General features: G+C 41.2%; 1 protein-coding gene across 1 annotated transcript; it reads left to right on the top strand.

Annotated features, from left to right (window-relative positions):
* Positions 1 to 385: 385 nt before the first annotated feature.
* Positions 386 to 86,159, top strand: SCIN (scinderin). The gene is made up of 16 exons (XM_036246555.1): positions 386 to 689; positions 8,489 to 8,643; positions 12,294 to 12,455; positions 26,376 to 26,525; positions 55,547 to 55,639; positions 57,753 to 57,885; positions 58,314 to 58,402; positions 60,204 to 60,419; positions 62,269 to 62,390; positions 67,969 to 68,059; positions 73,437 to 73,607; positions 78,373 to 78,550; positions 79,063 to 79,184; positions 83,570 to 83,647; positions 85,222 to 85,282; positions 85,697 to 86,159. Exons 1-16 carry the CDS (start codon positions 491 to 493, stop codon positions 85,822 to 85,824), a joined length of 2,148 nt encoding a protein of 715 aa, XP_036102448.1. The 5' UTR covers positions 386 to 490; the 3' UTR covers positions 85,825 to 86,159.
* The last annotated feature ends 35,737 nt before the right edge of the window (positions 86,160 to 121,896 follow it).

Genomic DNA, 121,896 nt, shown 5'->3' with positions numbered 1-121,896 from the left:
ATCGAACTGGGAAGATCAAGACAGAAATTTCAGCCATCAAGAATGGAGCGAGTGACCAATGAAATGATGGTGATGATCAGGATGACTGTTACCTGGACAGCCAATTTTTTCAAAACGACGTGCTGTTATTGTTAATCTCCGTCTGTTGGCGCGGGGAAACGTCCCAACTTGGAGGAAGCATTTCCAGGAGTTTCTATAAATTCCCTCTGGACCTCAAGATTTCTGAGACTCTGATTTCCCTCCTCCCCTGGCGAAAGGCGTGGGAGTCGGTTGTACGCGCTGTGCTCCGGCTGGGCAGGGATCAGCGCCAAGCTCGCAACTCCGGCCTGGGGACTTAGCCCCTCCCGTTTTGGGGCCCCGCCTCCGCGCAGGGAGAACCCTATATAGTCGCCGAGAACAGGGTCCCTACAGTCGATCTCGGTTCAGTCCGACCCCAAGATCAACGAACGAGGTCCTGCGCCCCCTTTCCTGAGCATCGTGTGCCAGAGTCATGGCCCAGGAGCTGTACCACAAGGAGTTCGCCCGGGCGGGCAAGAAGGCAGGGCTGCAGGTCTGGAGGATCGAGAACCTGGAGCTGGTGCCGGTGCCCCAGAGCGCTTACGGCGACTTCTACGTCGGGGATGCCTACCTGGTGCTGCACACGAGCAAAGCGTGCCGGGGCTTCACCTATCGTCTGCACTTCTGGCTAGGTAAGGGCAGCGGGCACCGGGACCTGCACGCGCCCGCCTCGGGAGCGGCGAGTCCACGGGGAGCCGAGATTTGCCTGCTGGGGGGAAGGAAGGCGCCAACGGGGATGACCTGGAGACCTGGCCACTAGGTGCCAATCGCGTCCCCACGGGGCCGCGCCTTTGGGGCTGGCCACCTCCCAGCCAGAGTCCGTAGCTGCAAACGCCCGGCGCAGCGAAGTCAGGAGCAGTCTTATCCCACTGACTTTGACCTTTGCCGTGTCCATCACCCGGGTTTTAGGGCCGGTTCCTGTCTTTCACCTTCCAGTTCCAAACCCCACTCCCTGCCAGAGCCGCTGCTCCGCGCACCCTGGCGCTGGCCAAGTCCCGCTCACCTGCGAGCAAGTTCGGTCCTGGTGTCCCTGGCAGGGAGGAGATGAAGTCAAACAAGTCTGTAGGCATCCGCCACAGCTGGCGAGAAGTTATTTTTGTTGTTGTTAATTAATCCCCCTCCTCCCCCCCTTGCGTATCAGCTTGCATTTCTCTACTAATTGCAGTGATTAATGTCTGGCTGCTTTATGTCAGGATCCCACCTGCACCACGCGGCTGGCAGGTGTGACTAACATTCCTGTTTATTAAGATGCTGGCTACCTTGGATAGAAACAGGAAACAAATAAAGCATATATTATTAATATAAATAAATGGTGTATATAGCCTATTTGTGTATTTAAATGAACTACTTTATTGCAGTTATTTTAAAATTTGTATTTATCTATCTGAACAAGGACACTGGAACAAAACGGCTCCTTCAGCCATAATTATTTTGGGCTGCACTCACGCCAGACTCTCAGGACACTGGGCCTTGTGTGTTCTACTTTTTCCACCTTCTACTTTTACTCGTAAACATCCTGAATGTCCAGCCTCTCCCTGTGAGATCCTGGCCAGTGGGCACACCCCATCGAACAACGTGCCGATTATCTGAGCCTCATTGACTTCTTTTAAAACTAGTTTGCCTCCCTTGGACTTGTGTTTCTTATTTTTAGTTTATTCCTGAGCTTATGGGAAAACCACACACACACACACATACATACTTTGAAACCCTGAAAGCCATTATTTTTACTTCTAACATTTGAAGACTTTAAGAAAGAAAACATTGAGAAGTGATATTCTCAATGTTAGTCAACACTTGGAGCAGATACCCAAATGACAAATGCATGGAGGGAGAAAGGACTATTTTCATTGTAGCATTTGATATTAACATGTGCTTGCTTGAGGATGTTGAGACTGAGTTCCAAACTCATTCTGATTCCCCATTGTAATGACACTATTCCTCATAGACAGTGGTCTGTTTATATTTTATAATCCCCCCTCCCCCCAAAAAAACCACTGAAAACATAATATATAACCATGTTCATGAATGAATGATGCCAGATAGAATAATAATGTCCTCACCTTGGTCTTTCTATCCAGAACTTGGATTTGGAATGAATAAAAGTGTCTGAAATGCTATATTTGCCATTTTGGTGAATTGAAATGTAAAAGAATTTCATATTATGCTGTAGACAACAGTTTAACATTGTAATCAGATTACAAGAAGTCTTTGAATACAGTTTTTTTGTTTGTTTCAATTCTGTAGGTTCCTTCTTACCCATAGAAGTTCTTGAAGCACTATTTTTCTAAGGTTTACACAGAATGAATCATTATTATTATTTTTTTTATCCTCAACCAAGGACATTTTTGCATTTATCTTTAGATAGAGAGGGAGGGTGAGAGGGAGGAAGACAGAGAGAAACATCAATGTGAAAGAGACATATCGACTGGTCACCACCCACACAACCCCAGCTGGGGCCGAGGACAAACTGCAACCGAGGTACATGCCCTTAGCAGGAACTGAACCTGGGTCTCTCTGGACCGGGAGCTGACGCTCTAATTGCTGAGCCAAACCGGCCAGGGCACAGAATCATTATTAATTATGAAGTCTTAATTATTCAGTGCTCACCAAGTTTTAAAAAACATAATAGAAAATGCTTTGTGAAGAAACATTTTATGATCTTAAAGATCTGCTAAAATTGAAGTTAATAGTTATTGTCTTGCCCAGCTGGTATGGCTCACCATGCCCCAGGAGGTCATCAGTTTGATTTCCAGTCAGGACACATGCCCAGGTTGTGGGCCTGATCCCCAGTGGGGGGCATGCAGGAGGTGGCCAATTGATGTTCTCTCTCATCGATGTTTCTATCTCTCCCTCTCCCTTCCTCTCTCTAAAATCGATAAAGAAAAAATAAAGGTTAATTTCTTCAGTAATTATTCAACGTGCCCAGCGTTGTATACGGCATTTTTGCAAATGAATTATTTATGAACCTTCCCTGAACATTTATCTTCTCAAAGGTGCAATAAGACAAAACATGATATAAGACAGGTAAAATGTGATAAGCACTGTGAAAGAGACACTCAGTGTCTGTGGTCTGGGAGAAGCAGAGAAGCCTTGACAGAAAAAAAGGAAAATAATTGGAAGGCATCTTGTGTCAAGAGAAGATCATGGGGAACATGGAAAAGTTTAGAGTAAAATAGTCCACAGCCTTTTAGATGGAATTGTTCGGCAGCTCTTCCTACTTCTGTTCCCTGAAGCAGGTTAGATTTCATCTGCTCAGACCTAAATTTGGATGAACTCATGAGGATTAATAAGACAGATTGGGAGAAAGGTCCAAAAGGAAGGGCGAAAGTTCAAGGAAAAATAAAGTTTGACTGAAGGAAGGAAGGTGAAAGAGAGTGAAGTTAAAATCAGGTAGGGATGAAAAGGTGATCAGGGTAGAAATGAAGAAACAGGCCAAGAAAGGGAAAAACGGAAGAAGTGGGACACCAAATAGGAGAACAGAGAGTCATCTTTCCTGGTCTCTCCCGCGGTGTCTTTCTCTAACACCCGTGCATGTCTCAGATTATTTCATTTTGCTATTTTTCTTTTCATTTACAAAATAAGAATTTATTGCAGATGACTGAAACTGTTGCACTGGTTTTTTTCTAAACATTTCAGCTTTGTACCTAATGGTTTAAATGCATCCACCTTCTGCTTCTGGTTACTTATAGCATCATGTTTATGAACAGGGCTAGATGATAAAGCTCCTGTTACACCCCAGACCTATGCTACAAACACCCACCCTCACCATTTCTCCATGCCATTTTTAACTCTACATAAATATAGTTGAGAACAACAAACATTTATGCTGTAATTGTATTATGTTCTATACAAGGCACTGGGAATCCAAACAATTGGATTACAACAGACAACTACAATACAGGGAAGTTATACAAGGACTGGTGAGGATGCCGAGAGACTGGATTTTGCTTAGTGGGGATATAAAATGGGGAGTATGATTATTATAGTTGGGCAGTTTCTTACAAAACTAAGCATGCAATACCATAAGACCGAACAATTGCATTCATGGACATTTATTCCAGAGAAATGAAAATAGATATTCATGTACAAACCTATACATGATGTCCGTAGCAGCTTCATTTGCAGAGATGAAAACTTGAATCAGTTCTGATATCCTTCAACAGGTGACTGGTTAAACAAATTGTGGCACATCAATACTAAGGAATACTACTCAGTGATAAAAAGGAAGAGAAAAAAACTTTTGATACACACAGCAACTCGGATAAATGCTCAGGCAATTATGCTGAGTAAGAACAAAAAACTAATGCTAAAAGACAATATACTGTATGATTTTATTTATATGCCTTTTTTGAAATGACAAAATTTTGGATTTGTTGCTCTAAGAGGTTAGGGTTGGGTGGGGTCAGGGTGATGCAGGAGGGAGATGGGTGTAGTTATAAAAGGGCAACATAAGAAACATTTTGGTGATGCAATTATTCAATATTTTAACTATGATGGTGGATATACATATGTGATAAAATGATATAGAATCAAAGTACAAACACAGATGGGTACAAGTGAAATTGGGGAAATATGAAAAAATAAGTGTCATGAATCACTGTCAAATCCTGATTGTGGTATTCTGTGCTATAGTGTACTTATATACTTGTATTTCAGTATACTGTGATATACTAACTATGCTATAGTTTTACAAAATGTTACCATTGGAAGAAACATACTGATCTGTGTCTATCTGTCCACCAATACCACACTGCCTTAATTACTGTAGCTCTGCAGTAGACAGTATCAGATTGAGTTATTTTTCCCAGCTTAGTTTTCTTTGTCAAGATTGTTTAGCTATTCTAGGGCCTATGCATTTCATATATTTTTTTAAATAAACTCATATAATCTATAGTAAACCTTACTGTGATTTTGCTAGGAATATCATTAAGCCTACAGATCAATTTTGGGGGAAATTGACATCTTTATTATATGGAGTCTTATAGTGCATGACACTATGTCTTTATATTTATTTATTAAGGTCTTTGTTTCTTTTTATCACAACTTTGTGCTTTTTAGCACATAGATCATCTACTTGTTTTGTTAAATATACATCTTAGTTTTTTGTTTTTTTTTTCGGGGGGAGTGTACGTGCCCCTAGCGGGAACCGAGCCCAGGACTCTCTAGTCTGCAGGATGACGCTCCAACCGCTGAGCCAAACTGGCCAGGGCTATATCTTAGTTTTATTGGAGTGATTGTAAATGTCATGGTGCTTTTAATTAAAAATTTTTTTAAATCCTCACCCATGTATCTTCAGATAGAGTGGGAGGGAGAGAGGGAGGAAGAAAGAGAGAGAAACATCCACGTGAGAGAGACACATCAACTGGTTGCCACCCACACAACTCCAACTGGGGCCGGGGACAAACTACAACGAAGGTATATGTCCTTAGCGGGAACCGAACCCAGGTCTCTGGTCCACGGGCTGACGCTCTAATTACTGAGCCAAACTGGCCAGGGCTAATTTCAATTTTTTTTTATGTTCATGATTTTTACATAAAAATGAGACTGCCTTTTGTTATCAATTAATTATCTTGCTATCTTGAACACATTAATTCTGGTAGGTTTTATTTTTTTGTTTATTTTGTAGATTCCTTAGAATTTTCTATGTAGACGATCCTCTCATTTCTAAATAGAAACATTTATTTCTTCTTTTCCAGTCTGTATGCTTTACTCTTTCTACCTCATTGCAGTGGTTAGAAATTCTTGTGTAATATTGAGTAAAAGTAATGAGAGTAGAAATGTCATTTGTTCCCAGTCTTAGGTAAGGTATTCAGTCTTTCACCATTCAGAATTATATTAGCTGTATGCTTTTTGTTGAACCTATTTATCAAGTTGAGGATGTTCCCTTGTTCCTAACTTAGCAAAAGTTCTTTTTTTTTTTTATTCTCACCTGAGGACATTTTTTGCATTCATCCTGAGAGAGAGAGGAGGGAGAGAGAAAGAGAGAGAGAGGGAGAAATAGAAACATCAACATGTGAGAGACATATCGAGTGGTCGCCACCCACACAACCCCAACCAGAGCCGGGGACAAACCGCAACCGAGGTACATGCCCTTAGCGGGAACCGAACCCGGGCCTCTCTGGTCCACAGGCTGATGCTTCAACTTCTGAACCAAACCGGCCAGGGCCCTTTTTTAAAATCATGAATGGCCATTTGATTAACCTTGTTATTAAACCTCCCTTTTAATCTATGTTTTTTTCTTAATTTTTTTTTTTTATTGATTTTTAGAGAGAGAAAGGGAGAGGGAGAGAGAGGGAGAGATAGAAACATCGATGAGAGAGAACATTGATTGGCTGCCTCCTGCATGCCCCTGGGGACTTGGCTCACAACCTGGGCATGTGCCCTGACCAGGAGTCCAACCAGCAACCTCTTGGTGTATGAGTTGACACTCAACCACTGAGCCATACCAGCTGGGCTAATTTATGTTTTACATATAAAGTCACATCCCTAAAACAATTTTAGGAAGTTTACAGCATATATACAATAATGTAACAATATAAAACAACAGCACAAAACAATCATAAATTCTGACTACTTGCTAGGATTTGATCGTGTAGATACAACTGAATTTGATTCTGGTTTTCACATTCAAAGACTACTTTTGGCTTCATTAAAGATCTTCCAAGCTCTTTAGAGCAAGGCCTCTGACTTATTTATACTGGTATTTCCTGGCCTAGCAGAGTACATGAAATCAAGTGATAGTATACTTTAATGAACTTTCTTCCCATCCATTCATTAATTGCATGCCTGTCCATTTACTTCTAGCTAAAGAGACTCAGGTTTCAACTTGTACTCAAGTGAGAATGTTTAAGTCAAAACATCATCCTTAATGGCTTGGTATTAACCTTGATTGAAGTTTTCCTTTTAAAGCATCACTGTACAAATCTACCTGTATGACTCTATTAGTATTCTCATTTATGGATGGGAAAGCGAGCTTAAGGAGTCCTTTGGGACTGCAAAATACTTGTGTGTTTTTTTATGTGTGTTACATAATTTTCTTTGACCACAACAAGTGCACACAATTTGCCATGACACTCTTCTAGCTACTGAATTTTTGCCGAGGAGATACTTGCAACACAGGTCCCCTTTGAAAGTAAGAGGAAATGTAAAGAAATCCAATCCAATTCTTTCTTCAGTATCACTGACTGAGTTCCTTTCTGCAACTTTAGTGTATGTCCTTAACTGGGGTTTCAGGTGAACTATAGTATTGCTGCAGCTTCTAAACTTTTATGCATCAGTTATTCATGAAGGAAAATGACATACCCTTATTACCACAAAACTGTACTGCTAATGAGAGTCTGGGTATAAAAAAATCTAATATTGGAGTTTCTAAGAGGCTGTGCTTCAGAGCCATGGAAAGCTGGCTGTGGGTGGTATTCTCCCAAAGGTCAACTTGACGACCTCAGGGAAGGTCCTTGGCATCACTCAGCCTCCCATTCCTCTGTTGTGATGTGGTAGAACATCGTTTCTGCTTCAAGGGGTTGCTTAAAAATTAACTGAGATCATCCATATAAAATGCTAACACAGTGGCCCATAGCCAAGGTATTATAAATGTATAAATGTTAGCTATTACCATCTCTACAATTATTTATGACTGTCCCACAGCTCAGATCTAGTAAGTGGTTTGGAGTGTCTTTTATAACATTTGAGTTCCCCTCAGGACTGTCCTGGCTCTGGATTTTATGTACGTGAGGACGCTGGTTCTTAAGAATTGGTGTTTCTACCTCAGTGAGGTTGCCTGGATGGGATCTGAATCACAACCGTAAAAATTAAATGTGTTTGATGTTACATTCCTGGGATAGCAATGCATACATTAACATTCAAGAGGTGTTAGTGTGTGTGTTCCTTCATTCGCCCTTTTCCTTCAGAGAATATTATACCATTAGGATAGTGAAGTGGGGTCAGTGGGACTCAAAAATAAGGGTAAGGTCAAGTTGCCATCATTTCAATTCTAACAACCACTTTTCTTTCTGAAGTTGTTTAGCTCTGACCTATGCTGTTCACATTCCTTACAGATACAAACATATTGACATATTGGATGCCTAAAATAATTGCAAACTGTTTTCGTAACCTGATCTTACTGACCAACTACATCTGAACCCTCCTAGAATATACGGTTATGTCTTCCTGAGCATCTTCAGGCAGTGGTGTTTGTTTTTTAATTTTAAAAAGAAATGGAAAGCCAGAACAAAACAGTTCTTTTGGTTATTAGCAGCAGCATATTTTCCATCACACCATTTCTGCTAAAAGATTGTCCCGTTGAAGATGATTTACTGTGCTGATATGTAGTTCAAAGAAAATTTCTGAGTTTCTGTTTGCTTTTTAATGTCAGAAACTCGGCCGTAAGTCTTTGCCTTGCTTGTCAATGGGGCGCTGTCATTGGCTGTTGCAGGAAAGGAGTGTTCCCAGGATGAGAGTACGGCTGCTGCCATCTTCACCGTGCAGATGGATGACTATCTGGGCGGCAAACCAGTGCAGAGCAGGGAGCTCCAAGGCTACGAGTCGACCGATTTTGTTCGCTATTTCAAAGGAGGTCTGAAATACAAGGTGAGCAGCTCTCTGTTTCTGTTCTGACCCCCTTCCTCTTTCTTATCCTTCCACACCTCATGTCTTCCCAGAGTGCAAGTACATCAAGGGCAGAGTTTTGCATTTTGTTTTTGGTTAATCTGTTTTGTTCCCTGATGTATCACCAGGACCTGCTGGACACATAGTAAATGGACAAATGTGAACTATTCTGATTTTAGGTCACTTAATAGGTTGATTTTTAATACAGTCCAGAGCTTTCAGTTATGTTGTCACAAGGAATTATTGAAGTAAAATTACTTCAATAATTAAATATTGGTAAATTGGATATTAAAGAGTTTTTGATTTTCTGGAGAATCTCTGAATTTGCTGCAAATAACCCATGACATGGGAATCTCAATTGTTCTAGAATATCTTAACACAGTATTTATAACAATTATAACTTCAGTTAATGCAAAGAACTACATACATGTTTCTGTACAGTGTGGTTTGACCTTGGAAATCATACACGTGAAACCATTGACTGAACATGTGCTTCTGCCCCACAAATTCAAATGCACATACACACAGTACACACAGTCTGTGCATATTGGCCTGAAACAGTCATCATCAAATAGTTTTATTTTCTTTAATTAAAGTAAAACAAAGACAAAGTGTTAAGTTGTCTGTCCTTATAAGGCCATTGTCAGTAACAGCTAGATTTTGGGGGGAAACCTCCCAGTGACCTTTGCAAACTCGCCATCCTTCACCATCCCCATTCCCCAGAAGTGTTCAGATAAAGTGTGAGGAATACCCTCCCTCGACAAACATTTTAGAAACAATCCTTTTCAAAATCAAACATGCTCCAATAGGTGCTCTGCAGACCCCATCTCTCCTCTCAAGAATATTTGCCTAGTGAAGCTCTAAGACCTCAGAGCTAAACTGGAATTCTGAATGTATACTAAGTTTGCCCACGACGGTGCCAGGGTTTATTTTTACTCTTACCTGATCAGAGACTTAGTTGAATAATTTGTGATGCCATGAAGATCAGGCAAAACCCAAGTTCTCATATCTCTCTCAAAATCATTTTTTCACTCTAAGATATCAACCACCCTAAATATGGAACTATTACCTCTCATTTGATTTAATTCACATGAATTTCTACAGTTTATGTCAAATGATCCTTTATGTCAGTGAAACCAACATTTTGAAAAAGTTGTGTCTTATAGTTACTAAAAGCATGTGCTATCCCATCATACTGGTTATGAACCCATTTTGGCCACATAGTACTGGTTTGCCTCAGGGTAAGTATGTAAGCTTTCTGTGCTCAGTTTTCTCAGATGTGCAATGGGTATAACAACAGCTTTCTCATATAAGTGTTGTAAGGATTAAGGATTAAATTCAAAAATAAAATGCCTATATAGTATAGACACAATCACGTAGGAATGTATGTTATTAACTTTTCTGGTTATTTGCAGGACTTCTGAAATCAAACTTCTGAGTACATATTTAAAAGTGGGCATAATAAAAGTAATTTTACAATTATTAGGTAATTGTATTCTAATTATCAATATTAAAACCACTATGAATCAGCACTTTTTTTAGAAAAAGGATATTTGCAAACAGAGATCAAATTTATCAGCAAAATAATCCGTTCACTGTCTTATCACTAGTGTGTTGCAGTTGCAACAATACTTGATAGGAAATGTAGAAGCAGAGATAATTTACCACCCAGAATAGCAAAGACTATTATGTTATACTTAGTTTTATACTTAAAGCAATGTGCTAAGCACTTCATGAACATTATCCCATTTAATCTAAACAACAGCCTGTGGTGCGGTTTCTATCATTATCATCCCATTAAAATCAGTATAAACAGAAGCGTAGAGAGACCATGTAACTTGCCAAGGCCTGATAGCTAGTATGGGAGTGTGGGTGACCATCTAACTCCAGTGCCTAAGCTGGTGACCATCATACTGGGACACTCTCAATACAAATAAATGGTTAAAATGTCAGCACAAAACTTTTTATGTCTGTTTGAAATAGGGAAAACTTGACAAAGCTTGCAGTTACTAAGTCAGCAACAACCGTATTAGTTGTTCTATGTCATGTCAAGATTCGGCTAGGAAACATGAAGACGGTCTTCTTCTCATGTCATTTCATTGACTTGAGGTTTGTCCTCCGTGAGGTGTTTTAGGAGGTAGAGGACTATTACTTACCACTGCTCCCTCATATTAAATCTCCAGTTAATCACACTTTTCCCAAACTCAAAAGTCCCAGCCCTCAGCCATGATTGTCAGTAGCAGCTACCTGCTATCTGTCAGCCAGGAAAGGTGTACTAATGGTGCCATAGGTTTACAGGATCTTGTTGAATAAAACATCCCCCTTGGTTTCATTCTGTGGAAGAGAGAGAAAGAGGCCGGGAATCCTAGGGTTGTTTCAAACAGAATTCGCAGAACTGCTTACCGTCTGATGGAAAGCTAGGTAAAACTTAGTTTTTCTTTTATGCGTTTTTGGCATCAAATGCTAGAGACAAAATTTGTTTTTAAAATACTGTTAAATGTTCAAAGATTATAAGCATTCTGATGGTTCACCATATGAAATTAGCCTAAATGTTGTATAGGTATCCTCAGTCTAGTCTATATTTTATAACATATTTCAGATTGCAGTGTTCTTATACTATTTTTTTATTAGATCACAAAGTACTTACTGAAAAAAATGGAAATGGCCAAGAACAGTATATATAGGATGAAAACTTACATTTATTTAGTTGGATTATTTTATATGTTTCATATACTTTTAATTGTTTGTACCATATTATCATAGGAGGCCTTTGGGCAATAAAAGAGATCTGTTTGCACTGTATCTTTATTATACATTTGGCTCATAATTAGTTGTATAGTAATAAAATATGATTTTTTTTCTAACATTTAATTAGGAAAAAAATGTAAAGCTAAAAACTAATTTTAAATAATGCAACAAGATGTACTTGATACAGTCAATATTTTTTCAGCATTTCTTAATTTTATTTTGTTTCGTTTTGGGTTTGGGATGTACAACTAAGATACTTCATCTCTCTTGTGTCAACTATAACTGCCTTGGCCTGGCATATTTAGTAAACTCTTTTTACTAAAAAAGAAATGCATAATACAGGTGACTTTTTTAAATGTATAAACAAGGACCATACATGGAAGGAGTCCATACCTGGCCAGCACTTAACTCCCCCCCTCTCTCCTAACGCTGTGACAGTGGGCACTTTGGGGTACCTCATTCTCTGGGTGCTCCTCATCTGTATTTGTTACCTTTGACTCTCCTCCAACTTCCTGTTGCTTTTTTTCTTGAAATTCTTGTCTACCTTCTCACACCACGACTGGAGAATAATTAGTTCCCAGAGGACAAGAGCTACAGCCTTTTTTTTATGTAGCAGATTTTATACACTGACAGTTCTCAGTAAAAACTTGCAGTATTAAATTGAGTGTTGAAATGGGGAAGACAGAGCCTAAAAACTTTTTGAAAAACCTGTTGATTTGCCAAGGAATTCTCTCCTTCCTATTTAATTTTCCCCATGCACCCAGGAGGCTTTCTCTTGGCTTGGCAGGCCGTTCTGGCGCACACACCTGTGGTTTATACATGGCTGTGTCTAGTTAGAAGCCTCATCTGTTTTGTTTTGTTTTCTGTCCCCTCTCACTGATCAGGCTGGAGGTGTGGCATCTGGACTAAATCATGTTCTCACCAATGACCTGACCGCCCGGAGGCTCCTGCACGTCAAGGGTCGTAGAGTGGTCAGGGCTACAGAAGTTCCCCTGAGCTGGGACAGTTTCAACATGGGTGACTGCTTCATCATTGACCTTGGCACCGTAAGTGTTATATGCATGTGTAGACTTGAAAAGGAAAGTAAGTTGCCTTCAGATCAAATCTGATGTTCATGTCATGAAACATAATCACTTTTTCTACACACTGAAAAGAGGTCATGTTTATGTGAGACGCAGGTGTATCATATGAGTCATTGGCTAGTATTGAAATGTCACAAAGTGGGACTTCAAAGTTTTTATTTTCTTTGAAAGGTTTAGAATGGCATAGTGATTTAGTTCTTCCTACCATAGAACAGAAATTGAATAATTTGTAATATATTTCCCCTTCTCTCTGAACAGAGTTTCCTCTAATTATTTTTGTCTCTAATTGTGTGTAGGAAAACATTGCTTAAGGGGAAAAATTGATTCCCCCAGGGATAAAAAGTTTCAGAATTTTAAGCAGATACAGTATGAGTCTAAGCAGCCTGCCCAAAGAGTTTTGGGCAATGTCCCTTACACACACACACACACACACACACACACATGCACCATACTACCTCACACTTTTTAATTATTTTAGGATTATTAGAAGAAGAGGCACAAGTACAAATATCAAGTATCATCTATGTCCTTTTTGATCTTGAGCAAGTCATTAACCTCTTCTAGCCTTAATTTCCTTGTTCATTTTTTCATCTTGACTCTGATTTCTAATGTCATTTTTAACTAGTTGGCTATGATTCAGGCTTGTCTGACACATAGTCACTTATGGGGATAGCAGCTATCATCCCACTTTTGCAAGAAGAAAATCAGCCTGAGAGGGTGGGAGCAAGTCACTTGCATCAGTACAGGTTGAGCAGTGACCTGGGCTAGGGTCTGGGTTGTTTATACCTCCCACATGTCTTTGCCCTCACTGCGTGAATGTGGTAGGGTATCTCGTAAGAGCTTCTGAATCTGCTGAATTTAGAATAGAATAGGTCTAATCTGGCTTAGAAGTCACTGAAAATAGTACTATGGATGAAATTATTCATTTTGTTGAAAAAAATACTTTTTTAACAATGATTTTATTTTTTATTTTAATTTATTTTTTGTTAATCCTTATCCAAGGTTATTTTTCCATTGATTTTTACAGAGTAGAAGGGAGGAAGTGAGGGAGGGAAGAAGGGGGAGAGAGAGAAAGAGAGAGAGAGAGAGAGAGACATAGACGAATCGATTGGTTTGATTGCCTCCTGCCCAGCCCCAGTGGGCTGGGGATAGAACATACAACCTAGATACGTGCCCTTGACCGGGAATTGAACCCGGTCCGAGGGCCTCTGCTCTAACTGCTGAGCCAAACTGGCCAGGGCTTGCTGAACAAGTATTAACTGAGTGTCCTCAGTGGGCTAATAGTTGGGTACTGTGGTAGATTGTTGTTCTAGTAACACATGGTCTCTTCCCATCGATGAGGCCTGCCCATGGGAGTATGACCCACACATCAAGGCTCATAAAAGAAGGACAAAGTCTCTAGTATAAGGTTCAAGGAACTTCATCTATTTAGTAGTAAATTATCTTTATTTTATATAGTTAATTATCCTTAACAACTTTCAAGTTGTCACCTGCTCTCGTGCCTGGTTAGAGACATGTGGAATGAATTTGTTGCAGAGATACTTGAGTTTGATGATCTCTTCTGTTGTGGAAGTTTCTTAAAGGGATAACGCAGTAGGACGCAAGCACTGGATTCCTAAGTACAATGGAACAAATACCCACATGATCTGTGTTTGTTATCTAACCTTTAACCAGTTGGTATGTGGCCAAAAGTAACTAAATGGTGATAAAATCTTGGAGTTACCTTAGAGACTTTATTTTCTGGGTGTGTCAGAGTAAACAAAGAAGTATTGAACCAAAATTTTCTTTACCATAACATTTTAATTTGAATTATTTTGTGACCACTTTCTGCATTAGACAGCACGAAAGGAAACTCGTGCAGTTTCTTCATTTGTTTACCCAGGTATGAAAACAGTATAGACATTCAAAGCTGTCTCCCAGCTAAAGCCACCTGGCCAACACAAAGGTTATAGATATATCCTACCTCCTATATCTTGATTGAGTTTGAGAGAATTCAGCTTTCTTGATAAATAATCACTATTATTAATATCATGTGCTGTATACCTTAAAGACATTTACTGTGATAGGATTTTAGATGACAGTAAAAACCCCCTAGATGTGACAATGTAACGTCCTCAACTTAAAGCATGAGATTGCAAAATTATCTGTTTAACCACTTTGAAAATTCTGAAAATTGTCAACATTTTAGAGGATGATTTGGATAGGTTGTCTTATATTTAGTGTATTTTCAGAAAATAATATGGAACATGGCTAGATCCCAGCAGTTTGAAATTCACTGAATCTTTGAAAAATACTTTTGAACCATATATTTTGATATTGGTGAATCTATACATCATTATTTTCCCACTATTTTTAAAGATATAAGGTATTTGTAGATATTAAGTAATAAAATCACATATAAACCTATTGCAACAAAACATCCATAACTACAGAATGTGAAAAAAGCCCACATTCTCAAAGTTTGGTATCTGGAGTTGACTCCTTTGGAACTATGTGTCCAAGCCAGCCACTAATGGAGAATTCGATCCCCCGGAGCGGTGAGTCTGCGTGTCCTGCTTTCTTGTTAACTTGTTTGGTCAGTTATGCAGCTTTGCCCTAACCCCCTTGCTATTTATAATCCATCACCCCTCTCTCATTGTTCAGTCATGCGGCTTTGGAAAAGCAGTCCACAGTTCCTCATTTATCAGCTGATTTCCAGCACACATTTTCTGACTTTCCCTCCCACTGTTTCTTTGAAACTGTTCTTCCTGCAGCCATAGTGCCTTCTGCTAAATCCAGTGGATATTTTGCTCATTATCCCTCGTTCCCTGTGCTGCATTTGAGACACTTGATTACTCCCTTCTCCATCAGCCTCACTCTTTCCCTGGGTCCCAGTTTCCCCTCCCTTTTAGTCCACTCTTTTTTTTTTTTAACATTTTAAAAGATTTTTTTCCCCTTTGTTGACTTTTTTTTTTCTCAGAGAGAGAGGAAGGGTGGGAGAGAGAGAGAGATAGACCATCGATTGGCCTCCTCCTGCATGCCCCCTACTGGGGATCAGGCCCACAACCTGGGCACGTGCCCTGACCAGGAATCGAACCTGGTGACCTCTTGGTGCATGGGCCGACGCTCAACCACTGAGCCACACCAGCTGGACTCAGTCCACTTGTTCTTCTTCTGAACATGGTCTTCTCATCCCCTCAAGTTGTTTTGTTTGTTTTTGTTTTTTAAGGATTCTACTTTGGATCATTGCCTTATTTATACATTCTTCCCGAGCAAACTCACCTTCACCCAAAGCTTCAGCTACTTACCCACTGGTAAATCTCAACTTCATAGTCTGGTGAAGACCTCCTGCCTGAGCTCTGTGTCAGTGTTTCTGACTGTCTCCAGATGTTTTAGCTTGCCTGCATCATGAGAACCCCAAATGTGACTAGTCTAAAAATGGAACTCCTCAGCTTCACCCTCTCATTCCAAAACCACTTCTCCTTATTGTCTTTGTCTTGTGAATATAGCACCACCACGCATTCAGGCCCTCAACCCCCAAACCCAGGAGTCATCCCGACAGCATCCCCTGAATGCTACCTGTGCAACCAATCACCGCGCCTCATCTATGCTACCTCCTAAGCATCTCTTCAGTCCTTCCTGTCCTCTCTCTCACCGTGATACCCTGTGGGTGGCACTTTCCCTCAAGTTGTCATGCTTTTGCTTCTGAGCACACTGTTTCTTTGCCTAGAAAACTCTCCTCATCATGTCACCTTTCTCCAGCAATTATCAAATATAGCTTCCTGAGATTTTCAATTCAGATATCGCCTTTTTTATCATGTGTTCCTTGACCTCTGCCTCTCCTTCCACTGCCCCATGCCATACCCATGTAGAGTGAGGTACACCTTATCTTAACTTTCCTGTCACCGTGCAGGACTTGCCTCCAGCACTCTCCACATTGCCTGCCATTCACTTAGTAACCTCACTTATCACTTTGTTTCTAGTATATGGCCCAGAACTTAAAATCATTCAACATGTGTTTCAACAGACGGACAGCTCTCCAATGTAAAGCACACAGTCTCATGCAGTCCTGTGTTTAAAGGTATAACTCAACCTGACTATATAGTCAAGCTTTAAATTCCAGGAAAGTGTACAATAAAATAATCTTGCTTTATTAAGGTGAAGTTTGTTTACCACTGAAGCAATTCCAACTTACCCCACCCATCTCCTCTTATATCCCTAAGGGTGGAATGCGTGTGCGATACTAAGACCTGGGCATGGGAGTCGGGTGGAGGATGGAACTGAGTGAGTCTGCTTTGCAGTCTTCGGCCTCACTCCTCTCTAGCTTTCATTAAGGCCTGGCCATTTCATTGATTCTTGAGCTGTGGGTTTTGGCTTCTGTCGCAAGATGTGGAAAATATCCATGGACTCACTGTGATCTTCTGATCTGTCCTCATAACCACTGCAAGACCTTTCTGGTCTGTCAGCAGCCCCCGTCCTCTTCCCTCCCCCAGCTCAGGAACTCTGCCTTGCTTTACCCATGCCACACTAAGTTGTAGGGACAGAAAAAAAAATTTGAACAAAATCAAGGCTCTTTTAAATTAAAACATTGGCTTTCAGACTTTTATGACTTAAAAATTCTATTTCTGAAACTAATAACTCAAATCGTCTTTGTTCTGGATAAGTTCGACCTTACCCCAAAGTAATGCATTCCACTAGATTTGTGAGGGGAGAACCTTGAGGCAACAGGAAAGATAATGGGGAAGGTGAACCAAATCTCTAAAATTTACTATCGATGAAAGTAGGAATGAGTAGCATTTATTTTGTGCTTAGTATGTGCTGGGTTCATAGAGTGTAAGGGTGAAAACCAGACAGCCTTTGACCTCTGGGTGCTGTCAATGGTGGGAGGCATAGATACATACACAAGTCAGAGTACTTCACATTAGAATAATTTGGAGTAGGTTTTAAAAATACCCATGCCTATGATTTGATCTTCAGGGTATTGATTTTAAAGTTTTGGGATGGGGCTTTGGTGTAAATACTTATTAAGCCCCACCTCCAGGTTATTACAATATGTAGTGAACACTGAGAACCGCTTCTGTATGGGATGTGTCTAGAGGTGCTGGAACATTCAGGGATTCTATGCTTGAAGAACCAATGAGTCAAATATAGTTGTGCCAACAATTTATGTGGCTGGCAGAATTGGTTTTTGATAAACTGATGACAAAACTTTGTTGCTGTGCCAAATAGTTTGACTAGTAGAGAGGACATAATTTTATCCACTCTCACTGTCACTACAACAAAAACCTTCCAAAGTTGTCTCCTGTCCCAGTAAGTGGCATCACTACCAGCTGCTAAATTGGAATTGTCAAGTCATTTCCCCCTTTCCCTGTCCTCCAGTTATGTCCAAAGGGCATCGTTGATCAGTCTTGTAGACTTTAGTCTACCAAATATCGCTTGATTCTTCCCTTCCTTTCCATCATCACTACTCTGCCCTAGTTCACATATAATTGCTTCCTCTTTGGTCACCAAGTCATCAGTGGCCCTGCATACTCACTCCGTTCATCTGCCATCCTTCTGTCAGGGGCATTTTTAAAAAAACACATATATGCCATTGATAGATACTGAGTTGGCTTGGCTTTGAACAACAATAGAATAGGATATAAATTATTTGTTTACCCAAAAAAAACCCACAAAACATTTCCTAAAGTTTTGAAGTTTAAAAAAAGGTAGAATACTGGAGGTATCGCACAAGTCATTATTATTTTTTAATTTGTGTTTTGAGAACTTCCAGCATAGAGGGCTATCTGAATGAATTTTTATATTTGGTTAATTAGATCTGAGGAAAAACTAAACATAGTAAAAAATAAAGTCAGTAGAAACAAGGAAGAGGACAAGGTATGGTCCCCCTTCTCCTTTGATAAGATTTTAGATGTATTTAGAATAAGTAACTTAAAAAAGAACAAAAGTGTAACTATGCCGAATTCTTTGCACATGTTATGAGTCAACATCACAGTGGCTGTTTGGGGTGTTCCTTTAAACTCAGCCTCTGAGATCTTGCTTCCCTTCGAGGGCACTGCTGAGCATTGTTTTATCTCTGCTCTTATTTCCTGTCCCCCAGGGAGGTTTGGCTGCACTGCGGTGTTTTACTAGTTAACCCTGACTACATAGTTTATGGGAAATGGTAGAAACCTCTAGTTTGCCCCCAATATGGTTGTTTTTATAAATATCACTCACTTGCTTTTATTTCTTGTTACTAGTGGATCAAATTAATTGCCAGCAACAGGTTGTCTTTACTCCCTATTTCTTCTTTTACTAATTATTCAGAACAATTTTGTTTTCTTTGAGTTTGTATGTTAAGAGTTAACTAGCTCTGGCTGGTTTTGCTCAGTGGTTAGAGCGTCGGCCTGCGGTCCAGAGAGACCCGGGTTCGGTTCCTGCTAAGGGCATGTACCTCAGTTGCAGTTTGTCTCTGGCCCTGGTTGGGTTGTGCGGGTGGCAGTCACTTGATGTGTCCCTTTCACATCGATGTTTCTCTCTCTCTCTTCCTCTCTCCCTCCCACTCTATCTGAACAAAAAATGGAAAAAAATGTCCGAGGGTGAGGATTTAAAAAAAAAAAATAGGTAACTATAGTTTGACAAACTTTTACTAGATTGTGTTCATGGGCTGTATGTACATCAGCAACAGTTTTCAGCCAAAATATAAGTGGACTTCATTCTGAATTGAGTGGATACTTCCATATTTACAGGAAATTTTTATTTCTCTTACCCAAAGAAATATAACATTTAGTGTGGAGTTGTTAAAGTCTTTAGGCTCTTAGAGGGTAAATTGTTGCCTCTGAAACCATGTTTGCACTGCAGTTTTTCCATGTCTAGTGCGGTTACATCAGGTTTATGAAAGGTACTTCTTCTAAATCCCAGTCAAGTATTATAAATAAAACAACTTAAGGTGTAATGAAAACTTTTTTGTAATAATACAGATCCACCCATCACATCAATTCAGACATTTCTTTGCTCTATGCTAAATTTGATTTTTGCAGCCCACTCCCTCTAAAAGTCAGGATAAGGTGAAAGAGAAAAGAAATGTTTTCAAGCACAGAGCCAGTTGAGTACAAAGCCTCCTTGTGCAGAGTGGTGAAGTCGTCTTAACCAACTCCCTCTAAATAGAGTAAGTGTTAAGCGGTGCCGTTTATTAATAGTACTACACACGTGTATTTCAGCACAGTAGAGCTTTGTTAAAATGAAATGCCCTGAGCACATTATCCATACCTGGTAGAATATAAATTATTCAAATTTAATGAGTTGCTAAAATTCTGGTTAGGATTTTAAAGCACATTTGAAGGTGCTGCTGCCATAATTGAATGGACTACATTTGCATAAAAATTAATTAGCATTGAATGAAAAAGGTGTTTTAATTAATATAACAGTTCTGGCTTCTAGCAGCTTATAATTAGAATCCATATTTTATTGCATTTCTTGTCTGAATTAGCCATTGTAAATTAAGTCTAGTAAATATGATGTCACTTTTATAGAAATAATAGTGCAGAACAAGGTGAAAATTATAAGAGTAAGCATAACACAAAAGTAGGAAATTTTCTGTAACACTTTCTTTAGTGATTTAGTCAGCTTTGAATTAAAAGGAGAACTTCAGCCCTGGCCAGTTTGGCTCAGCGGTTGGAGTGTTGGCCTGTGGTTCAGAGAGACCCGGGTTCAGTTCCCACTAAGGGCATGTACCTCGGTTGCAGTTTGTCCTGGGCCTGGTTGGTCGTGCGGATGGCAGCCACTCCATGTGTCCCTTTCACATCGATGTTTCTCTCTCTTTTCCTCTCTCTCCCTCCCATTCTTCCTGAACAAAAAACGGAAAAATGTCCTCGGATGAGGATAAAAAAAAAAAGGGAAAACTTCACTCTTAAAAGTTGTATTACATTTATGTGTGTTTCTTAGATATGTTTTGCTATTTTAAAGATAGAATCTGTAGTTTCTAAGCAATGGTGAGAAATGTTTACTACAACTAAATTTATCTATGAATTAGTACTGCTCATAAAAACCCCCAACCCAAAGTAATATCATAGAAAATATTTGAGGATCCATAGAATATTGTAGTTTTCTAAGTTAAGTAATAATTATGTTTGTAAAATTATTATTATCTACAATTGACTTTTAAACACATTTACCAAGCTTCCATAATGCTTTGCAGATTCTGATAAAATGTTGTATGATTTTATATAATCTCTTTGAAGTAGGGATAACAAACATTTGTTAGATGATTATATAAATTAAGAGCAAATTAGTAATGAAAGTTGCTAATAAGTCTGAAAAATCTAGAAAGCTAACTTCTGATGTACCTACTGAATTTCACTGTAATATAAATAGAATTTTGCTTTCTCAGTCTTACTGAGAAGAAAATTATTTGCAAAATCACATGGACTGAGGTAGGAAAGGAATCAGAGCTAAAAGCTTAGATGTACTCAGGAGAATAGCCGGCTTGGCTGCATTAAATAATTAGATGTTATAGGTTCCCTGTAATTTATGCCAGGAACAAGTTGCTCAGGGAGACCAGATCAGGGTGGGGGGTGAGGGGGTGTCTCATCTCTGGGAGAATGCTAGAATCACCTGGGAAGTGTTCAGTAAACACACCTGAGATTGCCTAAGGGTAGGGCTCAGGTACCTGTATTTTCAAAAAACACTTTCCTTTTTCCTTCCTAGCTACAGCAATCAGACCAAAAAAATTTAAAATAAAAAAAAGGAAAGAGAAAAAAGTCATTCAAATAGGAAAGGAAGAAGTAAAACTGTCATTATTTGCAGATGACATGATACTATATAAAGATAATTCTAAAGAGTCACCAAAAAACGATTAGTACTGATAAATAAATTCAGTAAAGTAGCAGGATGCAAAATAAATATTCAGAAATCAGACCTATTTTCATACACCAATAAGAAATTAACAGAGGTTGCCCTGGTTGGGTGACTAAGTTTGTTCTAGCATCATCCTGTACACCCAAAGATTACAGGTTTGATTCCCAGTCAGGACACATACCTGGGTTTCAGGTTTGATCCCAGTACAATTGATTTTCTCTCTCTTTCTCCTCTCCCCCTCCCTCCTCTCTCCAAAATCAATGAAAACATTCCCTCAGGTGAGGATTAAAAAAAAAAAAAGCTAACAGGAGATTAAGAAAACAATTCCCATTTACAATTACATTTAAAAAATACCTACAAATAAATTTAACTAAGGAGGTAAAAAGATCTGTACTCAAAAAATAATGACATTGAAGAAAGAAATTAGAGAAGTTTTCTGTCACTATTTCTTAAAATATATTCTCTAACTCTTGCTCATTTCCTTCTTCTTCTGTAACCTCGATGATGTGGATGTTGTTGTTACATTTCAAGTTGTCCCACAGTTACGCTGTCTTCCTGTTTTTAAATTGTTTTTCTTTTCGGTTTTCTGATTGGGTGATTTTTTTCTACCTTGTCTTCTAATTCACTGATCCAGTCCTCAGCTTTTTCTACTCCACTGTTTATTCCTTCCAATGTGTGCTTTATTTCTGCTGTCATTCTTCATTTCCAAATGGTTTCACTCTTTGTTTTCAGTGTTTCTAGGATCTCAGAGTGGTTTTGATTCATTAATCTTGTGATATTTTGAATACCCTAGAATAAGAGTTGGAAAACTTTTCTATAGTCACACAGTAAATGTTTTAGGCTTTCTAGGCCAAATGTTCTCAGTTTATACTCAATTCTGCCATTGTAGCATGAAAGCAACCACAGACAATATGTAAACAAATGAGTGTGGCTATGTGCCAAAAAGCTTTATTTATAAAAATAGACAGTATGTCAAAATTAGTTCATGGGTATTTACCAACTATTGCTCTTAAATAAAAGAGCTTAAATACAGAAAATTCTTCCATTAAGTTGTTTAGCTGAATGGTGACTATCTCTATGTGTGGGTAAAGACTGTTATTGGAAGATGTAACTTATAATAAATTGACTATATACTAAAAAAGAAAGAAAGAAAGAAGTTAGAGAAGATACAAATAATGAAAGCATAAACATGTTCATGGATAGAAAGAATTAACACTTTTAAAATATTCACACTACCTAAAGCAATCTACAGATTCAATGCAATTCCTATCAGAATACCAATGGCATTTTCCCATAGAACTAAAACAATCCTGAGATTTACATGGAACTATTAAAAACCTCAAATAGCCACAGCAATCTTAAGAAAGAAGAACAAAGTTGGAAGTATCATGCTACCTGATATCAAATATACTACAAGGCTATAGTAATCAAAATAGCTTGGTACTGGCATAAAAACAGACATATAGAAAATGGAGCAGAACAGAGAGCCCAGAAATAAACACACACACCTATATGCTCAACTAAGCTATGACAAAGGGGCAAGAATATGCAATGGGGCAAAAACAGTCTATTTAATTAATGATGTAAGAAAACTGGACAAATACAAGCAAAAAAAAAATGAAACTAGGACACTTCTTACATCATATATAAGAATAAACTCAAAATGGATTGAAGATTTAAATGTAAGACCCAAAACCATAAAACTCTTGGAAGTAAAAAATAGGCTGTAAACTCTTTGATGTAGCTCTTAAAATATCCTCAGGTAAGGATTAATAACAACAACAAAAAGAAGTATAAATTGGTAGTTATTAAATAGGATGTATATAGTCAACAATATTTTAATAACTATGTATGGTACCACAGGGGTACTGGACTTATAGGGGGGAATCACTCTATAAATTATATAAATGTCTAACCTCCCAGCTGGTGTGGCTCAGTGGTTGCGCATCAACCCATGCACCAAGAGGTTGCTGGTTCGGTTCCCGGTTGGGTTACATGCCCAGGTTGTGAGCCAAATCCCCAGTGTAGGGCATGCAGGAGGCGGCCAATCAATGTTCTCTCTCATCAATGTTTCTATCTCTCTCTCTCCCTCTCCCTTCCTTTCTCTCTAAAATCAATAAAGAAAAAAAAAAAAAAAAAAAAACTCTAACCACTATGCTGCAGACCAAAAACTAATATAATATTGAAAGTCGACTAAACTTGAAAAAAATAATTATTAACAGAAAAATCACCTTTCTACTTCTGTTCCTGATTTGAATGAATGTTCAGTGAATAGAGGTTGGCTGATTATTGGGAATCATTTGTTTTCACTCTTTGTAACTGCTAACCTGGGCATAGTATTCAAATGGTCCCCAAATGTGAGCCCAGATGCCCAGATGTAGAAAAAGTTTTGAGAGGAAATATTAGAAGTGCACAGTTCTCTTAAAAACAGAAACAAAATGCCTCTTGACCATGTTGAATAACTAAATCAAAGTCAAGAGTAGAAGGCATTGCAAAGCATAGGTCTTTATTTTTCTTCTTATAAAGGCTCATATTCCTAAAACCTATTTATTCTTAAAGAGAAATATGGAATACATCAATCAGAAACGGGATGGGGTGAGGGCATCAGAGAGACCGTAGCAGGCCAATGTGGTTCCACGTTGCACCCCCAGGGCCTGGCAGAGAGCCTGCCTCACTTTAGGCCAGCCGTAAACTGTTTCTGAATAACAAAATGACTCTGGACTGGAAATGTCTCGTCAGAGAAAACAGCCAGTGTCTTTGAATCTTGGGTACACTATTTTTTGCTGTTATTAATTTTTTAACTCTTTTAAAAATTGCAAACATAAAGTCATGTTGCCTGTAAGTGGTCTGTCTCTTTTACACTTAATCACTATACTAACCCCCTCTCCAAGACCGAGTAGATGAAGTATGTGTGGAAACTTTTGAAAACCAAATGTAGTGCAAATATATTATTGGCATTAATTGTTTACATGTCAATTTCTCCTGCTTATTTTCTCTTATTCACCTCTTTATCTCCAACATCTAGCTCATATTAGGTACCTAATAAATATGAATGACATTGTTTTTTTAAAAGGAAAAAACACTGATCTAGATACTGTAAAAATTGAAGGCTTTCTTTCTGCATTTACATGACCGATCCCATGTATTAAAACTGTGTCTTTAAAAATCTTTTTCTACAAATGCAGAAACAAAGACTATAATTTTGTTTCTACTTGATTGGAGCTATATTATTCTGTGGCTTTATTTTATTTATTTATTTTAAATATGTTTTTATTCATTTTTTTAGAGCAAGAGATAGAAACATCAATGTGAGAGAGAAACATCGATTGTCTGCCTCCTGCACGCCCCCTTCTGGGATCAGGCCCACAACCCAGGCACGTGCCCTGACTGAGAATCAAACCAGGACCCCTCAGTTTAAAGGATGACACTCTATCCACTGAGCCACATCAGTTGGGCTCTGTGGCTTTATTTTATTTTATTTTTTTATCCTCACCCGAAGACATTTTTCGATATTTTGTTCAGATAGAGTGGGAGGGGGAGAGAGAGAGAAAAACATTGACGTGAAAGGGAAACATTGAGTGGTTGCCACCCGCACGACCCAACCAGTGCCGGGGACAAACTGCAACCGAGGTACATGCCCTTAGTGGGAACCGAACCCAGGTCTCTCTGGACCGCAGGCCGACGCTCAACCTGCTGAGCCAAACCGGCCAGTGCTGTGGCTTTATTTTATTCTTGATGATATACCCTGGATAATTTTCTACATCAGTATTGAAATATTTTCCTCAATTTTCAAGCACTGAAATGTAGTCTGCAGTATCCATGTAATGACATTTATACAGCCATCTTTTAGGGATGGAAAGTTTTTGTTTTATTTCTTTGTTTTTGTATCTCATGTTTGACTACTATAGAATAGATTCTTAGGAGTAAAATTTTTTTATTCTAAAAACATATTTTTTTCATATGATGCCAAACTGCCCTCAAGAAAAGCTATGTCAGTTTATAGCACCCACAGAGTATGTAATAATGCCCATTTCCACACCCCACGAGGCCAAGGTACTATTAAACTGCTCTTTTGCATTTTTGTTAACCACATTCAATGGAGAAAATGATGCTTTATTGTTATTTTATATTTGTATAGCTTTTGAATACTGTATCCAAGTCTAAAGTATATATTTTAATATAAATATCAGCTAATATAATCTATTTAATTTATACTATATCACTGTTCTGTTTCTATTTCTCTAAATTGCTATTGAAATATAACTTTGATATTTCAGTATCTATATTTTCTGTGTCATAATTTATATAACTATTATTCTATTATTGAACATTTAATATCTTCCCAATGCCTCACTAGTATAATCACATAACAATGAAAACCCTTCTATATGTGGATTTTTTTCTGCTTATGAATAGTTTATTAACATAAATTTTGGATAGTGATACTACTGGGTCATAAGTTCTAAAACTTTTATGTCTCTTGATAATAATTATTTCATTGCTTTACAACTGTGTTATATCAGTTTTTATAATCATCAAGAGCATATTACTATAGCAGATTGTTGACCACCATTCTGAAATATGGTAGATTTATTGTTTTAAATTTATGTAGTCTATATAAGCTTATTTTCATAAGTTGTACTTAGTGGATTACTTATGCAAAGAATGGTGAGATATGTATTTATATTTTTCATGTTTTAAAAATGCTTATTTTATAATGCTAGCTGAGAGCAACACAATACAGAATGAAGTATAAATTAAATATGTATAACAACAATAGATCATTTAAAAATATTTTATTACTAAATTTATTGGAATAACATTGGTTAGTAACATTATATAAATTTCAGGTACACAACTTTATAGTAAAATACCTGTATGTGCTAACCACCTGAAGTCTGGTCTCCTGTGACCTTATATTTCTTTAATTTTATTTTTTATAGCTTTGGGGGTTAGTAAATGTTTTTTGTTTCTTCGTTGTGTTTTTGTAGGTAATCGTGATGTGTTTTATAGTCGGCCTGAAGTCCTCCATATATTACTGGGGTCAAAAGATCTGTCTGTTTCTTTTAGGAAATCTACCAATGGTGTGGTTCCTCGTGCAACAAGTATGAGCGTCTGAAGGCCAGCCAAGTTGCCAATGGCATTCGGGACAATGAAAGGAATGGAAGATCTCACGTAATTGTGGTGGAAGAAGGAAATGAGCCACCAGAGCTCATAAAGGTATTGTGACTTAGGTTGTTTTTGAAAGGTTATCACTCTTAAAGTCGTGTGTGTGTGTATGTTAAAGTATATTCATTTTAACAAATTTCCCACTACTTAGGCTGAGAGTAGGTCAGAGGAAACAGAGTGAGCTAAGTCAGGGCACTGGGAAAGCAGAACATCAAGACTCTTTCTCTCCCCATTGGTGTAACTATCAAAGGAAGTCTTGACCCTGTGACATTTAGAGACAAATAACTAGGTAATACTTTTGAGTTTGACTATAAAAATATATTTTGGAAGAAAAAATGGTTTATTCACCAAGGTTTCTTGAAATTTTTTAATGCAATGATTTTTAAAAAAATTTTAAATGAACAATTCTTTCATTAAAAGAATTGAATACAATCTTATACCAAGAGATTAAATACACCAATATTTTAAAAATATTTCAATAATTTAAAACTAAGAATTATAGGCAAGATATTTATAATTTTAGTATAGTTGTTAAATTAATTTGAAAATTATCTTCATGATCCTTTATTACCTATATCATTTACTTAATCATTATACTAGTCTTGGACATTTAGTTGTGACTGATTTTTCTCCGTTAAGAAAACTGCAGTGAGTACCTGAGTGTATGTATTGTATATATTTCCTTAAGTAAGATTATCAGTCAAAGAGTATGATCATATTCATGTGTCTAGATACATGTTGATAAGTTGATTCCCATTTATTCATTCAACAAACATTTATTAAACTTCTGTGGTAAGTCAGGTACTAAATGTTTGCACCGATGCTGCTTCCTTGTGTAAGCAGAGTTCCCTCATGATTTGACAGTGCTCTGTCAGGATGTAATGTTGTAAATCTTTTCAAATGTTCCTGCATATAATAGTAGCAGATATTATCTCTGGATTTTTATTTCTGTAATTTCCTGGAATATTATGCAGTTTTGCCCAATAATTTTAGCCATTTACATTTAAATTTTCTTAAAGACTATCTTGTAAACATATGTTTTAAACTTTTTATTTGGAGCAATGTAATGCATTAGTTACCTGATCCAATGCCTTCATAATCCATTGATCAAAAGTTATAGGTGATAATTGTATTGATTATAATGTCTTTAAACTATATTACTTTAATAACAACCAAACATAGATTTCACATTAATGATATTTTGGAAATAATTTAAATTCAGTGGGAAGATGCTCATGGTCTAATGCTAAGAGAAATTGCAGAATATAAAATTTTATATACAATATTATCTTAATATGTAAGCTTATTTTATATCTATATATTCACATATACATATATTTTTAAAATAAATGTGCTAAAATATTACCAATATTATCTTTGACCTTATTTTGATATGACTGCTTAATATTTTCTTCATTTTTCCTTGTCTTTTCAAACTTATTATGATAGATGTGTATTCCTTTTATGATCAGGAAAAAAGGGCCATCTAAAATAATTAAATTAGGGAATGCTTTACTGAGTTTTCAATAGTCTTAATAACATTGCTAATCATTAGACCTTGAAAGCTATTCAAAACAAATTATTGATCTTTAATATTCTTATAAGGCCTCTGTTCTAGACATGTGATCAGCATTTAAGTCTTCTAATTCTCATATTTGGAAACAAAACTCTTTAAGATGTCTTTTTAATTTATTGTAACCTCTTGCTTCAATAATTTCAAAGCTATTCTTTGATAGAAATGGACCCAGGAATAGGATTCGTCCTTGCAGAGTGGGTGGTGGATGGAGTGTTGCATTAACCCTCAGACTAAGTTCTTCCATGATCATCTTGGGTCCTGAGAAAGTCCCTTAACCTTTCATTGTCTCTGGTTCCTCTTTTGTAAAATGAGGGATTAGACAAAGTGGCTTCTATGGGCACTTTCCGTTCCAATGAACTCTGATTCTATCTTGTCTCTTAGTAATATCTGAGTTTAATTCCAGTCATCTGTAGTCTGCTCCAGGAAATGAAGCCATTGATGCTGAGGGCCTTAATTGTGTGTATGTACATTTGATGTCCCTGCTTATTGGATTTCATTCAAAGTTCTGAGAAAAAAAAGTTTAAACCACCAGTTAATATATTACACTATTAAAATAAGAAAATGCAAAGCTGAAGAAAAATATGTGTAAAATATAACTTTGATTATAAAATGTTAATGATAGGGTTAAGGGAGACACTGCATAATATAAAATGCATATCTATTTTTTAGGAGATTATTATTTCTTGTTTTTAAAAACATCCTGGAAAATGCCTACTTTGTTTCTGTTCAATACATTTAATATATCCTGTATTATGTTTAACAGCTCTCACTCATACAATGAACTGAATTTTCAGTGAGATTCTTTTTTTTTCCTTAAAAAAGCATTCAGTGGGCTGGTTGTTTTTATAAATGTTTTTGTAGCTTGATCACAACATTTAGTAGTTGTTTGATGAATTAATTATGTACCTGTGAATTTAAAGAGGTTATGAACTTGATTGGGGAGGGGGGATCACAACTTCATTTTTGCTAACCTCACAATTCTCCAATTGTGAATTTAGTCAAGAAACCAAAGTAGCATGAGCAGTACCTATGATAGTTATTATACCTGCTGTTCAATAATTTTATTTAATAGGTTAAGGAAGAAGCTCATATAGTACTTTGTCATGCTTGTTTTAAAGTATATTTTGATATTTTGATAGTTGCATTTCAATAATATTGGTTTCCACTGTAATACTTGGTATTTTATTTTACACATTTAAAAAATATTTTTCTTAGAAGGGGTTCATAGGCTTCAAAAGTGGTCCAAACTGGTCCATAGCACACACACAAAGTTTAGCTTGTTCCAGATAATGGAATACTGTTTCTTTTTCTGGAATTAACATAACTGAAACTCTAAGTGCTAGAGAAAGATTCTAAACATTTAAAAGTCTTTCAAAATATCTTATAAAATTGACCTTTTAAGTGACTCATTTTTAATGAGAATCTTTGAAAATTATTTTTCTTAAATTTTTTGAAAGTTTAAATATGACTGTTAGTAATGGCTTGAAATCAAGGACTTTTCAACTAGTTAAATGACCCTATTATCATTACTCCATATTAGATATTTAGTTTTTGGAACATGTTTTTTTAATACATTAGTGTGCTCAACACTGAAAATATGAAAAAATAATGTTTCTGAGAATTTTTTTGAAAAATTGATCTTTCTTTTGAGGCATTTCAGCTATTTTTATCACATTATTATTCTCACATAATTTTAATATGGTTTATCTTTGGGATGATCATAAATTTTTCTTTCAAACCAAAGTACTTTGGAGAGAAATATGGTCACTAACCAGACAGGATATGCAGAAATGTATCACAAGACCATCTGGGGAAACAGGATGTGTGGTCAACCTCTTATCTGTGTCTTTAGAAACCTTTAAAAGTTATTTTGAATAGATATAAAAATAATCCAGTAAATGGAACCAACTAAAGCCTGTAACTAAAATCGTGTTTTACTGTGTTCTTGTTTTCTCTTCACTATAAACATATTTATCATGAAACATTTCCTATAATTATGTAAACTTTTTTCTTGGACTTTCTTTTTATATTTAAAATAGTCAATGAATGTGAAAAAAAAAATCTCTCTAGCCCTAAGGTTCCAAACATTTGTTGATGGCCCTATACTTTCTCTAAACATTAGAAGGGAGGCTAAAACACCCCCAGAGGTAAAATTGCTAAGGTCAATAATCTATTCAATTTTGTTTATCCTTACCAGAAGGTGAGATTCTTGTTTTATTTGTTTGTTTAATGAGAGAAAGGAAGGGGGAAAGAAATTGAAACATGTATGTGAGAGAGAACATCAATTGGTTGCATCCCATACACACCTCAACTGGAGACTGAACCCACAATTTAGATATGTGCCCTGACAGGGAATCAAACCTGCAACCTTTTTGTGTACAGGATGATGCTCCAACCAATGGAGCCACCCAGCCAGGGCTACCGATATTTTATAGTTGTTCATTTTTATTTTATTTTATTATTTTTTATTGAATTTATCAGGGTGACATTAGTTAATAAAATTATATAGGTTTCAGGTATCAGTTCTACAATACATCATCTGTATATTGTATTGTGTGCTCACCACTCCTAGTCAAATTTTCATCCATCACCACTTATCCCTCTTTTACCTCCCTCTACCCCTCTTTTTTTCTGGTAATGACCATACTGTTCTGTGTGTAAGAGTTGTTTATGCTTAACCCCTTTACCTTTATTACCCAGCTCTCCTTCTCCCCTCCCCTCTGACAGCTGTCAGCCTGTTGCCAGTATTCATGCCTCTGGTTCTATTTTGTTTGTCAGTTTATTTTGTTCATTAGATTCCACATATGAGTGAAATCATATGATACTTGTCTTTTTCTGACTGGCTTATTTCACTTAGCATAATGCTCTTAAGGTCCATTCATGCTGTTGCAAAAAGTAAGATTTCCTTTTTTATGGTTTAGTAGTATTCCACTGTATAAATGTACTACAGCTATTTTTATTCATTCATTGACTGAAGGGCACTTGGGCTGCTTCCAAATATTGAGTATTGTAAATAGCACTGCAGTGAACTTAGGGGTGCTATTATATTCTCTCAAAGTAATATTCTGGGCTTCTTTGAACATAGTCCCAGAAATGGAATTGCTGAGTCATAATGCAGTTCCATTTTTACTTTTTTGAGGTAACTGCATACTGCTTTCCACAGTGGCTGTACCAATCTGCATTCCCCAAAGCAGTGCATGAGGGTTCATTTTTCTCCACATCATTGCCAACATTTATTATTTGTTGATTTATTGATGATAGCCATTCTGACAGGTGTGAGGTGATATCTCATTGTGGTATTAATTTTCATTTCTCTGATGATTACTGACATTGAGCATCCTTTCATATGTCTATTGGCCATCTGTATGTCCTGTTTGGAGAAGTATCTATTCAGTCCTTTGCCCGTTAATTTCTTATCAAATGTATCATTGGCAAATATGTTCTCCCTTGCAGTGGGTTGTCTTTTCATTTTGTTAATGGTTTCCTTTGAAGTGGAAAAAGTTTTTAGTTTGATGTAGTTCCATTTGTTTATTTTTTCTTTTGTTTCCCTATACTGAGGCTATGTATCAGAAAAAACATCGCTATGAGAAATGTCCAAGATTTTACTTCCTTTGTTTTCCTTTAGGATTTTTATGGTTTTGAGTCTAACATTTAAATCTTTAACCTATTTCAAGTTTATTCTTGTGTATGATGTAAGAAGGTGGTCTAGATTCATTTTTTTGCACATATCCGTCCAATTTTCCCAATACCATTTATTGAATAGACTATCTTTAGCCCATTGTATGTTCTTGCCTCCTTTGTCACATAATTGACCATAAGGTGTGGGCTTATTTCTGGGTACTCTATTCTGTTCCATTACTGTATATGGCTGTTTTATGCTAGTACTATGCTATTTTGATTACTATCGCCTTGTAGTATAGTTTGATATTGGGTAGTGTGATTTCTCCAACTTTGTTGTTCTTTCTCAAGATTACTGTGGCTATTTGAAGACTTTTGTGGTTCCAAATAAATTTTTAGAATATTTGTTCTAGTTCTGTGAAATATACCATTGGTGTCTTGATAGAAATTATGCTGAATATATAGATTGCCTTGGGGAGTACCGACATTTTAATGATGTTAATTCTTTCTATCCATGAACATGGTGTATGCTTCCACTTATTTGTATCTTCTTCAGTTTCTTAAGTGTCTTATAATTTTCCAAATGCAGGTCTTTTACATCCTTAGTTAAATTTATTTCTAGGTATTTTATTTATTTTTTTGAAACAGTTGTGAATGAGATTATTTTGTTAGTTTCCCTTTCTGATAGTTCACTATTGGCATATAAAAATGTGACTGATTTCTGGATATTCATTGCATATCCTACTTCTGTACCTTATTCACTTATCAGTTCTAGTAGTTTTTTGTGGTATCTTTAGGGTTCTCTATATACAGTATCATGTCATCTGCAAATAATGACAGATTTACATATTCCTTCCCAATTTGTATGGCTTTAATTTCTTTTTCTTACCTAATTGCTGTGGCTAGGACTTCCTGTACTATGTTGAATGAGAGTAGTGAAAGTGGACATTCCTGCCTTGTTCCAGATTTTAGGGGAAATGCTCATAGTTTTTGCCCCTTGAGTCTGATGTTGCCCATGGGTTTGTCATAAATGGCCTTTATTACTTTCAGGTATGTTCCCTCTATACATTGCTAAGAGTTTTTGATAAAAAATTTATCAATTTTTTTTCCTGCATCTATTGATATGAGCATGTGTTTTTTTTTTTTATCCTTCATTTTGTTTATGTGGTGTATCAGGTTTATTGATTTGCAGATATTGTACCAACCTTGCATCCCCAGAATAAATCCCACTTGATCATGGTATATGATATTATTAATATATTGCTGGATCTGGTATTTTCTTGAGGATTTTAACATCCGTGTTCATCAGGGATATTGGCCTATAAATTTATTTATTTGTAGTGTCTTTATCTGGTTTTTGGAATTATAATAATGCTGGCCTCATAAAATGAACTTGGAAACCTTCCCTCATCTTTAATTTGTTGGAATAGTTTGAGAAAGGTTGGTGTTAGTTCTTCCTTGAATGATTGGTAAAATTCACCTATGAATTCATCTAGACCAGGACTTTTGTTCATTGAAAGTTTTTTTTTTATTACTGCTTCAATTTTATAATTGTAATCTGCCTATCCAGATCCACTGATTCTTCTTGATTCAGTTTTGAAAGATTGCATGTTTCTAGGAATTTTTCCATTTCTTTTAGATTGTCCAATTTGTTCATATGATTTCTTACAATCCTTTATATTTGTTTGGTGTCAGTTGTTACTTCTCCTCTTCCATTTCTGATTTTATTTATTTGTGTTCTATCTCTTTTTTCTTGGTGATTCTGATTAAAGGTTTGTCAATCTTGTTTATCCTCTCAATGAACCAGCTCTTGGTTTCACTGATCTTTTGTATTGTTTTCTTAGGCTCTATTTTATTTATTTCTGCTGTGACCTGTATTATTTACTTCCCTCTACTCACTTTGGGTTTGTTTATTGGTAATTTTCTAGTTCCTTTAAGTCTAAAGTTAGATTGTTTATTTGAGGTTGTACTTTTTTCCTTGAGGTAGGACTGTTATGCTATGAATTTCCCTTTTAGGACTGCTTTGGCTATGTCCCATAGATTTTTGGTTTGTGTGTTCTCATTTTCACTTGTTTCAAGGTTTCTTTTGATTATTTCCTTGATCTTATTGTTAATCCATTCATTGATTAGTACCATGGTTTTTAGCCTCTGTGTCTTTGTGTGTTTTTCAGTGTTTTTCTTGTGATTGATTTTTACTTCATACTATTATTGTCAGAAAATATGTTTGATTTGATTTTAATCTTTTTAAATTTATTGAGACTTGTTTTGTTTCCTGACGTATGGTCTATCCTAGATAATGTTCCATGTGCATTTGAAAAGAATATATATTCTGCTGCATTGGAATGAAATGCTCTGAAGATATCAGTGAAATTTATCTGATGTGGTGTGTCATTTAAAGCAGCTTTCCTTGTTTCATTGTTGATTTTCTGTCTGGAATTTTTTATCCATTGATGTCAATGGAGTGTTAAATCTACTACTATGACTGTACTACTGTTGATATCTCCTTTTGTGTCTATCATGATTTGTTTTATATACTAGGTCCTTCTATGTTGTGTAAATGTTTACAAGGGTTATATCCTCTTATTTGATTGCTTGTTTATCATTATGTAGTGTCCTTCTTTGTCTCTTACTATAGCCTGTGTTTTAAAGTCTGTTTTTTGAGATACAGGTATTGCTACCCAAGCTTTTTTGTTTCTTTTTATTTTCAAAAATATATTTTTTATATTTTTACTTTTTGTGTGTATGCATCTTTAATTCTGAGGTAGGTCTCTTGTAGACAGCATATATATGGGTGTTGTTTTCTTATCCATTCAGCTGCCCTACATCTTTCAATTGGAGCATTTAAGCCATTTACATTTAAAGTGATTATTGATTGATACAAATTTATTGCCATTTTATTCTTTTAACTATGTTTCTTTGGTTTTCTCTTCTGCTTCTTCTTCTGCTTCTGCTTCTGCTTCTGCTTCTGCTTCTGCTTCTGCTTCTGCTGCTGCTGCTGCTGCTGCTGCTGCTTCTTCTTCTTCTTCTTCTTTTTCTTCTTCTTCTTCAAGAAGGTCCTTTAACATTACTTGTAATATTGGTCTGGTGGTAACAAACACTTTTAGCTTTTTCTTGTCTGGGAAGCTATTCCTTTTTCCTTCTATTTTAAATCATAGCCTTGCTGTATACAGTAGTGTTGGTTGTAGGTCCTTACTTATAATCACTTTGAATATTTCAATCCACTCCCTTTTGGCCTGAAATGTTTCTGTTGAGCAATCATCTGTCAGTCTTATGGGAGCTCTCTTGTAGTTAACTGTCTTTTCTCTTGCTGCTTTTTAGGATTCTCTCTTTGTATTTAACCTTTGCCATTTTAATTATGATATGTCTTAGTGTGGACCTCTTTGGGTTCACCTTGTTTGAGATTCTCTGCACTTCCTGGACTTGTGTGTTGTTTTCCTTCACCAGATTAGGAAATTTTTCAGCCATATTTCTTCAAATAGTTTCTCAATCCCTTGCTTGCTCTCTTCTCCTTCTGGTAGCCCTCTGATGCAGATGTTGTGATGCTTCATGTTGTCCCAAAGGTCCCTTAATCTGTCCTCATTTTTAATTTTTTTTTTTTTTTTTGCTGCTGCTGCTGCTTTGACTGGGTGATTTTTGCTGATTTGTCTTCCAAATTGCTGCTATGATCCACTGCTTCATCTAACCTACTGCTTATTCCTTCTAGTGTATTCTTCATTGCAGATATTGTAATCTTCATTTCTGACTAATTCTTTTTTATGGTTTCTATGTCCTTTTTCATGCTCTTGTAGTTCTCACTAACATCTGTTTGAACTCTATATCTGGTAAATGACTTGTCTCCATTTCATTTAGCTCTTTTTGTGGTAATTTCTTCTGTTCTTTCATTTGGAGCATATTTCTTTGTCTTCCCATTTTGGCTGCCTCTTTGTTTTTGTTTCTGTGTATTAGGTAGATCTGTTATGATTTTCAATCTTTGTAGGGTGACCTTATACCCTACAGTAGGAGTCCTGTGGGATCCAGTGGCACAATCTCCTTGATTACCTGAGATTGGTACTACAAGGATGTCCTTTGTGTGGGTTATGTGGTTCTTTCTGTTGTAATTGAGTCTTGATTGCTATTGACCTGTTTGTGTGTGGGGTTGAGCCTCAGGTTGGCTGACTATGAGGATCAACCCAGACCACAGTATATAAGCTGCTTTGCAGGTGCTAGCCACATGAAGGAGAATTCACTTCAACATGGTTTGATGCCTGCTGAGATCTGTCTTTGGATATACCACTCATGAAGCTTATCTGATTATACTCTGATGCTTTCTGAAGCTTGCTACTGGGTGTGTTGGCTCTGGGACTCTTGGGAAGGACTCTGGTATAGGCCAATGTCACATGCTGCTAGGGACTGGCCCTGGGCAATGTATTTGAAGTTACAAAATGATCCAGTTTGTAGCTGCCTGTGCTGGGCATGGATGTGGTCAGGAAGAACCTACTTGTGCACCAAAGCCAGCTTTCACCAGTGCAAGGCCTGGGTACAGGTCACCAAAAGTCCCAAGCACACTGAGATTTGCTTCTGCCTGCAAGCTGTCTGTTAGGGTGAGTCACTAAAAGAACCCCTGGCACCACTCAAGTTGAATGAGGTAGGTTCTCAGTGAGTCACCAGGTGGGGGGTGAGTGGTGTTCACCAGATTGATACAGGTTCAAACTGGGTTCCAGTGCTAGGTCTGAGGCTACCCAGCAAATGTCCCAGGGTATAACAAGTCTAGTTGTCACCTGCTGGTTGCTTGTACACCTTTCTGAGGTGACAGGGTCTTGGAGTCATCATGGAGAGGCGATCATAGTTTATCAGGCCTAAACAAAGATTTGACCATGTAAAGGTAGAGCTCTGCACCAGTTGGACACGAGAGGGAAAAAAGTTCCCCATCCTAGAGCCACAAAACTCTGTCTGTCCCTGATTTCTGCTAGGAGCTCAATCTCAGTAGCACAGGGGTGTCACAAGTCAGGAGCATGGGACTAGTAGATCTCCCACATGGGGAGGTGACTGTCAGGCTTGGTGGAAGGTGAAGGAAGTGGCCACACAACTCAGTCTGTCCCAGAATCTACCCTGACCTGGTAAGGGCAGAGCCACCAGGAGTTGGGAAGTTGGGATAGCCAGGATCTTAGAGAGTGGGGCTAGCAGATCTCCCGTGATGAGAAAGTGCCACTTGGGTTTTCTGGAAAGTGAGAGGAATAACCCCTGCTTCAAAGCCACACAATTCAGTCATTGACAGCCCTTAGTCTGCCCAGACCTCTACACTCTGACCAAGGCAGCTGACTCCTCAGCAGAGCACAAGTTTCACAGGGTGGGGTGACTGGGAGTTTGGGCTATTGCATTCCCTCAGGCTGATGCTGCACAGTAGAGAGTATTCCACCCATGAAAGATGGTATCTTTAGTGTGAGAGTGTGACTCAGCACAGGAGTCCTGGCGACTGTCCCTTCAGCTCTCTTCCCAGAGCCACAAACCCCAGTCTCTCCTCATGTGACCCTAGTCTGCTCCCCACTTCCTCCACTGAAGCTCAGGGTGAGTAGCTTCAAACAAGATATGCTTTGGCCCTTTAAGAAGGCACCTGTGTTTCTAGTAGACTCTTATCTGTTTCTGCAGACTTAATCCCCACCAATTTTCACAGCCAGATGTTATATTGATGCCTCTTCCCAGCTCTGGTGCTCTGGGCTGGGGAGCCTGGCTTAGGGTAAAGACCCCACTATTCTCAGGGGAACCTTTTATGCTGAGCTATCCCTCCAGAATCTCAGCTGCTGCCCGTGGGAGCAGGACCAGCCCTTTTGACCTCTCCGCCCTTTCTGTCAAGCTCGATGTGGCTTTTTCTATAAATCCTTGGTTAAAAGACTTCTCTTCGGCTAGTCCTCATCTGGTTATTCCGGTTGATCACTCTATATTTTAGTTGTAATTCCAGTTTGGTCTGGGAGTTGGGAGTGTACATTCGCTTACTCTGTTGCCATCTTGGATCAGATCCTATAGTCATTCACTTTCGAAAAGACAGCAGCTGGTAGATATCAAAAAGAGAATATGAAGGGGCAAGTTGTTCGAAATGATGACAGGAAAGAACTAATTTTTTTTCTAAATCAGAAATGCAGTTTTTCAATATAATTTAAAGAACTTGCTAAGTCTCTAATCATTGTAAATGCCAGTAGTGGAATACTGGCAGTAAAAATACCACAGGGAGATTGGAAGCAGACCCTGTGTTGCTGAACTGTTAGATTCTTGCTTTTATAAAAACATCAGGCTCTTGTACAACCATCGTTTCTAATTCTGGATGAAAAGAAAAAAGAAAATTGGAAAAAAATTGGATGATCATATTATGTATTAGTTAGTAAGTGTTTATTGAACACTGTTGGTTCCCGATAAAGTTCAGAGACTCCTTATTCTATTGTTCACTTGAGGAAATAAACATGCACGAGATCTATAACAGAGTCAGAGAGTGGGAACAGATTGTGAGGGTCCACAATTGCCAGAAAGCATGGTCAGAATGACACCACCATTACTTTGAAGCCTTGTCATGATAAAATTTATGTATTTTAGACTGTACGATAACAACATATAGGTTAGATTAACTTCCAAAGGGTCTCCCAATAAAGGGGTTGTGTTCATCTTGTCATTATAATGTTAACTGACAACTTGGAAATAAAATCATTCATTCAATCATTCTCTTGGCAAGTTGATCAGATATTTATGATGGGCTCATCTGGGTATCTTGTAAATAAAATCTAGAGTTGAATAGTGCAGATAGTTCTTAAACTATCCTTTAGGGATATCTACTTAGAGAAAAAGTAAAATTTTAGTTATAGTTCCCCAAAGAATTTTGTCAAATAAAATTTGCATCTTGTGAATGCTACTCGAAGCTCCTCGAGAGCAGGCAATGCCTTCAGAGCTGTGTAACCATCACAGATCTAAATCACTGCTCATTGATAGTTGGATAATTAATACAATTAGCTGTGAGCTACATAGTACCAGAAAACCATTCCATTTGTTTTCCTGTTTTCTAGAGAATAATATTGTTTTAAAACGTACCTGAATTTTAGATGATAGTGTTGGTTCAGATATGAGCAAAGTCATACCACTGATTTAGTGTTAAAACCAAGTGCATTTATAAAGGAGCAGTTAGTTTAGATAAGGATAATGCATATATTCTGCTAGTTTTTCTACATGTGGTTAGTACAACTAAGCTCTTGTACTGAGTCAAACTTTTTTTTTTTTGAGTGAAGCTTATTCATACTGCAATACCTTCCCACATATTAGGTAGATTAGATATACTCTAGGTGAAATTACCCAGCACGGTAAGAAATAGTTACTGCCTAACACTTTTCATTCTGTGAATCAAAATACATGTTTCCATGAGTTGTAGTTGGATACTCCCCTCCGTAGAATTGTTCTTCCCAGGTCAGGTCACCTCCCCACTTAGTGTCCAGCAATCACAAACACCAACTCCTTCTCTTGCTTCCTAGTGTTCAACACTGCTGTCCACTGGCCTGCACCATTTCTCCAGGCTGCGGCCCCTAGTCCTGGTGCTGCCTTTTCTCACCACTGAGTTCAGAGTGACAATATCCCATGAACTGCAAGGAACTACACAGACGTTGAGGTTTATCTTATAAATATTCCAATATATTTGGCTTATTCTTCCTCAAAACTTCAAAAGGCTGTTCACATTGTAAATGCTTCCTAAGGTTTTATACAACTTAAATTTACAGAAAGTAAAATCAGGAGTGTTTTAAATATTTAGTATTCTAAGCATTGGAATGGTCATACAGTTCAGCATATAAATTCAAAGATTGAGAAAGAAATTAAATTCAAATGGGGAAATTTAGAATTATGTCAATATTTCTTTGTGGAAATGCTTGTTTTATAGCATAAGCTTGGGTTTACTTAATTTATATGGGATTATATTTTAATATTTCAGCTAAAATATTGTTTCACTTTTTTTTTACTTTTTTAAATTTAATTTTTTTTTTTAAATCTTTATTGTTGAATGTATTACAGATGTTCCTCATTTTTCCCCCATTGACCCCCCCACTCCCCACTCCCACCCCCCTCCCGCCTTTTCCCTTGTCCATTGGTTGTCTGTGTCCATTGGTTATGCATATAAGTTCTTTGGTTTATTTCTTCCCATCCCCCAACCCCTTTCCCTTTGAGGTTTGTCAGTCTAGCAACGAATTTGTACTTCTTAATCCCTTCACCTTTTTCACCCATTCCCCCAACCCCCCTCCCATCTGGCAACCAACAAAATGTTCTCTGTATCTATGAGAATGTTTCTGTTCTGCCTGTTCACCTTGTTTGCAGATTCCATTGTCGGTAGTTATGCATTCATTGCCATTTTGTTTGTTCATATAGTTTATCTTTTTCTTAAAAAAGACCCTTCATCATTTCATACAATAACGGTTTGGTGGTGATGAACTCCTTCAACTTTTTCTTGTCTGGGAAACTCTTTATATGGCCATCAATTCTAAATGACAGCTTTGCAGGACAGAGTAATCTTGGTTGCAGGTTCTCGCTTTTCATCACTCTGAATATTTCTTGCCACTCCCTTCTGGCCTGCAAAGTTTCTTTTGAGAAATCAGCTGACAGCCTTATGGGAACTCCCTTGTAGGTAACTAACTGCTTTTCTCTTGCTGCTTTTAAGATTCTCTCTTTGTCTTGAACCTTTTGCATTTTGATGATGATGTGTCTTGGTGTGGGCCTCTTGGGGTTCATCTTGTTTTGGACTCTCTGTTCTTCCTGGACTTGTATGTCTGTTTCCTTCACCAAGTTAGGAAAGTTTTCTGCCATTATTGTTTAAAACAGGTTTTCAATTTCTTGTTCTCTCTCTTCTCCTTCTGGCACCCCCAAGATACGAATGTTGGCATGCTTGAAGTTGTTCCAGAGGCTCCTTACAGTATCCTCATTTTTTTGGATTTTTTTTTCTTTTTGCTGTTCTGATTGGGTGGTTTTGCTTCCTTATATTCCAAATTGATTGTTTGCTTCTTGGCTTGACCTACTCTAGTATTGAATCTGTGTAAATTATTCTTTATTTCAGTTAGTGCCTCCTTCATTTCTGACTGGTCCTTTTTTATGCCCTTGAGGCCCTCACTAAGTTGACTGAGGTTCTCACTAATTTCATTGGGCATCCTTATAAGCAGTATTTTGAACTCAGTATCTGTTAGGTTGCTTAACTCCGTTTCACTTAGTTCTTTTCCTGGGGTTTTGTTCTTTTCTTTCATTTGGGACCTGTTTCTTTGTCTCCTCATTTTGGCCACCTCCCTGTGTTTGCTTCTAAGTAATACTTAACAAGAGGTATGGGGCTAGCTGAGACCAGATGCTGCTTGTTTGAAAGAATTTAGGAGAACCTGAAGCAGGATCCAAGACAAGCCAATCCTATGGCTAAGCAACTGGCAACAGCTTGGGTGGGCTTGAAAGTTGGGTGGAGCGGGGCCTCAGGAAATCACCAGGGTGGGGCTACCAGTGTGAGCCAGGTTGCTGGAGTCCCAGATATGGCTTCTGTCTGCCGCCCCAGGGAAGGGCTCACCAAAGGAACAAAGGCCTCTGACAGCACATTTGTCCTGGAGAAAGCCCCCTCTTCAGCCCTCGTTCCAGTGCCAAACAGCTCAGTTCTTCCCTGTATGTCTCTGGTGCCCCTCGAGCTGCCTCCCCTCCAAGCTTAGAGGGAGAGAGTCCGATAAGTCCGTGCGCGGGCCCTTTAAGGAGCTGCCTGGGGCTCCAGCCGCCTCAGCCTCCCTGGGCCTCAGTTCCCGCTGGTTTTTCCAGCCAGAAGTTATGGGGATTTTCTTCCTGGCACTGGAACCCTGAGCGGGGCACCTGGTGTGGGACGGGGACCCCTCAGTCCTCAGAGAGGACCTTCCCAGCCGAGGTGTCCTCCTGATTTTTATCTGCCACACGTGGGTGTGGGACCAGCCCGTCCCCTCCGCCCCTCCTACCAGTCTCATGTGGCTGCTGCTTTAATCCCGTAGCTGTAGGACTTCCATTCAGCTGGATTTCAGGTGGTTTTGAATGATGATTGTTCTGTAGTTTCGTTGTAACTTTTTTTTTTTTTTGAATTTTTATTTATTTTTTTGTTACAGATATTTTACCTTTTTACCCCATTGGCACCGCCCACCCCACGCCCCCTCCACCCCATCCCCGGCTTAGTTGTCCATGTCCATTGGTCATGCATACATGCATATAAGTTCTGTGGTTTATCTCTTCCCACCCCTCCACCCCCCCATCCCCTCTTCTGAGGGATGTCAGTCTGTGCCCTACTTCCATGTGTCTGGGTCTACTGTATTCCTCAGACTGTTATGTTCATTATATTCCGTATATAAGTGAGATCATGTGGTATTTGTCTTTTTCTGCTTGGCTTCTTTCACTTAGGATAATACTTTCCAGGTCCCTCCATGTCGTCTCAAAGGATAAGAGATCTTTCTTTCTTACAGCTGCATAGTACTCCATTGTGTATATGTACCACAGCTTTTTTATCCATTCGTCTACTGGTGGACCCTTGGGCTGTTTCCAGATCTTAGCTATTGTAAATAGTGCTGCTATGAACATGGGGGTACATATATTCTTCCTGATTGGTGTTTCAGGCTTCTTAGGGTATATTCCCAGCAGTGGGATCACTGGGTCAAATGGAAATTCAATTTTTAATTTTTTGAGGTAACACCATCTTGTTTTCCATAGTGGCTGCACCAGTCTGCATTCCTACCAGCAGTGTATTAGAGTCCCCTTTTCTCCATACCCTCGCCAACACTTGTTGTTTGATGATTTGTTAATGGCGGCCATTCTGACAGGTGTGAGGTGATACCTCATGTTCTCTCTCTCTCCCATTTTTGTTGTTGTAACTTTGATGTGGTTGTGGGAGGACATGATCCCGCGTTTTCCTACGCCGCCATCTTGACCGGAAGTCCCTCAACTAAAATATTGTGTCTATAAATCAAGCATGATCATTGGAAATTGATGCTACAGAGAGTGGAAGATACTTTATTTTCTGGGAATGATAGTTGACTAGATAAATCAGTGCCCATTTACCTTTGTAGAATACTATCAAATGAGCTAAAGAAGTAACAATAATGGAAATGAGAGCTGTTTTGAAAATACCCCTTTTTATCATTTTGAAACAATGAATCTATAGTACTTTTTTAAAAGTGTCTAAAGACTTAAAGACAAATAATGTAAATAAAAAACACTTTGCTTTTCATTTATTTATTTATTTATTATTTTTAAAAAGTTATCTTTATTGTTGAAAGTATTACAGATGTCCTCCCTTTTTTCTCTATTGACTTTCTCCACCTCACTCCCAACCCCCCCAGGCCTTCAGCAAACAGGCCTGGGTGTTTCTCAGTTCCTTAAATGTAGGACTTAAAGTTGTTTTTTGGGTTTATAAAATACACATATACAATCACTCATTAAACTATTTTCTGTTGTCCTCTTATTTACTTCATTGTTAGTCACAATTCTGTGCTTTTGTAAGGATGGAAATTTGAGTTACCTGACCTATTAGTTTGGTCAATATACACAGCAAACATTTTAATACTAAGAGACAACAGAAACGTTTTTACCAGAAAGGCACACTTCTTTTTGTGTGTTAAGTGGTTTAGCTTTCTCATTTATCTCTCCTTTATTTCCCAATGTCTTTTTGTAAGTTCTTGGGAAATTTAACAATGTGTTGAATGTTTTTAAATTTCCTGTTTATGTAGTGAACATCCGGCATTTCAGAGATTTTCATCAGTTCTTATCTGATTGAAATAACATTATTATAAGAGTCATACAGAAAGAGGTCCATCTATGGTTTACCATTCAAAGATTTTTAATTTTAAGTTTAAGGGATCCCCCAAATTTTCTTTTCTTCTCTCTGTTGCATTGTAATTAAATTAGTTTCTTCATTTTGCTTTAAGGCAATGATACTTGTCATATACCCCAAGTCCGAAGAATCATAGTAACAAGTAGCACATGCTGCAGGGTTATGATGCTTTCAAGAGCACTGTAGTCGCTCTAGCTGTTTACGCTGTCATTTATTGACAACTTTCTATGTGCCAGACACTGTTCAAGGTATCATTCATGTGTTATTTTAATGAATCATTTGGTTGGATTATTAGTATTTAAGTCAGATATCCATGTTTTTCCCTCACCAGTTTATCCAGTGGGGGAAGTTAAAATATTTTGAAGAAAGCTAAGAAATATATTAACTGTAGCCCTGGCCAGTTTAGCTGAGTGATAGAGCGTCGGCCCGCAGACCAATGAGTCACGGGTTTGATTCTGGTCAAGGGCACGTACCTCAGTTGCAGTTTGTTCCTGGCACTGGTCGGGGTTGTGCAAGAGGCAACCAGTCGATGTGTCTCTCTCACGTTGATGTCTCTCTCTTTCTCTCCCTTTTTCTCTCTCCCTCTCTATCTGAAGATAAATAGAAAAATATCCTCAGGTGAGGATTACAAAAAAGGAAAGAAATATATTAACTGTATAGTTAACCATATGCTGCAATAAAATAATAATATACCAAATAATCTTTCACTGGGTCACACCAAAGTTCAACATGAAGACTGTGACTGTACAGATAAGGTGTCACCTTTATATGATCAACCCAAATTAACAGCACTTGACAATCCTTTCTGAATGAGGCACTTTTTCCTTTAGTTGACATCTGGAGTGAGGGGATAATGACAGGACCTATAAACAGGACAGTATAGTTCTATGACATATGGACGGTGTGGAAGGGTGAACTTTGCCCCCACGAAGTCTGTATCTGAGTTGATAAACTAACATACATATTAAACTAGAATGCAGGCTTCTAATCTCCCTATTTATATTGCCCCTCATGTTTGTTGTAATAATAGTGATAATACATTTTTTTTTAAAAATCTATAACATTAAGACTATTTTCTTTCAGCAATTTAGGTCACTTCTTATTCCTTGTACTAAGAATTAGCTAAATTCAGATATCAAAAGGCCAAATCTCCACAATTCAGTGATTCACAATTCTTTGACACTCATTGTGTAAATAAGTTTTTAAAATATATAATAGTTAACAGTAATATTTATTTTATATGTTTACTTTTACATCTTGTGCTAAGAATTAGCCCAGCCCAAATATTATACGGTTGATTCTTCAAGAGTCAACAACTTACAATTCCTTAGTATTTATTTTATAATTAATATTTGTTTAATAGCAGGAGGAAATGTGTTCACGTTGAAAAGATCTCTCTAAAATCAAGGCCATTTAGATGTGCATCTAGGTCCTGTTTTTTTCAGAGCCAAGAATCACACTGTTGTGAAACGGGGTTATATTGACAGTACCTGAGAAAATGAAAAAATTGGTATTATGTTTGTAATGGTATCAAGCCCATCATAATTTTACAGCTACATTGCTTTGGATGTGTATGTATGTATAAAATCTGTAGACACAGGCATATATATATATATATACTAGTGTATTTACGTGAACAAACTATACTTTCCTAATAGTCACTTTAAAATCATGTTTGTAAATATGATCAAACATGATTTTAAAATGACTATTAGGAAAGTACAGTTTGTTCATGTAAATACACTAGTCTCTTTGTATAAACCAATTTTAAATATTCCATAGCAGTCTGCTAATAAGGAAAAGGTACTAACATACTGCTAGAAAGAAAATATATTAGTGTCTGAATGCAAACAGAAAAAAGCCATAGCAATATACTGGGAAATGAAGCCCTGTGCCGTGCATAACTGAGAAACCAAGTATCAGTGCTCCGTTCCCGTGAGCCATGCAACTAATGAAGTAAACCAGAACTCAGGATAAAACTGAATGAGGTCTGATGGAGTGCATGTGCAAAAGCCAAAGGTGTGTCGAAGCAAGCGGCGAATACTGGTTACTGCACTGTCATGGAGCTCCCTCCTAGGTGATGGCATAATTTCATTCTGTTGTGCTCTGCAAGGGTCAGGGCAGACGGCTGGCTCACAGGTAGCCTGGATTTTCTGTTCACTGCTAACACTTTTTTACTGCATTTTTATTTAAATTTTTTTCTTTATTGATTTTAGAGAGAGAGAGAAGGAGAGGGAGAGAGAGAAACAGCGATGAGAGAGAACATTGATTGGCAGCTTCCTGCATGCCCCCCACTGGGGATTTGGCCCACAACCTGGGCATGTGCCCTGACCAGGAATCGAACCAGCGACCTCTGGTGCATGGGTCAATGTTCAACCACTGAGCCACACTGGCCAGGCATGCATTGTTATTTATATGATACAAGTGTGTCTTATCATAAACACAGAAATCCCGTTATCGAAGAAGCACTCTGTCGTTGATTTCATTTGCGGCAGAGGCAGTAACAATAAGCACCAGTGTGGCAAATAGCCAGTGCTGACGTGTGGCCACCTCTTGTGGGGCTTCATAAGGATGGGTTAATTTAACTTTACAACAGCCCCGCGAAGTGGATACATGTATCATTCCCTGTCTTGATTTGTGTTCCTCCAAAAGCCAACTTGGAGATAGGGACCTAGGATGGGCTGCTATTTGGGAGATGATCCTGGAAGCACCAAGCAGGAGTCATGAAGCAGTTGTTACGAAGTTATTTACTGCTGCGGGCACCTGGGACTTAGCCCCAGAGAGACCCTCTAGAAACTGAGAAACACTCTTCAGAATCTGCCCACTGGAGGCTGACGTGGCTGCAGGATGTGGCCGGTAACCCCCAGCCCTCATGGGTGGAGGGGTGCTCCTTCGTGTTAACTGCCCAGCACCTCCAGTCTGCCTTGTGTGTGGGCATAGTAGAGCTTGGCAGCAGATAATGCCATCAGACAGAGAGCAGAAGGCTCCGACCTTGAAGAAGTCATCTGCAGGTAATCTCTGTGGTAGGCTGAGGGGAGAGGGGCAGAGCACCAACCGCAACTATGTACCCTCACTTTACAGGTGCAGAAAGTGAGTCTCCGACAAGCTCTGCACCTCCTCCGGCAGGAGCGGGGGCGCTGCCCTGTGATTCATACTCAGGCAGTCTTCAGTCCAGAGCACACAATCTTAAACCTGCAGAGAGATGGGGAGCCCATCTGCTGTGCAGTTATTTTATAAATTCCAAAATTTTGCCAACATTTTGACAATCATTCATTCTTAAGTAATAACTTTAGTAGCACAATGTCTGTGCCCAGTGGACCAGCCTGACTGTTTGTTTTAAATCCCTTATTGTGAGCATTCAACCTTTCATCAAACACCGGGGGGACTGTGGGTACAGGGTAGTTGGGGTAGGCATTTTCTTAGAGAAAAAAATACATTCTTTTTCATTTTTATTTTCATTTTTTAATTATAGTTTACTTTCAATGTTATTTTGTGTTTGTTTTAGGTGTACAGCATAGTGGTTAGACAATCATATACTTACAAAGTGTTCTCCCTGATATTTCCATTGCCCACCTGGCACATGCACAGTTACTGCAATCTTATTGACTATAGAAAATACATTCTCTTACTGTAAGTACAAAAGGCATGCAAATGTTTTCCAAATACCCCAGAGTACATAAAAGCCCTTTTGAGTTTGCTTAATTAAATTTTGGTGCTTGGAAATTTTCTGAATTACGTAGAGAAAGAAGAAACTTTCACAACTCTCTTGCCATGAAACTTGGTCTAATCTATTTAAACATTATATGTAAATCAGGTTTATTTACCACTCCCTACAGGGGCAGGAGATACTGTAGATGAAATGTGTGTAGGTGTGCACTGTGTATATGGTGATGAGAGGTGATGATAAAATACTCCAAGAGGTTTAGCTCATCTTCTCATGATAGGCATGCTCTGTGCAGCTCTTGACTTCTTGTTGGCCTCAAAGAAAGACATTGGAAAAGAAAAGCAGTTTTTTTCTTCTCCATTCCTCCCCTCATTCGATCTGAGGTAATTTTTCCTCTGGTGATCTTTAAAGTTGGTGAAGATAAACAGTAAGTTACCGAGAAAAGAAGCCCAGAGGTGTGGTGATGGGGACCCAACCTTGAGAGGAGGGTGGACCTGATACTTGCCAAACGTCTCTGAATCTGAGGTTTCTTACAACAGCCTGTTTTCATGTATTTGAGGTTAGGAATGAAGAAATGAGTCCTGCCACTTCTGCCTGCCCATGTGGGTAATAACTGGTAGATCAGGTTAAAGTTTCTCACTAAATTTGGAAGGAACCTCAGAACCTGTTTTTGCAGACTGTTCCAGCTTCCACGGCCTCCACTGAGATTGGGCACGAACAGGTGGGACCTAGGTAGCACCCCTGCAGTGAGAGTCTGCTTGCTGAGGGCCTGGGCCAGAGCTACCTGTTCAGCGTTGTAGCCCCAGACCTTTCTCATGCTGCTGAGTCATAGACACTGCTTAGAAAGCCTCACCTAACTGATGTATCCCACCTCACCAGAATAAGGTCATGTGCACAGCATTAAATGGGGAGACATGATTGAAACACATGGGGAGGTCAGAGAATTCATTGTATAACCAAGGACTAACGGCATTATACACCCAGTAACTTAAGAAGGGAAGACATTACTGCAGCTTATTGCTCCTTCTCAGCGTCATCACCTGTTTCCTCGCTACCTGAACGGGAGTTTATTCTCTGGGCTCTGATTCAGGATACGTAGATCTGTCTTCAACTTGTGGTGTTAAACCTAAAACACACAGCTTTGACAAGGATCCACTATCAAAACAAATAGACAACTTAATGACATTAGATCAAGACATGATTTTAGAGAGAGAGGAAGTGAGAGGGAGAGAGAGATAGAAACATCAATGAGAAAGAACATCAATTGGCTGCCTCCTGCATGTCCCCCACTGGGCATGTGCCCTGACCAGGAATCAAACCGGCGACCTCCTGGTACATGGGTCAACACTCAACCACTGAGCCACACCAGCTGATGAAACTAATACATTTAAATAAAATTTAAAATTGTATTATTTGATCACACTAGCCACATTTCTGGTACTCACTAACTAGTGAACACAGAAGACCCTCTACATTACTTGCTAGTGACTTTCATACTGGACAGCTCAGATATGGAACATTTCAATTAGAGAAAATTCATTAGGCAGCCCTGGCCCAGATCATTAATGCCCAAATCTCTCTTGCAGGTATCTAATTCACCTTATCCTTTTATCTAAACATATATTTCACATGGTTTCTCTCAGTGTAAAATATCTTCACCCACCATTTGATATATGAAATTGTCCTTTGCTTGATGGGATACGGGGAGGGGGTGTTTCGGAGGCAGGGAAGCACATCTCTGAGAGAGCGGGGAGCAGGTGTTGGGATCTCGTATCCAGGTGAGGGGAGCTGGCCGAATGAGGTCACAGCTTTTCTCAGCATTGCCTGTGCTTTTATCTCCCTGAGAGCAAATATTTTATCTTCCCTATGAGCCAATATTTACTTGCCTTGAAACAGGTTAATACACCATAACAACAGGATAGTCTGCCCACTTATAATTTATTTCTATTTACCATATGTTTGCAAACTATTGACTCTTTTTTTCCAGTTAAGGAAAAGAAAGATGTTAGAATTACCCAGTCATTAAAATGTTAGCTCGCAGAAACTGAGAGCTTACTTTGTTTTTAGTGAAAACAGAAGCAGAGTTCGCACTAAAATGAGGACGATAAGAAGAAGATGATATCTCGTTTCCCATGGAGAGCAGAGGAGCTGGAGAGCCTGGGTCCCACCCTTGCTTCAGTACAGCATCGGGACTTGGGCAGAAGGTCAAACTAAACTTCTCAGCCTCTCTTCCTAAGCTATCCAGCTGCAACCAGAGTTGAGAAGCACAGTAGACCTTCTATGTTAAATGCTTTTAGGACTGGACACCAACTTAGAACATACCTATCCAAAGGGACCGCAAGTTTTAGAATGTGTATTGTTGTTCCTCCAGGGTACATATTATCCCCTTTTCCTGTTATGCTCTTCAAATACTTACTGTAAAGTGTCCAAATGTGTTGACTTTTCTGTAGAGAGTTAAAGGAGGGAAAACTCATCTTGAGTGAGCAAGATAGTGAATGTTGGGATTTCATATCCAGAATAAGTGGGGCTGGCATGAAGGTTCAAAATAAATAAATAAAGACAGGTACAAATGTGAAGATTAAGTGAGGATTGTGATGGTACAGCAAGTTTTTCTTAACTGCCTGGTCCTTGCTAAGAAAAATTTACACACAGACCAATTTAGAAATAGCACAGCTTTGGCCGGTTTGGCTCAGCGGTTAGAGCATCAACCTGCGAACCAATGAGTTGCGGTTTTGATTCAGGTCAAGGGCATGCACTTCAGTTGCAGTTTGTCCCCAGCCTTTGTCGGGGTCGTGTGGGAGGCAAGCAGTCAATGTGTCTCTCTCACATTGATGTTTCGCTCTCTCTCTCTCTCCCTCCCTTCTTCCCACTCTATCTGAAGATAAATGGAAAAATATCCTTGGGTGAGGATTTTTAAAAAAAGAAATAGCACAATGGGTCATATAGAAAAAAATTTTCAAGACACTGAGGTGGTGTTTATTAAAGAAAAATACATGTTTATTGTTGAAATTTTACAAAATATATAGTCATGTAGAGAAAAAAATATCCCAATTCTCACATTTGAGAAAAAAATATCAAATAGGTTTCTAATTTTTGTTTTTATATATGTATCTCTGTACTTATACAAGAAAGTTTATACTGTACATAAGGCTTTGCAATCTAAATTTTTACTGGAAACATTATGAACATTTTCCTGATTATCACATAATTTTAAGAATATTTTAATATCTATATAGTTTTCCATTATATGGATGTACCCTAATTTATTTAATCAGTTCCTTCCATGTTGGATGGTTTACATTTTTAAATTCTATAAAGTATTGTGATGAACATTCATTAATTCTTTGCATGTATTTTAATTTTTTCTGTGGAATAAACTACTAGAATAGAATTACTGGATTAAATAATTTGCTTTTAAGGTTTCTGTTACCTACTGTCGATCACTTTCAAGAATTTCCCTGCTCACTAGGAGAGCGCCCGGTAGAATACTGAATTTTTGCCAACATTGGACATTATCAATTTTCCCTTAACCATTGGAAATTTTATGGGTAAAGGAGTATTATTGTTTCATTTTCACATTCTTTGGTAGCTCTTTCATGTTTGTTGAACACTGTTATTTGTTATTTCTTTTTTGAAGGGCTATCTACTCATATGACACTCTGATATATAATGGAAGAACTTCTCTCTCTTAGCCTTTAATGCCCACAAAATAGACAGAACAAGAAGAAAGGGGGTAGAAAGAGAGGGTTTGGAGAAAGATGAAAGTTCGGTGGAGAGGACGGCAGAATACCAGAAGCGCCGTGAACAGAGCGTGTGCTGCTCAGTAGGTTTGCTGGTACTGTTCTAACCAGGATGGGGAAGCGCAAAGTGGTCCCCGTACAATCTCCGCTGTGAAGCGACATCTGCTTTATCTCTAGAGACAAGGCCCAAACAATTAAGTGAAGACCGTTTGACGTACCTACAAGAGGCAGCACAGCACATTAGTTGAGAACACACACTCTGAAGCCAGAGTTCAAATCCTGACTTTGTCATTTATCAGCTGCATGACCTTGGACAAGAGGCTTTGCCTGTTTCCACGGGCGTAGAATGGGAATGAACAGGGCAAATCATAGGGTTGTTATGAAGATGGAATTAGCTTAAAATGGTGTCTGGTACATAGTGATATGTGAGCCTTTGTTAAATCAGATTTTAAAAGTGCCTGACATGGCACAGAATGGCTCTTGAAAAGTGTTAGGTGAATATATATAATGCTAATAAAGACATTAAGTGTATAAACAGGCTCCAATACATACAGTTTAGATAAGAGATACTAGATTTCAAGGTACTAGTTTTCATTTTTTCCCTTTTTTTCCTTTGGTTACTTCTGAAACCAAGGGTAGTTTTCAAAGAAGTAAAATCATGGATCTCATACAAATATAAAATAACCCATGTGAAAGATTTTAAACCATCCATCCATAAGAGACATATCAAGATATTATAACTAGTCCAAAGAAGAATTCAAAGAATAGATGCATGTATGAGCCGTGTTAAGATGAAGTTTCTAATAATGCAAAGCTGCCCTCAGCCACAGGGCAGAATCAGTTTTATTTCTACTAGACAAAAAGTCTTGTGAATCTCTGTGGACAGATCATTTGCTTCTATCAATCTTCTGACTGAATTAGAAATGAACTCAAAGTAAAGGCAAGGTGTAGACTCCACAGCATCAGAACACCAGAAGGGTCAGTTACAGAGCACTCACAGGGATGTAAAGTACAGCATCGGAAACAGAGGCAATAATAGTATAATAACTATGGGGCCAGATGGGTACTTGAGATATCAGGGGAACACTCTGTAAGGTATGTGATTACCTAACCGCTATGCTATACCCCTGAAACCAATACAGAAAAATACTGAATATAAACTGTAACTGAAAACAAAGCAAAACAAAAAAGAATATTTCTGTCTGTTTCAAAGACTGGCCCAGTTTCTCTTGTTTAGGGTCGTATGTGACCAATTATTCTTAAAGTTGCTGAATGATTCTGAAAGGGACTTGTGCCGGAATCTCAGCCTCAACATTCAGCAGTTCTGTGCAAAGTGAGTTCACCTCTTTGAGCACCAGTGAGCTCTTCTGTAAAATGATGGTAAGAAGATCTGGTTCATGGGGACTCACAGGGATGAACTGGCGTGTGTCTAAAGCTCCCGATACAATGGGTAACTCAGAACAGACATTCAGTAAGTGGTAACTATTACTGTGCTGCTTGTAATTAGCCGAGCCAACCAAAGAATAATTGCTCAGTGTGCTCTGCCACACCCAGTGAATCTCGGCAGAGTGACATGCAGCACAAGGTAAGGCCCTGGAGAAGGGAGTGCAGGGCTCCCACAAGGAGCACCGGGGACATCAGCCTGGTTGGCGGCATCAGCCTGGTTGGAGACGGTGCTTGGTAGAGATGCTGAGCAGCGATGCATGGTGGGGAACAGCCGGCCTCTGGAGGGGCTTTGGAAGCCAGTGTGAGGAGTTTCGCTCTATCAGGAAGCATTCAATTCAGAATGATCCAGAGTGAGATTCCTGGGCTTCACCCCAGCCTATTACTTAATAGCCGACAGTTGGGAATCTATTTTATCAAGTCACCCCGATGTCGCTTGAACACTGAATTTTAAGAACCACTACTGCAGATAGAAATTTTTACTTAGAGTCATAATCTTAAAATATGGGAGTAAAAGTGAAATGAGGAGCCTCCTGGCCAGTGTCCAGAATAGATGAAAAGATGGGGGAGACTGAGGCAGGAGGGAGTGGACAACAGTAGGTATAACTGGGACTTGGGCCATGAGGGACGAACTTCACTAGGGTGGGAATTAAGGAATAGAAGGGAATCGGTGACTCTGCACATGATTAGAGAGAAGTAGAATTTAATGACTAAGTGGGTAGAAGATTCAGAGTGGAGGCAGCAGGTCTTCAAAACTGACCACGTGACTTTCAGCTCAGGTGGCCAGGAGACTAGGAACAGTCCATTCTGTGGAAGGTCATTTGGGTGGGAGCATGTTAGAGGATGGTGATGCTTTTCAGTGGAAACTTACGGAAAATCATTAGTGGAAAAGGGGGGCTGCAAGGTTCAGTGACAGGTCTTGGCTAGAACAATAGATGAAATTTTTGTGGAACACCCTCAGATAAGGTTTCTCTGTTTCCCTTCCTCTTTAAATTGTCAAAATATGTCATCTCCCACACAAATGACTGCATGAGCCAAATGCTGATCACTTGAGAACCTTTAAATGAGTGTTTCAATGTAGGCCTTATCCTACCTGCAGAGAAAAAAAGGAATGCTGTATTTACAGTGTATTTCAAAGATCAAAATATATGGCACAGTTGATAAGATGAGCATATTTAACTTTCCTCTTTCTAGGCAAGACGTGAAGTCCTTAAGGGCTGGTAAAGGTGGTGGAAACTCATTTGTATACCCCACTGAGGTTTTTGGTAAATGCTTAGTTGTTGAACTGAATCTTAAAATGATTCTTAGGGATACCTGACAATATCTCCCTACCCAAGTTAAGCCTGTTTCTGGCAAATTCCTTGGGTTCAATTCCCAACTACAGTCCTTGGAGAGGCTAGTGAGGATTCCTGGCTACATGGGAGTTGCTGCTTGAAAATGAAAAGTTAGAGGATGCCCCAAATCTCAGACTCACCTGACCCCCCAGGAGACTTACCAGTGTCCCTAACACGGACGATTGATCCCACACTCTACTGTCTGGTGGGAGTAGAGTTACAGAAGGTTGTATGAGGAGACCTTCACTGCTCTTCAAAGATACTTCTACCAAAGTAAAACTGTTTAAAAAACTTCAATGGCAAGTGCTTTAATTTTCGTCTTGATCCTACTTTTAGCAAAAAGTAAAACTATATTATAATAATTTAATATGTATAGTAATTAAAGCATTTTATTGATTGTTGTATAAACAAAAATATGGGCTTTTTCACACTCCTGCAGGAGTTAGAATTTATATACATTTTTATTGTTGTCTGATGTTCAGCAGTCTATATTTCACACAATATTTTGTAAGGGATATTGAATATAAAACCCATTATGCAAGGAATTTCAGTGTGTCAGGTATTTGTTTAATCTAAATGAACACCTTTTTTGCATGTTCTAAAGATAAATCTATATCTATGTTGTTATAAAAAATAACAATGTTTAGAATAATTTATATTTTATTCTTGTCTTTAACATTTTATATTAGTATCAATAAATTAATTAAAGTGCTTTATAGAGACATTTGTGTGTGTGTGTGTGTGTGTGTGTGTGTGTGTGTGATTTGAGTGTATAGAAATTCAAAGCAGATTCAAGTGTTCTTTTTATTAAATCATTTGCTTGAACTTTTGGATCGCATCATATATGCAACAGTAAGTAAAAACATTCAATTTGTTCATTTGACAGCTACTTATAGAGCGTCTACTATGTCCAGCACTGTTCTAACTGCTTGGTATAGAGTAGAAAACAAAGTATGATGTGGTCATCGAGAATTTGCACTTTATCTAGCCTATAATAAATATGTCAATGATGATAGTACCTTCAAATAGCAATTTTGATTCAAGTTTTTGTAATAATAAATTAATTAAACCTTTAGATTGCTTCTTCAAGAAGCAGAGGTCACAGAAGAAATTCTGTTGCAGAACTAACCTTAGAACTCGTATTTCAACACCTGCTAATTTTCAGTAAGATGGACACCTAAGCTTATAAATTTGGGATTTTACTTTCTTGGAGGTTCCCATCACCAGCAAGCTCAGTTTGTTTTCTAAATGCCATTGATTGGACCCATGGGAAAAGGCCAATGTGCTATGATTGCTGAGAAAAGTTTGAGCCTGGTCACTTCAATTGCATATATTTTATCATCTTTGTTTTTAGAGATGCTACATAGTTTACTTTTTTAAAATATTTTTTATTGATTTTTTTTTTTTTTTTTTTTAGAGAGAGAGGAAGGGAGAGAAAGAAACATTGATGTGAGAGAAAAGCATTGATCAGCTGCCCCTGCATGCCCCCTACTGGGGATCGAGCCCAAAACTTTGGCATGTGCCCTGACTAGGAATCGAACTGAGACCTCTCAGTCCATGGGACAGTGCTCAATCCACTGAGCCACACTGGCTGGGCTACTTTTCTTTTTTTTAAGCCCTGCATTTTTTTTCTTTATTGATTTTAGAGAGAAAGGAAGGGAGAGCGAGAGAGAGATAGAAACATTAATTAGAGAGAACATTGATTGGTCGCCTCCTGCATGCCCCCCACTGGGGATTTGGCCCATAACCTGGGCATGTGCCCTGACTGGGAATCCAACCTGTAACCTCTTAGTGCCTGGGTCGATGCTCAACCACTGAGCCACACTGACCAGGCAAGTTCTGAATTTTTTAATGAGAGGTCTTTATCTTTTGTCTGTTCACTTTTTTTCAGGTTTTAGGAAAAAAGCCAGAGCTCAGGGATGGAGATGACGATGATGACACCATAGCAGACATAACTAACAGGAAAATGGCTAAACTGTACATGGTGAGTTCACTGTTAGAGCATTCTGTTGTTGTTACTGGACTGGATGTAGTGGGGAGGCCTGTGCTGGGAGGGATCCTGTGTTACATTTGATCTTCTCCTCGTTGCCCTCAAAGAGAAATGTGTAGGTAAAATTCATTGTTTGTTCTAGTAAATGTATTAAAATTTCTCTTTTCACTACTTGTTATTTTATTAAAAACAACAAATAAGTGGACTTATGATGTAAACATAAAATTATGCATTGTTGCTACACTAGTTTGCAACAATGTGTTTTTGATATATTACATTTAATAAAACGTTCCCTTCATGGAGTAAAGACATTTTGTAAGCTTTTTCTAGAAACTCTTGATAACCTATAAAAATCTTCACTTTGTTTTAAATATCGCCTTTAGCCATAGTGAAGGCTTTCCTTGTTACCGAGAGCAAAGTTATCAAATCGATTAGCTAGAAGGAAACAGTAAAAACAGGCCTGTCCTGGGGACTGGCGGACCCAGTTCCATGTCACTTCTGTGGTGAATGACTAGCTGGGTAACCTTGGCAAGACAGGACCATTCTAGGTCTTAGTTTTCTTATATGGAAAAAAGAGAGAGAGAGAGAGAGATTACATTAGAAGATTACTCCGTTCCTTCCAACTCTAGAATTTTATGATTTTATTGCTGGTGAGGGTAACAAAAGCCACAAGATATACCAGTTGACTTCTGAAATGGGATCATTCAAGTGTTCCTCTGCTTATAACTCCCTAAACATATGATTTGGAGCAGACTGTCACCTCCTTACAGAATTGAATCGTTTTCTTACCTGTTGTAGGAAGGAGTAACATCTGTTGCTGTTTAGATGATTTTCTAGCTCAGAACCGCGGGTGTTAAATGAAGATCAGGCTACCGACTTGTGCAGCATGAATTCCTTTTTGTAAAGGGGAAGTGGATTGTTTTCTTTCTAGATAGCAAAAGAAAATGCGGTTACCTCTTCTATTAAATACACTGATAATTTTAATATGTCATATAGAAATAGCTAAAGATTTTGTGGCTGCTTATTTTTTTCATTACTATTTCTAAAACTAGTTTTTGTCAGCTGAACATCATCTTTTATGTCACATCATCAAATAAAACTATTCTTCCTCTTGGACAGCATATGGAACCAAAGAAATCTTTTATAATGTGAACATGTTAATCCTGAATTCATGCTCCCTCTAGTGGGCCTATTGTGTATTGCATACATCTAATACATCAAGTCCACTTGAAAATAATTTGAGATTGTTGAACACAGCAGGGAAACAGAGCCCCCTAAGTAGTTTTTAAACATACAGAATTTAAGCCCCACCATGATGCTGCAGAATGCCACCACTGAGCAAGGGAGGGTCCTAGAATCTGCATGTTTATCAAGTACCGAGGTGATTACATTGTAGCCCACAAGATGACTTTTGAAAACCAGTCAATTCTAACCTGAACATTAATAACACTTTCAATTTTGTAAGTCCACCTCCAAATGTTAAAACAAAAGTGTTTTGTAGTCATTTCCAACCTTCAAGAATCTATATAAATAACAATTAATTTGTGGCAGAGAAAAGTTACTTTGATAATTTATACAAAGTATACCTAAATACCAAGACCTATATTGGAAAAAAATCTATACATATAAATTGTAATGTAGCAATGCCTTCCTTGCACTCAGTAATTGTTAACTAACTGAACATTTCAGCTTCAGCTTTTTGTGTGTGCTCAATGACTGTAAAACTATCATCTGAAAAAATTGCAGTAAAAAGAAATAATAATGTAAAGTTCATAGCATGGTGCCTGGTATATGAGAATCTCAACAAACCTTAGCTATTATTCTTGTCACTATTTATTTTCTGATATTTTAGACACAGTGTCAAAAATTAATTCTTTATTAGTAAGTTCTTTTATCCCAAAGAACTTTTTAAAAGGTTTTTAGGGTATAATTGGGCTCACGGACTTTATTTTCTTTAAAACAACTCTATTGAGATACAATTTACATACCACAAAGTTCACCCACGTGTACCGATTTTGTTCCATTTGCAGAGTTGAGCAATTATCACCATAACATAATTCTAGAACATCTTTATCATCCCCAAGGGAGTTCATAGCTTTTCTGTTAGGTTTCAGATGCCAGTGGATCCATGAAAGTGACCCTGGTCGCGAAAGAAAACCCCTTCTCCATGGCCATGCTGCTTTCTGAAGAGTGCTTCATCCTGGACCACGGCGCCGCAAAGCAGATTTTCGTGTGGAAAGGTAAAAAAGATGCTGTAGGCTTTGTTGCCTCACTTCAGATGTATAGATATTTCCTCAGCAGGGTAAAGAACATCTCTTCTGATTTCTAAATTAAACACTAAACAAAACCCTACCTTTCTGAGTCTTGATCTACGAAGAGCTCATAGGAACTGCAGACATCAAAGCCACATTTTTTTTTCCTACTAGCATCATCTGTCTGGAGTGATGGAGTTTAAAAAGCATTTGGACAATATAAAAAGAATATTTTTTATACGTCTTGTTCATTACTACATTATTAAATATATTTAATGCACTAGAAATTTTGCCATTTTCTCAGTGTTATATTTAAATTAAATGATTGAGTTTATTTTGTACACAAGTATTGCTTGATCATATATTATCTCCCCTCGCTAAAATTTGGTCTCTTTTTAATTCATCTTGTAATTTAGGTAAAAATGCCAATCCCCAGGAGAGAAAGGCTGCAATGAAGACAGCGGAACAATTCCTGGATCAAATGAACTATTCCACCAAAACCCAAGTATGTGTGGAAATGAACTGGCTAGAAAAGAGGAACTTAAAACATGGTAGCTCATGACATCGCCACAGAGCTCATGAAAGGATTTGATGTATGGTAGCGTGTGAGTGTGAAGTCATTCTTCACTTGAGTGTGTGCAATGGTGTGTCGTATGTCCCTACAACTCTATCTGTATAGAGGATGCAATTTTGCAGGAACTGGAGAAAACACCTTCCGGGGGGGCTGCGTAATGAAAATAAGGGTTTAACTATTTCCTCCACAGTCTTCAAGCCAAAATAGTCAACCACAGTTGAATTAACTGAGAGCACTTATCCATTATTCATTAGAACAAGCTGCGCAGCTGGACTGGTACCTAGATACTATTTGGCGTCATCAAGAGCAGCTTGGACACTGGCTGCTTACTCTTCCTTTCTGAATCTCTCAGCCTCATTGATACTCTTTTTTTTTTTAATCTTCAACCAAGGATATGTTTATTGATTTTTAGAGAGAGAGGAAGCGGGGGAAGAGACAGAGAGAGAGAAGCATCAATGTGAGAGAGAAACATCAATCAGTTGCCTCCCATATGCGCCCCAACCGAGGATGGAACCTGCAACCTCAGTGTGCACCCTGATTAGGACTGGAACTCTCAACCTTCGGTGTATGGGATGACGCTCCAACCAATGGAGCCACCTGGCCAGGGCTTTTCTCTTCACTTTTATGTCCTGGCTGTAGTAGCACCATGAGATCATTTCTTCTGGGTCACAGACCTCGTGTGAACCTAGTGTAGAAAAACAAACCTATTTGACTGCCACGCTGACATATGAAAGGACTTGACTCTTACTGCAAGCATCCAGACGCCATGGCAACGCCTTCAGTGAGGGGAGAAAGCAGGGTCAGGTTGTCTGAGCTTCACGTTTGAGAACCTTTCCATTCGCAGTCATTCAGAGGTCCCAGCTTCCGCGTTGACAGCTGTCGTCAGAGCCAGGGCAGTCTTTTCATTTCCTGAGGTTTTCTTTGGTGTGGTTATAGAAAGTTTTTTATTTTTACTTTCTTTTCCCTCAATTTTTATTCATTTATTTTTGTTACAGATGTTCCCCCCCAGACACCTTCCTCCCCATCCCGCCCCCCAGCATTGTTGTCTATGTCCATTGGTTACACAGACATGCATATAGGTCCTCCTCCTACCCTCTCCTCTGAGGTCTGACCGTCTAAACCGTACTCCTTTCTGTGTCTCTGGGTCTATTTTGTTCATCAGCTTATTTTGTTCATTATATTCCACAAATAAGTGAGATCATGTGGTATTTGTCTTCCTCTGATTGGCTTATTTTGCCTAGCAAGATTCTCTTGTGGTCTCTCCATGTTGTCTCAAAAGATAAGAGGTCTTTCTTACAGCTGCATAGTATTCCATTGTGTATATGTACCACAGCTTTTTTATCCACTCATCTACTGATAGACACTTAGGCTGTTTCCAGATCTTAGCAATTGTAAATAGTGCTGCTGTGAACATAGGGGTACATATATTCTTTCTGATTGGTGTTTCAGGCTTCTAGGATATATTCCTAGAAATGGGATCACTGGGTCAAATGGCAGTTCAATTTTTAACTTTTTGAGGAAACACCATAGTGTTTTGCATAGTGGCTGCACCAGTCTGCATTCCCACCAGCAGTGTACTAGAGTCCCCTTTTCTCCACACCCTCGCCAACACTTGTTGTTTGAGGATTGGTTGATGGCGGCCAATCTGCAGGTGTGAGGTGATACTAGATTCCTATTTTTCTTCAGTCTCTTATTTTTCTGGTTATAATTATGATTATTTTTTAAATTTCAGATTCAAGTTCTTCCAGAAGGAGGTGAAACGCCAATCTTCAAACAGTTCTTCAAGGACTGGAGAGACAAAGACCAGAGTGACGGCTTAGGGAGAGTGTATGTCACCGAGAAAGTGGCGCAGGTGAAACAGATTCCCTTCGACGCCTCCAAGTTGCACATTTCTCCGCAGATGGCAGCCCAGCACAACATGGTGGACGACGGCTCCGGCCAGATGCAGGTGGGCGCCCTCTCTTCGTGCCGTCGCTCACATCAGGTCCTTCACGCCAGTGTGTGGAAATACAACTTCAGGAATATACAAACTTGGTAAAAGGGGAATTTTACTTATAAATGAAGACGGTCCAAGACCGGATTATTACATCTGGGAACTTGAACTCGGAAGAGGTGTTGTCTGGCCTTCAGTTCTATTTTGCAAAGTCTATGCTGAGATTCCGAGAAATTAGGTGATGTGTGCAAGGTCACCTAACTGTCATCTTAGAGATCAGCTTGGATCTTGTTTCTTGGTCCAGAACGGCTCCTGCTCTTGAAACTGGGACCGTCCCGAGAGGCCCCGAGTGTTCCCACTACCATCAGTTTGTCCTTCACGTGCGCCTTAGAGCTGTTCATTCACCACTGCAAATTGCACGTGCTATGTGCTAAAATCACAAGTATTTTTAGAGCATTCACATTGAGTTCATTAATTATTCCTTGATTTTTTTCTTTTTACAAAAATGCTTTTAAAAAACCCAAAACCCTAATAATTTTTTCTCACTCAAATCTCTTCACCCTCCATCTACTGTTGAGTCATCTGACTTCATGAGAACTGGGTGATGTCACTTCTTACTCCGAGGTATTCGAATGGTTCCCCTCAATGTGAGAACACCCTTCTCAGCCGGGCCTGCAAGGCCCCATGATTAGATCTTTGCTGTCCCCACCCCCCACCCCCACTACCTGGACACTCTGTCCTTCCGCCCCGAGTACATTCCGGCTCCTCCTGTGTGCTCAGTCACATCATAAGCGTCACCTCTTCTGCGCAGCCGCCCCTCCACACTGAAATGGTCTTCTCTGTGCTCAAACCATCTGTCATATTTTTATTTATTTATTTTTTATCCTGACCCGAGGACATTTTTCCATTATTTGTTCAGACAGAGTGGGAGGGAGAGAGAGAGAGAGAGAGAGAAACATCGACACGAAAGGGACACATCGAGTGGCTGCCACCCACAGACCCAACCAGGGCCGGGGACAAACTGCAACCGAGGTTCGTGCCCTTAGCAGGAACCGAACCCGGGTCTCTCTGGACCACAGGCCGATGCTCTAACCGCTGAGCCAAACTGGCCAGGGCCAGTCATATTTTTCACAGAACTTCTAAGTACCTCAGAATTATCCGTTTACTTACAAATTTCTCCTTCTAGACCTCTCGTTACCTCCTGGAGGGCATGATTAAATATTTTATGTCTGTATTCCCAGGGCTTACCACAAGGCTCGAACCAAAGTGTAAAGAGAGTCAGGAAGTCGTTTTTCTTCCTGTCAAAGACGTGTAGTGGGGATCTGAGCTGTACAGGGGTTGTGGGGCCTGCAGAAGGAGAAATGGCCCTCGTGGCTGGGGTCAGAGGGGACACAGCTTCTGGGTCTGGGTCTGTCTCCTGCCCAGGTGTCTTTTTCTGGAGCTCAGCGCCGCTGGAGGTCCCTGGGGCAGATTTGGTTCCTCAGCACCAGCTGTGTCTCGGCTGCAGCCCCACGTCAAGTCACAGCGCCACAGACGGCCTCCCGGGCCACCCAGGCTCCTGGAACCCAGGGCTCTCCAGGTTCTCGGGTGTCGCCAGGCTTGCTGCCAGGCCTCCTCTGCTCCCCAGGGCGGCGTGGAAGGGCTTCTCTCTGAAGGCCCGGCGCCTCTCCTGTCCACCCGCTCGGCTCCAGATTCCTGTCCTGCCCCTGGAGAAAAATAAAATCACAACTTGTTAAATAAACAATAAACTTGCGTTACTAGAAGTTGTTTAGTAATAGAACTAGACCAAGTGTATTTTAAACGTCTAAGAAGTACCGTTAGATCAAGCAGCTTTAATGTTGGTGCGCGTATTCCACCCTTTCAGATTTGGCGCGTGGAAGACAGTGGCAGGGTCGAAATCAACCAAAGCTCATACGGTGAGTTCTTTGGTGGCGACTGCTACATCATACTCTACACTTATCCCAGAGGACAGATTATCTACACATGGTAAGTTTCCCTTTTTCTAATATCTCAAGTTTCACAGAGGCTAGATTTTGCCCCAGAATTAAATTTTATTAAATTCTATGCAGTATGGGATAGAATTGCCCCGTACTTATCCCAGTGAGATTTGTCTAGCTTATAGTATTTTCTTTGAGTATGATTTTGACTATATTTTGTAGCTGCTGTCCACAAGTAGGAGGAATTCGATAAAAATCATTCTCTCTAGTCTAGGAAAAGGGTTTTGATATCCACAGGGGAGTGTTCTCATAGTGGATGTGGGGCTGAATATCTCATCTCCTATGCTTGCTAACACTCCGGCTGGCCAGCATGGGGTCACAGGCCCTCTTATTGTTAAAACTCAGAGGCCCTTCCTGATTGGAGCCAAAAAGTTGCAATGAGTCAGACCCAGTAAGGGTTAGATATAATTAATGATTCTGTTACTCCAGAGACCTCAAATTGATGCATCCTTATTCTTTGTCCCGATGAACTTATGTAACAGAGAAAAATGCCTTTGTATCCACATCGTGCATGGTTTTGCATAATGATTTGGGGTAGTTGGAGTTAAATTTGCTTAGAGTCAGTGTCAAGGCTCCATGGGGAATGTCCAAGCAAGTGAATTCAGTCCACGTGGCATGCTGGGCTATTCCCCAGCGATAGGGCTTCTGCAGTGAATCAGATAATGTGGGATTCTCTAGCTTTTTATTAAGTGAAGTCAGGTAAAAAAAAGAATGTTGCTGAGAAGACTGGAAAAAAGAATTCTTGGAAAAGATCTTAAAGCTGAGAGGTGTCGGTGGAAGGTACAGGGCAGAGCAGCTTCCGCCTCTGCCTGCAGGGCCATGGCAGCCTCTGTGAGCTCATCGAATGACGTGGACTCAGGTCCTTCTTTGTTGAGGGTCCCACCAGATGACAGCATCACATCTGTCTCCACAGGGTGACCTTACTGCTGACCCCTTGCCACTTACCCTGAAGGGCCTTGAGTCCAAACAAGTTCAGAAGGTGGGATTAACCCTGGCCAGTTTGGCTCAGCAGTTAGAGTGTCAGCCCGAGGACCAAAGAGTCTCAGGTTTGATTCCCGGTCAAGGGCACGTACCTGGGTTGCAGGTTTGATCCCCTGCCCTGTTCGGGGTCATGAGGGAGGCAACCCATAGATGTATCTCTCTCACATCAATGTTTCTCTCTCTTTCTCTCCCTCCTTCCTTTCTACTCTATCTAAAAAAAAAAAAAATCAATGGAAAAATATCCTCAAGTGAAGATTAACAAAAAAAATGAAATAAAAGAAGGTGAGATCATTATCTCTATCCCATAGGCTCTTGCTCCTCAAAGTGTGGTCTAGGAACCAGAGACATTGGTGAGACCTGGTGCTGGTTAGAAATGGAGGATCTCGGGTCCCACCTTTGACCCACTAAAGTAGAACCTGCATTTTAACAAGATCCCCAGGTGATTCCTGTGTACTTGAATGATTGACAGGCACCGCCTTAGGCAGTGGTTCCAGACACTAGCTGCACGTGAGACCCTGGGCAATTTTCACAAATTCAAATGCCTGGCCTCCGCCTCACACCAAATAGGTCTGGCTCAGTGTGGCGGGACTCCCGAGACCAGGGCTTTAATGAGAACCACTGTGCCCAGGGACATTTGACCCTGCAGCCACGTCGTGCCCTGTCAAAGATGAATATGTTTAGCTATTTAACTTTGTGTTCAAGATGTCATCTTCCTGGCAACCATTTTTAAGCAGCGTGTTAGTGCCTGCAATGTGCTAGATGTTTCCATACATTATCTTTCTTTCTCACCATACAATTATTTGCAAAAGAAAAAAAGGGAGCGGAGGAATCAGACAGATAAGTAACTGAGCCCAAAGACACAAGTCATAACAAGCGAAGCAACATTTCACTGCTTGATCGCGAAGTCTCTCTAACTCCGAGGCCAGAGTGTGGCAGTAACCTGTAGGTATGTTCTTGTTTTTCAATTTCCTTTCTAAAATTTTAATTCAGAAAAGTGTTTGCGTAAGCATGGCATCTATAGCGAAAAATGAGTTGTTCCTCTTAACCTTTATTTTACATTCTGTTTCTTGGTCTTTCTCTTAATTCTCTTTTGTACATAAAAAATGTAAGTGATTGTGGCACCTAGATCCAACAGGAAAGACTAAACAAGCAATTCAAGAGGATGTTTGAGGAGTTAACAATTTGAAATCCACGTAAATGACTATGTGACTATAACTGAAACAGACTAAATAGGTTATACATTTTAAAATGCAGGAGCAATTCCTTAAATCATTGAAAGTATTAACTGAACACTTTATGTTCCAAGCACTGCAGTAGGTTGTAAAGATACAGTAGTAAAACAAAACAAAACAAAACACCACAAGAACATATACTTTAAAGAGAGGCAGATGATTCACTGGCATTTCAGTGAAGGATAAATGAATGACTTTAAGATAAGACCAAGCTCAGTGATCTTGGGAGGATTGTAGGTGATCACCCAGCCCAGTCCTAGGCTGAGAGTGAAGAGCTTCTACCAGAAGGGACATCTAAGTGGGAGCAGAGGTGGGGGCGAGGCAGGCCAGCCAACAGGGAAGTTGTTCCAAGCCCTGCTGGGAGGCGTGCTCTGCTCTGTCAGTGAAGGTGTACGGCTGGAGGACAGTTACCGAGCAAAACATTCAACCACAGAAATTAGGAGCCAAATTGCAAATGGCTTTGTAACCAGGCAGTTGGGGATGAACTTTAATTTTCAGGCCATTGGGAGCCAGTCGAAGAATTTGTATGGTGTATGATTGATGGTCACCTTAGAGAAATTATTCTGGTTGGCATCTAAAGAATAGACTGGTGGGTGAAGACTGGTAGCAGGGAGGTCACTGGGAATTTGTCATAATATCCAGCTGAAGGAGAATGTGGCCAAAATTCAGTGGAAGGGTAACGGGGGGAAAGGACAAGATACGTTTGCAAAGTTTTAAGCAGCTGGCATCTGAAAGACTGGTTATGGGAGCAGAGATGATCCCCAGATTTCTCGTCTGTTCGCAGGTGGATAGTGTTCACTCGCTGAGATAGGAGAATAAGTTTGCTGCACCACCCCCCTCGCCCTTAAAAAGTTCCAAGAGGAAAGGAAGATAATTAGAGTGCACCACATTGTTAACAGTTACTATCTTTGGGACAGGACTAAGGATGGGGGAGCAGGTCATTTAATTTTCCCCCCTTTGATGTATTTAACATTTCCATGTTGAGAATGTAAAAAATTTGAGATATCAAGAATATAAGTTAGCTATTTGTGTCCTTTTGCGAGTCTTTACCACTTAATATCCCAGATGTCAACGTGGTGTGGTTTGCAGAACTTCCAAAGCTTCTGCAAAGGTAGTGAAGAGGTGTTTAGAAATAAGCAGATCTCTTGGAGACTGGCTTTCAAATTAAACAACTTTCCCGTTGATGGGATAATTTTGATGCAGGGACAGAAATATCCGAGTCCGGAAGCAGAATCGAAGTTGAAAGATTAGAATTGCATCAGCTACTGAATACACAAATTTGTCTTTTTTATTTGGGAAACCACCTACATTCAAATAGTGTAGGAGACAAATACTTTCGTCAGGGTTCTTTCCTCCGAAATGCCGGGTGACCGAAATGGACCAACGGCGACGCCGAATGTCCTGAAGCAGCAAATTCCACTCCCACGCAGCGTTTACCTTTAATGGGCAGTGAGCACCACACGTTTACAAAGAAACCAGGTCAAAGTAGATGGCTTTATTTCCCCCTCCAATAAGTGTAAGATTTCAAAATCAGAGGCAAAGAGCAACTTTATTATGTCTTGATGGGAGTAGTTGACCCTCTGGGTCCTGGATTCGCAAATCCCAGGACCTTGGCCCTGCGTGCGTGGGAGCCCGGCTACTTTGACAGGAAGAGGACTGGCTGGAGGTGATGGGCAGGGAAGTATTTAATACAAGTGTCTGCAGGCAAACGCTTGCTCGGGTTTTTCAAGTTTGCTGTTTGAAATATGCTGGGGGGGGGGGGGCAAGATGGAGAGAAAAGTTTGGTGATATTGTTTATTAGTTGCCTGAATTTTTTTCCTGTAGGAAAAAAAAAAAAGCAAAACAGAGAAAAAGCCAGAACACTGCAGAGGCAATGAACGAGTGATGCGGTGGCAGGTCCTGTGTCCGCAGCTCTGTCCCCCACTCGGTGCTCCCCGTGGCTCCCAGAGTGTTAGCACTGCGGGCTCTTGGAAGAGTTAGGCTGTTAGCCTTAGAAGATACATCTTTATGAGTGCTTTTATTAGGCAAAACTTGTTTTTTTGGTTAATCCTCACCTGAGGATATTTTTCCATTGATTTTTTAGACAGAGTGGAGGGAGGAAGAGAAACATTGATGTGAGAGAGACACATCCATCGGTTGCCTCCCACATGACCCTGACCAGGGTTGGGAATGGAACCTGCAACCCAGGAACATGTCCTTGACCAGGAATCAAACCTGAGACCCTGTGGTACGCAGGCTGACACTGTAACCGCTGAGCCAAACCCACCAGGGCAAGGGGAAAACATTTTTTAATTTTCTTTTAAACGTGTGTCTGATGTGAGCATGTGCTTTTTTTGGCACTTCTCTGAGGAAGATTTTTATATTATTTGACTTAGTTAACAAAATATTCTGAGATAAATAAGACATGTTCCCTGCACTCACTGTCTTGGTGTGTGTGTGTGTGTGTGTGCTGTGCCCAGGATGGGAAGTTGTTATTCATCTGTTCTAGGTATGGAACAGGTCACTTCCAAGATTTCAGAAGAAAAAATACAGTTAACTTTCAAAATCCAGTTCTGGGATTAGTATTTCTCTCTGCTAACCCCTAGCCAGATAGAAATGGAGGAGTGGGCTAGAAACAAGCAACACGTGATGCTTTGGCTAGTCCCCCACCACGCCCAACTCCCCTCCCCCCACACACACACACACACACACACACACACACACACACACACACACAAATTCATCAAACAGGCAGCCCTCCCAAAGGTTGCCTTATAGGTTAAAGGTAATATTCAGAGTTATCGCCACAGGGTACCTAGAAAGAGAAGTGGCGAATGAACTGGTCACATTGATTTGCTGACCCTCGTCTGGGTCACTGGCAGCTTCCTCTCACGGTTTTGTTAGACTGACAAAATAGGGCCTCGCCACAGCTGCTTCTGAAGGCTGTTGTCTTGCGTTTTCAGTCCTTCGCTTCTGTGCTCACCAAATACTCGTGGAGCAGCGAGGTGGCTCCAAGGTCCCGCCCAGTGCAGTCGGCTCTTACTCTCTTACCAGATGGAGGATTTTCATATGGATCCTGTTTCCCCAGACAGACAGCTCTAACTTCAAGTCAGACAGACCTGATGAGTTATCTAAGCTATGTAAGGAGCTAAGCCTCAATTTCCTGGCCTGTAAAATGGAGATAAGGATACCTACCACACGTGGTTCTAGACAGTGCACGTGATTCATGGCTCGACATTCATACTTGCAAAAACGAGGCTTCTAGTGGCCACATCGTGTGAAACCAGGATATCTGACATCGCTGCTTGAAATGCCTAAGTTCGAAGGTCTTAACACTAAAATACAAGCTAATTCATTTTACTTTGGTGTTTCCAGGCAAGGAGCCAATGCCACAAGAGATGAGCTGACCACATCTGCATTCCTGACTGTTCAGCTGGATAGATCCCTTGGAGGACGCGCTGTGCAGGTTGGAATATTTTTACCCCCTAAATTCATAGAAGTTCATGTTTTACAAGCCCAGTGTCTAGTTTAAGCCCTCCATCCAAGGAGGGATGGGACCGTGACCTTCCCTAGACATTACCTTTTCTTCCTTTTGGAACTCAAATACTCCTCCTCTTGTGTTCCAGTGGTTCTCTCAGGCTCCAGAAGAGAGGAAGGAAACAAAATTTAAAAAACAACAAAAGACAAAACACACTATTAATATATTTAAGAGCCCAAAAGGATCTGTCCTTTAGAATCACGTCACATGTCAGTGTCAGTGATTTGACATTAAAACTGTTCTGAGTCAGCACTTCCAGCTGTTGTTAACCCGATGGGAGAGGGGAGATTATTCCCCACCCCCGCCCCGCAGAGATGTCAGCATCCTAGTCTTCTGGACCTGAGAACATGGTAGGTTATAAGGCAACGGGGAATGAAACATGGAGATAGAGTCCCGGTTGCAGAGCAGCATTTGTTAAGACAGGAGGACTGTCCAGGTTGATGGGGTGGATGCGATGTCATCACAGGAGCTTACGAGGGAAACAGGAAGGCAGGCGGACGCAGGAGCAGCCACGGCCGGCTTTAAAGAGGGACGGGTCCCCCGGCCAAGTGATATAAGCAGCTTCTAGAAGCTGAAAAAACAAAAAGCAAACAAATGGATGCACTCCGAGAGCCTCCAAAGCAGTGGTTCTCAGCCTTCCTAATGCCGCGACCCTTTAATGCAGTTCCTCATGTTGTGGTGACCACCAGCCATAAAATTATTTTTGTTGCTACTTCGTGACTGTCATTTTGCTACTGTTATGAATCGCCATCGGAAATATGTGTTTTCCGATGGTCTTAGGCGACCCCTGTGAAAGGGTCGTTGGACCCCCAGAGGGTTCGTGACCCGCAGATTGAGAACCGCTGCTCAAAGGAACGCAGCCCTGCGACACCTCGACTTCAGGCCGGTGACACTCGCTTAGGACTCTGACCCCCAGAATTCTAAGATAAATGTGTGCTGATTCAAGTCACTAAAATGACGATAATTTCCCATGAAAGCAATAGGAATTAAGTGCAGCAGCATAAAACACACAGAGATTAATAATTCCCGTTAATAGAACCGTGTTTTACACGCTCCCCTATCACAGAGGTACGGAAGGTGCTGACAGGCTGCACCTTCAGATCTGAAGTAAGCCTGGCGAGAGCGTCCGGCCCTCGCTCTCCCTCCCTCCAGAGTTTGGTTGACACAAAGCCTAGCCCTGAACTGAGGGGGTGGGGAGTGGGGGAGGGGGGAGAGAAAGTACTAGCCCCGAGCTGAGGGGGCAGGGAGTGGGAGAGGGGGGAGAGAAAGTACTAGCCCCGAACTGAGGGCGCGGGGCGGGGGAGAGGGGGAGAGAAAGTACTAGCCCAGAACTGAGGGCGCGGGGCGGGGGAGAGGGGGAGAGAAAGTACTAGCCCCGAACTGAGGGGGGGGGGAGTGTGAGAGGGGGGACAGAAAGTACTAGCCCCGAACTGAGGGCGCGGGGCGGGGGAGAGGGGGAGAGAAAGTACTAGCCCCGAACTGAGGGCGCGGGGCGGGGGAGAGGGGGAGAGAAAGTACTAGCCCAGAACTGAGGGGGCGGGGAGTGGGAGAGGGGGGAGAGAAAGTACTAGCCCCCGAACTGAGGGGGCGGGGAGTGGGGGAGGGGGGAGAGAAAGTACTAGCCCCGAACTGAGGGGGCGGGGAGTGGGGGAGGGGGGAGAGAAAGTACTAGCCCCGAACTGAGGGGGCGGGGAGTGGGGGAGGGGGGAGAGAAAGTACTAGCCCCGAACTGAGGGGGCGGGGGAGAGGGGGGAGAGAAAGTACTAGCCCCGAACTGAGGGGGCGGGGGAGAGGGGGGAGAGAAAGTACTAGCCCCGAACTGAGGGGGCGGGGGAGAGGGGGGAGAGAAAGTACTAGCCCCGAACTGAGGGGGCGGGGGAGAGGGGGGAGAGAAAGTACTAGCCCCGAACTGAGGGGACGGGGCGTGGGGGAGGGGGGAGAAAGTACTAGCCCCGAACTGAGGGGGCGGGGAGTGGGAGGGGGGGAGAGAAAGTACTAGCCCAGAACTGAGGGAGCGGGGAGTCGGGGAGGGGGGAGAGAAAGTAGAGACGAAAAGAGAGAACAAGAAGGAATGGGAAAAGACTGGGGAGGAGAGAGAGGGAAAGAAAAAGGGTAGGAGGGAAGAAAGAGAAACCGTGGAAGAGGATATGAGAAGGAAATAGGGGAGAGAAGAAGAGAAGAGGGTGTGAGGGAGGAGGGAGATGGATTCTTTATTTGGGGTTTCTGAAAATAAATAATTTGTTGAGAATGACTGAACTCAAATTCTAAATGACAATTCTGTAAGAATGAGTCAAACTATATATCTATATTTCTATGTATTTATACATAGTATAGACACAGCTATATATAGTGTGTGTGTGTCTATCTATATCTAGATACATCTATCTGCCTACCTATTTATGTAGGACAGCGGTTCTCAACCTATGGGTTGCCTCCCCTTTGGGGGTCAAAGGACCCTTTCACAGAGGTCGCCTAAGACCATCGGAAAACACATATTTCCAATGGCGATTCATAACAGTAGCAAAATTATAGTCATGAAGTAGCAATGAAAATAATTTTATGGTTGGGGGTCACTACAATATGAGGAACTGTATTAAAGGATCATGGCATTAGGAAGGTTGAGAACCACTGATCTAGAGAAAAGTAGATGGATTGATGTAGACAGAAAGAGGCGAGAGAGAACTGTGTGGACTAATTATAAAAGTTGGACTGTCCTGCAATGGGACCCCAATAGCAGGGTCTAGTTCTAGCTGTCCTCGCGGTGTGGAAGGGATCACTCACAGCCTTGTTTGACCTTTCCTCTTCTCTTCAAGTTCCTCTTCTTATGTTTATGGTGGAATATTTGCTACTTGTTTCAGGACCCTTATTAGTAACCACAGGAAATTCTTGGTCTTTGCTTATTTAATTCCTCAATGTTTTACTTAAACGCAGACTTCAAAGAGACTTTGTTACTCTTCAATGTGCTCCAACGTGTCTGTCTACTCCTCTCAAGCCCCGGAGTGGCACTGGCTTGTTCCCTGGCTGCCCTACAGCTAGCTCAGGGTGGTGTCTCTCTCCACCTCCACCGCTCCTGCTCCCTGCCTCTCTCCCTCTCTCCCCCAGTCCCTGTCTCTAGCTGGAGCAGCTCACACTGCCTGGGTATTTTCTCTGGCTGGCTTTGCGGAAGGAGTCTGTTCCCATCTGAGGTGAATCGCATCTTCCAGATTGGGGTTCAGACTGAAAGCAGGTACTGGCCTGGCCAGCGTGGGAACATTTCTGATCCAGCAGCACTAAGCATTCCCTTCGCAGGAAGGTGTCTAACTTCCTCATGCCTAACGTCAACCAGCAAGATCCTGTGCGGTATACAAGTTTTATTTGCAAAGCTTTATAGATGTGTAATTGCTTCTTCAAAGGGGATAATTAAATAGGCACACCAGATACTTTAGTACATATAATCTAAGATGTGGATGTGGAATTTGGTCTTCCAGCTAGCTTCCTTCCTACCTTGGTACTTGTCAATAGTTAATAGATACATTGTAAAGCAAGTTAGAGCTTATTTAAAGGTGCATGTTAACTTTCTAGCTAAGGACTGGCATTATCTGTGCCATTTAATTGATCTTTAACATATTCCCTACCAGATTATGTAAAAACTTGGAAGATATTTATTATACATTGTAAATTCCACATTTCGTAGTCAAATATTTGCAGTACCCAATGGATTTCCCTTGTTAGCCAGTTCAATCCTAAATTGACAATGAAGTGGTAATGTTTAGTTTAGTCACTAGATGGCAGTAGTTTACAAAAATGCATTTATAAACATGTCCTTTTATTGCTGTTTTAAACATTCTGTAGAGTATATTAACAGTATTGAAACAATTTTCAACTTACTTCTTCTCTCTCTTATTCTCATTTCACAGGTAGAATGGGTCTTAATCAGTGGCCTTCTTTCTTTTACGTTGGCAACTAGGGTTTTCTCAATGTTATGGGAAGCGCTAAGCCAACAGTTTTAGGTTCTCCTAGCTACCCTCATCCCAAGCTTTGTGGCTGTGACTCAAAAGACATTTGCATAATTTGCTAGTCACTTATTTGAATGTTTACTTATTGAAGGGTGTCTGGGAAGTTAATTATTGTCAATGCTCCCTAGACCTCCCTACAATGGTATGAACATCAGCATTCCCATTAACTTGGCTTCCAGAAAAAGACCAGGGAAGATGAGAGACCGTTCAGTTTTAGCATAGGGCAGAATAATTGGCCAAAAAAAGGGCACAACATTGAACAGGTTATATAAAAATATACATCCATAGTATGTAAGAAATAGGAAATTGTTAATCGTTAACTAACAAATTAATAAGATGATTGAATTGTTTTAATGTACTGAACTCTCTTTCACCATGAAGTATTATATTCATTTCTTGAAAGAAATATTTCTAGCTAAGAACTGGCATTATCGGTGCCATTTAATTGATCTTTAACATATTCCCTACCAGATTATGTAAAAACTTGGAAGATACATTATAAATCCCACATTTCATAGTCAAATATTTGCAATACCCAATGAATTTCTAATGCAGTATCTGGTGTTAAGCTAATAGGTTAAATTAAATCATTTCCCATTTATTTTCTTAAATTTTCTTATCCTGAAAAGTATAATGTACTTTTAAAAGTGGTTATGTTAAACAAATCTATTATTACCATTTCTACAGGTAAGTTAAAAATAGAAAGTATATCCCATCTATTTTTGTCAGTTTTCGATGTTTGGATAGAAATCGTTTACCTGTCCCCCAGATGGCATCACAGTTATGTTTTCGTCTGAGTTGTAGGGATGTAGTATGCTCTCGTGTTGTCTTATGGTGGAGGCATTTGGAAGGACATTTCTAAACCTGAACAAGACCAAAAACACATGAGAACAAGCGTCTCCCTAAACATCTGCAAAGAGTTGGTACTCTTGAAAAAAGAGTAGTTTTCATGAAAGATGGCATACATCAGCACTTTGTCATTTCTGTTTTGGAGGTATAGATGGACATCTGACATCTTCATGCTTTCTGCCTTGGAAGCCTGGGGGAAGACAGTAGGCGATGTGTCCCTGAGAAGAAACCGGTCAGGAGTGGGGGGTCTGGTGTAATAAATGACTCTTACAGTCAGTGAGGAAACTGGGCTTGGTTATTATTCATCGACATCTTCTGTTAATCGTTTCTCCTGCTCTTGACCTGTGGGGTTTGTTTGTTTGTTTGTATTATTTTCAAAAAGAAAAACAGGAACCCTTTTGGAAATACAACCTTCTCTCATGGTACCACGCATTTTATTTCTTTTGTCTCCCCTCCCCCAGATTCGAGTCTCCCAGGGCAAAGAACCTGCTCACCTGCTGAGTTTGTTCAAAGACAAACCACTCATTATTTACAAGGATGGGACATCAAAGAAAGGAGGTCAGGTACCTGCTCCCCCTACACGCCTCTTTCAAGTCCGGAGAAACCTGGCATCCATCACCAGGATTGTGGAGGTAATGTCATGCACTCACTAAGACAACCCGAGCTGTCAGCAAGTATTCGTGTTTAAAAAGTTGGCAAGTAAACTCCCTTCACTGTTATAACGAATCTGGTGTTCACCGTATTACGAAGGGCAGGAGAATTTAGTACAAAGTTAACTCCAGGCAGACACCAGGCCTCTCACAGTTTTCAACTGCATTATACCAAAACAAATGGATTTTAAGAACACTGTAACAAATCAAGCTGTTGAAGGCACGAGGCCGCTTGCTCTGCCTGGGAAGCCTGGGGGAAGATGGATGGCGGGTGCTGATCAGATGACCACACTGGGGAACTCAAGAGGGGAGCCCCTTGTCTGTACACGTGTAACGAATGTGGGAAACAGGCTTCACCTCGTTCGGCCCGACCATTACTCAGGCCCGATGAGCTGTCTGACAGCAGCTGTGGAAGAAATCAAACCCCATCGCAGTGCATGCGAGAGAGGGGACGGGCCGGTCCAGCAGGTGCAGGTTTTAACCGCTTTGTGCTTTGACCTCTAGGACGGTCCGTCACCTCCCATCCCTGTCCCTTCAGTCATTCTTGAAATCCAAGCCTCCCAAACCAGCCTTAACTGCCCTTCACACCCTGTAGATCCTCAGACGTGGACCCTCTGCCCGCCCTTCCCCTCTGCACTCAGCCATTCCGCTGAGCCCTTAATACCAGGGGGTCACAGCATCTGTCCAGCTGCAGCCTTCTCCCTTCACGCCCACTGTGCTCTGAGGACTCAGATTTTCGTGCAGCCTGCCCAAGAAGAAACTGCGTCTGTCCCAGCGCCCAGGGCCGGTGATGGGGTGCCGGGGTAGCCTCCCCGCTTACCCTAGCTCCTGTGACTTCTCTGTCACACTCCCTCCTTCCTGGTGCCGCCATCGGCCGAGCGGCCAGTCCTTCCTCTCTCAGTCCTTGGCTCCAGCCACAGCCTCTCTGTCCCCCTCCCTCTGGCTTCTCTCATCCACTCTTTTTTTTTTTATCCTCACCCAAGGACATTTTTCCATTTTTTGTTCAGATAGAGTGGAAGGGAGAGAGGAAGAGAGAGAGAAACATTGACATGAAAGGGACACATCGAGTGGCTGCCACCCGCACGACTAACCAGGGTCGGGGGACAAACTGCAACCGAGGTACGTGCCCTTAGCGGGAACCGAACCCGGGTCTCTCTGGACCGCAGGCCGACGCTCTAACCGCTGAGCCAAACCGGCCAGGGCTCATCCACTCTTGTCCTGCAGCCCATGTCATCTCACACTCGCCTGGTTCGATACTAACCCTTGCCATTGGCGGTAACTGCAGACCTCGAGGACCTGTTTCAGACATCTGATCTGACGGGCGTGACCTGTCCGTCAGCCCCTTTACTCCAGGACGCATCTCTCAGCCATCCTCCGGTCTCATACCCGATCCTCGCACCCTGTTCAGCATGCACACCCTTCCTGTTCTCCCTCCGTATCTCCAGCATCCCTGCTCTCCAGGGTAACAGAATCAGGGTTCACAGAGAACGTAAATGTGATCCCACAGAATCACCTCTACTCTCCTCCTGTTCATTCTTATCTGCATGTGTTCATTCTTCCCAGCTGTTTCATGAAACAAATTTAAATGGTTAATTTATTTACATGTAATAAGAAATATTTTATAATAGCTATTTACATATAAATACTAAATCATTTTATAAATTAATATCAATCTGCCCCGGCTGGTGTGGCTCAGTGGATTGAGTGTCATCCCATGGACTGAGAGGTCCAGGTTCGATTCCTGGTCAGGGCACATGCCGGAGTTGCAGGCTCAATCCCCAGTAGGGGGCGTGCAGGAGGCAGCCAATCAGTGTTTCTCTCTTACATCCATGTTTCTACCTCTCTCTCTAAAAAATCAATAAAAACTTATTAATAAAATGAACATCTATCTATTCTTACCCATAAAATTAAAGTCAATAATGTTTGTTTCAAGTATATATTGGTAAATAATTTAAGGCATGTTTATTACCTTTTATAAAGGAATAAAAGGTGATTCCTATTTAAGGCCAAATTCCTCCCCCTCCCCCCCACCCCAGCCTCTGTCCTGGATCCCCTGACCTCTGGGAACTTCTGAGCTTTCTCTGTCCCGTGTTACTGTCTCTCCGCCAGCTCATCGTTACTGCAGGCAGTAAAGTCCTCTCTCTTCTGTATTATCATTCTTCTGCCCCGGGCCACTTATTTCAGAACGCGGGCATGCCTTGGAGAGGCTCCCACCCTGCCTTTAAGAACTACTCCTGACCTGGACCCTCCCAGTGACATCCTTTCCCTGCCCTCCTTAAAACCACAAATCCTCAAAAAGGTTGTCTACACTTTTTTTTTAAAGTATGTTTTTATTGATCTTTTTATTTGAGAGAGAGAGGAAAAAAAACCATCAATGTGAGAGAGAAACATCGATCGGCTGCCTCCTGCACGCCCCCTGACCAGGAATCGAACTGGGACCTTCAGTCCGTGAGCCACGCTGGCCAGGCTGTCTTTGCCCCTCCATCCCTATACTCTCTTACACCTGTTCTCCCTAAACCCAGTGCCCTCACGCCTCCATCCCTGCCCCTGCCTGCCCCTGCCTTCTCTGCTCTCACTTGTCGTAACCCCCCCTAGCATTTCCAGTCCCCCTTTTCTGTCTTCTTAAAGCAGTTTTTTTGTTGTTGCTTCCCCACTAGGCTCTGAACCACCACACTTACCAGATTTCTTCCAAACCCCAGGGCCACCCTCCTAAGGGCAGTTTTGCTGGCCGCTCCTCCTCCGCTTGTCCTCCGAGCTCTCCGGGGCTCCGAGGCTGCCGGGGCTCTGCAGAGGGACATGCAGTTACAGCGTCACCGCCGACCTGTGCATTGATCTCATCCCGAGTGTTCTGTGCCTGGATTCTCGTGTTCAACTGTGACTTATTGTTTTTAAAAACCTATCACATTAAGACAGTTAAGCTCTCATCTACAGGCACCCTAGCTGATTTCGGAGGGAACCATGAGTCAGGGAGAATCACTGCATTCCTGGTCTCTTCCCGGTGGACACTTCTTTCTGAGACTCGCGGACTCCTTGACCTCCCTGGGCTTCCAACCTCTCTGAAATACACTCCTCAACATCCTTGTTTGTAGGACTTCCTGTTTGCATCTCCTGGGGGACTAACACTTGATAAGGTTCTGGCTTAGAACGTGCTTCCTGACCCCGCCCGATCTGGGCCTGGGCCTCTTGTCACTTGTCTCTGCGTCAGCCAGGCTCTTTCCTCTGTACCAATAAGGAGACATTTGGATTAGAAATCGGAAGTCATGATTTCTATCATTCTTTTTTTTTTTTTTTTTTAAATATGCTTTTTATGGATTTTTTTAGAGAGGTTAGGAGGAAGGGAGAGAAACATAAATCAGCTGCCTCCTGCATGCGCTCTACTGGGGATGGGGCCTGCAACCCGGGCATGTGTCCTGACCAGGAATCAAACCAGGACCTCTCAGTCCATGGGTCGACGCTCAGTCCACTGAGCCATGCTGGCCAGGCGATTTCTATACTTTCTCATCATCACATCTGATAGAGCCCTTTGGCGTTGGTCCATGAGGTCTCGTTCCTACTGAAAAAGAGCGATAACTGCATCCCTGAAGGTTACCAACCCCTGGGACACATCTTTGATACTGGCAACAGCCATTCCTTCCTCCCGCACCGCTCTCTCTGGGGCAGGGTCCCGGCGAGCCTGGTGAAATCTAACACGACACACAGTCGATGCCTCCCCCCAGCACCTCGATGCCGTTGGCCAGGCTGGTGACCAGCACCTTCGTGAAGCGCTGTCTTCACTTGGCCTCAGGAGCAGCACACTCTGGTCTCCTTCCTGCCTCGTGCGGCTCCGTCTCATCTCGCTTACTCTCTCGTCTCCCTGGTATCACGCACAGCACCGAGTCCCACAGTCGTGCCGGAAGTGACACGTGCACTGCCACAGGCACAGGATCACAAAGCCAGAGGTTCTCACAGGCCCTGGCAGAGTCACAAGCTCACAAGGTCCTAGACACAGAGACACAAGCCCATCCCGGACCCTCAGGCTCACTACCGAGCCTGACACTCCGAAGAAGCCTGTTCCTGCCCAGGGGCCCCGCCTTTGGCCTCACTCTGCAGCCAGTCTCGGCCCACAGGTCCCCTTCGCTGCCCTGTGACCTGTGGAGAGAATTCTGTTCACCCGCCTGATCCCACGCAGTGGCCACAGATTTGGTTGTCAGTGCTGTGTTTTTAATCCCCTATAAATAGTCTTTTATCATTTGAGCAATAATTTATCTGAGCCCGAGCACTTTCTAATGGATCTGTAGTATTATCTCTTTGCCTACTTTGGACTCCAGTCCCTGTTTTGTGATTTTTTTAGGTGTCCCTTTGATGATTTGAAAAGCCTCCTGGTTAGCAAGGGAGAGAAAACTGAATACCTTTGTTTTATGTAGGTCATTTGTAAATATTATGCCCTCTTTGTTTTTTTTTTTCTTCTTTTAATTGTAGCCTGTCCTTGTTCTTAGGGTCACTTTGAATATCATCTTCGTTACCTGTCACTTAAGTTTGGCTAATGTTATTCTTAGAGCCTTGTGCTCCTGTCTGGGCGGTTGAGCATTCAACTGCCTCAGGCCGAAGGGCCCTGCTCTAATGTTCTTAACGCCCCGGGGGTGTCCACGTGCTGCCCCGAATTAGCTTCCGGGTCTGGAAGGGTTGTTTCTGTCCCAGTTTCTCGGACATGGTTATGAGAGGGCAGCAATGAGTTTGAATCTCTGTGCTGTTTTTCTTCCTACTGTAGGTAGATGTTAATGCAAATTCGTTGAATTCGAATGATGTTTTTGTCCTGAAACTGCCACACAATAACGGCTACATCTGGTTAGGAAAAGGTGCTAGCCAGGAGGAGGAGAGAGGGGCGGAGCACGTGGCCAGCGTGCTCAACTGCAAACCCACGAGGATTCGGGAAGGAGCGGAACCAGGTGTGTGCCGTGGGGCCTGGGCCACTAATCAGAACTAACCTTTGGTATGATTGCTAGTCGTGCAATTAATTTTCCCCATAAGTAGTCACTTTGTAAAAATTATGGGGGGGGGGGTCTGGCCAGTTTGGCTCAGCAGTTAGAGCATCGGCCTGCAGTCCGGAGAGACCCGGTTCGGTTCCCGCTAAGGGCACGTACTTCGGTTGCAGTTTGTCCCCGGCCCTGGTTGGTCGTGCGGGTGGCAGCCACTCGATGTGTCCCTTCACATTGATGTTTCTCTCTCTCTCTCCCTCCCACTCTATCTGTACAAAAAATGGAAAAATATCCTCAGGTGAGGATAAAAAAAAAAAATTATGGGGGGGGGTAAGAATCCATTAGTTACCAAAGTGGGTGATGTTACCTATTGTATTTAAATAATTTCTTAACATCGAAGTCAAGGTAAGATAATGCTGTTTGTTCATGTAATGCAATACCAACCACATGCTCCTGAAGAGGTAACCGTGTGTCTTCCACAGAGGACTTTTGGAATTCCCTTGGAGGGAAGAGCGACTACCAGACGTCTCCACTGCTGGAGACCCAGGCTGAAGACCACCCGCCGCGGCTGTACGCCTGCTCCAACAAAACCGGGAGGTTCACTGTGAGTGTCCTGGGAGAGACCTTCTGGTGTTGGCTCGGACACTTTCCAGCCACATTATGCTCTAATTCTCAGTTTTCACTTACCTGCACACCGCAGGTGATACTCTTCACTTGACATGGTAGCTTTAGGAGTCAATGACGTAATGCATCTGGAAGCACAGGAATATTGTGATGTACTCTATACATCTAGCTGCCCTGCAGAATGTCAGCCACCATGCCCCGGTGTCAGCATGCATGTTGGATTTGCTAACTGAAAAACTTGACAAATTCTCATGGGCAAAAAGAGTGTTTCTGATCAAACTATATAAATGTTACCCTTCAATTTCCAAGGGGAATAAAAGGTTTCAGCGTGTTGACCGAATAAAATATATTATGGAAATATTATAATCATTGGGCAAGGTCATAGAAAGCTGTATATGCACCTGTCAGTTAACTGAATCAGGAGCAATGTTTTGTTTCAGTCGTTCGCAGGCTTTGAATTCCAGGCACTGGGAACTGAAAGTGTCTGTGTACAACAGTGTTGTATACTGGGCTCTGAAGTCCGGGGCTGTAGTCCGTTATCTCAGTAACCAGAAAAGTTATTTCTCTCTGTGCCAGGCTAGGTTCTTGTATACATTTTTTGTTTAAAGAATGAATTCCTTTACTATATAAAATTTCATCTAAAGATTTCTTCCCCACTTCCTGGTGAATACAAGCTTTATTTTTCAACACACACAGACTTGAACATTTTTTAAGTGTTTTCCCAGCCACATGGTTGCTGGAAACAAAATGCTTTAAAGAAGAAACTGCCCAGGTACCAACCACACTGAGTGTTTGTAAGTGATTTGACCTAAAAATTTTAAATTTAAATAGTGGGTTATGATACATGTTTGGTTGTTGGGCACCGAAATTGCTCACCTACTTTTCAGAAAGTCCCTGTATTTTATAAACTTGTCATCAGAAAAATATGTTCTTTTACTCTTTTTTTTTTTTTTTTTAATCCTTTATTGATGCTAGAGAGAGAGAGGAAGGGAGAGGGAGAGAGAGAGATAGAAACATCAATGAGAGAAAACATTGATTGGCTGCCTCCTGCATGCCCCCCACTGGGGATTCCAACCACAACCTGGGCATGTGCCCTGATCGGGAATCGAACCGGTGACCTCTTGGTGCATGGGTCGACGCTCAACCACTGAGCCATGCTGACCAGATGATTTTTTTACCTTTTTTTTTTTTTCTAAGTCAGTAAAGACTCTTCTTTATTTATTTATTTATTTATTTATTTTATCCTCACCTGAGGACACTTTTTCATTCTTTGTTCAGATAGAGCAGGAGGGAGAGAGAGAGAGAGAGAAACATCGACGTGAAGAGACACATCGAGTGGCTGCCACCCGCACAACCAACCAGGGCCGGGGACAAACTGCAACCGAGGTACATGCCCTTAGTGGGAACCGAACCCGGGTCTCTCCGGACCGCAGGCCGACGCTCCAACCGCCGAGCCAAACCGGCCAGGGCGATTTTTTTACTTTTGATTGTTAATTTGATGTTACATTCAAATAACTTTTTCAGCACATGCTTCTATAATTTCTTAGTAATATTATTTGCTAATATTGCTATAAATAATGTTTGCTTTAAATGAAGATATATTTTACAGAACTAATACCTAGACTTTGTTCTTAGTCGAGTGTTAAAAATATTTTAGTCTTTGTTTTGTTTTTTCGTCATGCACATATTTAAAAGAAATATACTTTTCCTCTATACTTACTCATTTTCTGGTTTGATATTTGGAACTCTTCCTTCCCTCACAATTTAAAGAAAAGGCGTGCTGCCTGGCCGGGATGGCTCCGTGGGTGAGCGTCGACCCATGTACCAAGAGGTCTCTGGTTCGATTCCCGGTCAGGACACATGCCCAGGTTGTGGGCCTGATCCCCAGTGGGGGACATGCGGGAGGCGGCCAATCGATGTTCTCGATCATCAAGGTTTCTCTCTCTCTCTCTCTCTCCTTTCCTTTCCTCTCTCTCTAAAATCAATAAAGAAAAAATATTTTTTTAAAAATTAAAGAAAAGGCCCTGGCCGGTTTGGCTCAGCGGTTGGAGCGCCTGCCTGCGGTCCGGAGAGACCCGGGTTCGGTTCCCGCTAGGGGCATGTACCTTGGTTGCAGTTTGTCCCCAGCCCTGGTGGTCATGTGGGTGGCAGCCACTTGATGTGTCCCTTTCACATCGATGTTTCCCTCTCTCTCTCTTCTTCTCTCTCCCTCCCACTCTATCTGTACAAAAAATGGAAAAATGTCCTCGGGTGAGGATAAAAAAAAAAAAAAAAATTAAAGAAAAGGAGTGTTCCTAAAAAGTTTTTCATCCTATCGCCATCAGAAAGCAGGCTTTGGACATGGAGATTCATGTCTAAAGGTAGCAGAGCCCAGTGGTTAAAAGCTTTTAGAGCCAATCTTCCTGTGCGATATTACGTACTTGGTGATATTATTTAATGGCTCTGTGACCTTAGGCTGGTTACTTACCCTCTCTGTGCTGTAGTTTTCTCATCTGTTAAATGGGCTAATCCTAGTATCTTCTTCATAGGGTTGTTGTGAATATTAAATTAGTTGTTGCATATAAAGGATTACAACAGTGCATGGCACAAAGTATGTAATAAATAGTTAAGGTTTTTGCTTTTTAAAATCTTCATGTGATTAGAAAATATTTTGCAAAAGGATAATATAAGTAAATTCCTTACCCTCTGTAAATGGTTAGCTTTTCATTTGTTTGTTTGTTTTTTGTATAATGATCTCAGTATCCTGTCAGTTTATGGCATACAGTGTATGTATTGGCATGGTCAGAGGGTTACAGATCGCCCAGGACCAGGTTGAGGTGGGCTGGGCACAGATGGGAAGTTCCCATGACAGACACCAGGGCACAAGAGGGTTCCTGCTCAGGCACATTGGCTAATATGACATGGCCAAGGCCACAGTCAGCTCTGCCTACTCTATCATGCTGCAAAGTCACATGGCAGAGGGAAGAAGTGAAGAATTGGGAACCGCAGTCCAATCCACCACACTTTCCTTAGGGTCAGGGGGTTTACCCAGAATTCTTAAAAATATTGAACTTTGCCCTGTTGATGTGGCTCAGTTGGTTAGAGCATCGTTCCTTACACCTAAAGGTTGCTGGTTCGATTCCTGGTCAGCGCACATACCCAGGTTGGGGTTCAATCCCTGGTTGGGGTATGTACGGGAGGCAACTGATTAGTGTTTCTCACATCAATGATTTTCTTTCCTTTTTTTTTTTTTAATTGATTTTTTAATAGAGAGGAGAAGGTAGGTAGAGATAGAGAGAAACATCGATGTGAGAGAAAAACATTGATCGGCTGCCTTCCGCACACCCACCACTGGGGATCGAGCCTACAACCCGGGCATGTGCCCTGACCTGGAATCAAACCCGGGACTCTCAGTCCATGGGACAGTGCTCATTCCACTGAGCCACACTGGCCAGGCTCACATCAATGTTTTTTTCTCTCTCTCCCTCTCCCTTCCTTATCCCTCTCTAAAATCAATAAAAACATATCCTCAGGTGAAGATATATTTTAAAAAAGTAAAAAAATATATTTACTAAACATTAATACATGCTCACTGGTACTGAGTGTGTTAAACTAACCCTTCACATTACCCTTTAATGTTAATTAAAATTTAGAGAATAAACTTTAACCCACTTAAAAATAATAAAACTTTGCATATGGAATATTATGTTACAATTTCATCAACTTGAGAATTATTGACTTATAAAAATAACCAAACCTATTTATTTTATTAAAATAACCTTGTCCTACAAATGATAGATAGTTTACTACCGAGATCTCACACTCAAATGTGTTGACATGTCCATACTGCAGAGATTTTTTGCAAGAGTTTATTTGAGCCCAAACTGACAACATATGCCAGGGGCAGATCTCAAGTGCTCCCAAGAATAACAATTTTGCAGCTTCTTGTATGCATTTGAAATTAAGGTGGGAACAGAAGGAAGGGTTCATGGAGGTGAGGAAAAACAAGGTGAGATGGCATCATGGGATAGATAACAAGATTCTGTGCTCTCCTGAGGGTCAGGATCTCCCGTGAGGAGTGTTATTTCTGGCATTTCAAAGGTGTGCTAACCCAGATGCACGAGAATAATGGACAGAGCTGGCTGAACACTTTCACTAAAGAAGTTGTAGGTCTGGGCTGTGACTCCCTACCATGATCCGCCCAGTTAGGAATTTATGATCAGATCACCCTTTGTGGTTACTGTCCATAGAACCTTTTCCTTTTCTTGTCCACAAATGTCTTTAGAGACTTTAGGAAGGCAGCATAGATCCGTGAAGCAACTTGCCTATCTAGTTTAAAAATTACTACTTTGCAGTTGGGTCATAAAGCATTTTTATACATTTCAGATTGAAGAGGTCCCAGGAGAGTTCACCCAGGATGATTTAGCGGAAGATGATGTCATGTTACTAGATGCTTGGGAGCAGGTAAAATGATACTTTGTTCATGACAAGAGTGTACTTGTATTTGGGAGCTGACAAAGCCTGCCTTGAGAGGTGCCAAGTCTAATAATAGATGGGCCTGTGGATTTAGGCTGTATTGAGAAGAAACACAACACATTTTGCAAAAAAATAAAACTCGTACATGTGGCAAGTTGATGTCTTAATGTGGAAATGATTCCACAGTGGCTATCTTTGGCTGTATAATTTTAGGCAAAAATCTTCTGTTTTTCATTTATTTGTAAACGTCACTCACTCCTCACTTGTTCATACATTCATGTGTTCATTTAACTAATAAATGCGTTAGTGGGTCTAATAAATGGCTATAACAGGGGCCAATGCCAGGAGAGACTGAAATGTTCAGAATTTCTCTTGAAATGTGACAAGAAGTTATGGGAGACCCTTCCCCTAGGAAGGAAACAGACACAGAAAAGTCTTGACTCCACAGAGTAAAGTATGTCACTGTTATGTTTATTTTGGAGAAAATTAGTGGTGATTTAACATGACACACCGATAGTTGTGTGTGTTTTTTTTTTTAACCTCTATTTACTCGTGTTAATGAGCAATAGTAAAAGGGAAAAATAAATATGTTAGAAACTCAGTGAGATAGAGTAGTTCTCAAACAGTTATCTGAATTTGGCCTACTCTGGGAGTCAACCAGAGACATTGTTCCTTACGGGTCTGCCGGTAATTGCTGTCCTTCAGTTACATTACACCTTCCTTAGCTCTGTTAACTGGACTTGCTGTGGCGGGGATCATGTCACAATAGACACGAAAACTGAATTATTATGTTATATACCTGAAACTAATATAATGTTACATGGCAATTGTGCCTCATCCTTTTTATATGCATTACCATAAATGTTCCAGCTCTCTCATCATGAATTAGAACCCCAGCAAAGAGAATTTGACCAAAATTTTCCTTCCAAAAAGTGATTTTAAAGGGATTTACATATAAAGTAGTTTGGGGGAATTTCTCAGTGTTGAAGTACCCAACCTCCATATTTAGGAAGGAAAAGGATGCATATGGAAGTTATAGTTATATCAGTTTAAATAAAATCTCAGCATTAAATACTAAAGATTATAACACTTTAACGGCATTGTTAGAGAATACAATACTATAGGAGGGCACTAAGCTTTAATCAGAGGTTCATCAGGGGAGTGTGGGGTGCCCACCAACAAGCTGAGTGTGGTCCCCCCAGTATAGCATAGGGATAATGATTGTCTTACACCCCTCAGGGGAGGGTGTTGAAAAGAAAAACAGTCTGTAAGTTTGTGAGAAAGTTCACTTTGCAAATTAGAAAATACTATGTAAACACAAAATATCGGAGCGTGAAATCTGGAGTGAAACTTGTCTGGGTAGAAGTTCAAGTGTCTCTAACGCATGTGAACACTGGTAAAGCGGCTGAACTTCACACGTCTGTGCCCACACTTCCCAGCTCGGGGGTTGTGGTGAGGATAACGAGCAGGGTGTGGAAGAGCTTCGGTGGGGTCCTCGGTGGGGACCGGCACTGAGTCAACACCCCTCCCACGGTATATATTACTGTTGTTTCCGTTTGCAGGTTTTTATTTGGATCGGCAAAGACGCCAATGAGGTTGAGAAGAAAGAATCTCTGAAGTCTGGTAAGCTAGATGTCAATTCTCCAGAAAAAATTTAATTCCCTTTCATTTTTTTATTATAGAAATAGTAAAATCCCCATCATTTTTATAACCTAGATTTTTAAAAATTCCTTTTGAAGATTTTTTTTTTCTGGCACAATTTTTTGTTATTGAAAACATAAGAATAATTATGCCATAAGTGTAATTGCATAAAGTTTGGATTTTTTTTCAGGCAACAATGAAACTCTCATGGTATGCTCTATAGTAGATGAGAGAACTCTATAAGTAATTGTTCATATGGAACATTATTTGACTACTTGGGGGCAAGGAAGATTTAATTTACTACTTTTATTGGAAAACGTTTCATTCTATAGTTACTTTAATCAAAACTAATTAAATGTATATGTCTTTGTACTTTTTTTTTTTTTTTTTTTTTAGCCAAGATGTACCTTGAGACAGACCCTTCTGGAAGAGACAAGAGGACACCAATTATCATCATAAAACAGGGCTATGAGCCTCCCACGTTCACAGGCTGGTTTCTGGGCTGGGATTCCAACAAGTGGTAAACTGATTTTTGTAGGAAAAGCAAGCAAACATTATGGAGCAGCTGTCCCATTACTATTTGGGGGGATAAAGGAAAAGGAGATTGTTTGTGTGACTTTAGAAAATTAATCTCAGCTATATGGCTATTTTGTTAATGCCTAGCATTGGTCTGAAATTCTTTTCAAACTGGAATTTTCTGATGTTAATGTGTAATCTAAACTAAACTTTGTTATGGATCATTATTAGCTCTGCTTGAAACTGATTTCTGTCTTTTTATTTTGTTGTTTTTTTGTTTTTGTTTTTATCCTCACCCAAGGACATTTTTCCATTTTTTGTTCAGATAGAGTGGGAGAGAGAGAGAGAAAAACATCAACATGAAAGGGACACATCGAGTGGTTGCCACCCGCACAATCCCAACCAGGGCCGGGGACAAACTGCAACCAAGGTACGTGCCCCTAGTGGGAACCGAACCCAGGTTTCTCTGGACCGCAGGCTGAGTCTCTAACTGCTGAGGCAAACCAGCCAGGCTGATTTCTGTCTTTTTATATGACCTTTTAAAGGTGAAAAGCTTTGCACAAGCTAGGGGTGTTGTCGGGAAATTTTGTTATTCAGGTGCCATTGGCCAAACTTACTCTTTCACGTGCCGGAGAAGACAGCCATGTTTCTGAGTTCTTCTCCTTTCTGTGTGTTGTGTTCAAAAGAGGAGTATGTTTGCAGCCGAGTTCAAGCTGAGGTGTCTTTAAAAGTTTGTTTTTCTTCTTTAGCCAATGTGACTTTGATGCCATTAACACCTAAGGGTGATTTTCCAGGAGAAACGTCACCATTTTTGCCTTTTTTAAAGCCTTTGAAAGCACAGCTCTTTTATGACAAAACAATTTGTATTCTTTTCCATATATATAGCTTCCATATATATATTTTTTCCATATATATTAAAATACATCTTTTTGAAAAGGTATTTTGTTGTGACATTTTATTCAAATGTGTTATGTGAGTTAATTGCACAATGTTAAGGTTAAATCCTTTTATGCATAAATAACTATGAATTTAACATTTCTTAATTCATCCTCATTAAGTAGTGGTCAAAGTTAGACCACCTTTCCATGGCTGCATAGTTATGAAGATTTTAAATACCATCTAGTACATAGGAAACCTGAGTCCTGCTAAAAGATAAACTGAGGTATATTAAAAGTTCAGAAAGTGTATTTGACCCACAGTCAGGTGGAATCAGGCAGCGCCAGCCCGGAAGCGGCCGGGAGCACCCACCAGCAGGAGTCCCAGGCCCCACGTCCATTAGATACAGTGGGAGGCCAAGCAGGGACATTACCGACTGGCTGTAGCTTAAAGCCTCGCTGGCCATTTGTGACTGGTTGTCCTTAGGTCTCGACTTTCGTAACCGAGAGGCATTTACGGGCTTGGATCTTGGCCTGCTTATGAAGGCCTGCGCTGCATTAAAGCCCCTGCCGCCTAGCGGTGTCCTAGTTTAATGGAGTTGGCGGCCCCGGGAGCTGGGGCAGAAGCAGAGCTCCAGCGAAGCGGAAGCCAGCGCTGGCGGCCCCGGGAGCTGGGGCAGAAGCAGAGCTCCAGCGAAGCAGAAGCCAGCGCTGGCGGCAGGAGCTGGGGCAGCAGCGGAGCTCCAGCGAAGCGGAAGCCAGCGCTGGCGGCAGGAGCTGGGCAGAAGCGGAGCTCCAGCGAAGCAGAAGCCAGCGCTGGCGGCAGGAGCTGGGGCAGCAGCGGAGCTCCAGCGAAGCAGAAGCCAGCGCTGGCGGCAGGAGCTGGGCAGAAGCGGAGCTCCAGCGAAGCGGAAGCCAGCGCTGGCGGCAGGAGCTGGGGCAGCAGCGGAGCTCCAGCGAAGCAGAAGCCAGCGCTGGCGGCCCGGGAGCTGGGGCAGCAGCAGAGCTCCAGCGAAGCAGAAGCCAGCGCTGGCGGCAGGAGCTGGGGCAGAAGCAGAGCTAGAGCGAAGCAGCAGCCAGCCTGGTGGCAGGAGCTGGGGCAGCAGCGGAGCTCCAGCGAAGCAGAAGCCAGCGCTGGCGGCAGGAGCTGGGGCAGAAGCAGAGCTAGAGCGAAGCAGCAGCCAGCCTGGTGGCAGGAGCTGGGGCAGCAGCGGAGCTCCAGCGAAGCGGAAGCCAGCGCTGGCGGCAGGAGCTGGGGCAGAAGCAGAGCTAGAGCGAAGCAGCAGCCAGCCTGGTGGCAGGAGCTGGGGCAGAAGCAGAGCTAGAGCGAAGCAGCAGCCAGCCTGGTGGCAGGAGCTGGGGCAGAAGCAGAGCTAGAGCGAAGCAGCAGCCAGCCTGGTGGCAGGAGCTGGGGCAGAAGCAGAGCTAGAGCGAAGCAGCAGCCAGCCTGGTGGCAGGAGCTGGGGCAGAAGCAGAGCTAGAGCGAAGCAGCAGCCAGCCTGGTGGCAGGAGCTGGGGCAGAAGCAGAGCTAGAGCGAAGCAGCAGCCAGCCTGGTGGCAGGAGCTGGGGCAGCAGCGGAGCTCCAGCGAAGCAGAAGCCAGCGCTGGCGGCAGGAGCTGGGGCAGAAGCAGAGCTAGAGCGAAGCAGCAGCCAGCCTGGTGGCAGGAGCTGGGGCAGCAGCGGAGCTCCAGCGAAGCAGAAGCCAGCGCTGGCGGCAGGAGCTGGGGCAGCAGCGGAGCTCCAGCGAAGCAGAAGCCAGCGCTGGCGGCAGGTCAGAGGGTGGCCGGCTGAGGAGGGGAGCTGGTCTGCGAGCCATCCTGGGAATTCCCAGCCTCCCTCTGGGGAAGGAAGGGCACGTGGGTTTCGGATTAGGTCCTGGCATGGGGAAGTGGCCCAGTTCCGCTGTGACCTAACCATGAGGACCCCGGGCCTGTGGGCGGTGAGGCAGCGGGAAGCTACACTCCCAGGGACTCCTCATTCATTCACTCAGCATTTGTTAGGCGTCTGCTGGGCGGCAGGAGCTTTGGATTCAACGGGAATGAGACAGACAAAATCCCAATTGGCACAGGCTTTATCTTCCAGAAAAAAGGCTAACAAAAACAGTATCAATAAATACTTACAAAATCGTAGAAGTTTTATGGAGGAAAAAATACAGGGAACGGGACAGCAATTGCCAGGTGAAGACAGAGGCGAAGCGCACTCCGACAGGGTGTTAGGGAGGTCTTGCTGAGCAGGGAATCAGCACCGCCAGGGGAGGAAGAGAGCCTTGTGGTCACACGCAGGCAGGAGGGTCGCCAAGTACAGAGGCCGAAGTGGGAGCACCGGACTAGAATTTTTTAAAAAATCACCTCAAGCAGAACTGCCGTTTTAAGCCTGAGCTGTGAAAAGATTGCATTCTCCAATCCCAAACGCCAGTGGGGGGACTCTGATGCTGCTCCCCGGGGACAGCCACATCCTCTGCACAGCAGTGCGGGGGCACAGCTGTCAGACAGCGCTGCCCTCTGGACGTGGGCCATCAGCACGGTTACCAGCCAGTGCAGCTGCTGTAGCAAGGTGACCGAGGAGCCGTGTTTAGTAAACTGAAGGGCAGCTGGTAGAGAGATGGGATAAAGATTTGTAAGTTTCCTGGAAAGGAGGAGCAAAGGAGTTGTTCTAAATATGTTTTATTGATTTTTTTTATTTTACTTTTAGAGAGAGAGGAAGGGAGAGATAGAAACATCGATGTGAGAGAGAAACATCCATCAGCTGCCTCCTGCACACCCCCTACTGGGGATCGGGCCTGCAACCCGGACATGTGCCCTGTCTGGGAATCGAACCTGGACCTCTCAGTCCATGGGACGACACTCAATCCACTGAGGCACACCGGCCAGGTGGGAGTAGCTGTTTTAATTTCATACCTAAAGCTGATATGTCTTGAACACCCACAACAACTGTAAAATCAGTATGGTGCGGAGGGGAACCAGTCTACTTAAAAGGTACACATTTGGCGGATGGTAGAAAGTGTTCTGTGATAGTGTGTAGTCTTAAAACTCAAGTTATACATCAACTGGCATAGAATTTATCTTTTGGATTTGAAATACAGTGGGTTTTGTACAGCCAATCAACAAATATAAAAGTTTCATAATGAATTTTCTCTTTTGGATAGAGCTAACGCTTATTCATCTTTAACATGAAACCTTAGATTTCCCTCTTCTCTTTGATTTTCCTCAAAGATTTTTGGGATGAAAAAGCAAAACAAGTATATTGAGTGCTTTGCAGACCTTGCCTTGCTTCAAATAACATAGCACATTCATTTTTGCATAAACTCTGTGGCTAGAAAACAACAAAATTTAATGAATCCAGGAAAACCAAGCGCTAATCGGAAATAAGTATTATAGTGAGAAGGTACACATCTCAGGGGTTTCAAATAAGCAATGATTATACTTTGTGCAAAAGACCAGTTCACAAGGAATCTAGGTAAAGGGAATGCTGTTTTATTGTCTTAGTTATTGTTTGCTTGTTTTGTTTCGCAAGACCATCAGAGAATTGACTTCAGAATAGCATGTATTGGACAGGGTGTCCAGAGGGATAACATAAACATACATATTTGTTTTATAAAGGCGCTTACAATATTCATCGAGAGAAAATATTCTGGGCCATAAAACAAATTCCAGCACATTGAAAGTAGTGAAATTATACAAACTGTGTTCTCTAACCACAATGGATTACACTAGAAATCAATAACAGAGATATCTGGCTAATCCCCAAATATTTGGATAAAAGGAGAAATCACAAGGGAAATGAAAAAATATTTTTATCTCAATGAAAATTAAAAACAGCCCATCAAAATATGTGGGAAACTCAGTGCCCAGCAGAAATTTATAGCATTAAATCCTAACAAAGAGACAGAAAGACCTCAAGTCAGTGATCTAAGTTTCCACCTTAAGAAACTATAAGAAATGCACATTCAACCCAAAGAAAAGAGAGACAAGGGAATAACTAATAATACAGAAAAGGAGAAAAAACATAAATTGCCCATCTGAGAAATAAAATAGGGGTATCACCACAGAACCTATGGTCACTAAAAAGAAAATAAGAATCAACAAAAGGGGTTAATTTTCAAACTATATAAAGTACTCATACAACTCAACAAAAGGAAGACAAAGAACCCAATTGAAAAATGGGCAGAAGACCTAAAGAGACACTTCTCCAAACAGGACATACAAATGGCCAAGAGACATATGAAAAAAATGTTCAACATCACTAATAATCAGAGAGATGTAAATTAAAACAACAATGACGTATCACTTCACACCTGTCAGAATGGCTGCCATCAACAAATCATCAAACAACAAGTGTTGGCGAGGGTGTGGAGAAAAGGGGACTCTAGTACACTGCTGGTGGGAATGCAGACTGGTGCAGCCAGTATGCAAAACACTATGGTGTTACCTCAAAAAGTTAAAAATTGAACTTCCATTTGACCCAGTGATCCGACTGCTGGGAATATACCCTAAGAAGCCTGAAACACCAATCAGAAAGACTATATGTACTCCTATGTTCATAGTAGCACTATTTACAATTGCTAAGATCTGGAAACAACCCAAGTGTCTCTCAGTAGATGAGTGGATAAAAAAGCAGTGGTACATGTACACAGTGGAATACTATACAGCTGTAAGAAAGATCTCTTATCCTTTGAGACAACATGGAGGGACCTGGAGGGTATTATCCTAAGCAAAACAAGCCAATCAGAGAAAGACAAATATCACTTATTTGTGGATATAATGAACAAAACAAACTGATGAACAAAATAGACTCAGAGACATAGAAGTAGGGTACAGACCAATAAACCTCAGAAGGGGGATAAGAGGGAAGAGATAGTAGGGTGTAGACCAACAAACCTCAGAAGGGGGGTAAGAGGGAAGGAGAGGGAAGAGATAAATCACAGAACTTATATGCATGTATGCATAACCATGGACATAGACGACAATGCTGGGACGGGGGCGGGATCGGGAGGAGAGGGGTCAATAGGGGGAAAAAGGAGAAAAATTTGTAACAAAAATAAATAAATAGAAAATAAAAATCATAATCTTCTGCCTATAAATTTGGCATTGATGAAATGGGTAAATTTCTTGGGAGACAAACTACTAAAGGTAATTCAGAAGGAACAAATAAGCTAAATAGCAATGTACACACATATTAAAGAAATTGAATTCACAGTAAAACAACTTCTAAAAGAAAAGTCTAGGCCTAATTGAGCTTTACTGGTGACTTCTAGGAAACATTTAAGCAATGAAACCAATTCTGTACAAACTCTTCCATATAATACAAGATGATAAGAGAAAATTTTCAGACTCTTGTATGAGGCCAGTATTACACTGACCAAAATGAAAAAGATTGTAAGAACAGAAAACTACATACCAGTATTCCTCAAAACACTGATGTAAAAATTGTAAAGTTTTATCAAGTTGAATCCAACAACACTTAAAAATTGAAGGGGTTCTATCCCAGGCCCTGGCTGAGTAGTTCAGTTGGTTAGAGCATTGTCCCAATATGCCAAGGTTTCAGATTCGATTCCCAGTCAGGGCACATACAAGAAGTAACCAATGAATACATACATAAGTGGAACAACAAATTGATGTTTTTCTCTCTCTCTCTCTCTCAAATCGATGAATTAAAAACAATTTTAAAGGGAGTTTTATCCCAGGGATTCATTTTAACATTTAAAAATTGGTCAAGAAATCTCCCTATTAACAGTCTAAAAGGAAAACCATGTGACCATCCAATAGATGCAGAAAAGCATTTGATAAAATTCAACAACATTCATAATAAAAGTCACAGAAAACTAGAAATGGAATAAAAATTCCTTGATCTTAAAAAATCTATAGTTGACATATTTAAGAGTGGAAGACCAAATTTTTTCCACTAAAGTCTGTAACATGATAAGATGTTTAACCCTGACTGGTTTGGCTCAGCGGTTAGAGCATCAGCCTGCAGTCCAGAGAGTCCCGGGTTCAGTTCCCGCTAAGGGCACGTACCTCGGTTGCAGTTTGTCCCCGGCCCTGGTTGGGCTGTGGGGGTGGCAACCACTCGATGTGTCCTTTTCACGTCGATGTCTGTCTGTCTGTCTCTCTCTCTCTCCCCCACTCTATCTGAACAAAATATCAAAAAAAAAAAAAAAAAAGATAAGATGTTTGTTCTCTCTTCCACATTTTACTGGAGGTCCTAGCCAGCCTACTGAGGCAGGGATTCTCATCCTTGCACTGTTGACCTTGTGACAGTTCTTTGTTTGCCCTGTGCAAATACAGGATGATAGTAGCATTTCTGGCCTTTGCTCACCAGATACCAATAGCATCCTTCTCTCCCTACCCCCACACCCTGTTGTAACCATCAAAAATGTCTCCAGCCCTGGCCGGTTTGGCTCAGTGGTTACATCTTCGACCTGCAGTCCAGAGAGGCCCAGGTTCGGTTCCCACTAAGGGGACGTACCTTGGTTGCAGTTTGTCCCCGGCCCTGGTTGGGTCGTGTGGGTGGCAGCCACTCAATGTGTTCTCTTCACGTGGATGTTTCCCTCTCTCTCTTCCTCTCTCTCCCGCCCACTCTATCTGAACAAAAAATGGAAAAAATGTCCTCGAGTGAGGATAAAAAAAAATGTCTCCAGACATTTCCAAGTGTCCCCGAGGGAAGAAATATTGCCCCTGTGGAGAACCACTTCAGGAAGGTAAGAGGAAGAACTAAGCCCAGAATATTGGAAAGGAAGAAGTAAGTACTCTGGGTGAAAGTGATCTATCTGGCCTTTAATAGTTCTGAAAGGCTCCCAGGTGATTATAATACGCAGCAGGCTGGGGGCCCCCAGCCAAACAGCTCTCTCCTGCCCGCTGTCACCGCCCCTGCCAGGGAACAGTCTTGTCCAGGCATCTCTCGTTTATCTTGCGCTTCGCTTGCCTGAGCTTCACAGGTGTTTCGTTTTTGCAAACGAAAAGCAAGACCCTCCACCAGGAGAAAGATCAGCACTCGCTTTCCCGCGGTGATCTGAACCAAACCAGCGACGTCTCCAGGTATGTCTGTACTGGAGTTGAACCTTGAGTAATTCGAGGGTTAAGGGTGCCTACACCCACCCCCAAGTATTTTCGATACAAGGTTGGGAATCCGCGGTTAGGAATGTGAAAATATTGTTTTCGATATGTAGTTGGTTGAATCTGCGGATGGGAAGCCCATGGATACTAAGGCCTGAATGTGTTTATGGGGGGAAATCATATATAATAGACCTACCCGGTTCCAACCTGTGTTGTTCAAGGGTCAACTGTACTTTCATATACGGATAGAGCAAAAACCCACAGACAGAGTAGTTAATACCTGGCAAAACATCCCTTTGACATACAAGTCCTATCCGTGTCTTATCCTGGCCTCAAATAAAATTTGAAGCAGTGAATACTGTTAACAAAAATAAATAAATAAATAACCCACATATCAATAGCGTAAGATTTACTTTCTGTTTACTCTAGAAATACATCTTTATTTTATTTTTTTTGGTACGTGCCCCTAGCAGGAACCGAACCTGGGACCCTCTGGTCCGCAGGCTGACGCTCCAACCGCCGAGCCAAACCGGCCAGGGCGGATCTTTATTTTAAAGTATTAAGGATGGAGGTTATCTACTTGTGTATCTCTTTAAGTTCTTTAATAAAACAGTCTTCTGCCTGATTAAAGCAAAACCTGAAACGAGCAAAATAGAGACAGGCTCATAGGGAGCAAGCTAACAGCTGTCCCGCGGTTGGTGGGGGTGGAGGGATTGAGCAAAAAAGACAGAAAAAACCTGTGGACACGGACAACGGTGTAGTGACTGCGGTGGGGGAGGGGGAGGGAGGGTGTGGGAGGATAAATGGTAATGCACTGAGACTTGACTTGGGGAATGAACACAATACAGAGGTGAAGTCAGAATTGTGTACCCGAAACCTGTATAATTTTATTAACAGTGTCACCCCAATAAATTCAATGAAAAGGAAAAAAATTGTATTTCATAATATTCTATGCTGGTCAAATAAACCACAAAACGCTTTTAGATTTGGGGAGATGGATCCATCCATTCATCCATTAAAAAAGAGAAATGAAAAGCAATACCTTCAGAGATGTGCACATCCGATCAGCACAGTAGAGGGCGCTCTTTGTCCATGTTAATGAGGAAAGACTGCTAGTCCCAGACAATACTGAGAAATAGTCCTGTTTACTTTTATGTTAGGTTGGAAAGTGTAGAGTTTCTAGGCAGGTTATATGTGACTGTGTTCCTAGTCTACAAGTATTACAGACTGTTTTCCAATTTTGAGGTTCAATAGCATGCAATCATATTCGTTTTATAATATAATTGCTCCATGCGAGGCTATCCTGACATCCTGACACATATGTTTGTATATTTATGTCCTTGTGCTGGAAAAGGAAACAGCAGGGAGCAGGTAGTTAAGGGCACCCTACCCTCATGGAGCTACAGTCTAATGGGTGGAGACAGAAAAGACGCAAATACTCAAACACATATTGTCACATGAAGAAAAATAAGGCCAGAGAAGGATAGGAATTGTGAGAAGAGGGATTCTGTTTTAGATAGGGAAGGGCCTCCAAGGCGACTTTTGGACAGCGACCTGAAAAAAATGAGGGAATGAGTCTCTGATGGTTAATTTTGTGTATGACCTTGACTACACCACAGGATACCGAGAAATCGGGTTCAACCTTATTTCTGGACATGTCTGTGGAGGTGTTTCTCAAGGAGATTAGCATTCGATGGGCGGACTGGAGAAAGCAGAGGACCTGATAGAACAAAAGGGTGGAGAAAGTTTGAAGGGTTCTCTCTGCCCAACTGCCTCGGCTGAGATATCAGGTCCTTTCCTTGGACTGTGACTTACCATCAGGCCTTCGATTCCCACTGGAATTGACGCCACCTGCTTGCAGACGGCAGATCGTGGGACCTCTCAGCCTCCATATCATATGGATCAGTTTCTTGTACGAAATCTCCTTTTATATGTACACATAGCCTATTCGTTTTCTTTCTCTGGAGAACCATGACTGAAGACGAATCCAGCGCTCTGGGAGTCCCTCTGGGTGGGGACCAGCAGGGCCTTTCAGGCAGAGGGAGAAGAGGCTGCTTGGCTTTCCCCAGGAATCGGGAGGAAGCAGTGTGGCCAGAGTGACTGAGAGGCGGAGAAGGGCGAGGGGTGAGGTCAGAAAGGTAGTGGACACATAGCCCAGTGGGATTTTCCCTCGTGTGCTGGAGCGACCTGATTTGCCTCGCCCTGTGACAGACTCGGTCTCCCTGCTGAGTGCAGGAGAGCGGCAGAATCGCAAGCCTGGAAAGAGAGGCCAGTTAGGAGGCTCTGATCATAATCCAGGCAGAGTGGATGGTGGTGGTGTGGAGGGACTGGATTCTGGTGTGTTCTGCCTACGAAGCCCATAGGAGGATAATGGATTTGATACAGAGTGTGAGCAAATGAGAGAAATCGAGTATCCCAGGAGTTGCCATTTACTAAACTTGGAAACACTGTGTGAGGAGAAGGTTTGACTGGGGAAACAGGAGTCGATCATGTTCATGTTTGAGATGCTTATCCTCTTGGACAATTGAAGTTGTTGTGTAGGCTGTTCAAGTTCAATAGAGAAGCCATGGCCAGGAACATAAATTTATATGTGTAGATACATTTAAAGTGTATAGATACATTTATTTATTTATCTATCTATCTATTTATTCAATCTTCACTCGAGGATAGTTTTCCATTTATCTTCAGACAGAGTGGGAGGGAGAGCGAAGCATCAGTGTGAGAGACACATCCATTGGTTGCCTCCCGCATGACCCCGACCAGGGCCGGGGATGAACCGAAACTGAGGCACGTGCCCTTGACCAGAATCAAACCTGCGACCCTTTGGTCTGTGGGCTGACGCTCTAACCACTGAGCAACCAGCCAGGGCTAAAGTGTGTAGATACGTTTATAGACGTGCGAGTGGATGTGATGACCGAGGGCGGGAGTGTAGATAAAGAAGGCACCTGAGGGGACAGCTGAGTCCTAGGATGTCCCATTACGTAGAGGTGAGGAGGTGAGGAGGCGAGGAGGGGCCGGGGAGGAGGATGAGAAAGCGACCCCACTGAGGCATGACGAGAACTGAGCAAGTCCATGACAAAGCTTTGCTGAGATTGTCGCCCTTCTTCAGTTATAAACATAGGAATTATAAGGGAGCAACCACCTATGCCTTTCCGATAATTTCCTAATAATATAACTAAATATTCTTGTGAATGTTCTCGTGGATGCTTATGGGGTATTTATCACCAAATTGTGCAATACCTAAAGTAGTGATTTTCAACCAGGGCTGATTTTGCTCCCCAGGGAACATTTGGCAACAATGTCTGGTGACATGCTTGGTCGTCACAACTGAGGGACACCTGGTGTTACTGGCATTTCAAAACGGAGACAAAGCAGTGTGTTACTATAGAGAAATTAAAAACAAACAAAGAAAGAAAATACCACACAATAGGGCAGCTGCTTCATTTTTTTAATATAATGTTTCAGAAAAAGAATCAAATAAGATCTCTGAATTAATAAACTAAATCTGCCATATTCTTATCATTATGAAATAGAAAGTGTATACATCAGACCTAATTATTTAACAGATAGAAAATATATAAATACAGGTACGTATGTAGGGTAATATTTTTTCAAACATTATACTTTTGATATTCCATTTTTAAAATGGATGTTGTTGAATCTTAGTATATTTAGTTCCTATTGCTACTATAACAAATTATCCTAAATTTAGTAGCTTAAAAGAAGACAAATATATTTTCTCTTCGCTGTGAGATCAGAATTCAAAATGGGTCAGCAGGTTGCTCGCATTCCTTCTGGAGGCTCTACGGGCGGAGTCCTGGCCTTGCGTGTTCCAGCTTCCAGGGGCCTCCTGCACTCCTCGGCTTGTGGCCACTCTTCCATCTTTAAAGCTAGCACTGTAGCGACTTTAAAATCCCTTTTCCATCTAAACTGCTATGGGACCATTAGTAAGTAGTACCTCCTTCTCTGACTCTGACTCTCCCGCCCTCCCCCCCTTCCCTTGTAAGGACACTTGTTGTTACATTAGGCTCAGCTGGATAATACTGGAAACTCTCTGCATCTCGAGGTCCTTAATTTAATCATATCTGCAATGTCCCTTTGCCTTGTAAGGTAACATATTCAGAGGGTCCAGAGAGGATGTGGCCAGGGGCTATTATTCTACCTACTGCCCTGGGTGAAAAGGCATACAGTGAAATCACTGTTCTGGTTGGTTGGCATATTGGGTAAAAGCTGGTAACCTGAGAAGCAAGTAGATTTTCCCATTCTCTTTCATCAATTTCACCTTCAGCCTGAACCCTCATTTCTAAAATAAAAATAAATATAATTGTAACTTCCGGTCAAGATGGCGACATAGGTAAACATGGTACTTGCCTCCTCCCACAACCACATCAAAATTACAACTAAACTCCACACCAAACATCATTCAGAACCACCTGAAATCAAGCTGAATGGAAGTCCTACAACTATGGAATTAAAGAAGCCACATGGAGACTGGTAGGAGGGGCGGAGGTGCTGACCGACTGGTCCTACATCCACCTGTGGCTGATAAAAATCAGTCCCACCCAGGCCTCCAGTTCAGGGTTCCAGTGCCAGGAAGCTAAGGCTCCATAACTTCTGGCTATAAAACCAGCAGGAAATGAGGCTGAGGCTGCTGGAGCCCCAGGCAGTTTCTCTTAAAGGGCCCACTTGCACCCTCCAGGCCCCAACAAGGGGGAGGCAGCTTGAAAGGCACCAGAGACATACAGGGAAGAACTGAGTTGTTTGGCATCAGGGTGAGAGCGGGAGAGGCAGCTTTCTCCTGGACAGATGTGCTGGTGGAAGCTGTTGTTCCTCTGGTGAGCCCTTCCCCTATGGGGCAGGCAGATGGGCTCCATATCTGGGACTCCAGAAACCTGAATCACACTGTTTGCTCTGTCCTGGTGACTCTCTGAGGCCCAGCCCTACCCAACTTTCAGACCCACCCAAGCTGTTTCTAATGCCTTTGCCATAGGATTGACTTGTCTTGGCTCATGCTTCAGATTTTCTTAAATTCTCTCAAACAAGTAGCATCTGGCCTCAGCAAGTCCCATACCTTTTTCTAAGTGGCCCCAGGCCTGGCACTAGAAGCACAGGAGGTGCTAGAAGCAGCCAGCTTCTAGGTTCACAACTTGGCTTTGCCTGGGCACCTCCAAGCCCAGCACAAGAAACAGCCATCTTCAGACCACTTTGTAGCCTATCCCAGGTGGCCCCGTGAAGAACACAGAGCCAGAACACCCAGTGGAGAGCTTCAGACCATTGCAAAGCACCACCACCCAACCACCTCAACAGGATGCAACCTCATGGAGGGGACTCAGTGGGTACCAGAGCCCTGTTAGAGTAAGTCTTGATCTGTGTGATGGGTCCCTGCACAGCTGGTCCTCCAAGGTACACAGAGGTCAGTGGACACAATCAGTCCTTGCAGCTGATCAGCCTGAGTAAATCCCTCCCACTGACATGCCAAAAGCAATCAAGACTCAATTACAACAAAAGGGTGTATAATCCACACAAGGGGTATATACCTTGAGGGCCCAGCTGGGGTGATCAGGGAAGCTGTGCCACTGGACCCTGTAGGAAACCTACTACAATAGGCCACCCTACGAAGCCTAAGAGACATAGCAACTCCACCTAATACATAAAAGCAAACACAGAGAGGCAGCCAAAATGAGGAGACAAAGAGACATGTTCCAAATGAAGGAACAGAAAAAACTCCAGGAAAAAAAGTACATGAAACAGAAATAAGCAATCTAACAAATTCAGAGTTCAAAACACTGGTTATAAGGATGCTCAATGAACTTAGTGAGGACCTCAAGAGCATATAAAAGGGCCAGTTAGAAATGAAGGATGCACAGTCAGAAATGAAAGATGTACTAACTGAAATAAAAAATAATTTACAGGGAATCAATAGTAGAGTAGGTGAAGCCAAGAAGCAAACCATCAATGTGGAATATAAGGAAGCAAAAACACCCAATTAGAGCAGCTAAAAGAAAAAAGAATCCAAAAAAATGAGGATAGTGTAAGGAGCCTCTGGAACAACTTCAAGCGTGCCAACATTCACATCTTGGGGGTGCCGGAAGGAGAAGAGCTAGGACAAGAAATTGAAAACCTATTAAAAAATTAATGACAGAAAACTTCCCTAACTTGGTGAAGGAAACAGACATACAAGTCCAGGAAGCACAGAGAGTCCCAAACAAGATGAACCCCAAGAGGCCCACACCAAGACACATCATCATTAAAATGCCAAAGGTTAAAGACAAAGAGGGAATCTTAAAAGCAGCAAGAGTAAAGCAGTTAGTTACCTACAAGGGAGTTCCCATAAGACTGCGGATTTCTCAGCAGAAACTTTGCAGGCCAGAAAGGAGTGGCAAGAAATATTCAGAGTGATGAAAACAACTACAACGAAAATTACTCTATCCTGCAAAGCTATAATTTAGAATCAATGGACATATCAAGAGTTTCCCAGATAAGAAAAAGCTAAAGGAGTTCATCACCACCAAACAAGTATTATATGAAATGTTGAAGGGTCTTCTAGAAGAAAAAGAAGATCAAAAGTATAAACAATAAAATGGCAATAAACACTATTCTATCAACAACTGATTCTACAAACAAAATGAACAAGCAGTACAGAAACAGACTCATAGATACAGAGAACTTTTTGATTATTTTCAGATGGGAGGGGTATTGAGGGGATGGACAAAATGGTGAAGGATTAAGAAGTACGAATTGGTCATTAGACTAATGAACCTCAAAGGGAAGGGGGTAGGGGAACAGGAAGAAATAAACCAAAGAACTTATATGCATATATGCATAACCAGTGGACACAGAGAGTAGTGTGGGGAAGAAAGGAAGTGGGAAGGAGCAGGGAGGAGGGGATCAATAGGGTAAAAGGAGGGGACATCATCTGTAATACATTCAACAAGAAAGATAAGTTTTTTAAAAAATCCAGTAGAGCATAGAAAATATAGTCATTAATATTGCAAAAACAATGTATGGTGCCAGTTGGGTACCTGAAATATCAGGGGAACACTTTGTAAATTATATGATTGTCTCACCACTATGCTGTTAATCTGAAACTAATACAAAAGAATATTTAATGTCAACTGTAGTTGAAGAAAGAGGTAATATATACAAATGATAAAGAAAATACATATATAATTGTATCGGGGAGAAATCTAGTCAGCATTTCATCTCTTTCCTAGTCTTTGCAAAGTTGCTGGTCTTGTTCCAACCTGTAAACTGAGGCAGAAAGAAATTTATCATGCTGGACTCACACAAGGCAGCTCCGCTCTGCACAAGTACAATAATGCTACTTGAAAGACAAAAGTGTAAGTGGGACATTTAAGGAGACAGGGCGGTTGGCTCTCATTTGAGTTTAACCAAAACATTTTGAACAACTAGAGATCTAATTTAGTAAGATAATTTGGAGCTTTGATTTTTGAGAGTGGCATCTTTCTGTTCTCAGTCACAGGATACCTGTGAATTTTATGTATTTGAAGATCCAGTAAGAACAGTGCTAGAATGACAATATTCTCAGCAGGTCATCAGTGAGGTTAGGCAATAGGCTTCTCATGGTGCATAACATTCAGCTCAGGTTTGAATGAGAAGAAACATTGCGATTTGGACTTCTGAATATGAAAGTGCTTCTGAAAAGGTCAAATGTTTATAAGGTCAAGTATTATTTTACATGAACTTTCATTGAGGGCACCAGAGATAATATCTTTTTTTTTTTTTTTAATGTAATTCTTGAATCTTCTGCTCAGTTGAGTCTTCATTTTATTCTTTTGTTGTAAAGTTTCTGGCCCCAAGAGGTCATCAGTGATTGAAAGCAGAGCATTTTTATACTGCCTAACGGTCCCTGTGGAATCCACACAACCCCTTCTGTATGTTTCCATCATGATATTCATTAAGAGAAGAGGTCACTGCCAAACACAGCATATTCTCAAGGAATTTCAAAGATGGCATGAGGAGCAAATTATTCCGTATCCCAGCACCCAGACTGCCACAAGCTCAGAAGAACGTGTAGGCAAAAATAGTCCCAGAATAATGAATACCCAATTTTTAATTTAAAAAAAAAAAGAGTTAACAAAAAGTATGAAAATTTTGTTCTATTTTCTTGTAAGGATTGCAGGTACCCTGTAGTTAGAGAAAATATTCTATGATTCTAAAATGTCCAGCTCTATGGGTTTTTAAAAATGTACTTTGTACTTGTTGGCTTTTAAGATAATTATTAAGTGAGACCAAAAAGAAAAGGGTGTAATTTTCTTCAATTTTCTAGGCATGTTTTTTTCCTCCCCTAGAAAGTAATCTATTCAATCTTGGCAGGACCAGATCCCCTCCTGGGCGTCTCCGTGATGAAACCTAATATCCAAATAGAAGGGACAGATTACTGATGCTGTTGGACTTCCTTTGCTTTGTCTGAAAGCAGTGTGGTTGACTACCATAACAGCACAATAACAAAGAACACTGTGTGGTGTCTCGCGGGTCTTTAAATGAAAAGACCTTCCAAAGAATCCTGGCTCTGCCACTGCGCGGTGGGTCAGTGATATTCATTAAACCACTTAATTGCTTTTCGACTTCAGTGTCTCTACTGGTTAAGAATACATTTGCCAACCTGCTTACCTTACAATCCACGCAGATGGTCTTCACTGGTTGGTGTGGTTGCTGGGGGAAAAATGACAGGCAGTGGGGAGATTATTGAGCTTCTACCCCAGGCTCAGCCAAATGAAAAGAGGAGGAGGAGAGTGTGGTACAGTTTCAGGACGTACAGAATATGAAGACAGAAAGACTGAACAAAACCAAAATGAACAGATGTGTCGGAAGTGGATCTACTGAGGAGGGAAATGATAAGCCTAATTGAAACCTTGGGAGGAAGAAAAGAGGGGATACTGGGAGAAGCTCAAGGATCGAGTAGATGAATAAAACAGCAGTGGTGGTGAGGGTGGGCGATGGAGAGAAAACTGAATGCCAGAAGCTATTAGAGCTCCAAGTACTTTGTGCTCAATGGGGTTTGTCATACATGCAGAGGTGAGAAGCAAACACTGAAATGAACAACACCTATGCAGAAGGTAGGGGACATTTCTTGTTTTTAGAAGAATAAATAAGTTAACCCACCTCTTACAAGGATGTTAACCATTTTATGTATTCACCATCTTTTGCATTTACCAAATACAGTCTCCCACCGTCAAACACATCAGTAAGAAATTTTGATTTCATTGAACATTTCAGAAAGTAGAATTTAGACATTTAGAGAGGTATTCTCTCCTGAAAAAACACTGAGTATAGCTTGGACTAAGAACAATAAAGATTAGAATGTATTCCAAATAAAAAAATATTTTTATTGGTTAGTAATTTGATGCTGATGAACAGTCTGAATATTCCAAAGGTACGAAATCTGGCTTGAAAATATTTAATTTGGTATGGAACTTGGAAGCCAAAAATATTGTTTCTAAATATGCATGCTATTTCTCCCAAAGTGATGTCCAAAGGGGGGGGGGGGAGAATGAATTATATTAACATAATATCTACATCTGCTAAATGGTCTCTATTATCCGTTCTTTCCTTTTGCCTTCTATACTGTAACAGAAACCCACCTGCATTTCTTATTAGGCCACTCTCCGTGTCCCTGGCAGAAAGGTGTGGTCATCTGACTGAACTCCGGCCAATGACATGTAAGCAAAAGGTCTTTGTGTCATCAGGGCAGGTATCTAGTCTCTCCTTGTAAAAGGAAAGTCTTTGTCCTCCACCGTTCTGTCCCCTCTCTGCCGACTAGGAAGCGATGAGAGTCAGATAGGCACTGTGAGCGTAGCAGTTGGCAGATTCATGACTGGAGCTGTTTATGGAAAGGCTGAAAGCATTTTTTATCTTATTTGAACCTCTGCAGTTTGGAGTCTCTCTTTAGAGCAGGTTAGCCTGTACCCCGATTAATATAAAAGCTGGAGATCAGAAGTGGAGTTTTACGCAGAAATGTTCTAACACTCGTGGCTCTGCCTTCGTGGTAGATTTGCCAAGAGGAAGCGGATACTGTAAGCTGGGGAGCCAGTAATCCTTTTTATGGTAAAACATTCAGATAAAACTAAAGAAGGCGGGGCAGACCAAGCCTGTCCCTCCTATGAAGGGGCTAGAAAAAGTCAGACTATTAACGTGTACAGGCTGCTCCTGCAGCTCCAGCGATGTTCTCTAAGAGAGATGAAGTTGGGCAGGAATTAATCAGTGTAGAGCAGAGATGAAAGGAGACAGAGCTCAGCCCTATTCTCAGCAGGTGGCCTTTAATCTAAAGTGACTAAGGGATTAGTAACTTGGAAAAGCCAAGTGTTTTCTGTAAACAAAATAACAGTACGTAAAGTTGTCACTCAGGACCTTGCTCAAGAGCCTCCCCTTAAGTCAGGTACGGGAGCCCATCCAAAAGCAGATTAAGGGTAGCTGCTCTTAATTCAATAGAGAGAGGGGGCTGATAGGACTCTCAGGTTTATACCCACATAGAGCCTTTAGCTGTGGTTTCTTTCATATTCAACTACCTGGAAGCAAATAGACAAAGACTCACCCAAGTTTTTGAGCAAATTATATTGCTAAAGAACTTGGGAAGCTAGTCTACATGAATAAGTGTGGTTGTTCGACCATAAAGCACCTCCTGGGATCCTAACCCAGCAGTAGCTCAGACTTGAGAAACATGTGCTGCACTCAGCTCACACCCTAGGACTCCTTGTCCATCATCCCACCTGAAGCAGAGAAGAAGGGGTGTTCTCCGACATGCACAGCAGGTGCGCCTCGGGGGATCATGGGCACAGAAGGGTTCTTCAAAGGACAAAGCCAAGACCCCAGAGGACAATGGGACAAGGGAGTTCCCCAGAAAGCAGAGATAGGATTTTATCAAGAAACTGACTCCATGCCTAGCCAGTGTGGCTCTGGTTGAGCATCGACCCAGGCACCAAGAGGGTGCCGGTTCAATTCCCGGTCAGGGCACATGCCCAGCTTGTGGGCCGGTGGGGGGCATGCAGGAGGCAGCCAGTCGATGTTCTCTCTCATCGATGTTTCTATCTCTCTCTCCTTCTCTCTCTAAAATCAATAAAGAATGAAATATTTAAAAGAAAAAAACAAAAAAAAACTCCACTGCTAATGAGGGGAGTCAGTCTTACGACGTCTGCCCGGCAGGATTCCAACACTGTGTGTTTCCTATCCCTCTCTTTCCCAAGGGTGACTTTTTATTACAGTTATCCTGGTTCTACTCCACCACTGTATATTAGTGTATTTGTGTGTGTGAGTGTGGTGGGGGTGGAGGGAGGGGAGGGCGGTTAGGGGATGGGGAATTGGCAAAGAAATCATCTACTGGCTTATTGGTCACAGAACCAGAAAAAGCCTTATCAGGACTCATGGAAGGAACGCTGCCTCATGTAGAGGTTCTGGAGCTAAACTGGATTAGACTACATTGTTCACCCTTGAAAAGGAGATGTGTTCTTCATAAAAGAAACGAGATCATTGCGTTACCATACAAAGAGGTTATAGTAGAAGCTGCTTAGTATTCTCTAACACTCAATATCCCTTCATTCCTTCCAGTCAGAGGACCTACCACCATGGTAGCACTCTCGTGCTTGTGCGGGGACACATGAAATGTCCCAGCCTCACTTGGAGCTGATTATGACCAAATGGCTCGGTACTGGCATTTACTTAATAGGATATTTACCTAAAAAGGAATCTTCTTGCTACAGAAACTTAACTTGTACACCAGGAAAGATAGTATTTCTCTTTATTCAATAAGAAGGATATAAGAAGACATTTAACTATTTCTAAAATAATAATCGAAGGCAAAATAATTTTTAAAATTTATAAATATTTTATGAAGCAAGGAATATTAGACTTGTTTAAGGCTAGTGAGAAGGTATTGATTAAAGAGTACTTTTTCACAAAAATTAGTAAGGATCAAGGTTAGTGGGTTAGCCCTGGCCAGTTTGGCACAGCAGTTAGAGCGTCAGCCCGTGGACCAGAGAGACCCGGGTTCGGTTCCCGCTAAGGGCACGTACCTCGGTTGCAGTTTGTACCCGGCCCCAGTTGGGGTCGTGCGGGTGGCAACCAGTTGATGTGTCTCTCTCATGTCGAGGTTTTTCTCTCTTCCTCCCTCCCTCCCTCCCACTCTATCTAAAGATAAATGCAAAAAGTAAAAATAAATAAATAAATAAATAGTTAGTGGGTTAAAGTAAACTGTACTTGACTATGTCTCTGTAGTTTACCTACTAGCTTTTCTCATCCCCAATTGCTAGTCATGTAGTAGGGCCTTGGTTAGTACTTACTGAATGGCAATTTCAAAAATGGGATTGCTGGCAAGATAATAAGGAAGAACGTAGTGAGAGCCTAGATATTTATTTAGTTGTGTTGCAGAATGTTTTCACCTTCCCCAAAAAGGAGGGAGAATACAACACAGCTACATCATTTCTGAATACATCACAGCAAACCATACGCACTCAGAAGGCATGAAAGAAAAACATGACACAATTAATTACATGAAAATATAAGCCATACATAGTACTCAAACCTGATGAGACACTTAGAAATTTATGTGTAATACATACAGCCGACATTATAGTTACACAAATACTAATTTCTTTTATTGAAAGGAACTCTTACAAATCAATAGTCAACAACCCAATAGAAAACATTGTCAAAGGACATGACGAGACAGTTCAGAAAAAAATAAAAATTGCCCTGACCAGTGTGGCTAATTTGGTAGAAGTGTCCTCCTGGAAACCAAAAGGTTGCCTGGTCAGGTCACATACCTAGAATGTGGGTTTGATTTACGGTCGGGGTGTGTGCAGAGGCGACTAATCATTGTTTCTCTTTCTCTCTCTCAAATCAATACGCATATCCTTGTTGAGGATTTTTTAAAAAAAGAATAAAAATGACTAATAAACACTGAAAAGATATTCTATGACACTCGTAATTTAATAAATTAAAAATAAAACAGAAGAATCATATTTGTCTACTAAATTGGCAAATGTTAAAATATCAAAATGTTACATCAGAGTGTAGGAAAACGGGTTCACAAATATACTGTAAATGGGGATATAAATTGGTCAAAATGTTTTGATCTATAACAAAGTATCATATTTGTAAAAAACAAACAAACCCTGAAACATTATATATTTACCAAAAATGCACTAATCTAAAATCAAAGACATTAGATTGGATACTTATGGAACAGAGAGAGATGTATGTGTTCTCAAGCAAGCTAATATGTTGACATTCCTTCAAACTGATATTTTGGCATATTTTTCTAATATTTAATCAAAGGCAAGAGAAAACAGAAGATCCAGACCTATCAGCAGAGGTCAATCTCATTTCTCCTCTCTGATTTCCAAAGTGTGTATTTTCCTCAGTCTGTCTGAGTCCTGCCTTGGAGAGCCATTTAGAGATCACCTATAAGATCATCTATTCAAGCATAATTCTTGGTATTCTCGTCTCCTATTTCAAGCAGACTGTTTCTTACCAGGACCTATTTCTCATAGTCCTGGTAAGAAGAATTGCCTTCAAACATCACTTTGTATTTTTGTGATGTTTGACCTCCAACAATAGTTAGGAACCCACTAGAGATTTAAACATTATGCATCTGTGCACCTGGCTTATCATTCAGTCATGCATATCACCCCTTTTCCAAAACTAAACATTGTAAAAGTATACTGTTGTACAGAGACACTAGCCCTTCTACCAAAATAAGTTTATATTTACTTTGAATTAAACTTTAAATGTATAATATTTACTTTAAGCCTAATGCATTTGAAATGGGTTTGAATTTCAAAGCCTACATATGTTGAGCATGTGTAGAATAATCATTCATTCCAATTTGTAGTTGTCCCTGGTTAAGACAAACAACCCGAAAGAGAACAAAAACAAACAACAGAGTCTTATAAATGCACTGCACAAAGAATGATACAAAAAAAAAAGCCATTAAGTCTATAAAACATGATTCAACCTAAGTATTCATCAGGGGATGCTAATATAGTGAGACTGTGTTGCAATTGAAACTTTCATCCACTGCTGGTGAAAATATGAATTGATACATTGGTTTGAAAAACTTTCACTTTCTATTAAAATGAACATACACATGCCCTACAACCCAGAAATCCTACTTAATGGTACACACCCAACAGAAATGCGTACAAAAATGCACCCAAGTTTATACCGAATTCTTAAGTGATAAATTTTTTTTCTGCACTGGCAAAGAAATGAAGATACTGATTAGTAATTTCCTAGTATAATGCAATCAGCAGAAGACAGATCAGTGCTATTGTTTTCCCTTGTGTTTCTCTCCTTTATTTCTCCAGATGTGAAAAGCAACCTACTGTTATTTGACAACATCAGAAAGAGATTAAGATGTCTCTTTCAGTATGCAATTGACTATGATATTTACATGTATTTTATTAGGTCTCAGTCTCTTCAGAATAAAGATTTCTAATTTTTTCCCCCTAATTTAAGAGTGGGAATTTAGAAGTTATAAAGTTTTCTGTTTCCTGTGAAAAATGGTCTTTTAATTTAGTTAACACAAAAAAAGTCCATCTTATTTAGAGGGATTATTTTTAATGTTTTAATAAAAATGACACCTTGATTAAACATGCTTGATCAAAAGTGCTTTTCCATTATTTCTGCACTGATTGCAAACAGTAGTGAAATAATATCTTATTCCTGCAAATTTACTGACTCAGTCTAAGGCTTTAATAATTCATTAATTAAGATTAATGTTGGTGCTATCCAAATCATTCTGGCTAATGCCATCTCCTAGGTAAACAAGTAAACAAGAACAAACTGATTTCTGTTTTCTGACATTATTTTCTAATTATCTGACATTGGCATGACTTGTGGTAGATCTAGAGCTGGAATATATTTTGCCAGATCTTTCCTCCCGGGGGACTGGCTGGAATGGAGTGAGGATGATGGGTGGGGGGTGGGGGCGGGGCTCGTAACTCCTTAGCATGGTTAGAGGAAGAGATGGAGGTAGGTACGTTTTCATGGCGCACTGGCCCCCGAAAGATGTAGGTGGAAATTCATCCCGGCCCTTTCCAATGAACTGGAAAGAGCAGCTGAGTATGGAGTCCTCAGTATCACAATACCTTCTGGAAAGTCTCACTCCACTAAATAATAGGGCTCATGGCGGATTGAGTTCAAGGGATAAGATGAAATAGGGAAGGGAGGCCACTGAAGTAAGGTTGATTGTCTCCATCATTTTGGAGGGGCCTGGTGCTTGGAAAGAGGGATTGTGATGAAAGGTGATGCCCAGATAAACTTGTCTGACCTCTCTCTAGCTCGGTGCCACTCCTGCCTTTCTCCTTTTGCCTATGAGGAGTCCCCGTGGTATTATATCTATCCTTTCATTCTCTTAGATAGATTGCCCCAAGAGAACTGATGAAATATGAGAAACAGAAATTATAATTGCTATAGAATATAAAGTGGGTGGAGCTATTGTATTTTTTAATTCAATGGGTTGACCATAGGCACCTCTCTGCATATGCTTTTCAAATATTTTTTAAACATGTTTTTATTGATTTCAGAGGGAGAGAGACATAGAAACATCAATCTGCTGGCTGCCTTCTGCATGCCCCCTACTGGAGATCGAGCCCAAAACCTGGGCATGTGCCCTGAGTGGGAATTGAATCAGTGACCTCCCGGTGCATGGGAGGATGCTCAACCAACTGAGCCACACTGGTCTGGCTGCATATGCTTTCTTTTTTTTTTTTAATTTTTAATTTTTTTTCTTTATTGATGTTAGAGGGAGAGGAAGGGAGAGGGAGAGAGAGAGAAACATCAGTGAGAGAGAACATCGATTGGCCACGTCCTGCATGCCCCCACTGGGGACTTGGCCCACAAACTGGGCATGTGCCTTGACCAGGAATCAAACCGGCAACCTCTTGGTGCATGGGTCGATGCTCAACCAGTGAACCATACAAGCCAGGCTGCATATGCGTTCTGAGAACACACTTGATCACCCATTTGTCTATGGATTTGATACAGGCATCTGTCACAGACACCAGAGAGATGTTATAGGACAGCCTTCTGAGAGAGAGGACTGTCCCCAACCTTGATTCTTGTCTTCTCGTATAAACGACTTTAAATGAGAAAACTCCAAATGATTGCATTGTGGAGAAAAAAAATCTATTAAAGCAAGCAAATTTACTAAAGAAGCAAGCAAATCTATACATCTGGCTTATGAGGCACAGGCAGGCTCTCAGCTAATCTGAAGAGCAAGTTGGATGGGGGTCCAAGGCGTTACATACCCTCCTGTCTATAGGTTTCAAAATTCCTCTGCTAAATATTTTGGTACAGATTAATGCCCAAGGTCCCTTTTTACTTTGCTGTGGTCGTCCCAGAATTCGTGAAACGCACCTGGCAATTTTATCTTGTCAAGCCTGAGACTGCTCGCTGGCTTTTCTCCTTAGGGAGTTAAAATATAAAATAAAACTGTCCCCCTTTTTTCCCTATCCTCTTCCCTAGAAAAGGCTGACATTTTGTTCAGTGAGTGAGAAAGACTCCCGCATCCTCTCCCCCTTTCTTGCATTCTCTCCTTAGGCTTTTAACCATTTGCTCTCAAGTATCCTTGGCTGGGGAAGGTGACGCTTGTTGTCTGCGGGCCAGCTGCAGACTGCCCACACTGTGTGGCCTTATTTTCACTTTCCTGTCTGTTTGCCTGTTCCTCCGGCCCTGGAACTTTCCTAGCTTCTTCTCACCCTATAGCAGATCGAATCCACTTTTCTATGGACGGTAAATAGCGGGCAGTTAAATGTAGACTTAGCTGTATTTGAACACCACCTTTAAAAATCAGAAGCCACAAGTCAGGTAGCTAGACCTGTCTGTGGAGTCAGAAGGTTCCCTGAATCGGTGATGGTAGCGGTGGAGGTAAGCGGTGTGGCAGCAATCATTGCCATTTGGGTGTGGAGATAGACCACCACATGGCAGCTTTGGATTAGTGAACGAGAGAAAACTCAGAATGTATTGGTGGTCGTCCAGGGGAAGAAAATGGCTTAAATAATCCATTATACTGCTAATTAACTTAGAGACAGCTATCACATGTATCCTAATACAAAGCACTGTCCCTGCGCTGAACCATTAATGTGTTGACAGAGCGTCAGGGGCAGCTATACTAACAAATCCTGGCTGTAGGCTGCCCTGTGAAATATATGCAGCCCCCCACTTCACCGGTGCTCTACCCGTGGCCTTGGGCTTTTAGCTGCGTGGACTGCCGCACGTGGGAACTGAATGCTCAGAGTGGCCTCTGTCGTTCAGTATCAATCAGGAGTCAACAGAAGCAAAGTTCTCAGAGCAGAGATGTTTCCATGTTTGGGTCTCACCTATGACTCCCCGGTAAATTGGTTGCTGGGGTTCCAGAGGGTGTCCACAATCTGGCTGCTGCTGCGGCTGCTATTTTGGGGGTGCCGGCTTGTAGAATATGGTACATGTGCAATGCTAAAATCCACAGGCCATGGGGCCCAAGAAGGAGGGGTTTCCGGGTGCAGCTGCTCCGGGCCGCAGTGCACTGCAGCTGCGGGGAAGCGCCCATGTCTAGATGCGGGAGCAATACTTCTGCGGTGAGTTTCCCAGACAAGAACCAGGGTGAACACACACCCCACCACCCCCTCTTCATCTTGTTTGGTCAAAGAGAAATTACTTTCATTTTCATATTACACAAGTGTGACCTGCCTGGCCGGTGTGGCTCAGTGGTTGAGTGTCCACCCACGCACCAAGAGGTTGCAGTTTGATTCCTGCTCGGGACACATGCCCAGGTCGTGGGCCGGTCCCCAGCAGGGGGCATGCAGGAGGCGGCCAACCCATGTTCTCTCTCATCGATGTTTTCATCTCTCACTCCCTCTCCTTTCCTCCCTCTCTAAAATCAATAAAGAAAAAATTGTTTTAGTAAATAAAGTGTGACCTACTCTAAATGCTCGCTGCTCCACGAAGCTGGGCACAGCCACGCAGCCCAGAGGAACAATGACCCGGCCGTGGAGCCTCGGAGGGGGACCCGTGTTGACTGGCCTTCTCTCCAGAAGGCAACACACAGGGATTAGTACTTCAGAGCACAGAGCAAGCCTCCCCCCACATCTTCCACTTTGCACAGGAGCTGCTCATGTTCCCCAGTTTACGTTCTTTCTTCCCACCCTCCCTGCCCTTGGCTTCCAGCCCAAAGGCTGCTCTTCGTGTGACTGTCCTTTCGGCCTTCAGCACGGCCGGGCGCAGAAACAAACAGCAGGTGGCTGAGCTGGCCAACCACGATTCTCCCCAAGAAGGGGGGGAAGAAGGGACAATGGTAAATCTTGCAAATGTAATTGTGTTCATTTTATTGTTATCGCAAAGATGGTATTTGCTGTATCGGTTTCTCAGAGCTGCTGGAACAAATGACCACAAACGTGGTGGCTTAAAGCAACAGAAATATCTTCTCTCACAGGTCTGGAAGCCAGATGTCCGACAGCAAGGCGTCCGCAGGGCCGGGCTCCCTGAGAAGGCTCCAGGGAAGAATTCTTCCTTGTTTCGCTGGGATTCTGGGGGCTCCAGGCATTCTTTGGCTTTTGGCAATAGATGTCTTACTCCTTCTTCACATGGCTACTTTTACTGTATCTCCTCCTCCTCCTCCTCCTTCTCCTCCTCCTTCTCTTCCTCCTCCTCCTCCTCCTCCTCCTCCTCCTCCTCCTCTTTCTTCTTCTTAATGTTTTTTATTGGTATGTTTTTCAGAGAGAGAGGGGAAGGGAGAGAGAGACAGAAACATTGATGTGAGAGAGAAACATCAATCGACTGCCTCCTGCACGCCACAACCCTGGGGATCGAGTCCCCACCTCAGGCATGTGCTCTGACCAGGAATCTAACTGGGACCTCTCAGTCCATTGAACATCCTCCCTCAGTCCATCCAGGGGGGATGCTAAATCCACTGGTCCACTCTGGCCCAGCATGTCTTCTCTTCTTATAAGGACACTTGTGTTTGGATTTAAGGCCCTCTCAGTTAATTCAGGATGATCTAATCTCAAGATCTTTAATTATATCTGCAAAAACCCTTTTTCTAAATGAATTCACATTCACAGGTTTAAATGAACAATTCAAATGTTCCTGTGTAACTATGCACAGAGTAAAAGCCTGGATGGATCTGTAGCTTCCCCTGTTGTGTGCCCTGAAAGTCCAGCGTGCAGGCTAGTGAACTTGGCTGAGCTGTGTGTAAATGCCACGGCCATCCACCTAAGCTCTGTGTCCCATCATTTGCCAGTGCTCCTGAGAGTGTACATCGCTTCCACCTAGTAATAACCCCCTGCTAACCAGACCTGCCTAGAACTTGGAGCAGCTTTTCCATAGAAGGAATACAGAGTATGATCAGAGCAGGAGGTAAAAGATGGGGGTGTCTTCCTATGTCAAGATAGTTTCAACCTGACAAAACTAAGATTGTACCGCCAGCCCTCCTTGTCGTTGTCAGGAGGGGAGGGGAATTGCTCCAGCACCATGAGAAACCCAGAGCATATCAACAGTGAAACATCTATGTGACTACCGCTCAGACAATCGGAAGATTGTGGCCTTGTAACAGTATGACACGAAGAATGTCCTAGAAACCACTTAAAGAAGGAGCCTGTGGACAAAATGAGAAATGAGAATGGCTCGGAATCTTGAGTTTCGGTGTCCACGTCTCCTATGGCTTCTTGTTTCTGGGGGGCCAGGGGTGTTGCTGACCAGTACTCAGCCTGGGTGACAGGGGCGGGTACCCCTCTCCCCACCTCCTGCTCCAGAGGCGAGCCTGCTTCCTGCCTTGCTTTCCTCTTTCCGCTCTTCCTTTCTTCCTTCTTTCTTTCTCTTTATTTCTTATTATATAACCTTCTCTTTGGCAACTATCTATAATGTAAGAGTTCACTTTTCTAGATCTTTATTTCTTAACATTCAGTCAAGCAGTTTTTGATAAATGAAACAGAAATATTAAACAGAATGTGTTATCCTTACATAACTCAGAAAGGCTGCTTTGCTCACCATCTTTTGGGGAAAATCCACTGAAGTTATGAAATGAAAGTTATTCCCTAAAGAATGCCCAAAAATTTTCTGAAGAAATGTTGGTTGTACCTTGAGGGTATTATGCTAAGCAAAATCTTACATGTGCAATTAAAAAAAAAAAAATAGTGGAACTCAGAAAGAAAGAATGGTGTTTACCGGGGTCTGGGTGGGAGAAATGGGGAGGTATTGGTCGAAGGGTACAAACTTTCAGTCATAAGATTAACAAGTTCTCGGGACCTAATACACAGCCTGGTGGCTTTAGCTAGTTATTCTGTAGTGTATACTTGAGTGTTGCTAAGAGAGTAGATCTTAAATGTTCTCACCACACACACAAAAGGAATGGTGATTATGCCATGGATCAGAGGTGTTAGCTAATGCTATGGTGGTATCATTTTGCAACATATAAATGTAACAAATCAACATATTACAATCATTAAACTTACACAGTGTTATATGTCAAGTATATTTCAATAGAGCTGGGAGAGAAAATAAAATATGACAGAAAAAAAGGAAATGTCACTTTAGATTTGGGAGTTAACATTTGCCTAGAAAAATCCAGGAGATTTCCCTTATATCAGGGCATGTGATAAATTGGAATGAAGATATATAGAATGCTTATATAATTATTTATTTACAAGTTGACTTTTAACTTCACTTATACCTTAAAGTCCTTTGTTTTCATCACTTTCATCACCTTACGGTAGCTCACTGAAAATACAAATGGTTCATCACAGATGATGTAATCACTGAATGTTTTACATTATTCATAGTAGTGAAACATTAAAGTTATATTACATATTTTATTCAGAGATATGACTTGTTTTCCCAAAGCATATTCTTTGATAGCTGTCCCACTTAGAATGAGGTAAGCAAATGTAAACTCTTCACGAATCTTAATTTTCATTTTATATTTCAGTTCTTTAATTTTCAGAAGGCATTAATCTATAAATAACTTGTCTAGATTTTGAGCCCATGTTTAGCCAAGAGTGAGGATTTCTGTATTAAATCATCAGTACATGTCATAAAAGAATGATTAGCAAAGAACTACAGAATTCTGCACTGAAAAAAAAGTAGACCTCAGAAATCTGCAGTCTTCGCATTGTGAAGAACTCGACATGAAAATCCCTAGGCAAGAATTTCTTAGCTACATTTTATCAATTTCCACCATCTTTTTTCTAATATGAGGAATAATGACTTATCCAGCCACTTTCTCTGCCCGTATTTCATTCAACAAATATTTATTCAGTATCTAAGTGCTAAGACATTGGAGAATGTGAGAGGATGTGTAATGATATTTGAAAGTTGACGTTGATTTTTTAAAATGTAAGACTTCACAAAGTAGAAATAAAACTATTTCGTTCTAATTAGAAAGCTTTCATTGCCAAGGTGTGAGCAATATTAGAATCTTTCCTTTGATCCATTACCTAATAGTTTAATCCTAATCCATATACTAGTCATTCATTCCAAGTAACTAGCTCTATTGAATCTCATTGGTCTGTTTTATGTATACCCACATCTTAAGGATGGTACATCTGTTAACAATAAAACAGCACCAGACGTTAGAAGTTAGACCTGGGTCCTTGAGTTTGGCTAAGAAAGAATTCAAAGCCAAGAACTCTGTAATGCAAAAAAAATTATTTAGACAGTCACAGAGGTAGAAGTGAGCTAGCTGGTCTGGGTGGGCTTAGGAAACAAGTTACAGAGGCAAAAGAAGGGCCCTTGGAGCTTTGGAAGAAGAAAACAAAGGTACATGCCTTGAGGGAAGAAAGAGGGAAGGAAAAGTTCAGGAGTGCTCTACAGAGAGCAAGAGCACACACATGCACGTGCAGTAGATCCTTTGTCTTAAGGATTGTTACCTGGTTTCCAAAGGTGAGGATTTTAGGAGAGGTCTCAGGTCTCAGTAGAATATTCATCAGCTTCCCAGGTGTGTCCTTTCAGTGTTGTGGTCTCCACTGATTGGTCAATGCCAGGATCATTGGTCATTGCAGCTGGTCCTGATATCAGCCATGGTATCACTCACTGTGTCTGGTTTTGCTGGTTTTGGGGCCTGGAGCCGAAACACAACTGATGCCTAGATGTTATCTCTAGTTTGACCAACACTCTGTCTCTGTGGTCAAGGACCTGAAGCTTTGTTCTTAAGATTATTTGATGCAGGCCAGAACCTCATTATCCTGAAGACTTAATGTTTAAGGGAATGGTCGTGTAAGGGCTTGTATGAGTGTCATATGAGGCTACTCTCTGGTCCCCTTATTCCTCCTCTAAAGGGCTCTACCACATGACTAGCGACATGTAAGGGGGGGAAAGGTCAGGGTAAGGTCCCAGTCGAATGACCAGAGATATGAAAAGTTAGGGGATCTAAACTGAATGACCAGAGACATGCAGGGGAGGAAAGGTCGCCCTGGGGTTGAGGTCCCACCCCATAATACTCATTTTCCCAGTTTTGCCCTTGCTTGGCACCAAGGGCTTTCTGCCCTGGTGACCTTCTGTACCTGGCCTGTTGCTCCTGTTCTGCTGATGTCTGTCTAATTGCTTACTCTGTCACATCTAAGAAAAATAAATAAGTGGGCCGGGGAAGAATAATGACAGTATGATAATGAGGCTGAGATGGGGGGTATTATTAATTGCAGCTAAAATTGATCCACCCCATAAGATTCACATCATGTTTATCTTCAAGTATGCTTATGTTGTAATTTCTTGGCTCTCTGAATACTGTGTGAAATATATGTAATATATATTGTAACGTATATAAATATATACATCCTTTCAATCTCTATCATATTCAGTTTATTTCATGTTCATTCAACAACTTATAATGAGTGCACATACTTACTATATGCACTGAACATGCAGTGGTGAGCAAAATAGGCACATCTTGTGGGAAAGTCTTAGAAGTTAAGAAAAAATCATGCCACATTGAAAAAAGCCAGTCTTGCTGAGAGTACTTAGGAAGGGGAGTTTGGAATTGGAGGGGGAGGGGACAGGACTCAAAGAAGACATTCTAAAAGAAGTGACAGTTTAACTAGACTTGAAGAATAAGTAGAAGTTAGCCAGGCAAATCAGAGTCATCAAAAATTGTTCTGGGTGAAGAGAGCAGCTGAGACCATGACAGAAGGACCTGCTAGAGAGAGTGTTTCTTATAATTTTTATTTCTTTTTCGGAACAGAACTCTGATTTTGTTCAAAGGAGCAAAACATCCAGGTTAAAAGGAACACACACACAAACAAAAAACTGCATTTTCCTGCTCAACTTATAGGTAAGGGTCGTTAAGCAGAGTTCTGACCAATCAAACAGGAGCAGATGGTTGAGTGATTTACGAGTAGGTTTTGCTTTCCTGATATGCGGGTTATCTCTTCCTCTGCATTGCTTCCTCCCTCAGTCCCTGGAATGGGGCTGTATTGCAGAGGTGGAGCAGCCGTCTGGCAACCATGGAGTCACCAGAAGGGGGAAAGCCGGGAGCTGTGGGTAGCAGCATGCAAGGGTGGAATAAGGCGCCTGGGAGGTTGGGGATACCTTGGAGACTCTGTTTTAGCCCTGCACTGTCAGCTCCTGGATTTCTTCATATGGTAAATAATACCAATACTACTACTACTAATAATATCAACCCCCTAATTCATTTATTCAATTATTCAGGTCACTAGTTAGATGTGGCTAGATGTAATGTCTAACAAACAGTGCATATGGCTGGTGCATTGTGTGTGAACATTAAGGCTGACAAAGCAAGCAGGAAGCAAGGTCAATGAAAGACCTTGAAATCTTAATGAGTTTAGACCTTCTCCTTACAGACTGTGGGATACCAATAAAAGATTTTAGATAAAGAAGCCAAGTAGCCAAATTTGCATGATAGAAAGTTCCCCTTGGCTGCAGAATGTGCTGGAGAGAATGTACTGGAAGGGGTAGAAACGGAGGCTGGAGGACCCCTGAAGCTGGGCAGTCATCCAGACAGGAGATGGTAATAGCATAAACTAGAGTAGTAGCTTCAGGGATGAACGGAGAATAGTAAACAGCTGTGGAAATTTTGTGGTAAATCAGTAGGAAGGGATAACTCAGTAGGAAGAACTTTGCAAATGATTGGATATGAAAAGGGAAAAATATAGATGAGTAAAGGGTGATGGCACTTTTCTGGCCCGGACAGCTGGGAGGATGGTGTTGACATTCCATGAGAAAGACAGGGTGTGAAAGCAGGTAGGCTTTGAGAGAGGAATCGTGAGCCCAGTTTTGAGCATCCTGAGTGTGTGATGCCTAAGGGGCGTCCGCGAGGCCATGGGAGTTGAAGTGCTGCAAACACAGGTGTCAGCCCAGGCAATGTCTCTAGGTAGAGGGTGCTGTCTGGGATCGTGAGAGGACATGAGGAAGCCCAAGGAGGCACACAGAGAGGGAAAGGATGAGGTTAGGACAAAGTGTGAGGACCACGAGCATTTAAGAGACAGACAGTAGGGAAAATAAAGCCTTTCAAGGAGCCTGAGATGAAAAGTTCAAAGGAAGAGGGAAAGACTGTGCAGAAAAGAGGTGGCAGCAGCCTCTAAGCTGCTGAGTGATCAAGGAAGGTAAAATCCAAAACCTCTCTGTTGGATTCAGCTCTAACAGTCTTTGCTGACTTCTGTGAGAGCAGTTACTGTGGAATCTCGAGGGCTAAACAGGTAAGATAATAAAAAGAGCCAGTACAGGAAACTCTTGAAAGAAATCTGGCGTGGTTCCTGGCTGTTCAACCTCCAAGCCAGGCTCTCTGGCCTTCCTGCAGATTCAGAGAGCTACCTAACATCATTTCCAGTCTCATTCTGCTTAAGTGACTAGAACTGATTTCATCGGTTGGCAGCTAAGAACTCTGACTGCTCCATGCAGACCAAAAGGTTGGAGTTAAAATTTTCTGAAAAGAAAATATGAGATGTAGTCACCTCTAATTCTGACCTCAGTGAGGGCTGTGGTTCTATTGTTGGGGGGAAACAGCACCAGGTATTAAACAGGTGCAGCCAGACTGGACCTCGGTTCAGCAACCTCAGTATTGAGTCTGGCTAAGAAAGAATTCAAAGGCAAGACTTAAACTATAAGAGCAAGTTTATTTAGAAAGTCACAGAGGTAGAAGAAATGAGCTGTAGAAGGAATGGGCCCAGGAAACAAGTTACACAGGCCAAAGAAAGGGCCCTTGGAGCTTTGGAGAGAGAAAGGTAAAGGCAGTGGGCTTGGAGGGAAGTGGAGGGGGTCGGGAAGTTGTGGGTGTACTCCGTAGAGAGAGCGTGCACTGGGTTCTCTGTCCTAAGGGCTTTTAAGGGTGGGGATTTTAGGGGAGATCCCAGGGGAGGCTCTTAATAGAATATTCATCAGCTTTCCAGTTGTGTCCTTTAAGGGTTGTGGTCTCCACTGATTGGTTGGCACCAGGGTAGGGGGTCATTAGTCAATGTAGCTGGTCCTGATGTCAGCCATGGCGTCCCTTGTCTGGTTTTGCTGCTTTTCTGGGCCTGGAGCTGAAACACAACTGAGACCTAAGTGTACTTGATGTGAGGTAGAACCTCCTTGTCCTGGGGGCTTACTGCTTAAGTGCTATTCTCTGGCTCCCTTGTTTATTTCCCCTCTAAGGGGGTCAAACCTACATGACAAACAACATGCAAAGGGGAGGAAAGTTCAGGGAAGGGTCTGAAACTCATGACCAGCGATTTGAAAAGTCGGGGTCTAAACCGCATGACCAGTGATGTGCCAGGAGAGGAAAGGTCCCAGCCCGGTTTTGCCCATTGCTCGGTACTTGGGACTTTCCTGGGTGGCCTTCTGCACCTGGCCTATTGTCCTTGCTCTGCTCATGTCTGTTTAACTGCTCACCACAGTTCAGGAACGTTAGTGGATAATGCAGAAAGTTCCATGATCTCAGAAGAGTTTCCAAAGTTGCTTTAGCAACTTTTATCTCAAAAATCTAAAAAAGAACCAACAGTTTATCCTTTCCATGTGTGAAATGATTTGTTGCCTGGGCTCCTCAGGATGGAAAAAGAGGAATCTGGCACCCTGATCCCCTTTAAGTCACTTGAACTTATGTTCCTAGCGGAGCCACAAGGGAAGCACAAAGCAAATTGAAACTTTAGTGTTCTGTGTGTTTTATTAAATTTGTTTAGGGTTTTTATTTTAGGGTTTTTGTCTAGGGTTACATCATGAAGGAAAATTATACATGGTGGGATCTATTATAACAATGGTTAAAGAACATACTGTATTTCTTTTGCATGTTTTTATAAATAGGTATCGTCATGTATTTTATTTCCCCAGAGCCTAGTACAGTGCTGGCAGGAAGACAGTCTATAAATAGGATACATTTGCACTGATCTACTCTGTCTTTGAATATATGCATGTTTAATTTCCAAGTCATAAATATCAGGCTGCCAAAGAAATTCATATACATAGCACTGTCTGTGTTTACGCCAAAGTTTTACCAGTCCCATGAGTGTGCAGCTTGGGAAGGGGTCTGAATGTTCAGCCTGCATTAGAATGTATACAGCACGGTTGCCAAAACTGAGATTTATGCTTTCATGCCCTGGCGCAGTGGATTGCCAAATACCTTCGGTCAATCTTTGTTTAGTCCTCCCCTTTGATGTTGTAGCGGTGCAATTTTTATACTTTATTTGGAGTGGATTATCTGTGAGATGAAAACACATAATGGACACAATTCTAAACTGAACCCCTCAAAAGCATTCTGTTGTTTTATGAAGTCTCACATGTGTAAGCAAAGATAGTCGGCGACTATATGTTAATTATTTGCTTGTCAAACAGTCGCTCATCATATGACCAGATATTGTGATATAAAAACTCAAGATCTATTCAAGCCTGATAATATTTTCCCTTTGAAGTAAAAGAGCTATAGTGGATTCAGTAAAAATGTTAGTTCTTCTGAACACAACGTGAATAAGAGCCTACATATCTATCCTGAAAAGTAGGAGTTTTGCAAATGATTTTATTTTTTACCTCTTTAAATGTACTAGGTTTAAATATCCTTGTACATGGGCAAGTGTGTAAATCTTTTTAAAAGAAATGTGATTGCCTCGGCTGGTGTGGTTCAGTTGGTTGAGCATCGTCCCCTGTACCAAAAGGTCACCGGTTTAATCCCTGGTCAGGGCACATGCCCAGGTTTCAAGCTTGATCCCCAGTAGGGGGCCTGCGGGAGGCAGTCCATTGATGTTTGTCTCTCACATCAGTGTTTCTCTCTGTCTCCCTCTCCCTTCCTCTCTCTCTAAAACCAATTAAAATGATTTTAAAATAACTAAATAAAAGAAACATGATTTACTTTTATAAACTGATTCGTTTTGTAGTTTTTGCTATTGCTCCCCCCCCCTTTTTTTTACCAATAATGATTTTTGGTATAGTCAGCGATGTGTAACCATCATCAAAATCAATTTTAGGACATTTTTATAACCCTAAAAAGAAACCTCATACCCATTAGCAGTCACTTCTCTTTTTTCTCCAAAACCTGCCTTCCTAGCTTTAGTCAACCATGGACATACTTTCTGTCTCTGTAGATGTTCTTCACTGGACATTTTATATACATAGACTCATACAATATTTGGTCCTTTGAGGCTCCTTTCTTTCTCTTAGCATAATGTTTTCAAGGTTCATTCATGTTACAGCGTGCAACAGTGTTCATGTATTCTTATTGCCAAATGACATTTGTTTGTATGGATACACGATATTTTGCTTATCTATTCATCATTGGATGAACATTTGGGTTGTTTCCACTTTTTGGCTTTTACGAATGCCTCTGTGAACATTCACATACAAATTTTTGTGTGAACATGTTTTCATTTCTTTGGGGTATCTACCTAGGAATGAAATCGCTAACTTATATGGCAATTCTTTTTTTTATCCTCACCCGAGGACGTTTTTTCCATTTTTTGTCCAGGTAAAGTGGGAGGGGGAGAGAGGAACAGAAAGAGAGAGAGAAACATTGACGTGAAAGGGACACATTGAGTGGTTGTCACCCACACGACCCAAACAGGGCTGGGGACAAACTGCAACCAAGGTACGTGCCCTTAATGGGAACTGAACCCGGGTCTCTCTGGGCCACAGGCTGACGCTCTAACCACTGAGCAAGACCAGTCAGGGCTGCATGGCAATTCTATACCTAACCTTCTGAGGAACTGCCAAGTCTTTCAAAAGCAGCTGCACCATTTTGTATTCTCA

This window comes from Molossus molossus, unplaced genomic scaffold (assembly GCF_014108415.1).
Source record: "Molossus molossus isolate mMolMol1 unplaced genomic scaffold, mMolMol1.p scaffold_m16_p_7, whole genome shotgun sequence".
Taxonomy (NCBI): Eukaryota; Metazoa; Chordata; class Mammalia; order Chiroptera; family Molossidae; genus Molossus; species Molossus molossus.
The sequence above is the reverse complement of the archived record's forward strand: the minus strand, read 5'-3'. Positions and strand labels throughout refer to the sequence as shown.

Coding starts and splice junctions, on each gene's coding strand:
- SCIN (XM_036246555.1), top strand. CDS start 491: ATGGCCCAGGAGCTGTACCACAAGGAGTTCGCCCGGGCGGGCAAGAAG. Junction 68,060..73,436: donor TTGGAGGACGCGCTGTGCAG/GTTGGAATATTT, acceptor CCCCTCCCCCAG/ATTCGAGTCTCCCAGGGCAA. Junction 79,185..83,569: donor ACAAAACCGGGAGGTTCACT/GTGAGTGTCCTG, acceptor TATACATTTCAG/ATTGAAGAGGTCCCAGGAGA.